Source organism: Mytilus trossulus, chromosome 2 (assembly GCF_036588685.1).
Source record: "Mytilus trossulus isolate FHL-02 chromosome 2, PNRI_Mtr1.1.1.hap1, whole genome shotgun sequence".
Lineage (NCBI taxonomy): Eukaryota > Metazoa > Mollusca > Bivalvia > Mytilida > Mytilidae > Mytilus > Mytilus trossulus.
The window spans coordinates 26,175,703-26,319,881 of record NC_086374.1 but is presented as its reverse complement, the minus strand read 5'-3'; the positions used below and the strand labels follow the sequence as shown (position 1 = coordinate 26,319,881).

General features: G+C 31.9%; 6 protein-coding genes across 6 annotated transcripts; 2 read left to right on the top strand and 4 right to left on the bottom strand.

Moving 5' to 3' along the window:
* Positions 1–11,700: 11,700 nt before the first annotated feature.
* Positions 11,701–19,536, bottom strand: LOC134706856 (uncharacterized). Its single transcript, XM_063566171.1, has 3 exons — positions 18,477–19,536; positions 13,126–13,220; positions 11,701–12,125 (listed from the first exon to the last, which is right to left on the bottom strand). Exons 1-3 carry the CDS (start codon positions 18,924–18,926, stop codon positions 11,909–11,911), a joined length of 762 nt encoding a protein of 253 aa, XP_063422241.1. The 5' UTR covers positions 18,927–19,536; the 3' UTR covers positions 11,701–11,908.
* A 2,773-nt stretch (positions 19,537–22,309) lies between these two features.
* Positions 22,310–25,182, top strand: LOC134705001 (uncharacterized). Its single transcript, XM_063563775.1, has 2 exons — positions 22,310–23,230; positions 24,997–25,182. Exon 1 carries the CDS (start codon positions 22,608–22,610, stop codon positions 23,217–23,219), a length of 612 nt encoding a protein of 203 aa, XP_063419845.1. The 5' UTR covers positions 22,310–22,607; the 3' UTR covers positions 23,220–23,230; positions 24,997–25,182.
* A 2,742-nt stretch (positions 25,183–27,924) lies between these two features.
* On the top strand, positions 27,925–38,740 carry LOC134706854 (WW domain binding protein VOPP1-like). Its single transcript, XM_063566170.1, has 6 exons — positions 27,925–28,103; positions 29,954–29,985; positions 30,694–30,798; positions 32,186–32,411; positions 32,782–32,863; positions 35,260–38,740. The coding sequence occupies exons 1-6, from the start codon at positions 28,041–28,043 to the stop codon at positions 35,460–35,462; spliced, it is 711 nt and encodes a 236-aa protein (XP_063422240.1). The 5' UTR covers positions 27,925–28,040; the 3' UTR covers positions 35,463–38,740.
* Positions 38,741–45,103: 6,363 nt separating this feature from the next.
* LOC134706853 (uncharacterized) lies at positions 45,104–48,794 on the bottom strand. The gene is made up of 2 exons (XM_063566169.1): positions 48,703–48,794; positions 45,104–47,039 (listed from the first exon to the last, which is right to left on the bottom strand). Exons 1-2 carry the CDS (start codon positions 48,761–48,763, stop codon positions 45,124–45,126), a joined length of 1,977 nt encoding a protein of 658 aa, XP_063422239.1. The 5' UTR covers positions 48,764–48,794; the 3' UTR covers positions 45,104–45,123.
* A 33,423-nt stretch (positions 48,795–82,217) lies between these two features.
* Positions 82,218–93,416, bottom strand: LOC134706852 (large ribosomal subunit protein eL27-like). The gene is made up of 5 exons (XM_063566168.1): positions 93,236–93,416; positions 92,323–92,405; positions 89,926–90,095; positions 82,988–83,098; positions 82,218–82,293 (listed from the first exon to the last, which is right to left on the bottom strand). Exons 1-5 carry the CDS (start codon positions 93,381–93,383, stop codon positions 82,245–82,247), a joined length of 561 nt encoding a protein of 186 aa, XP_063422238.1. The 5' UTR covers positions 93,384–93,416; the 3' UTR covers positions 82,218–82,244.
* Positions 93,417–105,929: 12,513 nt separating this feature from the next.
* Positions 105,930–140,358, bottom strand: LOC134706851 (ceramide synthase 6-like). Its single transcript, XM_063566167.1, has 10 exons — positions 140,143–140,358; positions 133,671–133,797; positions 123,860–123,966; positions 123,198–123,255; positions 122,556–122,606; positions 121,132–121,224; positions 120,257–120,385; positions 117,950–118,056; positions 117,140–117,299; positions 105,930–106,257 (listed from the first exon to the last, which is right to left on the bottom strand). The coding sequence occupies exons 1-10, from the start codon at positions 140,304–140,306 to the stop codon at positions 106,045–106,047; spliced, it is 1,209 nt and encodes a 402-aa protein (XP_063422237.1). The 5' UTR covers positions 140,307–140,358; the 3' UTR covers positions 105,930–106,044.
* Positions 140,359–144,179: the final 3,821 nt, after the last annotated feature.

Here is a 144,179-nt window from a genome sequence, read left to right as displayed (position 1 = left end):
AACAACATCATAGCTTGTTGCGTTAGCTTTCTTGTATTGTCAGCGTCTGCATTTAACATAAATTTTTGAAATCTCCTTCTGATAAACTTGCAAATATCTTTTTGTCTTCTACAGCGATTCCTCTGTGGTTGTTAAATGTCGTCATGACGTCATAAGTCTAAAGTTAGCAATATTTTAAAATTGACCACCAATACAGTATACATTTAGATAGAACAATAGAGTCAATATACGTAAAAAAAGAAACAAGGATTCAGATACGTCAAATAACCTCTGAAATACTTAATCGTCATTTCCTTAGCTGTATTTGGCAAAACTTTTAGGAATTTTCGTCCTCATTGCTCTTCAACTTCGTACTTTATGGCCTTTTTAACTTTTTTTAATTCGAGCGCGTCAGCTTATATTCAAATTTAGTCCTGGTATCTATGATGAGTTCATATCAAATGAAAACAGTTGAATGCAACACCATATTAAATATATATTCTTATTCTTATTATTTCCATATGCACATATTTGATTTTTAATACGTAGAGGTGATTTCGGGTGAAAACGCAGCCATTGTAGTCAAAGAGTCCACATGAACCTTTAAAACATTTAGAGTAAATTAAGTCACCAACATCATTTATAGATAAAATGAGATCATCTTAAACAATAGTTGTGAAATATGATTATGAAAGTATGAAGTCCTTTTGTTAAAGTTCCACTGATATGATTCACTGAGTTAAAAATAGTATTTTGTGAAGCTTTTTCACAATTTGATTGAGCTCGTCGGCAAATTTCTTATTTATCAATTTGACTCACCTCGATTGAACTTTATTTTTAAGTTTGCAACGTTTATTACAACTGTGAATTGTTTTATAACCGAAACATATAAAATCTTGCAGATCCAATTGTGGGAAACATCCTATTTAAACCACAAATGCACTTATGCAATGAATTATTTAAAAAATAAATACAACATTAGTTACCATATTTTGATTCTATATTTACCTGTCTTTGATTTACTTCCTTTGTCCTTATCTAGGCCAATAGTTTGTTGATAACTTTTATACAATCCATTGTTTTCAGAAAATGTATACGTGGGTGTGTTAAAATAAAATTTACAAAAATGTTTGTAATCTTTTCCAATATTTAAACTAGAATATAATTCATGTTTTGCTATCAACATGATCGAGGTGTCTATCTATTGTTTAAAGTTTTGAAGACAACAAACAAAAAGGATTTTTTTTAAACCCTCATTGAAAAGCATAACTCCTTTCGCTCAATTGAGTTATTTCTAGAACTTGTATTGTTTTATATTTTGTACTTTTTAAAATAGGTTATTTTATTATTTATCTGTTTTAGTTTTGAAAAAGATTTGCAGAACGCGAACATTTGGTAAAATCGTCATTAAAGAGCAATAAAAGATAATGTTTTTATGCTTTATATTTTCTATCTAACTAGTATAGTTTTCATGATGATTGTCAAAATCGAAGTACAAAGTCATTATAAGGCATAAATTACAAAAAAAACAGAATCGACGGACCATATTAGTAATGTGGACTTATTGGTAGTTCTCGATTTTCTTATCAATTCTGCTTTAAATGTTTCTCTCTTTTCACTGCAGTTTTCACGATAAAATATAAAAGTACTGTTTCTACACCACTAGTGCTAATAGAAAAGATTGTTGGTGTGGGTTTTTTTCTGTATATTTCCTCATTATGAAATGTAAACAGGTTATTTTTATCTATAAATTAAAAAATAAAAACATTTAAATATTTTTCATATAACACGTAGTTTATTTAGAATTACCACCATTCTATATGTTCCACTTTTTTAGATATAATTTGGGCGTGCCTCGGTACTTATTCGTACACAAAAATACTGCAAATGCGTTGCTCTGCTGTTGTCATTTTTTTGTATTCTAATCTTTCATTTTTGCTAATTTACTTCATATGTCTATATGCCAATATGTTTGCTTTATAGTGATAGGTAATCATTATAACTCAATGTTGACTAATGTACCTCTATTTTTATTATGTCTGTTCAATACGTCTATGTCAATTTACTGGAATTGTATACGACTATCATACAAGTGAGAGGTTAGACCCTTATAAAGCTAGGTTTATTGCACCATTTTCTACATACGGAAATGGTAATACCAAGTTACGAATATGACAGTTGTTTTCCCTTCATTTGGAGTGTTTGGGTTTTTCATTTGCTATTTAAGACTTTTATTTAAGATTAGTCTTGCTCACTGCATTATGATATCAAGGTTACGCGATATGTTGGCGCGTTGTGAAAAATTCCTGTTTTGTGGAAACAAAATACAAAGCCTGAAGTATTAAATCTGTTGCACTCAAATCTTCCTTACTTATTATGAAAATTTCCCCTGGTAGAATTACCTCACAATGAATTGAATTCAATAGTTCATGCTTTACATCAAACTGCAATCACAGAACTATCTATAAAACCGAAATTGAAATAAAACCATGAATTATATTGCAGACACATTCACAGCTTGATATATGTGCTGGTATAAGGTTGCATCTACACTACAATATTTACGCATCAATGTAAATATAACGGAATTTGATGAGACTGTCATCAAAGTGAGAGGGTTAGCGCTATAAAACCAGGCTTTTTCCTGTTGTGTCGTCGAAAATGAAAGATGTTCGTTGTCATTCTGTGGTTTATATATGTGACGTATATCATTTTCTAACGTCACCCACGCGAAGTAATGAATGTGTTTGTAGATAGATGTTTTTGTGTTCTGTTCAATTGTTCCAATTAAAATTGTTATAAGATGATGATTGCTGTACCCATATTTTGACTATTTTATTTATTATGTCTATTTGGTTCAAGCATCATTGTAAATATAACGGAATGATATGAGACTGTCAACAAAGTGAGAGGTAAAGCGCTATGAAACCAGGTTTAATTCACCATTTTCTACATTTCAAAATGCCTGTACCAAGTCAGGATTGTGACAGTTCTTGTCCATTCGTTTTTTTTATGCGTTTTGCTATTTGATTTTGCCATGTGATTATGGACTTTCCGATAAAATTTTCCTCGAAGTTCAGTATTTTTGTGATTTTACTTTCTACCTCCACCTTCAATGTAAATATTTGAATTATTGGTATGTACTTAAATGAGACATCTAAATGTATTCGATTATGAAGTTATATTGCAATGTAACATCTAAATGGGGATCAGCGTTTATTTTACATAAATCTTCCTTAAATAAAATTTTGTTTTAAACATTCCTAGATTTGATGTTGTTACTACCCATCAAATATTTTATCTATTTCAACTTCCTCTATAATTATGATTCATCAGGCAAAAACTTAGTCTGTTTACTACATTTTACCCAAGAAAGGAAACAGTTATAATACTATATGTTTATGTAGGCTTAGTGTTGGGCTCAGCTTATTCGGTAGGGCTCTGTGAACGGTACACACATGATTTATAACAAAGAACTAGTATTATACATTTTCAGTTTATAATTTTTTTAATTATACGGAAACTACTGTTTCAACTAATACGGAAACTAATTTTTCAACTATTTCAGTCGAAGTTGGCCTTGAATGAATTTGTCTATTTTTAATGTCCTTTTTGGGTTATAGCTTTTCAACGTTTTCGGTTCTTAAACATCCATGCCTTTCAAATAATCGGGTTTTGTGCGTTCCTGGTGAAGGTAAATCCAAATAGCAATTCGGAAGCATGAAATTTATAACGTGTTGTGTTCATTATTTTAGTTAGAATCCGTCGGTGTAGTCCTGTGTAAAATCTTTTCTGATATGTTAAACTATGAAGTTTTGAAGAATGGCATGTTCTCTTAAAAATATTGACAAAATCTTCATTTTATTCCATTTGGATGAATATTACGGCTGTCACATTTACAAATAGAATGCAGTGAAAAACAGCAATTTTATATATATAAAAATATATCTTTTTAACAACATACATTAGAACAAATCTGACGTAGGCATGGACCAGTAGGTCTACTTCTATCTAAACTGGTTTTTTTTCCAGAAACCGAATTGCCCATTTATTGCACATAAAATGCATCATACTGTAACAGCTTTAAGAAGAAGTATTTACCTTCATAACAATTCTAAAGATCTAGCTAAATCTTAGATCAAAATCTCTGCAATTTTGAAACAAAATTTTTACCTTTGATTTTCTACCCTTACAATACAATTATTCTTGCTAAATTAAAAGATCGACTTCGAATTCTAATTTAACATAGCTTTTTCTATAAAAATGGGAATCATAGATCAAATAATAGAAACAACTAGAGGCTCTAAAGAGCCTGTGTCGCTCACCTTGGTATATGTGAATTAAACAAAGGAAGCAGACAGTTCATGACAAAATTGTGTTTAGGTGATAGTGATGTGTTTGTACATCTTACTTTACTGAACATTCTTGCTGCTTACAATTATCTCTATCTATAATGAACTTGTCCGTGTAGTTTCAGTGGGAAATGTTAGTAAAAATTTACAAATTTTATGAAAATTGTTAAAAATTGATTATAAAGGACAATAACTTCTTAGGGTTTTTTGGTTATTTTGTCTTAAATTGCTGTTCATTATTGCTGTTTACAGTTTATCTCTATCTATAATAATATTCAAGATAATAACCCAAAACAGCAAAATATCCTTAAAATTACCAATTTAGGGGCAGCAACCTAACAATGAGTTGTCCGATTCATCTAAACATTTCAGGGCAGATAGATCTTGACTAGATAAACAAATTAACCCCATGTCAGATTTGCTCTAAATGCTTTGGTTTTTGAGTTATAAGCCAAAAAATGCATTTACCCCTATGTTCTATTTTTAGCCGTAGCAGCCATCTTGGTTGGTTTGCCCGGTCACAAAACACAATTTTAAACTAAATAGCCTAATAATGATTCTGGCTATATTTGGTAAAATTTGGCCCAGTAGTTTCAGAGGAGAAGATTTTTGTAAAAGTTCACTAAGATTTACGAAAAATGATTAAAAATTGACTATAAAGGGCAATAACTCCTAAAGGGGTCAACTGACCATTTTGGTCCTGTTGACTTATTTGTAAATCTTACTTTGCTGAACATTTTTGCTGTTTACAGTTTTTCTCTATCCATAATAATATTCAAGATAATATCCAAAAACAGCAAAATTTCCTTAAAATTACCAATTCAGGGGCAGCAACCCAACAACGGGTTGTCCGATCCATCTAAAAGTTTCAGGGCAGATAGATCTTGACCTTGTAAACAATTTTACCCCCATGACAGATTTGCTCTAAATGCTTTGATTTTACAGTTATAAGCCAAAAACTGCATTTTACCCCTATGTTTTATTTTTAGCCATAGCGGCCATCTTGGTTAGTTGGCCGGGTAAAAAAACACAAATTTTAAACTAGATACATCAATGATGATTGTGGCAAAGTTTGGTTTAATTTGGCCCGGTAGTTTCAGAGGAGAAGATTTTTTTAAAAGATAATGGAGATTTACGAAGAATGGTTAAAAATTTACTATAAAGGGCAATAACTCCTAAAGGGGTCAACTGACTATTTTGGTCCTGTTGACTTATTTGTAAATCTTACTTTGCTGAACATTATTGCTGTTTACAGTTTATCTCCATCTATAATAATATTCAAGATAATGACCAAAAACAGTAAAATTTCCTTAAAATTACCAATTTAGGGGCAGCAACCCAACAATGGGTTGTCTGATTCATCTGAAAATTTCAGGGCAGATAGATCTTGACCTGATAAACAATTTTACCGTGTCAGATTTGCTCTAAATGCTTTGGTTTTTGAGTTAAAAAAAAAACTGCATTTCACCCCTATGTTCTATGTTTAGCCATGGCGGCCATCTTGGTTGGTAGGCCGGGTAAAAAAAAACACAAATTTTAAACAAGATACATCAATGATGATTGTGGCCAAGTTTGGCTTAATTTGGCCCAGTAGTTTAAGAGAAGGAGATTTTTGTAAAAGTTAACAACGACGGACGACAGACGGACGACGACGGACGACGGACGCCAAGTGATGGGAAAAGCTCACTTGGCCTTTTGAGCCAGATGAGCTAAAAATGTGGGTTATAATTAGTCTAATAAATTGTATGAATTACCACACTGATTCTATCAGAAAATACATAGAAGATTTTTTTTAAAAGCTCGACTTTTTAATTGACAGTATATTTTATGAGTGTGGATGATTAATATTTCAACAGACAGTCGGTATTCCAATTGGAACTACTGGCCGATTTCTTTTTCTGTTCTAATGCAGGACCTTATAAAAGACAAAAAGAAAAAGCACCTTGCGAAATTCTTTAATTTTTAACTTTGCCGATATCCTATCTCTGAATAACCCATATTATATCCAGTACTTGCATCACATATATCCCAGTGAACAAGAAATCAAGAATATAATTAAACCAGAAGGACATCTTCGCTAGCCAAGGGTTACGATCCACTCCCGCTCTCTTGTGAAGAGAGTGGATCGTAACCCTTGGCTAGCGAAGATGCCACAAGGACTGCTCATTACCTTTACATTTTGCACAATATTGACATATATAGACGACTACAGACTAAAATCTATGACAAGCGGGATGATTTTAACTAACAAATTATCGATATCCCATTTCTCAACAGTTACATAATCTCTGTCCCGTCGTATGGTATTAATGTACTAGTATCTCAAATGGTACGTTTTGCTCCTACAATTTCACACTATACGGAATTCATATACAGGAGTCTACTCTTTAAGCAGAAACTGCTCATACAGAGTTATGTGAAGAAAAACTAAAATGAACTATATGATATGTCTGTGTCTGTATCTAACTAACTAATGATCGACATTTTTCAGTGTACTGTCCTAAATAAAGGCAACAGTAGTATACCGCTGTTTAAAACTCATAAATCTATGGACAAAAAACTAAATCGGGGTAACAAACTAAAACTGAGGAAAACCCATTAAATGAAAAAGGAGAACAACGACACAACACTAAAATGTAACACACTCAGAAACGGACCAAGCATAGACAAAATCCTACGAGAATAACAAATATAACATCAAAACCAAATACATGAATTTGGGATCGACAAGTACCGTGAAAAAATTAATTACAGTTATTCGTTGTGGTTAACATGTCGAAGTGTTATATTACATTATTTATTTATGTATTTCTCCGTCCTGAGTGGTCTTTAATTTATTTGTACTGTATTCCCGTCATGTAAATCTGTAATTTTATCTAACATCCTCTTAAAGCGCAAAGTTAGGCTTGCCACAAAACCAGGTTCAACCAACTATTTTCCTTAAGAATTTCCTGTACCAAGTCAGGTTTATTGTAGTTGTTATCTTATAGATTGTTTCTATGTATGTTGCATTGTCGATTTATTTTGTTCCACTTCAGTGGTGTTTCTGTATTTTTGTTGTTCTCTTCTTATAGCTGATGTGTTTTTCCCCGGATTTGTTTTTTCTCAATCGATTAATGATGTTTGAACACCGGTATATTACTGTTGCATTTCAATAGTAAACACATCTTAGATATCTATGAACAATTCAAATGTATATCAATGTAATCATCAACACCAATGATAGAAGTGTTGCTCGCATAAAAAAATATTGAAATGTATTACAAGATATGAGCTACAACTCATACATGAAACTTTTTATGGAGACAATTGAATGAGCATACAAAAGAGAAATGCATGGGAGACAATTTAGAATAAGTTTTAACAACCTTGGCATATAAAATTTGTAATTGTTTTTAAGAATAGTTACCGTATTAGTATGTTATAGTTGCAATTATATGTACTTTCCTATTAACAATGAATGTGTCCATAGTACACGGATGTCCCACTCGCAAAAGCATTTCGGTGGTCCGTGAAATTGGGGGTCAAAACTTTAATTTGGCATTAATATCAAAAGATCTTATCCCTGGAAACATGTGTAATAAGTTTCAAGTTGATTGTACGTTAACTTCATCAAAAACTACCTTGACCAACAACGTTTACCTGAATTTTGCACTATCATATGTTCAGTGGACCGTGCAATTTGGGTCAAACCTTTAATTTGGTATTAGAATTAGAAAGATCATATCATGGGATCATGTGTGCTAAGTTTCAAGTTGATTGGTCTTAAAATTCATCACAACCTTGACCAAAAACTCTAGTATTGAGCAGGACAAACGGACGAACGGACACGCAGACCAGAAAACATAACTCTTCTATCGTTGGTGGGACATAAATAGTAGGTTTGGCATAAAATCTAGATTGTTGCTTAATATTAACTTAATATAATATGTCTACAGCATTTGTTTAGTAGATCCTTATAATTAATAACCCAATACCCCATGTGGTTCATTTGCATTTTCAAAATTTATATGTTATACTCACTCAATTTAAAGAATGTATTGACAACCCCAAACTTGTACAAACCCTGTTTCCTCATCACAAAATAAAATCATTACTTCCTGTTTTACATTTTTCATTGTCAACAAATTGATTAGCAAAACACCTAGATAAAAACAGTCAGCAATAAAAATACGGCAGTGTTTATTTGGTACTTGAATTCTGTCGTGTTTATGATTTTAAGTATTATTTACAGCTTTTACATTAATGCTAGCAAGACAAATCTTTGTTTGGCTTGCGTGCTTTGCTTGTATCAATGTTTGCTCAAGCATGGAAATTAAGATAGGCGGGGCTTCAGCTTGTATACATCATATATAAATTTTATTGGACGTTATAGTTGAGATTAGGACACTAAATTTTAAAACATCACAGGATGACAAATATAAAGCGCAATTTTAGAAATGGAAGCCAAAAAAATGCATTTTCATTATTCAACTTAAAAGACTGTCGACACGTCAAGTACTTTTAGTAAAACAAAATAGCTATTTGAACACACCTACTCATTACTACTTATATGATTTATTACATAGGTATTTCATTTGACCCATATATTTCATCTTTTAGTACTGTGATTTTTTATGTTATAAAGTAAACCTGAAGCTTTGTTTTATAAAAATGATAGAATCTGAATAGAATATAATAGGTCAAATGAAATACCTATGTAATGAATCACAAAATCAGAGTAGGTGTGTTCGAATAGCTATTTTCGACAGTCTTTCAAGTTGAATGATGAAAATGCATATCTTCGAGAGACAAAATTACAATTTTTTGGCTTCCATTTCTACAATTGCGCTTTATATTTGTCATCCTGTGATGTTTTAAAATGTAGTGTCCTTAACCTCAAACATAACGCCCAATAAAATTTAAATATGATGTATACAAGCTGAAACACCGCCTATCTTAATTGCCATGCTTGAGCAAACGTTGATACAAGCAAAGCAAGCAAGCCAAACAAAGATTTGTCTTGCTAGCATTTATGTAAAAGCTGTAAAGACATATATCATGTTAATGACGAATTATAATACTATATCAGTAGCTATCATAGTCACACATTAAACGAAAACATTTACGCGACTTTCAGTAAAAGTTTTGTATGATTCTATAATATTGATTCCAGAGGTAAAATGTTATTTTCGCATAAAATATTGATACAAAACATTATAAATTGTATGCGTCCGGAGAGCTTTTCTGTATAACCTTCATCTGGAACGCTCAAAGCTGAATATTTGAAAGCCATTCATGTATAAGAACCGAAACAGTTGAAATGCAACATAAATGAAACATGTGCCATCCGTGAGAGCATTAAATTAATGTATAGAAGAAAAGCAAACGAAAGGTTGGATTGGACTGGTAATTTTATGTATAAAGTATATAAAAGGTAGTTGTGTGAGTTCAGGGTTTCTTTTCGAAAACTTTGTGTTGTTAAGCGTTAAAATTATAAAAAAAAATCAAGCGTCACTAATGGGGGGTTATTTTAGACGAAACATGCGTCTGGTGTACAGAATTTCAATCCTGGTATTTATGATGTGCCAACGTGCTCACATTTTCAGTCTGAAACGCATCGCCCTTCCCCGCTATAATGAGTATCTAGTTAGACAAAACGGACGTATGGCGTACAAAATTTCAATCAGGGTATTGATGATGAGTTTTCCTAAGATGTGTACATTTTTAGTCGGAGACCCTTCCACCATGCATGATCCTTCATACAAAATGTACTGGGTGTCAACGCTTTTGCAACTTAATATTTACAAGATAGCTTTCAATTCTAAAATACATTCTGCTTCCACTGGATATTGAATATAAAAAAATGATGACTGTTGTACCCCTATCTTAGGCATGTTTACCTATAATGTCTGTTGGTTTGTTCACATGTATTTGTCAATATAATGGATTTATATGCGACTGTCATACAAGTGAGAAGATTAGATAGCTATAAAACGTGTTTTTTTTTAATTTACCATTATATATACATTAGAAATAGCCTGTACCAATTCAGCAATATGAAAGTTGTTGTCCGTTCGTTTGATTTGTTTGAGCTTTTGATTTTGCCGTTTACTTAAAAGGACTTTCCGTTGAGAATTTTCCTCGAAGTTCGGTATTTTTGTTGTGTTACTTTTTACATAAGAAAAAACGAGAAGATAGTACAATGCTTGATTGATTGATAAGTACATGCTTTACGTTATATAACAATTGGTCAATTATTCCATTTACTCGTAAGTAACGTATGTAGAAGTAAATAAGAATCAGTTATAGGTAAAGTCGGTGTTTAAATTACGTCCTTCAATATAACAACCCTGCTAGTGACTTAAAAGTATTGTTCTGGTGATTTATGATGCGTTAAGCTTTTTTCAATGATTAGTGTTGCTTTTTACTGGTTCCTTAACAAGACTGGACTTAGAGATTGTCATTTTATACAGAATGTCATCGTTATATACAGCAAAGGGATCTATTTACAAGCCCGACTGCCCCATTTTATGTTTTATTTAATTGCTTCGGACACACCAAATTTATGTGATATTCTCATTTTATTTTATTTGCTTTCTCATCGATATTCTGTTGGATATTTGTTGTTGTTGCAGAATTTGATTTTGTTTATGTTCTCCAGACCGGTCAACATCCTGTATCTTTTATTTCGTGAAGTGATAAACTGTGTGGAAGTTTGCCTTGTACTCTATCATCATTTTCTATATTTAAAAATGCCTGTTCCAAGTCAGGAATATTACACTTGTTCATTCGTTTGATGTGTTTTATCATTTGATTTTGCCATTTGATAAGAAACTTTCCGTTTGAATTTTCATCGGAGTTTAGTATTTTTGCGAATTTTTTTTCACACTATGTATAATAACTCATATAACCACATGTCATACCATAAGTGACGTATGTTTTTGCAATACACTCTTCTTATTTGAAGCAAATTAATATTTAAGAATTGAATGCTTCTTTTTGTAAATTTATTGGGGTGTAAAAGCGTTGACCGAAGTACATTTTGTATGAAGCGCGGAAGCGCTTCATTCTAAAAATGTACGCAAGGTCAACGCTTTTACAACCCTATAAAGTTACAAAAAGAAGCATTCAATACTTATAATTACATTTTTTTAGCTATGATCATGAAAACACGATTTGTATCCAGTTTTATTTAATTCACCTGTGCACTTTATTGTGGGACCTCGTGTCATCATGCATGATAAATGTTATTGTCTCATGCAACTGTTTTACGGAACAACATGTGATGTGCTGTTAGCCAATCAGAATAACGTATTATAATGAAACATACATCTAATGTAATTATATGTTATTAATGTCCTAATGAGACAGAAAAAATATAGGAAAAAAAAGCATGAATACTTTTTTGATACGGATAACATTCATGAAAGATGCAAACTTCCATTATGGAATTGTCCTAAATTGATAAATACATTATATAAATGACTTTAAGGAACGTTGGTGAGTACCTTTCGTCTATACATTATATATACTTGATTCCGAACAAAGTATCATTTTGATTCCTTTAGATTACATCAATTAAAATTCCGTCCTGTTCACACTATGATCTGTTTATACTGACAAGATTTTCTAAATTCATCCCATGATATTTTGCCATCACCATCAAAATCTGTCTTTTTTATAATATCTTTCAATAAAAAATCGGTCCATCGAATCTTACTTCCGTCCAGTGTTTTTTCGAGCTCGTCCTTTGTTATGTATCCATCTTTATTGGCGTCAAACTTCCGGAAGGTTTCCAAAAGTTCTGCATCACTGAAAAGAGAAATGCAGATCTAAATAAGATAGAATTTTGGTCATGTTTAAACGAGACAGTCCAGATGTACAACAATCCAGAAACGACATATGGTTTTAAATAAAAGATAGTTTCTGTCAGTGTGTCATACATTATGCATGGACATTGTGTTGTATACATTTTATGTAACCATAGTTGATGTCAAAAGTGATGCAACTTAAAGCAAAAAATTTGATAAAAAAAAAAACTTTACCTTTTTATTCGTAAATAATAAGTAAACCATTTATATTTTGAAGATTTGCTTTTGTATTTTAGTGACTCATATCTATATGTGATATGTCCTACGAGTATATTATTTATAAAAATTCGTCAATGTCAAAATTATGAATGGTCAAGCAGTAACGTGCACGTTTAGATGCTAATAATTACATTAGATGTATGTTTCATTATGATACTTTATTCTGATTGGCTAACTGCACATCACATGTTATCCCTTAAGCAATTGCATTAGTCAGTAAAACTTTTCATTCATGATAACACGTGGTCCCACAATAAAGTGCACGGGTGAATTAAACAAAACAATTATAAAAATTGTGTTTTCATGATCATAGCTAACAAATGAAATTATACGTATTGAAGGCTTCTTTTTGTAACTTCATATGGTAGTAAAAGCGTTGACTGTGCGCACATTTTTAGAATGAAGCGCTTCCGCGATTCATATAAAATGTACTTCGGTCAACGCTTTTTCACCACAATGAAGTTACAAAAAGAAGAATTCAATTCTTAAAATAAAATTGAGATTGGAAATTGGGAATGTGTCAAAGAGACAACAACCCACCATAGAGTAAACAACAGCCGATGATCATCAATTGGGTCTTCAATGCAGCGAGAGAAACTCCCGCATTTGGAGAAGTCCTTCAGCTGGCCCCTAAACAAATATATATACTAGTTTAGTGATAATGGACGTCATACTAAACTTCGAAATTATACACAAGAAACTAAAATTAAAAGGATACTTGCCTTATTGTTCTTGGGTCTCTTTTGGTCATTTCAGACATAAATTCATGGATTGTTACTTTTCCGTCAAAATTTGTGTTTACATCAACAAATATTTCCTGAAATAATAAAAAAGAGAAAAAAAATATGAAAAATACAATTTAAGAGCTGATTTTCGTTATTGATCATTTCAATGCTGATAAACGAAAAAAGAGATGCGGAAGATACCAAAGAGACATCCAAACTCATAAATCGATGACAAACTGAGTGAGAACTCCATGGCGAATAATGAAAACACACCATGGAGAACCAAAGACTGACTTTCACTAACCACACCAATAGCCAGGGTCCAAACGGAGGATGATATGAAAACGACTCAAGAAATTTTAAAGAGAAAAGAATCCGTCGACGTATATTTGTTTCGCCTAACAGAGATTCCACAGTTGTTCTATATCAACCATCCGTGATATCGATGGTAATCATGGTTTCACAAACTTCACCAACTCTCAACAGAAAAACGACCGTTTTAAGTATGTGGTTTGGCTTTTCAATATCGCACACGGTCACAACCATTAGCCATTACAAGTATATTGGCGTTACGGTTCGACGTGAGTGTTATAATGAAAAAGACATTTATTTTTTTTATTATTTTTCTTTCTCGTTTACAAATGCAAATGCATAAACATTACTATGGCTTGCAGCCTGGAATCACGTTTATTTATTATTCCCTGATTTGCTTTATACACTACTGTAGCTGAGTTTACATAACGGAATGTTGTATATATATATAAACAGTCATACTTGTAATCAAATGAATAATTAGTGCCATTCGTGAGGTACATGTATCGTTTATTAATTGTTCAATCTTTAGAAACCCTGATTAAAATTCATACGATATGCCCAAGTGACACAAAGAAAATCAGAGTTGTCTTTCTTTTCATACAAATCGGGAATGTATTATTTTGATTGCGAGACTTAATTATCAATAGTATTATAAATTATTAATTTAATGCATATTGTACTAAATTGAATGACCATTCACATCGTGTATACCTATAACGGATATTCGGGAACCCGTGTGTAACTTCGATTTTAATTGCCACTGTGCGTTTCAGCAGGTAACAACAAATCATTTAGTAGTCGATCTATCTCCTCGTTGAGTCTAGTACAGATTTAGTGTCCACAAATAACAAGAATAACATGACAAAAACCTGATTAACTTTAAATTAATAGTATACACCCAGCAATATATATTCATTCTGCAAGATGTAAATGGATCCAAATTGATTTATTGTCAAATGGCAGCTTACAAAATAATTACGAAATCAATCAGAAAAGGCGGAAGATACCAATGCCAATGTGACATTCAGACATCATGGGCCTGTTTATCGAAGCTCTCTTAGGATTAGGACGTGTCCTAAGACCAACTTAGGACACATCTTAGTCCTAAATGGGTTTATCGAACATGTCGCAACTTAGGAAAATCCTATGAATTGTCCTAACTTTAGGATACCAATTTAGGTGTCTTAAGATGGTCTTAGGATGGTCTTAACTTTAGGATACATTAGAATTTCGTCTTTTGTTCATTTTCACGCGTATTATTTTTAAAGCAGTAGTAAACATAGTTGAATTTCTCCGTAATGATATGAATAATGCACGAGATTTGCATTTGCACTGTTGAAGAATAAAAATGTGACACTTCGAATTCAACTCACTCAAAAACATGTTATGAATTTTACGTATTATCTATCTTGTTTACAGTTAGTTTGTTATTCTTTTATTTTTGTGTCGTATTGTTTCATACAGTTTAAGGTAGATTGATGGTATACCGCCATCTTGGATTGTACAATCACAGTACAAAATCGGTCTAGTTATTTGCCTAAATCTGCAAATTAAGAAACATAATTGCAATTCAATAGCTAGACTGTTTTTTTCTATTTGAAGAAAACTTATTAATTAATAGTATTATTCAAAATATTTTAACAAATATCATTTTTTCTGGTTTTCAAATCATTTTTTTCAAATGAGCCATTTAAGGGGAGATAACTCTTTTAGTACAAAATTTATACTGGTCTAATAGGGAATTTTTTTATTTTCACTTGTAGCAAGAAAACAAGTTCGGTGACACCATGTTTTCTTTTTATTTTCTTAAAACATATTATGAAACCTTTCTTATAACAATTTATTTCTCAACGACTCATTGCTTGAAAAATAGCACGGTGACCCATACTTTTTATTATATTTTTGAAATAAAATTATTGATAAAATATGATATCATATTTTTTTATTTTTTTCATATTCGGTTTGTATTTTCTTTTGCGCTAATACTTAGGACATCAGTTAGGACGTCCTAGCTAAGATATTCCTAAGATAGCTTCGATGTGCATGCTGAGACGTGTCGTAAGTCGGTCCTAAGTTTATCCTAACTTCTGTCCTAAGAAATTCTTAGGACCGATCTTAGGACAGTTTCGATAAACAGGCCCCATATTACTAAATAAAATCCTGATCCCTACATCTATCAATGGCGTTTAATAAATGAACAATTACTTCATATCAAAATATGCATAAATTGAACAAAGTTCAGCAATATTAATAAAAAAAAAAGAAAAGAAAAATTAATAGAAACAATGAAAAATTATTGCTGTATTCATTCAATCAATATCCCTTTTTAACCTAATAACTGATCATAACTGTATTATAGTCGGGTAAATATTGATATTTAATGTATGAGTGTTATATCTACTGATACACTGTTACACTTAATAAATATATATTATATATACGCCTTTAAATTATACTTAAAATAAATTTTAAACTTAAGGTCTGTCATAAACAAGAAATAATTCAAGTACAAAATCAACACCGTTGTGTGTATGTCACATTTACGATTAAGTATCGTGCTAATCAGTTTGCTGACATTGCAAAAAGTAACACTGAAAATTATGACAGTACGGTGCGTTGCGACTTTTTTTTTCCTGTCGAACTTGGAAGGTCTGTGATTCGCACACGGGCACTACGGCTCCAATCAATAACAAAAAAAAACATTCCGCTTTGATATATGTAATATTTCTGAACGTACTGTTTACGGTTAACACAAAAAAATATGTGCTAAACTGTGTCTCAATTAAGGTGGCAAAAGGGTTAACGTAGGTGAACAAGTAGTTTTATATATAAGTATGTGCACAGATACTCAAAAACTGTTAAATAATGTTATTGAACTTTTTCAATAATCGGGCGACCACTAGAATGTTATGATTTAAAAGTCTTGTAAATATTCAATATAATAGATACTACGATAACATGAACTTAGAAACAAGATGAAAGGATAAAATCAATTAAATGACATATGTTAATGTGTCTTATCTCAAATTGATGTCGTGGGTCCTTTATTTACTGCCTGTCAAATATTTTTAACATTGATATGGTCATCCCTGGACTTCTATCACCAGGTAATAAAATTCGTGCAAAAAAGGGGACGTTGGTTTGGCTGTGATGGATGTATAAATTTTTGGATGCAACGTCCGTTCTGAAAGAGGAAGCACTATCTGCGCCTTATAAAACCCCTTGAGCAACTCTTTGTTGGGTCTGTAGGTACATCGTTGCAAGGCAAAATGTCTGCCGCTATCAAACATACATAAGTATGTACCCTCCTTGATTAATTGCAGTCAAGATGCACACCCTGATTAATTGCCGTCAAGATGCACATCCTTACTCCGCCCATGCAGTCGATCATGTTTGTCCTAATCCAACGTATTCTCATTTATTCTGTCGAGATGCACAATCTTCATATAAGCACGCTCGGTCTCCACTGCAGAACCTACGAAAAAGATTTGCTGTTGATTTGTTCTCGTCCCTAATATGCATAAAATATTTGTCACTGGACTGAACAGCCAATATTATGGTTCCGAATGTCTCTCCGTGCACTTTTTACAAAGCACAAAATTGTCTGTATGGACCAGGTACAGGGTTTAAGCATTTCCATCATATGAATATTAGTAAAACTAATGGAAAAACCTTAAGGTTTGGATAAATTTTATGTAACAAATAATAAAATAAAATAGATTGAATAATCCTTTTTTTTTGTTTTTTGTACTAAGTCAATAGCATGTTACTGTATATTTTACTATATGGAAGTATTCGGACCTTGGTGTAAATGTTGACACTTTTACACACTTGTGCGTTTAAAAACCATTTGCATTGATATTTCTTAAAACATGGCTTATGTATATATGTCAATAGCATTACGGTTTTGAATTGTATCCGCATAATGTTTTTGTTACTTGTTTCCTTTAACATTAATATAACAAATGTGTCTGAATAGAAAAATACCACCAACTGGCAAACAATGGCAAATTGTATTGAAATGTAGTTTCTTTATAAGCTTCGTAGGTAAATGGGTAATATTTTGAAGAGTAATTATAGAATTAAGCGAACAATAAGTTATAAATATATATTGGTCAAAAACATAGTCTTGCATTGAAGTTTAAACCCCGCATTCAATAAACGCATTTGTCGTTTTGAAAATAAAGAGAATTTAGTCTACAAAGGTGTCACAAACAGTTTAACCTATAATAAAACACATATCGATGTACCATCTCCAAAACAATATTAGATTGTATAACTTTTGAATACACCAAAACAACAAAATGCAATATCTCGACTCACGAAAATACAAAGTTAGATCTGTGTTGGTGTAAAGTCAAAGAAATAGCTATACCAAAACAAAATGAAAAGTAATGTCATAATTGTACTTTCAAAGCTCCAATTAGAAAATGCAGCACTACTGTATGATAGGTTCCACATTTGACTATGTGTTATTAAGGGAAATATGTATGGGTTCAACAGTGAAAAAAATATTGTCGATAGAGACAAAAGCGTTTAAATGAATATTTACAGGATATTGACGCGTTAAGTAATAAAGGACTGGTACAAAAGCATGTTGTATTCAAAGAAACAAGTATTCACAAAATAAATGTATTGGCGCTATTGTAACATATTAATATCGCAAGGGTAAACTTTCAATTTTCCGTTAAAGTCGAGATTTAAAATTATGAGATTTAGAAATACAACTTCAATCCCCTGCCTGTATCGTGAACCTTGTCATACAATTGATATTTTATCATTTCCATGGTGTGCCCAAATATTAGTCTCGTGCATGGAAGTAACATTGAGTCAATATAATACTTTCATGGTTTTGTTTTGATGATTGTAATCTTTGGAGAGTTTTTGGCATTAATGGCAGATACTTGTTAGAAAGCTAAAAAGATTGGTACATACTTACAGCAACAGTTGTTAGTAAAAAAAAGTAAAGATCGGTACAGACAAATGTACTTACAGCGACACTTGTGAGAAAAAAAATGTTGTTATATACTTACAGCGCAATGTCTGTCCGTTCCAGAATAACCTAACTTTCTCACAGCGGGAACAAACTTTTGAATAGTTAAATATCCAACCTTTTCTGTATCAGCAGCTTTGAAAAACTTAATAAGCAATTTTTTGTATTCATCAGACACATTTTTATAACTTTTCATTAACTGTTCTTCTACTTCTTTTGTAATGCCTTTAGGTTTTTCATCGGATTTTTTTTCCATATTTTTTGCAGGTTGTTTTTCTTCCATATTTTTGGCAGATTGTTTTTCCTCGATAGTCTTTTCTGAACCTTTTGTTTTTGTATCTGCCTTCGGAATGATCTCTTCTTCGAGTTTTATAACATCGCCTTTCGTGACCTGATCAGCCTTTTTCAGACCCTTCGGATTGTCTCCTACGTCTTTGGTCGTCATGATTCGACTTCCTCCAATAGATAACTGAAATGTAAATCTCTGCATTTTTGTCGGTCATTCGACTTTTATACCCGAGACATCAATCAATTTCCATAATAGCCAAACAAACAAAATTGAAGTTTTATTAGATTGTAAAATATCTCTGTTGTTATTTTACGACTTCTTCAAGTTCTCCCACGTATATTATAACTGTCCGGTCCACCCTAAGAATTTTCAATTTTTTTATTTCACAAATTAATCTCAAGTCTCATAAACCCTGAGTGATAATAATACTCCACTAATATAAACCAACATGTTTGAACGGACACATTTGGTATGATATTCATCCCTACACACAACGCCTGAGTGTCATAAGACTGTAAGCTTACACGTTTAACTCCATTGATAAAATATCCAGTTAGGAAAGAAGAATCAATATGATATTGTTTCCGTATTAAAATCCAAGATCAATTAATCAAAAGCAATTAAAAGGTAAGAAATTCCGACCAGGTATTTCTCAGGTACAAAGTATATGTTTACCTTACGTGCCTGCTTTTGAAATGTATTTAAATGATTGATTTTGGTTTGTCAAGGATATTACATATTTATTTAAAATAATTAATTTTTTAATAAAACATGCACTGTGGCATGACTGGTCCTCATTGACTTCATTACCATTAGTTTATTTGACCCTGAAATGACAAATGAAGGTGATAAAGTGGGGACACATTACGTTTTTAATTTCATCGAATTTGGACACATGAGTGGTTTTGATAAGTAAAATTTTATCAGATTATATATTAGGTAATACGTGTTATTTCTTTTCATAATTCCAAAGTTTTATTATGCAATTCTGTCAAAAATCTGTCACTGTTTTGACGACATATGAGTATTGACATCTATCCATGGTTAGGGAGAGTTGAGCGCTCCAAAACATGTTTAATCCCTGTACATGTTCTAAGTTAGAAGCATGTATAATTCAGTTGTTTTCGTTGTCTTTGATTGCTGTCTGTCTTTTTGTTTTTCTCTTTTCATGTTTTTAGCATAAAATAGGCCGTAAATTTTCTGTTCAGAATTGTTTCACATTTTGTCATGCCAGACTCATTGTTTTAACTTACTATATGGTATGGGGAAGCTATATAATAAGAAATTAAATCATAAAATTGAGAATACTAGCAAAGAAAGTCCCTGATTATAAAATTTAATATATGAGAAAATAGTTTTTATGATATGTTTCCAGAAATAAAAAAATATACTCGTTTTCTTGAAAAAAAATCTAAGAAATGAATTGCCTTTCTGTCTCAAGTTTGAATATCTAATTGAAGATCTACCATTGATTGTTACAATTGTTTTCTGATTTTCAGCAATCCGATATGATAGAAGATTTATGTAACATAAAAGAACATGGAGATCATTACCTTGATTTTGATTACGCATCTGTATTCACAAGAGCTAATGATATCAAACATAATTTCAAATTATATTTTTGTAAAAAGTAACAAAATGATGCGTAACTATAATCGTATGTACTTGCACCTGCATGTAAGATCTTTATCTTTTATCTTTATCTTTTCATGTGAGGATTGCAATTCTATAAAGGCAATTGAATAAAAGATTAACTTACTGATGATATAACGTGTTAATTAAAAACTCTATACATTTCAAATTAAATGCAATTTTACAGAAATAAATAGTCTAAGAATATATATTTCCCATCCAAAAATTACTTAGTGCAAAAAGGGTTCTTCCCATTTACTAATATGCCATATCAAACCAATACAATAACTATTCACGTTTAAATCAGTTCAAAATGAGACTGATCATACACACGCTATCGATGAAGACCGTATATTGACTTCCAGATATCTTTTGCATGTTTTATTTTGATTTTTTGGTTTGATATCGTTGACGTGTTAATAGATATGACACGGAAGATGTGGTATGAGTGCCAAATCAAACAACTCGATCTCCATCCAAGTCACAATTTGTAAAAGTAAACCATCATAGGTCAAATTACGGTCTTCAACATGGACCCTTGGCTCACACCAAACAACAAGCTATCAAGAGCCCCAAACCTGCCTAGAATAAAATCATTCAAACAGGAAAACCAACGGTCTAATCTACATAAAAGAAAACGCAAAGCACTAATGAACCACATCAACAAACAACAAACACTGAACATCAAGGACAGGTGGTGCATATAAATGCAGCGGGTTTCAATGTTTTAAAAGGTACCAACCTTCACCCTGAAACAATAGTGTAACATGATCACAACATAGAAAGACACACTATAAAAATATCAACAGAAATGGTTTAACATAACCAAAAGACATGTAACATAAGTGAACATACATGCACTGAACGAATGAATGTGGTCTATGATACAATGTGAGATACTAAACCGTCAGTATCAGAAAGACAACCATGAACTTGGACAACATACCGCTAAATACAATAATGTACACGTGTAAATGAAAATAGTTGTGTTGTAAGGTATACATTAATAAAATACGGAAATATTTTGTTGTTCATAGTTCTGAAGTGAATACGGAAATATTTTGGTGTTCATAGTTCTGAAGTGAATACGTATTGTCATACCAAAGACAAAGCTGGTATAATTCAAATAAAAGTCTTCAACAAAGTCATTCTGCACGTCTTTTTCAAATGCTTAAGATATCATAAATTAAGAAGCTCAAAAGGTGCAGGAGCGGATTCTGCAAAAGTGAAAATGGGGTTCCAACTCCCGGAACACCTGAAACTTTCACAACATTCGATAAAAATATATATAATATATACCCTTCTTCCACCCACTCCCATCCCACCAATATGCGGCGTTATAAATTGATGTATTAAAGTGGGCATGTCTGAAAAAGTTGCATAGATTTAATGACAAGGAAATTGGGTATTCACGGTAAAAGTACATCATCGTCACCAGACACCGATTTAAATCTCCATATGTTTGGTATAAACGACTTTAACGAGCCATGACGAATTGTTTCATCTTTTAATTCTTTATAATTGACGACTTGAGAAGAAGAAAGAACTGTTCTTTTTTAAACAAAAAACTTTTGATATACCTTTATTATGTTAAAGCTATTTCTAATATCGTTTGAAAAACTTTAAAACCAAATAGATTCTCAAGTTTTTGTGATTATTGAAGATATAATTGACCGTTTACCATACGATAGGTGATTGCACTGGCCTTGGCATCATAGACGATTTCAACACCTAGCATTTAATCACCATCAATTTATATATACACAATTTATACAAAAAAATAGACTCCACCTTAAATTATTGTAAATTACATGACAGATGCTTTCTCTTTTTTACCTCCAAAAATCATTGCTCAACCTTGGGATTGTTAGATACGATTGGTATTCAAATGTTTTCGTTTATTCTTATATATTGGAATGCTTACATTCACTTCATTTGAACTTTGGCGGATAGTGGTATCATTGAAAATCCTACCACATCTCCTTATTTTTGTTTTATATAAAATGGATTAATCAAGCTTGTATAAGTAACTTTTTAAGATACTTTGAATATGGAGTGTTATTCTTCATAATTTATAACAGTAATGTTATGCTGTTAACATTGCTGTATTGCGATTTAGCACCAGAATTTCAAGTTTATCGTTTAAACGTCGTGTTTAATTACGTGCACTTGGTACCGATAAAGCTATCGTTTATAATTGTACAACAATGCAATACTAGATAAGCTTTAAGATATAACTTTTTTTGCAAAATGAAGGTTCTTGTTGTCTTATTTGTTTACATTGTGTCATGTCATTGTAAACCATTCGTCAATGCTGACAAGAAATATCAAGTTGGAAAAGGAGAGGAAAGTGTTTCACGATTTAAGTCTTTACTAAAATTAGATACACTGCTTGGTGTGAAAGAGACAAGAACTGGAAAGAGAAAAGTGTCTTTCAACAGAGAATACAAACAGGATGCCGAAATAATGGACTCAAATGGCAAAAATCTAAATGTACCAAAATATAACGACACTTTGCAGTATAAACAATCAAATGGTTTTGTTGGAAAAGACAAGCCTGGAATTAAACAGATTCGTGTGATTGGTGTTAATAATACTTTAACAGACAAAGACAAAGATGTGACCAATTCTAAACTGGACAAGATATTGAACATGATGTCAGATAACTGGGATGTTGTGTCCTGGGAGAGGTCCATGCTGACAGAGATTGCACAGACAATGTCGTACCTGTTTAATGAGCTCAGAGGACAGGAAAAACGAATCAAACGGCTCAATAGAAACGTCAAAAATAGTTTGAAATTTTTATTAGATGGAAAGGATATCGGTCAAATTCTGAAAAAAAGAAAAATAGATATGAACTAACTGATCTAAAGGTAAGTTGTCTTATAAAGCATGACTATCGTAAGTACTTACTACATCCTTTGATACACAAACAATAAACTTGTGGTAAGATTGTTATATTGGTGTTAATTGTTTTAAAAATGTCTGTAACTGGAGTCATCCCTCAACATGAAATCCTATCCTAGTATTTGTATTGAAAGTTTTAGCAAACATATATGATAATTATATCCCTAGTGTAAATGGTTTTGTTTGTGAATGAACATATACAAATTACATACCAATGTTGAGGTATATAAAAGACAGAGGTGGATTTAAGGGTTATATATGATGAATGCATAGAACAAGCATCAGTTTAAACGTTGGCTAACGATGCCCGCTTCAAAGTCCTGGATTAGCACATGAAACACGCATTCAAATCATATCAGCAAGTGGAATATTTTCCGAGTTCTGTCAGATTCCACGTTATAGATAAAAAGTGTAAATCGTTAAAAAAAAATATGAGCCATTTATCAGTCAACAACACCATTACCTGCTTTGATTTTTTAAGAACAACACTCATTCCAGTTCAAGGACTATAAATCACTTTTAGATTTAAAGCAAAATGAACAATTTAAAACTGTTTTCATTCCAAAATCTGAGGATGAAATTGACATTAAAGATTAAGCAAACAGAAAATTTATAGTAGCTGTGGCTGTCATTGATCCGAACGCGGATTATTTGTCATTAAAGTCATCCTGAAAGACACATATTTCAGTTGTCGATAGTACATGTAGTGATGTACAGATAAAAAGGCGCTCATTTTCTAAAAGACCCTTAATTTATTTGCGAACTGGAGTCTGAAATTTTTTCAAATTTTCACGTTTGAAGCACAAAGTAGCTTAGTACCAGCTTTTTCCACCCAATATCCTACAGGATAAGCCTTTAGCAACAATTGACAGTATTGGGCAATGACAAACACTTGAAATGTATACTGTCAACAAGTTAAGATTATGATGAACTAAAGTTGTATTGTCAAAAATATATTATCTGTCATCTTATAACTGTCATTTTTTTAATGAATATTTCAATATCAACATATAAAAAAGAAGATGTGGTATTATTGCCAATGAGACAACTATCCACAAAAGACCAAAATGACACAAACATTAACAACTATAGGTAACCGTACGGCCTTCAACAATGAGCAAAGCCCATACCGCATAGTTAGCTATAAAAGGCCCCGATAAGACAGTGTAAAACAATATTCAAACGAGAAAACTAACGGCCTTATTTATGTAACAAAATTAACGAAAAACAAATATATAACACATAAACAAACGACAACCACTGAATTATAGGCTCATGCCTTGGGACAGGCACATAAATACATAAATAATGTGGCAGGGTTAAACATTTAGCGGGATCCCAACCCTATCCCTAACCTGGGACAGTGGTATAACAGTACAACATAAGAACGAACTATAAAAATCAGTTGAAAAAGGCTTACTCATCAGATAGACAAAAAATACAAGTGGACGTGGCCGGGTACTTATACATCCCGACACAAAAAGACACAATGAACAGACCTGAGAGTACTCGCAGTTATCTGACAGCTAGTTCAATGCCACTTACAACTATGTCTGCTGTTTAAAAAAAGGTGCAACCGAACACCGTGCGTAGCATCCGTAAGGTGTATTCCAAATGCAGTTCTTGTTGGAATAATGGTGATTAGTTTCTTCTGTGAGTGTCACATTTTCAGCTGTGACACTAATGCATCCCTTTCTTTCCTTTTAACCTATATTTTTATATTTTTTTTCAGGTAATCATGATGCTAAAAACAAAGACTCAGTATGAAATGACAGTTGTTGTGACACTTGGCAAAGGAACAATGATGTATCAACAATATTATCTAAAACTTTGTCATATTTTGTACATAATTATGTAAATATGTTAAAGTAAATTCCGCGTTTAGAAAATTCATTTATCTAAACTGCAGCTTTGTGTATTTTTAGTCTTTTTACGATTTTAATCTGACATCTAGATATCGTTTTGCTTTTAATATATGTCGTATGTGATGTCTAACTGGCGTATAAATCTACATCTTCGTTTATTCTTAACAAACAAAAAAAGCAATCTCGACAGATTTGCAGATTTGAATGAAATAATTATGAATGCCAGTAGACTAGCCAGTGTGGGGATCAACGAGTTACTTGGGCAGTCATAATTAGATCTTATTCAGTTTCTTTTTTTTTGGAGGGTTCGTGTTGCTCAGTCTTCCTGAGACTATAATGAACACTGATTTCGTCTGATTTTTATCATTGTACCATGTAATTTTCCAGTTTAAAATATATACGTCAATTTTAAAGTTTTCTTGGATGTTTTTTCCTTTACCATTTTGCGAGTGGGTAATATAATATATATAAAAGCTAATTTTACCGTCATTTTTTAAAGTGTGGCCTGTACCGAGCACATATACGAACCAGTGGTAGTCCTCCGCCATATCGTAATGTTAAGTTATTTTTTGGGACAAATACATGAATAGGCCCCGAGTATATTTGCTGAGGGGTGATTTGGAGAGTTTGGTGTTGATTATAGACCTTCAAGAGTTTCTGTTCAATTAACTCATACCTTTTAGGCTCCGGAAGATGTACCGCATGAACTTATTATCATAAAGATATATCTGTCAGCTTTTTGTGGTGTTGATCTCTCAATGCCTTAAGGTTATTGATGCGCTTTTGGACTTAGGGGTTTTGTTGCCCAAGTGACGTCATGATACCCAACTTCATCTTTTATTCAGAAAACAGTCCACACAGAAAAGACTACCTGGGTCAAAGGACAGTATTTATACTTCTCAACAAATTTTGAGATATAAAAATAATATAGAGGAAATAAAGATATGACTGACTCCTAACCAAACCGTGTTCATTCTTTCTAACCTGATACTAAAAAAACAGCGTGAATTAATTGTTCATTCAATATTAAAAAAAAGCACTGACAATCCATATTGTAATTATATTCCAGTTCAACTGTGTATGATAAAATCTTATCTGTATTGACGAAATTTAATCTGTTCAAGTCAATACAATTAGTTCATTCCAATTCATGTCTTGTCTTGAAAACTATCGACACTAATTACTCTACATTGAATTATGATTTAAAAATGAACGCCAATGTTGCAAAAATAAACGATCTTCATCAGACACCTCAATTTTTTTTTTACGTTGAGCATTTAATGCAAGGTTTAAGTTGTAATTTGTATATTGAAATAATACTTTTAAGGTACACGAATAAATAAAACAATCAAACGTTGTGTACTAAGGGGGATAACTCTATCTTAAAAAAATGCAAATTGCGAACATTATTTTAAAACAACTGAACCAACATGGTCAAAAGTTGGTGATAACTTTAATAGATGAACCAATTATCTACCTTTATCAAATATCAGAAAGTCAGCTTTAAAATTTTTAAGTATCTGATAAACTATGTAACAAATGGAACAAGAGACAAGCAATTGTCATTAAATTCTAACGATTCAGAAACAGAAGACACTGGTAAATAACAGCTTTACACTAGATATTCAGTGACTTTTATTTCAGAATGATTATAAGATAGAAAGTTAACATAGAACGGGAATTTAAAATACGTCAATAGGCCTTTCGTGTTGTATCTTTTGGATGAGCAACATAATAACTAAGATTATCCCATATTGATAGAATTTTAGTAGCGTTTTCTATGACTTGGATTTTGAATGACCGGTGAAATAGGTCCGAATGGGTTTTTTCATGTTTTTTTTTAAAAACTTTTTGACATTTACTTGATATTGTTTCAAAAAAAACTATAGGAACTAGCCTCAAAGTGGAAATTGAGAAATATGATCAACATAACAATATGATAAGAAGAACTAAAGTAAATGTCCCTTATAAGATATTACAGTATCTGAATATCATGTACATAATTAAACTCATCATAGAATACCAGGACTAAATTTTGTATATAGGCCAGACGCGCTTTCGTCTACAAAAGACTCATCAGTGACGTTCGAATCCAAAAAAGTTTAAAAGGCCAAATAAAGTGCGATGAATGTTGAAGAGCATTGAGGACCAAAATTCCAAAAAGCTTTACCAAATACAGCTGAGGTAATCTAAGCCTGAGTATTTCAAAAATTAAAAAAAATATTTGTAAACAGTTAATTTATAAATAAATGTATAACCATGTCAATGATAAATAAATTGCAGTTTCACTGTTTACGTGAGTGTCCGAATGGTCATTACAGTTCGTATCTGCAGTTTTCAATTTTGTAAATCATATTTGTTCATTATGATCAAGATTATAGAGACGATCATTCTTACTATTTTATAGCCGATCCATCCCAGCATGTCCATATATGTTACTATTCTTATTCAGTTTTTGCACTATTTTTTCATTTTTTTTTAATTATTATTATTTTTTAAATCTGCGCATTTAATTTGCCTATTCTCTGTTTTGCCACGGTTAACCCCTTAATTTTTTTTGTTTTTTTTGTTTTACAAAACAGGAAGTTTTTTCTCAGTTTTTTACCCCTCTCCCCCCTTTTTTTTTAAAAGAAAAAATCCTCAAGAAAAAGAAGGTCCAAGAATCGAGTGTTCTTTGATAGCCTTAACTGTAAATTAAAGGTGGAAATTAGTTACATAATCCCATGCCGTCACAGCGATTAGTGTTTACAAATATAAGCCCTTGGGGCAAAAAATAACAAAGGGAAATAATTTAATTAGAAAATTAGACTAGACCGGAAGTGGAAAATCCATTTTGTTTGTGTTATTGAATAACATTTTGGTCTTACTTTAGAAGGTTTAACATGTTCAAACGATAAACAAAAGAAACAACATGTTTCCTTTAAGGGACTCAATTATATCTGTTGTGATTTTCATAACAAATAATGTTGTTCAGGTAAATATAATAAACAAAAGTGCAATGAAAAGGTATCTGTGCCTGTGTGTCGTGACTGTCAAACTGTTTATTTACAAATTACAGAATAATATTTTTTAGGACTGCTCATTCAAATGTGACATGTATATAGTGGTCACAAGAAACGATTTTGGCTATTAAATAACACATCGAAAAATGATAATAAAATTCCCCTATTTAATATTTGCTGCACAGAAAGACAGTACTAGTAGTACAGCAGTCCAAATACTACAGCTGACATTAGTCCAATGCACCTTATCCCTAAAAGGAAATCAGGCCTGACCCAAGAATCTGTCTCACTTGAACTTGAATGTCATACGACAATCACTTTTCCATTGTCAAAATTGTACAGGAACTTTTGTTGTCCAGTAATGGTCAACAAATAGCGATGAGGTGTATTTTAAAATAATAGACCACTTTCGAGTTCATCCGTCACCGGCAAAAACTCGTCAATTATGCACGCCTTTATGACGTAATTTACCAGATAGAGGGGGTCGCCTGTATCCCTGAACTATTTACGTTCATCAAGCGTCTTAGTGATCGTCTTTGTGCAGGATAAACTAGAAATAATGGTTGCTCTGTAGGTACTTACTGACAATTCCCTAATGACAGCAGTGTTGATTGTCAATTTTGAGAATTCAATTTGCCGAATAATTCGTACAATATAGAATTATAGTTTTCCAACCACTCGCTCAACATTGGGAGGAAGTGACGACGCCCCTAAACGCACAAATGACGGTGATAAAGGCGTGTATAATTGACGAGTTTTTTCCGGTGACGGATGAACTCGAAAGTGGTCTATTATGACGTCTTGCAAAGCTATTATGTTTATATGTCCCTGCCATAACAAATGAGGGCATTAAGTTTTACCCTTGTCTAAGTATGTGCATACTTTCCAAAGTGGGCTTCCGTTTTCAACTTTAGTTTATCTTAACTGAATGTAAAGAAACTTATACCCAATGCTTATTACCACAAAATACAGATTAAGTTTGAATTTTAGTGGTGTGACTATAACTGTTCAAATGTCATGCCCTTTACAAATGGAAAAATTGTTTTCTTTCTCTAACTTAAGTTTGCCTCAACAAATGTTATGAAACTTATATACAAAATGGTTTGCAGTTAGTGCTCCGTCCGTCTTTCCATCCGTCAGGCCTGAAGTTTGGCCATTCAGTTTTTCACACTTTTTTCTGTCATCATGTTTATGCTTGAAGATATTGATTTGATATTTGGTGTATTGAAAAAACATTTTATCATGACAAGTTACAGATCAATTGGAAATATGCTTTCCAACTGACAGTGAACTGATAATTTTTTGTAGAGTTATGATCCTTTGATTTAAAAAATTCACTAAGAAAATCAGTTTTCCACATTTTATGCCCTACACAATGTACATGTACCTTCAATTCTAAAGGGGCATTATGTTCTCTGGTCTGTGGATCCGTATTTTGAGCGCTCTTGTAATAAATTTTCCCCAGATTTTAATGAAACTTATTTCATAGATTTTTATCAGCAATGTCTCAGACAAGTTTAAAAATCAGTGCTGATCAATTATATTTGAAAGAGTTATGCCCATTAGAAATATAGATTATATATGAATTGGCATTGTAAGCACTCTCACATGTACATTTTTTTTGTTTTGTTTAATATATATTGACTTAAGACAGATAAAATATGTGCAACCAAGTGGGAAATGTAAATGAACTCTGTTGTTTAATTTTTACATTGTGACTTGGAAGAAAGGTTGCCTCATTGGAACTTATTCCACATCTACTTATCTAAAATACTCTAGAATATCGCCTTTTCAGCTATATCTTGCATTGTATATATTATAGGTTGTTGCAGAAACTTGTTCCAATGGGATAATGTAAGTACATGTATAATATATATAACTTTACAGTAGCACATTTCATACTTCTGTTAGCATAATTTTGAATTTAATGTATGCACCTTTGATATTGTTACAACTCATATTTGACCTTTAGCTACATGTACAAAGAATCTAAATGTAAGCAACAATATAAAAAATCGCTTTCTAATAATCTGTAGTCAAGTGAAGAAATTTTATGTTGTCAAACATTGTCTTAAGTTTGAGCAATGTACATAATTTATGGTGCCATATAATATTTTTTATAATTGGACATATATGACTTTTTTATAATACATGCAGTGGCGGATCCAGGAATCAGTTCCTGGGGTTGGCCCTCCCCCCTTTTTTCTGGATGATCAATGCATTTGAATGGGGACATATAGTTGGAATTCCCCCTTTGTCCTGGGTTGGAAACCCCCTTTTTCAAATGACTGGATCTGCCACTGCCATGTCAAACAAACATACATGTTTACTTCAAATACATATACTATTAATGCTTTAACAACAAATTTGATTTTTTTTTCTGCTTAACATAAATGGCAGGATTTTACCATCATTGTGTTATATTATATGAGTTTGTCTTGGAGATGATTTGCTCATATCATGTAATAAATATGAATATGAATTGGATAAGTATTATATTAGGAGAAGTTGAGTAACCAACATTTAAAATACATGAAAAATCGTGAAGTTTTTTATTTTCAGATGTAACAGTCCTTACACCTGTTGTCATGGTAATTGCTGTCACGACAACGATGATGATTATATCTATGGTTATAGAATGTCCTTTTGGAATCTTTGGTATTTCTGGTAAGTTTGACTAAAGTAGAATTTCTTCAGATTAAACTTAAGAGTAACACTAAAGTCTTAACTAAAGGATAACAGGATACATATTCTAAACTAAAAGATAACAGTGTACACAGTCCTAATTAGAGGATAACAGTGTAAACAGTCCTAATTAAAGGATAACAGGGTACATATCCTATGCTAGATACATGTAGGTAGAGGTAGAGTCTTTATTTAAGGATTACAAGGCACAATGTCTTAATGTAGGGTTAACAGGGTACACAGTCTTAACCCTTTCCACCATGGATTTTTTTTTGCATACTTGATTGGCATAGGACTTTTTCAATAAAAAAAAATTATAAGGTTTAAAGTATAAAGGCATTGCGAAAAACAAATATTTCGTCAATGAAATTTCAGTCAGATATTCTCATGAATATCCTTTTAATATTGGATACAAAATTATTAAGTCTGATACAGATTTTTCGAAGGTAAGATGTTTCAATTTAGGCACTACACATGCCTCAAAAGGCGTCATTATGGAGGTAAGGGTTAACTTAAGGATATCAGGGTACACTGTTTTAACGTAAGGACTCATAGGTAAATATTCTAAACTAATTTAACTAATGGATTAAATAATGTAAAGTTTCACTCTTTAACTTAAAGATTACAAGATACAAAATACAATTTGTTATTTCTATGTGAAGAAATCAAAATTTATATAATATTACAGACATGAGAAAAAAGAGTCTAAATGACACAATTCTACTTCTTACTGCCATGATTATTAGAGTATTAAAATTTTCAACTTTGTACTTTGAATCAATAAAACAAAGGAGTACATGTAAAGAAAAGTCAATTTTGTCTCTAGAAATAAAAAAATGTATGTATGCTCTAACATCAAAGATTCTTAGAAGTTGATATAATCACTGATTAATAATCAGCAGATGTTTAGATACATGTGATATATACATACTTTGTTAATCAAACCTTCCAATAACTGTTGCAAATAATATCAAATGATGACAAAATATATTTGCTGAGTAGCAGTATTTAGCTATTACATCATAAATTAATATATAGTAATTATTTCAAGTTTGAGTCATTTTCAGTGGAAAAATATATCGATCATCAATTTCTATAGATTTTTGGGGTGATTAAAAAGTATGTGGGAAGTTACTTCTTTAGACTATTGAAATTGATCACAATTATAATTATTGTATGTTTGAACTTTTTAATGGTCTTCAACATATTGGTACAAAAATGTGCTTCTCTTGCAGCAGATTTACTTCAGTATCTGTCAATATTGACAGAATAGAAACTCTTTATTTATTTGCAATACTGATTATTTATAGTTCTAATACAAGTAATTCATATTCTTAAAGTGAATTATAAAACAACATGTATTCTGCAGGTTTATAATTCTGTTTGTTTTGATGTCATGTTTCGGAGGTTGTGGATATTACAAACAGCGCCAGAGGATAATTCGTAGGAGGACTGGTTCCCCAGCACGTAGTAACAGAAGATCCAGAACAATCATACTCACTAACACAGGGGAGACAAACCCTACATCTTATGCATATTCAGGACCTGGTGCTGAGCCTTATAGCAATGTTTACCAACCACCTCCTTATTCTGAGGTACTTTTAGCTAATGTCCATAGACTAGCTGATTCTGAGTCTAAAGCGTATTCTAAAGTCACATGCAGCCCAAAAAAATGTATCTCATTCAATTAATTAAACTTTGTTGTTTATCATTTTCAGTCAAATAACCATTCCAGAATGTTCTTAGATTCTTAAACAGGGAACAAAACAAATATGAAGTGCTTTGTATATTTTTTCAATATCAATATTGGCCAATCACCTACAAAATGTAACTGAACAACATAATTGTATATTTTAGTATCAGTTTAATTTTTGTTTGTTTGCTTGGAATAATATTGTTATATATCGACATACTTTTGATGATCACTTTTAGATCTAATTAAGTTATGCTTAATTTTTATTAAAGGTAATGTTGCACCCAGGACTTTATCCAACCAACAAAGAAAATCTTCCTCCTTATCCTGGAGATTCCAGTCAGAATAGAACAGGTTAGTTTTACTGATACCAGTATAAAAAAAATACAGACATAACAAGATCCCAGTATAACAAGATACAGACAAAACAAGATACCAGTATAAAAAAATACAGACATAACAAGATACAAGTATATCAAGATACCAGTATAACAAGATACAAGCATAACAAGAAACTAGTATAACAGGATACAAGCATAACAAGATAAATGTACAAGCAAAACAAGGTACAAGTATATCAAGTTACCTGTATAACAAGATAAAAGCATAACAAAATACAAGCATAACGAAATACAAGTATAACAAGATATCAGTATAAAAGATACAAGTATAACAAGATACAAGTATAACAAGATACAAATATATCAAGATACAAGCATAACAATATACATATATATAACAAGATACAGACATAACAAGATACAAGCTTATCAAGATACAAGCATAACAAGATACGTATATAACAAGATACAAGATACAAGCAAAATAAGATACAATAAAATTGAGAAAGGAAATGGGGAATATATATTAAAGCGACAACCACCCCACCATAGAGCAAACAACAGCCGAAGGCAACCAATGGGTCTTCAATGTAGCGAGAATTCCCACACCCTTAGGTGTCCTTCAACTGGCCCCTAAAATATGCATAATAGTACAGTGATAATGGACATCATACTAAACTCCAAATTATACACAAGAAACTAAAATTTAAAATCATACAAGACTAACAAAGGCCAGAGGCTCCTGACTTGGGACAGGCGCAAAATTGCGGCGGGGTTAAACATGTTTTTGAGATCTCAACCCTACCCTATACCTCTAGCCAATGTAGATAAGTAAAAGAATAACAATACGCACATTAAAGAGAAGTCCGAGTCCGATGTCAAAAGATGTAACAAAAGAAAATAAATAAAATGACAATAATACATAAATAACAACAGACTACTAGCAGTTAACTGACATGCCAGCTCCAAACCTCAATTAAACTGATTGAAAGATTATATTATACAAGTATATCATGATACCTGTATAACAAGATACATGTATAACAAGATACAAGCATAACAAAATACAAGCAATCATACAGACATAACAAGATACTAGTATAACAAGATACAGACATAACAAGATACTAGTATAACAAGATACAGACATAACAAGATACAGACATAACAAGATACATGTATAACAAGATACAAGCATAATAAAATACAAGCAATCATACAGACATAACAAGATACAGACATAACAAGATACAAGCATAATAAAATACAAGCAATCATACAGACATAACAAGATACAGACATAACAAGATACAGACATAACAAGATACAGACATAACAAGATACAGACATAACAAGATACAGACATAACAAGATACTAGTATAACAAGATACAAGCATAATAAAATACAAGCAATCATACAGACATAACAAGATACTAGTATTACAAGATACAAGCAAAACAAGATACAGACATAACAAGATACTAGCATAACAAGATACAGACATAACAAGATACAGACATAACAAGATACATGTATAACAAGATATCAGTAAAACAAGATACCAGTATAACAAGATACATATATAACAAGAAACAAGTATAACATGATACAAGTACAACCAGATACATATATATAACAAGATGCATATATAACAAGATACAAGTATAACAAGATACAAGTATAACAAGATACAAGTATAACAAGATACAAGCATAATCAGATACAAGTATAACATGATACAAGCATAACAAGATACATATATAACAAGAAACAAGTATAACAAGATGCATATATAACAAGAAACAAGTATAACAAGATGCATATATAACGAGATACAAGTATAACAAGATACAAGCATAACAAGATTCAAGCATAACAAGATACAAGCATAACAAGATACATGCATAACAAGATACAGACATAACAAGATACAAGCATAACAAGATACAAGCATAACAAGATACAAGCATAACAAGATACAAGCATAACAAGATACATGCATAACAAGATACGTATATAACAAGATACTAGTATAAAAATGCCTCATAAGTTATAACTGGTAAACTTATATAGATTATTACTGAAAGACTAATACAAAATCTAAATGAACATAAATATTAAAATGGATTATGTGTTTGCCAGGTTAACAATTCAGACTATTTCAAAAGCTGATTGTTTCTAAGTCTTCTTAAAGGAAATGATAATTTCTAATTTAGAAGTGGCATGACCTACATTAAATGCAGTAAAAAGAAAAAAATAGATTTTTTACCATCATGGACATATATATCATGGACATACATATGTGTTTAAATTGTGTATAAATCAACAATATTTTTAATATGTCTGCAAAAGCTAATTATATATTAAAGCAAAACAAACCAATTAAGCTTGTTATTATATATTGTAGCTACAGATACAGTGCCTATAAATACAGATACAGTCCCAATTCAGCCGCCACCATACACTGAGATAGCCAATCAAAATACAGATCTGAATCAACCAACCTATCAGAACACTACACCTCAAGCAGCTCATCAAAATTCTGCACCTTTACAGCAACAGACAACCAATCAGCAAGCACCTCAGGAGTCCAATCAGAATGTAGCTTAATGAACTCAGAGAACAGTATTGTGCTTTATACAGTAATGTAATGAGATACACTGGTCTCACTTGTCTCTTTTTTGTAAAGAAATCCACTTTATTCATTTTCAGTTGTTTCATTCAAATATTTTTTCCCAATTTTTTTGTTTTTTTATGATACAAACCTTAAGTGAATTATTATATATAATAAACTTTAGAGTCATACTTATGACATTAGGCGCCAGCTGATGCCTACATCTCTAGGCAGGATTGTCTTGCTGCACTGAAGACCAATTGGTGGCTTTGAGCTGTTCTCTGTTCATTGGTCCAATTTTTTTTTGAAACATTCTCAAATTTCTAATTGGAGAAATATAGACATTTCTATAGATAAAATTCCTCTTGTTTAAGGTCTATATAGATTTTAATTTGAAAAATTGAAACAACTAGTGAAATTATTTAAAGAAAAGAGTTAAATTTAAAAGAAAAAAGAAGAAAATTAATTAAACTTATTTGATTTATTATTGAAAGTGTTAGTTTATTTGATTTAAAACGGTAAATTAAATTGTTGATATTAAAGTTCTGTATTTATTTGCTATGTTGAATACTTGAATGGATCAACTATTTGTAATCTTAAATGATGTATTATCAGTAAGACAATCAGTTGCTGTTTATAGGTAAAAAAAAATATATATGATATTTGAAATTGCGAAAATTTTGTCTCACATGCACCAAAATACAGAAATGTAGTGATAACTTTTTGATGTGCTAGGAGGCAAGAAAACTGTAAATGTATATTTTTTAGCCCTTCTATAAATATGTTATATATTTTGTCATGAACGTGTGTAAAATGTTTTAGATAATCAAATTCTCAAGAAACAATAGTCTCCTTATTCTTTCTTTTTTTCAAAGCAGTGAAAATCAGGGTGTTCCCTCTTAAAAAAAAAGAAAGCCTTGAATATAGTAGCTTTCTCTTTGTATGGGAGTGCCCTTCAAATTCACCAAAATAAGGACAATATGGATTATGGAACCTTCATTTACTTGCTATGTTATCTATTATATAAGTAAACTTTTACCTATGAGTTTGGGAAATATTCTGCCCCATAAAAGCAGGACATAATTCTATACAAAAGTGAACAAAAAATGCATGAACATAAAAAAAAACCCACCCTTGCTATAGGTGAAAATGAATATTCAACCAGAGAAATCTTGTCCTCCAAAAATTAAATGGGTCTTTCCCATATATAAGAATAGTTAATGGGTCTGGAAGTGTTTTCTTTCAGTTGAAGTAATGTATAAGAATATAGATAATATATTGTACCTGAATAGTACAGGTGTATCAATGTGTATGTGAATCTATTTGATAATGTCTATGCATTTAAAACATACTTCGAAGGTTGTGAGATATTGTATGAATAACATCAATTCTTCTGTAAGATTTATTTTATTTTGAAGAAATATCCAAAATTGCCAAATGTTGAATTGGATCATATGTTTTAAACTTTTACACTGGTATAAACATTTGTGAAAATACTTTAAACTTGTCTTTAAAATATGTTTTCAGGATCAACTAGATTGCAATTTACTTACAGTTTGAATGCATTACAAACTTTGATATGGCTGTGACTTGTATTTAAAGAAAACTATTCTTTTGAAATTAATAGTTTACAATGTACTTCCTACACTGTTGTTATTGTATGATTAAAAAATGATAAGTTTGCTGTTATTTTCTAACCGTAAAATCTTACGTTTTTCATGACAATAAGGTTAAGAGTGTGTGAAACTGGTTTTATAGTATTCACAAAATAGATATGTTTAAGATAAACCAACAAAACCTTTTAATCAACATTAATAAATTGCATTTGTACTACAAATCATGTCTTTTCATTGGATGGTTGGAATAGCTTAAAACAAACAGTTTAACAAAAAATATTTAATCAAGAACATGAATCATTACTTTTACAATTGTTGTGTTCCAGTCAAATAATTTCAATTAAGAATTTGTTTTTTTGTTAGGAGAGGAATCCATGTACTATAATGAGTTGTTGGATTAAAGGTTGAAATCCAGTCTTTTTATGATGTATTAAATTTTATGTCTTTATGTTTTCGCTATGTTTGTTAATTTTTATTTCTTATATGCTAGTCTTTCTTTAAATGATGTTTTATCTTTTTAATCAATCAATGCATTTTGTGATTAACTTAAGTTGATAACTGAGTTTGATCAGATTTTTTACTAGACAATTTAATTTAAGAATTATAAAACAGGATTATGTGCATTTTCTTTATTTATGTTACAGCATTATTGTTAGATTTCATTTTTTGTATATGCATAATATCTTTTTATTAAAATGTATAACCAATTAATCAAACATTTGATGGAGTTTCCCATGATTATTCAAATTGAATTTAAATAATAATATCGGATGTATCTGCCTTTCAATTAATTTTCATAATAATTTATTCAAAGCTAGAGGAGTTTAAATGATATTTTCTGCTCTATTATTTGCAAAGTTTTTACACTCTTTAACCAAAGTTTACAGGAATGATTTAGGAAGGTATCTTTAAATGATTTAAGGAAGGTATATGTAAATGATGCTCCTTTTGGTCAGGTAGGATGTGAGACATTGCCGCCAGTTTGAGTGCCAGAGATCAAATTCAACATTTTTTTTTTCTGTGAAAAATTTCATTTCTTCTTTTCTCTGAAACTCAATAATCTTTTAAAATTAATTTAGGATTAATTCATCAGACCTTATTTTCCCTTTTGCATTGACGAGTTCATTTGCAAGATGAGCAATGTTGTCTCAAAGAGCCACCAGTAAAATGCTCTTTAATGCAGAGACATCTCCAAAGATTTATTGTGATATGTAAGACCTGGATAGGAATACAAAAGTTAGACAGTATTAGGACCTTTTGTAAATATAAAATTTAAGAAAAAAGCTAGGTTGGGATTATGCAATTTACAAATTATGTATAATAAAATTGGCAAACAGTTTACAGGTCCACAACAAACTTTAGGATCTTAAAAGCTTGCTAATATTAAAAGGGAGAAAATATATAGATACTTAAAAGTGTTATAAAGAAAAAGGATCATCAGAAATGATTTTTTTGTTGTATTTAATAATGTAATGTGATCTTTCTTGCCATTTATATCAACAACAAAATTCATGTTAATTGTGTTATTTGAATGTTTCTGTAGGAAAAATCATTTAACGGTGCTTTTTAGATATTTTAATTTCAGTTCTATACCTGCTTTTCACTCTACTCTACTTTTTTGAAAGATAGATATTAAGATTAAACATTAATGTTATTGTTTGCATGAAATTCTAATATTTTTGAGCCTTTAAGCTTTATCATTTTTAAATATTTTTATTAAAGGTTTATCATTGTTAATCATGTTCATTGGTTTTAAATTTATAATTTATTTACTGAACCAAAACAAAAAGGATTGTTATTAAGTGAAAAAGAATTTATTATTTTATATATATATTTGCCTTATGTTAATGTATACTGTTGTGAATGTACTCAAAGAATAAAGAATCATTGAGAAGTGTATGGTGTTTATTTTGTTCCTTTGACCACAAGGTAGGAAATGACATTCAAGTGGCTCTCACACTACTATGAAAGGTAAATTAGGTGTTAATGTCCGAGAAAGTTGCCCAGTGTATATTAGTGAAGTTACTTTTATCCAATTCATGGTTTCTTTTAATACATGACAGTGACTAATACTACAAGATGGGTTCATTATGGAAATTAGTATTTCCTTTGTAATTAATAGAACTGAGAAATTAACAATAAATGGACTTTTTATTGCTGTAAATCCATCACTTATCCTCCATCACATCTAATTCTGTCCAGACTCATTGATATTAGGTTACAAAAGAAAATCTTAGATTAATTTTCATTGTGATATTGCTGAAAAAGATGCTTTAGAGTCCCAAAATGCAATCAACCCCTTCCTGTTGAGTATGCTTTTATTATTTTCAATTTTGTTAAGTGCACATCAGGTTTAGAATATGATGTATGTTAGACAGGTATGGACTTTTTCTTATGAATTCAATTACTCTTTCAATTTTCTATTCATAAGCCTGAAACTTGTCTTGATATATATCAAACAATGTGCACCTTTTAGTTTCTGTCCGTTCATCCGCCCATTTGTCCGTAACAAACTGTGACTATATCTAGAGAACAGTTATACTTTTATAATTTATACTTGTCATGTATATTAACCAACACCAGAGGGTGTGACATAATGCATGCCCAAATTACACCAAACATCTTAAGGGTATCTAATTTATAAATGTGTCCACTGATCCTTCCTTCTTAGCATCAAAGCTGACATGGATGAAAATGTAAACAGGAGGGTACCTGATCATATGCTTTTGTCTATAAGCATGAACAAAGTTTTTTTCATTCAAACAAGCTGTTCTGAGTGTTAATATCTACCTATTGTCAATTTACGCACAAACTATTAGAAAACTCCTTGTAGGAGACGTGTCCTTAAAGGGGCACTAGCTGTCATGTTCACTGATTTGTATCAAGTTCTCACATTTGAATTATAACAATGTTAATCATTTGTCAACTATTGAAAGACTTAAATAAAATTAACAGGTCAGAAGCTCTATGATATGTAGCTTCGTTTCGTGTGTAGTTTAGTCGACATCATCATATCAACTATCGAGTTGACCCCAGAACACCTCCAATGACCATATAAAGCGATATAAACATCAATATAGATCTAAATAGATTTGGAAACTCGTGCAAATAGTTTTTTCGTGGTCTGTTTAATTTCATAGATCAAAAATATATGTTTATCATCGATTTCACTTGTATAAGAATTGGGGTTTTTTTTGTGGATCGAATCAGTCAATCAAATGATTTACCTTTGTTTCACTTTCAATGTTGACATTTTTATGCCCCACCTACGATAGTAGAGGGGCATTATGTTTTCTGGTCTGTGCGTCTGTTCGTTCGTCCGTCTGTTCCACGTCAGGTTAAAGTTTTTGGTCAAGGTAGTTTTTGATGAAGTTGAAGTCCAATCAACTTGAAACTTAGTATACATGTTGACTTTGATAAGATCATTCTAATTTAAATGCCAAATTAGAGAATTTATTCCAATTTCACGGTCCAGTAAACATAGAAAATGATAGTGCGAGTGGGGCATCCGTGTACTGTGGACACATTCTTGTTTTCCTTTAAATAACTTTACACGGACAATTTATGCGTTTCCATCTGTAACAAAGGAGTTAAATTTAAATTCACATGCATACGGATGCAATGGGGTCGAATTATTCACTTGCAAGTGACTAATTCATCATCAATGTTTCGTAGCTAATTTTGGCAAAATTTAAATCATACTTGCTGCTTAAAGCTAATAATCATTTCACTATTTCACTTTTATAAATGATTGAACAAAAAAAAAACCTTAGATTTTTATATATCTCGTAACTATGGCCTCATAAGAGACGATTTATACTAATTTCTTGTTATGTTTGCCTTATTGTTTTAAAACCTAATTAGCGAAACTGTAAGTGGCATCAATGATCAGCAAGACGAGATCTACAAATAAGTCAACATGACAGAAATGGTAGATTAACTCCTATCCGCTACATGACGATTTTTATTTTATAAAAAAAAGTCCGTTTTGGCTTATCATCTTGATAAGTATAATGGATAACGAGAAACTCTAAAAGTCATACAAGAGAGGGGTTTATGTAGCAATAAAGCAAGAATTGAGAAACCATTTTATACACAAGGAAATGTAAGTCAGGAATATCATGACACAGGGACTCGGTTAGCAGATTAACATTTTACTTGCCGAAAACAAAGAAATACTAGTAATGATAAAATTGAGAAAGGAAATGGTGAATGTGTCAAAGCGACAACAACCCGACCACAGAGCAGACAACAGCCGAAGGCCACCAATGGGTCTTCAATATAGCGAGAATCCCCGCACCCGTAGGTGTCCTTCAGCTGCCCCAAAAAATATGTATACTAGTACAGTGATAATGGACGTCATACTAAACTCCAAACTATACACAAGAAACTAAAATTAAAAATCACACAAGACTAACAAAGGCCAGAGGGTCCTGACTTGGATCAGACGCAAAATTGCGGCTGGGTTAAACATGTTTATGAGATCTCAACCCCCCCCCCCCTATACTTCTAGCCAATGTAGGAAAGTAATACGCACATTAAAATTCAGCTCAAGATAAGTCCGATGTCAAAAGATGTAACAAAAGAAAATAAATAAAATGACAATGATACATAAATAACAACAGACGTCACTACTAGCAGTTAACTAACATGCCAGCTCCAGACCTCAATTAAACTGATTGAAAGATTATAATAATAATAAATAATAATAATGAATAAGCTTTATTAAGAGTCGGCATGGTATATCAACATAGACATACATAAGCTCTAATGAGCTTTTAACCGACATATAACCGTCTTCATCATATGAATAATCCCTCCCGTTAGGGGTTAAGTATCATACTATCATAAAATATATGAGAAGAACATTACCCGTGTCATGTCAACAACTGTTTTTTTGTGTTTTTTTTTTTTTAAATAAATGTGTTGAGTTCCGATGCAAAGACCCTTTAAGTGAATCAATATTAAAGCCAACATATGCAATCTTCAATGACCTGACAACAGTATCGTAACTAAATCCCTTCCTTATAAGTCTGTTTAAAGGTTTTGCAAGCTTTTGAGGTGCATACTGACATTTTTGTGCTTTGTACAGAATATTACCCTAAAAAAATGGATGTGAAATACCTGAACGTATAAGATGTCTGCATGTTGAGTTATATTTACGAATTATTTCCTTATACCGATAATAAAATTTAGTAAATGTTTTGACCAGTTTGTGATATCGAAAACCCTGGTGTAATAATTGTCAGTAATACATAAATATCGAATGAATCGTACACGTTGAGATATATAAACACCATAAGATGGTGACAAGGGAACGTCACCATTTAAAAATGGATAATTAACTAACAATAGGAAATGAAAAATCATCTCTTTCATAATTATTTTTTGTATTAAGCTTCCCGTTAATGATATAGATATCAAGATCGAGGAAAGGGCAGTGGTCATTGTTAGTATTAGCTTTATTTAAAGTATGTTCAACAGGATAAATTTCTTTAGTAAACATACTGAAGTCGTCATTATTTAAAATATACTAAATTTTATTTAAAAATAGTTTACATTTTATGTATGCCTTTTTTATATACAATGTATATTATTTAAATAGTATAAAAACATGTACAGGAACAAATTTACTATCAAATTTTAGAAAGACACCTTACTATTACTAAACAAACAACCCAATAATTAACAAAAAAATAAAAAGTTGGCTAAATGAGAATACCTTATTTTAAAAAGATGGATAAATGAGAAGACACCAATATATCATCCAAATATCTAAAAGTATTGTTAAATTTTTGTATCAAATGTTATTTCGATGAGTCTTTGCTAATTTTAGTCATAAATTGTAACTCATAACAATACAAAAACAGGTCCGCAATAAGTGGTGCACAGTTAGTCCCCATTGGAATTCAAATAACTTGATGATATACGGAACCTCCAAAGCGAACAAAAATGTTAACAAGTGAAAATTCAAGCGCATATAGTATCAAAGCATGTCCAATTGGCATAGTTCTTTTGTTAATTGCTACTAAAAACCACCTAAAAGAGTATGAACATATATACTCGCATTCTGACTTTTGAAATGCCCAGTAAATTAGGGATGTGATTTTTTTCTTAATAAGAATATGAAGCAAAGTGGTATATAGGATAAAAAAAGTCAAAACTTTGAACAGATTCAAAATCACCAACATATGCATGCAATTTATCAAGTACTTCCAACGAGTTTTTGATACTCCAAAAGTAATTAATTCCAGTATTGTTAAAGGCCTTATTTGAACAATTTATTATCAGGTTTTTTATTGTACCAAGTGTATTAGTAAGTAAAACAGACAATTTATAGTAGTGAAACAATGGCTTGAAGATGAAATAAATCTACATTTGTAAGGATTTTTGTGTAGCTTCAGCAGCCAGTATATATTTGGGACTTGCATTGTATTTGGTTCTGCTTGTAAAGAAGTAGCTAAACGTTTGTGTTTGTTACAGATGTCGTTTTCTGAAAATGAAGTCAGTTGGAATGTTGGTGAATTCGTGATTTCATTCTTCAAGAACCTCTATATAAAATTTACGTCAAACAGTAATGATATTATTAGCAGCTTTATCAGCCGGGACAAAAACAAATTCCTTGGCTAGTTCTTTTAGTTTATGTTTGATACGCGAAAAAGGGTTTTATGGTTTTTGTTAAGAGTAAAATGTTCTGTAAAATGTAGTATTCGAATATCAACTATCTTAATTACTGAATTAAAAAAAGAGTCCAAAGATTTTTTATCAGCTTTTTCCCGTTTTGTTTTACCCATTTCAAACAGTAGGCACGGAGTGAGTCGTGGATGATATTACGACACTCATTCCAATTAATAATGATGCCGACAATAAAAATATTGATAATTTAATTCAAATACTAGTAGACATGAAATACGAACAAAAGATTTGAAAAACATAAGTTATCTGCTTACCGTGTCCCGATTAAGTGTATTTCACATTATGGAACTAAATTACTGATTTATGTTATTTATATACTTATTAACTATTGGTTATTCTATTTTCACGACATCATTCATATACTATACAATTTTCGCGATGTTGTCTCACAATGAGTTAAATCAGTGTTCAGTAGTTTCATGTTTATCAGCAATGCCAGTAGTTTTGTGTGTAAACCACAATCACTTTATACTCAAATTTTACTAGAATTTTATGCCCTCACCGTTGCTGAGGGGCATTAAGTATTACGCTTGTCTGTCTGTACGTACGTCCCAAAATCGGTTTCTGTTATCCACAACCAAATGTTTTATAACTTTAAGTTAATACTACAAACACAGATCAAGTTTGAATTTGGGTAGCGTCACTTTTACCATTATACAGGTATATGTCCTTTTTACAATTGGAAAAATTGCTGAATTTTTCGTTTCCATTCTTATTTAAGTTTGACTCAACCAAACTTATTCATAATGCTTATTACCACAAAACATAGACTAAGTATAAATTTGGGTAGCGTAATTTTACCATTCTTGAATTATGCCCCTTTACAAACTATAGATTTCCTCAAACAAATGTTATGAAACTTGTATGCAATGCTTGTTACCACAAAACACAGATCAATTTTGAATTTGGAAAGCGTCACTTATACGTCATTTATACTATTGATGGCCGTACATTGACCTATAATGGTTTACTTTTTTAAATTGATATTTGGATGGAGAGTTGTCTCATTGGCACTCACACCACACTTTCCTATATCTAACTATACCCCTTTACTAATGGAAAAATTGATAAAAAAATTCCGTTTCCTTTCTTTTAGTTTAGTTTGCCTTAAGTAAATGTTATGAAACTTATAAACAATGCTTATTAACACAAAACACAGATTAAGTTCAAATTTGGGAAGAGTCACTTTTACAAACGGGGGCATCATCCATTTCCCATGGACACATTCACCATTTTTTAATCTTATTCGGATAGAACCGTTACTATTTTTGTGAAATATACAGGGAAAACCGCAATATATGCATGATAAAATCTAAACAGAGAAATCACATTTTAACTCTGTACTTTATTTTCCACCAAAACTTCCAAAATTAGCATTAATTGCATTCGGGTCAAATGTACCAGAACTGCTGCTGCTGCTGCTGCTGCTGCTGCTGCTGCTGCTGCTGCTGCTGCTTGAAGAACCACCACTGCTTGACGAAGAACTACCGCTACCAAACCCAGAACCACTTCCAAATCCCCCAGAAGTTCCTCCACTGCCTGATCCACTACCAAAACCGGAACCACTTCCGAATCCTCCAGAAGACTCGCCACTGCCGGATTCACTCCCTGATCCACTACCAAAACCAGAACCACTTCCAAATCCTCCAGAAGATCCACCACTGCCAGATCCGCTGCTCTGTCCAAAACCACTTCCTCCAAAACCACCACTTCCAGATCCACTTTCTGATCCACTTCCAGACCCGCTGCTCTGTCCGAAACCACTCCCTCCAAATCCACCACTTCCAGATCCACTTCCAGATCCGCTGCTCTGACCAAACCCACTTCCTCCAAATCCACCACTTGCAGATCCACTTCCACTGCCAGATCCGCTGCTCTGTCCAAAACCACTTCCTCCAAATCCACCACTTGCAGATCCACTTCCTGACCCACTTCCAGATCCGCTGCTCTGGCCAAAACCACTGCCTCCAAAACCACCACTTGCAGATCCACTTCCACTTCCAGACCCGCTGCTTTGTCCAAAACCACTTCCTCCAAATCCACCACTTGCAGATCCACTTCCACTTCCAGATCCGCTGCTCTGTCCAAAACCACTTCCTCCAAATCCACCACTGGCAGATCCACTTCCTGACCCACTTCCAGATCCGCTGCTCTGGCCAAAACCACTGCCTCCAAATCCACCACTTGCAGATCCACTTCCTGACCCACTTCCAGATCCGCTGCTCTGGCCAAAACCACTGCCTCCAAAACCACCACTTGCAGATCCACTTCCACTTCCAGACCCGCTGCTTTGTCCAAAACCACTTCCTCCAAATCCACCACTTGCAGATCCACTTCCACTTTCAGATCCGCTGCTCTGTCCAAAACCACTTCCTCCAAATCCACCACTGGCAGATCCACTTCCTGACCCACTTCCAGATCCGCTGCTCTGGCCAAAACCACTGCCTCCAAATCCACCACTTGCAGATCCACTTCCTGACCCACTTCCAGATCCGCTGCTCTGGCCAAAACCACTGCCTCCAAAACCACCACTTGCAGATCCACTTCCACTTCCAGACCCGCTGCTTTGTCCAAAACCACTTCCTCCAAATCCACCATTTGCAGATCCACTTCCACTTTCAGATCCGCTGCTCTGTCCAAAACCACTTCCTCCAAATCCACCACTGGCAGATCCACTTCCTGACCCACTTCCAGATCCGCTGCTCTGGCCAAAACCACTGCCTCCAAATCCACCATTTGCAGATCCACTTCCAGATCCACTTCCAGAACCGCTGCTCTGTCCAAACCCACTTCCTCCAAATCCACCACTTCCAGATCCACTTCCAGACCCGCTGCTCTGTCCAAACCCACTTCCTCCAAATCCACCACTTGCAGAGCCACTTCCAGACCCGCTGCTCTGACCAAAACCACTTCCTCCAAATCCACCACTTGCCGATTCACTTCCACTTCCAGATCCGCTGCTCTGACCAAAACCACTTCCTCCGAATCCACTACTTGCAGATCCGCTACCAGATCCGCTGCTCTGACCAAAACCACTTCCTCCGAATCCACCACTTGCAGATCCACTTCCACTTCCAGATCCGCTGCTCTGTCCAAAACCACTTCCTCCGAATCCACCACTTGCAGATCCACTTCCACTTCCAGATCCGCTGCTCTGTCCGAACCCACTTCCTCCGAATCCTCCAGTAGACCCACCAGTTTTAGATCCACTTTCAGACCCGCCGCTCATTCCAAAGCCTAAGGCATTTGGATCAAACGTACCTAAAAAATAAAAAAGCTACTCTTTCTGAGAAAGATAGTATTAATAACTGAATTTCTATTATTGAAATACAAATGCGTATCCTCAACATCTACAAATAGCACACCCAATTAAAAACGACACAAAAAGAAAAGAATGCATTTACTGATTAAAATTGTATAAAATGACCATAACAAATTGTCATCTTTTTAAATGTTGTATGGAACTCTAGGGGTGAGGTATATAGCCACATCTTATTTTAAGAGTAAAAGGGGAGAGACAATTCTTAAATACTAGGATATGTTTGTGGTCTTTAAAACTGAAAACAATAAAAGGTTTTACAAATATTCTAAACCCAAGCATTTCCCTTTGAAACATGATAAAAAAAAAAAATCTTTTGCCATAAAGGAAACTCAGAATCAGATTCTATCAGTGTTACGGTATAGATAATTTTTGTATGACCTTTTATTTTATTTATCTGCTTTCATAAAGCGCTGAAAAATCATTATCATTGTTTTTTGACAATTCCTTATTTGAATTTACTTTTTTTGTTGTTGCTAGAATGCATTTTTTAAATTCGGCAATCACATTAGTAAAATGAAATGGTAAAAAGTTATTATATACAGTATTGTATATGCTCATTTTAAAACTAATTAATATCACCTGTCACTAATATGACCTATACTTTTTTGTTATCGTTATGTTAAAGCAAGAAGGAGGTTATATAACCTCATTGGTTGAAGCAAATACAGTGTCGGTCTGAATGAGCCTCGTCGCATAGACAACTAAGATTTTGATTCACAAATGTACCTTTCGTTCCTAGAATATGGGAACAATTGAACATTCACAATATATGTACGGACATCTCGTATTATATATAAGTGCATTTCAGTTACTATAGTCTGTGGTTTTTATATTAATCGGGAAACCTTGTCAAACAAATCGTGTATACAAATTATTAGAGCTTTTAGTATATCAAGATTATCCCCGAAATAAAGTAGCAGATGGTTAAAGATTAAAATATGCTTTCGTGTTTGTATATTGAAAAGACTGTAGAGATCTAGCCATAAAATGTGCATCTTTATCAAATTTAGTTTATACATGCAGGAGTTTGATGTGAAAGTATGGTACACTTTTAGGATGATGCAAGTGCCATGTGACACCCATCACAGTGTTGTTATCGTTTATAATAGACGAAACGCGCGTCTAGCGCAGAAATAAAATTTCTCAATCGCGGCATCTATGATGACTTTATTTTTGTTTGATAAAGGAAAGGAGTATCAGAATCCAAAATTTTCTTTTGACTAAAGAAATCAGATGGAAAGACAGACAATAGTCTACAAAACCCTGATAAGAAACAAAAGAACAATTAATGAATTTTATTTAACAAAAGCACTTATATGTATAACTTGGTACTTATGTCAACGGTTTTCTGTAAGACTAAGACACTAGAAAGGTCAAGATTGTTCAAGATATTTTTATCATTATTGTCCTCTAGTCATCTGACAGATAAAATTCATATCAGTTCAAAGAGTAATTGATTTGACTAAACTGAAGCGTCAGCAGGATTAGGTCTCCAAGTAAATAATAGAAATACTAGAACGTTCATCGCATATACTTTTAGTTTGTAAACGCTAGCAATTTAAATGATGTTCAAAGATTTGATATACAGTTTTAACAGCTTACCATCTGATTGTATCAGAACGGGAAGAAATAATCCAAGCAACAAGAATACAGTTCTGGCCATGGTGTCACGTAAAATGAGGGTTTAGTTTATGACTTATCTTAATGAAGGCTATTCTTCTGACCTTTTGATTATATTAGAATACGTGACAATGATGTATATAAACTCGTCATAGATACCAGGACTAAATTTAGTATATACGCCAGACGCGCGTTTCGTCTACAAAAGACTCATCAGTGACGCTCGAATCCAAAAAAAATAAAAATGCCAAATAAAGTACAAAGTTCAAGAGCATTGAGAACCAAAATTCCTAAAAGTTTTGCCAAATACAGCTAAGGTAATCTATGCCTGAGGTATACCTTTATTAGTCTTGGGGAGATTATATTTGATGGCCGATATGAACCAAACCCTTTCATTGGAATAAAGCATGCACATCGGTACTGGCATGCAAATACGAATGTTAACAACTATGTTATTAGAATTTGTTGTTACAAACTTTTAAAATTGATTTTAGATTAAGGAATACATCTCCCCTATGCAAAGGTCTTGATCATTACACGGCTTTGGCTATTCTATTTGTCCATGGAGGTTTAAACGCTGTATCTTGTGCAAAACAATGGCACCGTTAATTTGATTGTTTCTTTACCCTGCAGTTTTAGCTAAAATTCATTTTAAACTGGCTACAATTTCGCAGGAGTCGTAACAAAACTGTGAACGTAATACGGAATGAGAAGACAAAGTTCTATGACAAACTGATCGGAAAGCTTAGAACGACCATGTCTTCAACCAAAATTTGGTGGAATTTAGCCTACCGCATAACCAACCTAAAATCTCGAGACATGAATATCCCGCCTATCAATTTAAACAGCTCTATTATTGAGGACGACAAACAAAAGACCGAGGCATTTAATGACTATTTTGCGTCGCAGTCTAATATTGACGATAGCAACAAACTACTGCCTAGGGACGACACCCCTCCAGATAGACGATTAAGTAGTATCGTTTTCGAAACGTACGAAGTTAAAGACATTCTTCAAACTTTAAATGTCAACAAGGCTTCGGGGCCTGATGCTATAAGCGGTCGTATTCTCAAGCCGGTTGCCGATATTATAGCAAAACCACTACGCGCTATTTTCAACTTAAGTCTTAGAACGAAGTTGTTCCCGTCCGCATGGAAGCTAGCTAATGTAATTCCTTGTTTTAAGAATGACGATAAAAGCATACTTAGTAATTATCGACCAATATCTCTTCTATCGGTGATGAGTAAAGTTTTCGAGCGTTGTGTATATAAGCACGTATTTAACTTCATACGAGTTTTGATTTCCGAGCACCAGTCTGGTTTCATGCCTAACGATTCGACCAGAAATCAGCTTTTATACATTTGTAACGTTCTTAGCAAAGCCTTAGACGAAGGCAAAGATATCAGGTTCATATTTTTCGATATAAGTAAAGCCTTCGACCGTGTGTGGCATAAGGGATTGCTCTATAAGTTGCAAATGATGGGGATTGTTGGTGACCTTCTCCTGTGGCTTAAAGATTACTTGTCGAACAGAAAACAAAGGGTGGTCATAAACGGAGTAGAATCTTCCTGGGCTGATGTAAATGCTGGAGTACCCCAGGGTTCAATTCTCGGGCCCTTGCTGTTCCTTATTTATATTAATGACATTATTAACGAAGTAAGCTGTAGGATTAAACTATTTGCGGATGATACATGTATTTATGCTGTTGTAGATAATCCACTGGTTTCGTCGATTTCTTTAAACAACAACTTGTGTAAAATAAATAGCTGGGCGGATAAATGGTTAGTAAATTTTAACCCGTCTAAGACAGAATCCATCGTATTCTCACGCAAAAGCGAACCAGATTATCATCCCCCTTTGAATATGAATGGCGTCATTATAAAAAGAGTTCAAACTCATAAGCACTTGGGATTAACTTTCTCGAGTGATGGGACATGGAATCATCACATTGAAAACATTATTTCAAAGACGTTACCTCGACTAAACTTACTGCGTCGCCTAAAATTTAGGCTAGACAGAAGATCTCTTGAAAATATGTATTTTAGCTGTGTTCGCCCATTACTTGAATATGTTGATGTTGTCTGGGATAACTGTCCCGAATACTTAAAAGCAAAGCTTGAACATGTAAATTACGATGCTACACGCATCGTTATTGGTGCAACAAAACTCACCAGTCTACGTTTACTTTTGGCTGAATGCGGATGGGAGACTCTTCAACAGCGAAGAGATAAGCATAAACTTTTACTTTTTCATAATATGGTGAATGGAAAGACCCCGTGTTATTTAAATGATATCCTTCCCGATCAGTTTAGAAACATTCATCAGTATAGAACTCGTTCTGCAAATAATTTTCCATCAGTACCCTGTCGAACTACTTATCATATGAATAGTTTCCTTCCATCAACAGTTCGACTATGGAATAGCATCCCCCCAGATATAAAAAATGCTGGTTCTATCGCGCCACTTAAAGCATTTCTAAAGATAAATCATTCTATACCAAATTATTATTATGCAGGCAGTAGACTAGGCCAGATATATCATGCCCGAATCCGTACCGAGAGCAGTAGTCTTAGGGATCACTTGTATCAGAAAAATTTGGAATCAGATCCATTTTGTAAATGTAAACAGATAGAAACCTCAGAACACTTCCTTCTAAACTGTCCCAATTATCATCGAACTCGTGAAGCCCTTTTTGTAAACCTAGTTGGTACACTTAACATAGAAATGTTACTATATGGTAATCCGAACATTACCGATATAGACAATAAAAAGAACTTTCTTATTGTCCAAGACTATATATTGAAAACTAAGAGATTCACATAATTATTCTTGTTGGCCCAACAACATGTCACCCAATATTAAAAATACTATCTGCATTATATTTTAATTTCCATTACATTTGATTTCTTTTTCCATGATATTATATTATATAATTGTACATTTTCTGTCCATTGTAATTGATTTTGCCATTTAAAAGGAGAGGAATTTGTATAAGTGACTTGTCACTTGTTTTCCAATCCATTGTATTGTATTTATGTTCGCATTTATTTATCTGTTTCTGAATACAATATTGTTTACACTAAAATTCATTGAAATGGATAGAATTTTCATAACTTTTGCAGATTTTTGGGACAATATGTACGCTTATTGTATGCTGAATATTCCGACTACTATAAACGCCAACGAGACATTAATTCTATAACACGAAATAAATGTGAGAGATAAAACAAACAATCAATATCGATGTTGACTAGTAAGTATTATGAAAACTGGAAACGACATCTTACAATATTATATCTGCAAGTTCGTCATATTTGTAATGTATAACTTTATTGAAATTATTTCTTTATTCATGTTTGTAATGTATAAATTTGTTATAATGATTTTTTTATTCTTATTTGTTATGTATAAATTTATTAAATGATTTATTTATTTATATTTGTAATGTATAAATTTATGAAAATGATTTATTTATTCATATTTGTAATGTATACATTTTTTTATTTTTTTTTATTAAATATGTTGGAATTCACATCTCTCATAAGACCACTGTATCATCTGCAGATGTTCAGAGTTGAATAATATATCACAACAAAGTAAAGCCTTCGATTGTAAATTAATGTTTATTAAAAAAAATCTTTATAGGATAAACAGGATTGGAAAACTCTTTTTTATTTGTATGGTCATGTATATAATAGATATAATAGTTTTGATTTGGACATTGATCCAATTGTAATCTGATTCTTTCACATCTTAAGAATGTTTAGAAGAGATCATTGAAATTTGTCAACATATGTATGAGTAGGACATACGAAGTCAAATAATTTATCATAACACGCAAATCGAAGGTTTTTCAAATACAAAAGAACGATATTTTTTGTTTACTGAAATATAAATTATCGAATTGATCTGAATCATTCAGTCAACGTAAATATGAATTTTCACTTGAATGTTCCTAAATTGAACTTTTTTAAAAGAAACAAATGAAGGATTATGACATATGAAGGAAAGATCAATTTGGTGCTGGATATCTTGACTAGCAATCATTTGCATTGATCTAATGTTATGTTAGACGTCATGGGGTATGTGCCATACAACTATAAATAATAAGATAAAAGAAAGAATATATATGTCAATTTGGTCACATCTGCTAGTTATATATCAAACTCATCCCCGTCTCGTACATTGCGCTTTCTATAACTTTTTTTTCTGAAAACAGGTTATACAATTTTATTTGCGTTTATAATTTAATTATTTAAAAAAAAAGTAGCGTTTCATTAGTTAGATTTTAGTTAAAAGACTGAAAGATCAGTATGTATTTAGATAAATTCCAAGATATGCACGCAGAAATATCTAATTTGGATTTTTGTTTTAGGTGGACAAAATGCGTCTGTGTGCACTCTTAGTTATTCTCATCTTTGCTTCGGCTTCTGTAGAAGGTAAGTCTTAATATATTATAATTGATATATGCATATCTTAGGTCTAGATTATTTTCATTTAATGTATTTTCATTCAAAAGTGTAACATTTGATGCACTTAATTAAAACACAAATTATAAAAAATAATGAATAAAAAGGTAAATTGTTGAGTCGGCGATGACATTTTATATTTCCTGAGTCAAATGATGTCATTTTACATTTACCGATTCAAGCGATGACATTTTATACTTAATAATGTCCAAATATTAACGAAACTGTAACAGTTGTTTCTTTTTTTTCTTTTATCTAAATTCTTATATTTTGTTATAACCCTACAAGTAAACATGTTTAAACCCGCAGCATTCTGTATGTGCCTGTCATATCTGCTCTTTGGTAGTTTTTTTTACACAAATCAGGCCGTTGATGTTCTCGCTTTTACTTTTTTTGTCCATGTCGGGATCTTTTAAAACTTGCTATGCTGTATGAGTTTTCCTGATTGGTGAAAGCCGCACAGGTACCCACATTTGCTCAAATTTATGTTCATTTGTCGCTGGTGGATATGTTGTCCCTTGTTAATCATACCACTTCTATATTAATATTAAAATATGCAGTTTGGTTGTACTTTTCTATTTATTAACTTTCCTTTAAACGTCTAAGTAAAATCAGTTGTGAATAGAATAGGGGCGGTTCCTCCTTCAGTATAAATAATGGTTCGATCGTTAATAAAATTCTAATTTTGGTAAAATTTCATTTGTAAAATGTTAATGACAATGTTATAGTTATGCTATTGACTTAAATCGTAATCTTGGCGAATTATGGAATAGATTTGAATTCACTTTTAAAATGTTGTATCTTTTCTATCCTTAGTTCATATTTCACCTTAAATTTTTGAAGGCATTTTTGCAGATAGATAGTCAGCTTTATTTTGGATACTTCACGAATTTCGGATTTGGTCAAATGCATTTATACATATAAGCCGATACACATTCTGTCATGATAGATCGAAGGCATTACCCTCATTCGCAATGCTCTACAAATCTACGATTTGTCTTTTGTTTCTCTTTGTGAATAATGTATCGTTTAATGAATCTTTGTTATTTCTCTATGCTTATCGTTTTATTTAGGGAGTATTCCAGTTGTTGAAGGGTGTAACAACCGGTTACAGGGTAATCAGGTGGAAAGGAATGGCATTATAGAATCAGAGAAGGTTGTAGTCAGCTGTGATGAACAAGGTAAGACGGTACGCTTACAGGAAATTTCAAATTTGCTAAAGTAAAGCTAACATATATAAGTGCCAGTTGTTTGTGATAAGATTCACTTTACATATCATAACTCTAGAATATACAAACAGTATACAAAATTTCAATCCTGGTATCTATGATGAATTTATATACATATAAAAGAGGGACGAAAGATACCAAAGGGACAGTCAAACTAATAAATCTAAAACAAACTGACAACGCCATGGCTAAAAATGAAAAAGACAAACAGAAAAACAACAGCACACATGACACAACATAGAAAACTAAAGAATAAACAACACGAACCCCACCAAAAACTAGGGGTGATCTCAGGTGTTCCGGAAGGGTAAGCAGATCCTGCTCCACATGTGGCACCCGTCGTGTTGCTTATGTGATTACAAATCCGGTAAATAGTATAATTCGTTCGATCACATTTATGAAAGCGAAGGGGATTGTAGTTACGACGTAAATAACATATCCGATATCATTTGTGAAACGGTTATTCCATAACGGTCAACCAACTCGTTATGGCGTCCGTAAAATGAACGAAGGGATGATTTCAACTTCACCATTTGGAACTCTTGGTTTAATAGCTTCCTTGTGAGCAGCAACCCTCTATCAAAAAAATCTTGATAGGAAATGCAAGCACGGGAATATCGTATCAATTGGGAGATATATACCCCGTATGCAGGTGCTGCTGGAATGTATACATATAAGAACACGATATCCTGGGTATAAGTCAATGTCAAAGCAACCGAACATGAGTCCTCGCAAATAAAATAAACTTTAAAAACTTAAGCATAAAATGCCATACGTTTAACCAAGGATTTGTATAGTGACTATACAAATCCTTGGTTTAACATAATAAATATTTGAGGATTGACTTAGCCAAAAGTTTTCATTTTGACGTTAAACAGCAATTGTTTATAGATGAATTGTAAAAATCAGAAAGAGGATTTAAAATTTCTCAGTTTATAGCTATCTGCGTCAATGTTATTCGAATTAGTTGGTTTTGGTGCCTGATTGAAATGTTTGTTAGTACATTTACAATAGAATCCTTGAGTGTTAAGATAATACAACAAATATCACTTAATCATATGCGAATTGAATTCCCTATAGTTTTGAGCGATTCGCTAAAATATGTATGTATTATATATGACTCTCATTCTACACTATAAACAAAGAAAGAGGACAATTACCATTACAGTAAAAAAAACTAATGTTTTCCCCCATTTATTGATATTTTGTTGCAGAGAGTGTAGATTTTTTGGATGTTGGGATGGAAGAAGTCTTAAATATGGTAGGTTTACAAACAAGGAATGTTGTTTATCCGATGTTGTCGTTGTAAGCGACCGGATAATTTGAAAATTGAAAATCAAACTCATCGTGTGTATTAGGGATTTTTTGGTTTTTTTTTATCAATTCCAAATGTAAATATTAGAAGCTGACTTGACTTCCTGTTGCATTATTTTTCTTTCGTTATTGTCACCTACAGATAAAACTGAAAATTTATTATTGTTCTGCGTTGTGGTTTTTTTTAATCTGATAGTAGTGCACACGCTAAAATGTCTCCCCGTCTTAACTAACCATTGAATTTATGTTGATACTCCTGTATATAAATCTTTACTACAACTATCGCATAACCTTAACAAGATTCAAGGAAATAAAGTCAAGGTCAGATAAACCAAACTGGCCTGAAATACATGTACACCTTGCAATAATTTTATACACCAAATATACTTTAACTGTAGTTGACATTTTACACATAGTATCTACGGGAAATAAATTTAAACTGGAAAACTGTACCTTGCCAGACAGACCTGCACACCTTACAATCAGCAGGAAACTAGAAATTGACCAATGAACCGTGAAAATGAGGTCATTGTCAAATAATAATTTCCAGACAAACATATACACCTTACAATAATTCCATGCACCAAATATAGTTGACCTATTGCTTGGAGTACAAAATAAAAAAATAAAAAACTTAACATTGAGCAATGAACCGTAAAAATGAGGTCACGGTCAAATAAAACATGCCAGTTGGTCATGTACATTTCACAATCATTTCATACACCAAATATAAAAGACCTGTTGCATGCTTATAGTATCTGAGAAATTGACTTGTCTACGAAAACTTAACCTTGGTCACTAATCCATGAAATGAGGTCGAGGTCAAATGACACCTGCTAGTTGAACATGTACATTTTACAATCATTTCATAAACCAGTACTCCTATTGCTTATAGTATCTGATATATGGACTTTTTCACTAAAACTTAACCTTGGTCACTTGTCCATGAAGTGAGGTCGATTTCTAGTGAAAACTGTCTGATTGACATGAGGACCTTGCAAGGTATGCACATACGAAATATAGTTATTCTACTACTCATATAAAGAAATTCAGAAACTAAACGTTTAATCATGAACATGAAATCAAGGACAATCATATGACAGACAGAAACTTCGTAACATAAGGCATGTATATACAAAAAAGGAGGGATCCCGGTCTCCAACCTTCCTAAATTTTAAGGTTTTATGAAGTAGCCGGATCACTATTCCTGTGTCGAGCTTTCTGCGACAGAAGTCGTAGGCTTGACAACTAACTATAATAACAGAAAAAGAAAAATGAAAGAGCAAAAACTATCAGCAAGATAGGATTTTAAAAAAAGTCAACATTACCGTGTCGATTTACTCCGTATATGCGTTGCTGCCTTCGATCAAATTTTTATAACTTTTTCTTGTTTTTCGTTGTTTTTATTTTCTTGTAAATTATAATACAAAGTCTATTTTTCTATACATATATGATATATATAAAAATAACCAGCAAGTCAATATCCATATATTAACCAACAAAGTCCGAAATGTCATTATAATGTAATGAATGAGCAATTTTCCCTAATTAAAGATTTTTTATCCACTATTTTAAGTTATTGTCTCGCTTTCTTTTCGCAGAATGTCAGATAAATGGATTCCAATTCTACGGCGGCTGCAACGACGGCGTTTTTATTTTTTACAAAGCTTTATTATATCATAGATAAGCAGACCTGGAGGCGTTATTTCTCGAAAACAGAAACCTTATCATGACTACGACCTTTACGTCTGTCATATGTTCAATATCCTTGTCCTTTTATTCATGGTTCAGTGACTGTTCTTTAAACAAATACATTTTTGTTGAGTGAAATACTACTTGTAACTTGTTATGAGTAATAGGATGACTATATTTGGAATACGACTTCCCTGCAAAAGTTACATGTTTGTCAGGTAGAGTTCACCTGACCTTCACCTCATTAAATGGAGCAGTGATCAAGGTTAAAGTTGCGTGGTCAAGTACGTATTTCCAATACCATATTCATTTCATGTCAACTTTATTTGGTGTATGAAATGATTGTCAGCTGGCATTTCATCTGTCCTTGGACTCAGTTAATCACATTATGGTGCATTTGCAAATGTTATAGGTTTTTGTAGTTATGTAGATTTCTCAGATATTATAAGCTGTATCGAACGATTGTAAGCTGACCATGACTGTCTTTCAGGGTTTATATGACCTTGTCTTCATTGTTAGGGTTCAATAGTTAATGATAAGTTTGTTCATATAAAGTCTGTCTATCAGACACCATAAGCATTATGTTAAAGTCATAAGAAACGAGTGACCGGTGAAAAATAATGTTCTTCCAATTCTTAAACCAATGCATACAAACATCATAAACTTAGTCTTCTGTGCTCGAATTTATCATTTTTTTCGTGTAAATTTCGTATAATCGTCATTTTTTTTTTCAATCGGTCAGTGTTGTTGTGAAAATATGGCAGGTAATTAAAGTTCGTGTTTTGAGGCCGAAGTTTAACGATTGTCACCTGTTTGTCAACAATTGACGAAAAATAAACCAATAAGCATGGAATTTGAGCACGTGTTTAACATGTAAATTCAGATAATAGTTTATTTTAAGGACATCCATGCGTATTGTGGTCACCGGATTTTTACGAGATGGGTCACACTGAGGTCACCTTGCATACGGAAAATATATCGGGGGAATTGCTTGCTGAAAGGAAGCAATTCAAATAAAGTAAACTTCTTCTAAATATGAATAATTTAAAGAATTTTCTTCAGAACAAAGTATATGTACATAAGTTTTACAATGAAAACTATCCATTGAGTTATAAAAAACATATGCATTAATTTTTTTTTATTTGAGGTTTCTTATGACTTTAATTAACTGTATATGGTTTATTATAATCCTGGTACCTTTGATAACTAATTATGGAATGATTGTAAGGTTACCTTTACACCATGTAACTAATAATATCTTTCTGGCAGGGTGCATTTGACCTTGACGTTATTTTCTATGTTCGTTTGACAATGTTCAGATTTGTTGGTAAGATCCGTTTCTGATGACATCTCATGAGTTTTCATTTGAGAAAGGACCACTATACTTTGTGTATTGAATGATTGTATGGTGTGAATGTTTGTCGGACACGGTTCATTTGCCCGTGACTTCATGTTCATGGAACATTGATAATGTTCAATTATGTGACACTTATAGTTAAACCTTCATATTACATAACTTCAACACGAATTAAATGATAAGTGAAATATGCGAGACATTTCAGCGTGTGCACCCTTGATGATTTTATTAGATTTCAAACTCAAATAATTAGATACATACACAATATATAAAACAGCACACACATTCAGGAAATCAAGATCTACACGAATGCCATTTTACAATGTTTGTATATTCTTTTCTTTGTGGATATTATCTCGCAAAATAATTTACATAAAAACTGTACACAGTAAAAATCATCAGCAATGCATGATCTACTATAAAATTAAATAAAAGCTCATTATTGTCTTGAAACTACTTACAATGTTTTAAACTTTTTCTAAATAGATCTGGATCAAACTAAACTGACCATAAGCATCTACCTTAATGCTGCTTATTTTACCAGCTCTAGGGAGCCCCCACGTAATTTGCATCATCATGCCATGAATTCTATGAACAATCAAATTTTTTTAGTCGAAATTCACTCATATACCCATTTACAAGCAGAGAATATCATCTTTAGAAGTAAGGGAGTAAACGTGATTCAGTCAGCAAAATCAAGTTGAGCTTTGGAATAAAACAGAATTAGCAAATTTTTCTTTTTTTTTGCTGGTGTATTATGATATCTTTTGTATTGAATAATGAATGCAAAATCTAAATTGATTGGCAGGTCATAAATCAATATAAAAGTTTACCATATGATTTAAATCTTTGGAATTTAAGAAGAGATCGATTTTAATTTGTAAATATCTTTGTAGACACAGACAACTTAGTATTGATAGATACTGGAATGGAGGAAGAATAATAAAGATACGCTGCAATTTATTTATGAAAATAAACTAAAAAAAATGATGCACATACATGTAAAATACAAATTATAAGTTTCTGTAAATATGAACAAAGAGGTGTTGGATATATAGCATTAAGACAGCACACCTTAAACAAAACTAGATGAACCTGTTTTAAATCAGATACCACAAAAAAAGTTATGAATATGTTTACAAATAGATATATCAAAACAATGAATTTTAGTTAACAATATTTAGAATAAATTCATGAATAATTTGTTATTTGAATGAACGTGAAAATTCAAACAGGTTGAATATTATATAAGACCGTTACATTCACTTCCTTCTATTCTATCTTTAAAATTAGTTTAAATATAATAAATAATAGGGAGTCTGTTTTACACACAAATTTATTATCTAGTACTACAAGTGTGGACACAGATGAGTGTGGATAGTATGTATGTTTTTTCTATATGGTGTTATTAACTATGTTGCACGATGACAACCAATCTGAGCATTATGAGTGTTATTTATTAATTTTTTTATGCCCCCACCTACAATAGTAGATGGCCATTATGTTTTCTGGTCTGTGGGTCCGTTCGTTCGTTTGTCCCGCTTTAGGTTCAAGTTTTTGGTCAAGGTAGTTTTTGATGAAGCTGAAGTCCAATCAACTCGAAACTTAGTACACATGTTCATTATGATATGATCTTTCTAATTTTAAAGCCAAATTAGACTTTTGACCCCAATTTCACGGTACATTGTGACATAGAAAATGAAAGTGGGAGTTTCAGGTTAAAGTTTTTGGTCAAAGTAGTTTTTGATGAAGCTGAAGTCCAATCAACTTGAAACTTAGTACACTTGTTGCATATGATATGATCTTTCTAATTTCAAAACTCATAACTGTTCCAAAAGTAATCTGATAGAATTTCAAGCATTTTAAGCCAATATTATCAACATCTACTAATGAGTCTTAATATGTCTACATATCTAAAAAGTCATAGTATTCAAAAGGTAATGCAAAATTATTCCTTTTCATTTTTTTGTGTTATATGGATACACATTTGAGTGATACATGTACCAATACAATATTTGTTGTGGTATGAAAGTGCAGTAATTAGCATTTACTGTAACTATGTTAATTCACACAAATTGAAAAATAAACAAATGAATGGACCAGATGCTCCGCAGAGCCCAGCTTTATACGACTGCAGAGGTCGAAGACTGAACAGTTGGGGCTAGTATTGACACAACATTCAAGCTGGAAACAGCTCTGAGTTTGGATTGTAATTAAATAGATGACACAGCTTAGGTTTCTGACACAGAATGAATGTGGTCTAATGAACTTAAAATATTTGTTTTGCTTTTGGGTTAGGAGCAATTCACTATGCTGTTGAATATTAATCCTTTCAAACAAAAATATCTGAAGAAATTTTCTTTTAAATTTCTGAAATGAAAACATTTAGAGGAGACAAACTTCAGTTAAGAGATCAGAAACTAAAAAAATGTATAATTTTTCCATTTGTAAAAGGGCATACCCTAGAAAGTGCTTGCAATCACTGAATGGTTATTAATGACTGCTTTAATTTATCAGTTGGTAATAAAGTGAATATTGCATTGTATATTGTATAATTGATTTAAGTTGACTGAACAAAGAAAGATAACTCCAATTTTCAAAGAAGATTTCATAAAGCATTGGTATTAGGTAATTCAACAACCATTCTGGACAAACTCCAATTAAGGGTCTTGAATTTACAAAAATGTTTGTTTTTGGTCCGTAATTATTAGACTGTTTGTCCCATAACCCACACAATATATCCGAACCTTCTACTTATGGTATTAAACATTGTGGTACAATTTCAGAACAATTGAAATACTTATACACAACTTTTTAAACCAACACTAGATTAAGGCTTGTTTTGGGCACCTTTGTACCCCTTATTCCTAAACCTTAGGGACCATAACCCCCAAAATCAATACCAAGCTTCCTTTTGTGGTTATAAACGTTGTGTTATAATTTTGTTGATTTCTATTTACTTATAATAAAGTTATTATCCAGAAACCATCCATCTTTCGGACAGGATACCAATTTACGACCCCAAATTTTTTGTGGTTGTATAAAAATGTTGAACATGTGCAATGAAGTATAGTTTTAGAAATCGATTAGACTGGATAGGCCTTATAATTTTTTTCCCTCCTAATTGAAGGACCATTTACACTCAGGGCCGAGTCATCAGCAGGCAATACAGATGTATTAAAACAACCTAGCATCATATTGCTAGTAGTGGGAGTAGCATTGTCCGGTAAATTTGTTCCCACTTTTTTTTTATAAAATGTATGGTTCAAATCAAAATAGAATGATTTTATCTCCTGAATACTTACATTGTACATAGAGATGATACTACTTTGACAAATCCTTGTCCATTAGAGTTGTCTGTCAAATCTTAATTTCACAAAGAATGAATTGCATAACAATGAACTGAGCTCAAAGCAAAGTACTTTAATAATACACTTAGACAAAGAGCTAAATCCAGTGATATACTTTGTACTACATGTCCTTCATGACCATCCATCCACCCAAACCATATCTCAATAACATTCCATACTACACGATTGGATTCAGAAGTCCTGAAAAAGACATGACTTTTTTTTATCGTAACTATTTTTAAGTATATATGCACTGAGTGAGGTTAAAACTTTACTGTGGTATAATCATTCAGTATCCAGCAACTATCAATTTGCTTCATGCACATATTGATATAGGTTGATTGCTCCACTGTTGGAAATTAGAACACACCTCCACCTAATTTTAGTCAACTGACGAAGAAAAATTCAAAACTATATAAAATGTTATCTAAGACTTGTCAGTGTCTATTTCCTTTGCCACTGAATAAGATTCCATATTTACAACCAATGAAAATCAAATATCCCCCTTTAATATAGACTTAGCATTGAAATCGTTTTCTAAAATGGTAGTTATGTGGAACCTAGAACTAAAAAAATTGAAACAATATATCTTAAATATTTCAAATGCATGTACATTTAATAATTCTCCAAAATTCACTTTATTTTTCCTTTTTTGGTTTTCTGTTGGAGACTGTATATTGACCTCTATGTAGCCTTTTCAACTTATAAAAGGGGGGATACATTTGGGATTTCCATAGAATTAAACTTTTCTGAAAGAATTGAAACCATTTATTTTCAATAAACAATAAATATTGAAGTCTATAACAGGCATCTGGGAACAGGCTCAACATTATTTCTAAACATGTACAAAAATGTATTAATATATACCAAAATGTGGACAAACCTACATTAAATATTCTACTTCAACGACTTTAATTAGTGGAGTAGATCAAATTAAAAAGTCACAATGGTTAAAAACTCCAATGGCAGTCTTTCCTGCTAAAATCTGGATGTGTAGAATGTGATATACCATTTTTGGGTCTGTATACTGTCCTTTAAATTAAAGTCATTTTGACACGGCAAAATATGAAAAAAAATGTTAACTATGGTCTGGAAAGCACACAGTTTGTGATATTTTAAGGTATATTTACTAAGAAAACCTGCAAATCTCAGTGGCAGATCCAGAACTTTTCAAAAAGGTGTGGGGGCTCTTAATGGACCAGAGGGTTGCCCACTCCCATCAAGCTTCAATGATTTTTACATATATGTCATCAGCTAAATTTCCCCCACCCCCTTGGTCTGTCTATGCATCTGTTTATCGTTCTGCGAAATAGTACTAATACTGTTTTTTCCCCTCCCTTACTTGGTCCTAGACAGTTGCTTACCTTTGTAAACATTTTATAATTATAGTCAGGTATATATTGATTGAGAGTAACTTATATAGTAGTTAATGGGACTCTATTTCACACATTTCTGTGAAATATAATACGGCAAATATATACCCGTACATACTATCCGCATAACACAGAAATCTGATAGATTTTCACTCCTCTGGGAAAAATCAACCTGTGAAATGAAATACCATGCCTGGAAAAAAATTACCGGGACAAATTATCCTCAGGATAAAATATCACAGAGGAAGAAATAAACCGTTACATTACATGAGAAGCCGGTTTGGTTACAAATAATTATGTCACGTGAAGGCGCACTGACGTCACCATTTGCATTAATTTTGCAATACACTACAGTTCACTCATACAGAACCCATTATCATGCAAACATGCAGCGTGAATGTGATTGGTTATCAAGTAATACAGAATTTATCCACGTACAGTTAATATAGAAGAAATTAGTTCATCAAATGTGAGTTCGTGATCTTGTGGTTAAGACCGATGGCTACAGTGCTGAAAGTCCTGAGTTAGATTCTCACTTGGGGTGCTAAAAATATCAGTACATCAGAAGGGTAATTTTCACCCTCTCACACACATCTTTGTTAATGTTCCGGGATTGTTGAAAACTTGCATATTCATCAATATTTGATTTTGTGGTTTTAACAATCCAGACAGACAAATAGCAATAAGGTGTTTAGGAAAACATGACCTAAAACCTCCTTCATATATATATGACAAAAATACATGGGAACTCATATTGAATGGTCAAATGTGTTCAATATGAAAATTGAAATTAAGATGGTAAAATCAAATATTAGCCTTTACTGTAAATGGACTTATTTAAAAGTATGACTTTTCAGCAAATTTAAAGGGAAATGACACGGAAGGGGCCAAATAGTGTTCAAGGGGAGAAAATGCTGTTTAAATTAGTATGCAGGTTTTAAATATAGAGGGAAGTTGAGTCATCTTTTTGGGTGAAGTTAAATACTGACTAGTGTGTGGGTCTCATTGGGTCTAAGCGTGACCAATATTGACAATTTTTCGTAAGCGTGAAACGTAAAAGTCAAATTATTGTGTCATGAAAACGGGAAATGAGGTCCGTCGTGAAAACGGGAAATGGGGTTCTGCAGGACCCCGGAAATGACAAAAAAATGAAAATTGCTCATGTACATAGTGTAAGCGGGATATGGGAATCTGACAAAACCCCCCAATGAGAACCCTTATGTAGATTTACCTTCTAATTCTATATAAAAAAACACAACTAAGAACTACGTTTAACTCACTTTGACTACTGATATGCAAACCTAGAAATATATCATAAAATAGTGATTGAAAGATTCATAACACTTTGAAAGGATAATTCAGACACGTGTTACGCGGGGAGCATGTTTTAAATTTGTTTACAAATAATTATGTCACGTGATCGCGCACTGACCTCAAGTTGCATCGCCCTTACAATTCACTAATACATGACCATTTTCATGCAAACATGCAACGTGAATGTGATTGGTTTTAAATTTGTTTACAAATAATTATGTCACGTGATCGCGCACTGACCTCAAGTTGCATCGCCCTTACAATTCACTAATACATGACCATTTTCATGCAAACATGCAACGTGCATGTGATTGGTTATCATATAATACAGAAATAATGCATGCACAGTTTAAGAAGAAATTAGTTCAATAAATTGATGCAATTTTCACTTTTGACACGAATAGGTCGGGTTGACATTACTGTCATCGGAGATAGTATTGAGATAAATGGGATAAAAGATCATAAAACGGACCGTCAAAAAGGTCTAGAGAAGCACATCAGTAGAACCTTAACATTAATAAGTAATACTTACCAAAATTTCTCTAATTAAAGAACTATTTAACTGAAATTTCACAAAGATAACGGTAAACATTTTGTTGATGGTGACTGCTATTATCGATCCGTTGAATTCAGGGTCAACGGAATTTTTTGCGTTGCGTTTAAATCATTGAGGCCATCTATTTTTATTGCGGGTTCCACACATTTAAATCGGAATTAAAGAAAAAATGGAATGTTGTTAGCAGAATCATAACAGAAATGATGAACATTGCAACATTTTCAGCAAAATATAAATAGGATGGAGGATCTGTGTATTCACATTATTTGTAAAACTCTCCTTATTCATGTGAAGCGTGTGCTTTACATCGAGGCTTGCTATGCTTATCATTGACGCCACAGTACTTCAACCAATCAGACAATGTTTATTTTAGGCATTTGACTTTTTTTAACTCAGATTTTGGAATATTTTAATCGAAATTATAGAAAAATGGAATGTTGTTAGTACATAAAAAATAGAAAATGATGAATACTTTTAACTAAAGATAATTTGGATGGGGGTTCTGTGTATTAACATTATTTGCACAACTCTCCTTACTGATGCCATATTTTGGAATTTCCGTGACCTAAATGGTTCGCGAAAATTAATATTTTTATATATAGTATAGTAATAAATACAGACAAAAACACACGTAACTTTTACTGTTATCCCTTTCGATCCTCTATGCCCAATGAACGTACTAGACAGTGCAATACACTAGTCTATTAGTATGCTAACGTCTGTCTTAATTGTGGTAATGACTTAAAAAAAGAAACTGCTAGAAGTAAACATGTAGAACCTTCTTTTTTTTGTTTCTTCTTCAGCCATCAATCGATTAAAAAACACGTCAGTACTTTGATTAGTGATCATTTCGATACATAGTTGTACATACTCACAAAATTTTCGTACAATGCCATTTCCATCAAATCAAGATCAAATGACAAACACGAACAGTTCTACTCTTTTCCATGACAATCATGACTGTTGACCAACCATGAAACAAGAGTGCAGACGCTGAAATGTATCGCCTTCTTTACTAATCATTGATATTATGTTGATAGTCATAAATTTAATGTCACATAAACTTTACATTAATCAAGAAAACTAAACATTGACCAATGAACCATGAAACATAGGTCAAGGTCAGATGAGCCATGCCAGGCAAGCATGTACAGCTAACAATCCTCCCATACAACAAATACAGTTGATCTATTGCTTATAGTTTAAGAAAAACAGAACAAAACACAAAACCTTAACACTGAACAATGAACCATGAAAATGAGGTTAAGGTATAAAAAAAAACCTGCGCGACTGATATATAGATTATAAAATATTTCCATACACCAAATATAGTTGACCTATTGCATGCAGTATTAGAAACAATAGCAAAACTCAAAAACTTATCTTTGACCACTGAACCATGCAAATGAGGTCAAGGTCAGATGAAACCTGCCAGCTAGACATGCACACCTTACAATCATTTCATACACCAATTATAGTAGACCTATTGCATACAATATCAGAAAAACAGACCAAAACAATAAAGCTTTACTATAACCACTGAACCATGAAAATGAGTTAAAGGTCAGATGACACCTGCCAGTTGGACATGTACACCTTACAGTGCTTCTTTACACCGAATATACTAGACCTATTGCTTATAGTATCTGAGATATTGACTTGACCACCAAAAACTTAATCTTGTCCACTGATCCATGAAATGAGATCGAGGTCAAGTTAAAACTGTCTGACGGGGATGAGGACCTTGCAAGGTACACACATACCAAATATAGTTATCCTAGTACTTATAATAAGAGAGAATTTAACATTACAAAACATCTTAACTTTTTTTCAAGTAGTCACTGAACCATGAAAATGAGGTCATGGACATTGGACATGCAACTGATGGAAACTTCGTAACATGAGGTTTCCATATACAAAGTATGAATCATCCAGGTCTTCCACCTTCTAAAATATAAAGCTTTTAAGAAGTGAGCTAACACCGCCGCCGGATCACTATCCCTATGTCGAGCTTTCTGCAACAAAAGTTGCAGGCTCGACAAAAAAATCATATCTAATACACTTCATTTCAGGTTTGATCATGATTGATTTTATTGTTGAAAGTCTTTTGAGAAAGGTTTTACAACATTTATTACATAAAATTAATCTTGAAAAAGAGGTCAATGTCAAGAATAGATAAACCCTTTAAGGTAGAAATGTACACCTTAAAATCGCCTCATACATAAAATGGAGTTGATCTATTGTATGCAGTATCTGAGAAAAACTCAATGTTGACCAATAAACCCCGAAAACGAGTTCAGATGATACCAACTAATTATATAAACAGACATGTTCACCATGCAATTATTCCACAAACAAAATATAGTCCACTTATAGCTTTAAGTATCCGAGAATCTGACAAAGTACAAAAAATGATCATAGATCAATGAACCATTAAAATAAAGTAATGGCAATACGTAACCTGTCATTTGAACACGAAAACCTAACAATTATCCATAAACCAAGTGTGTTTAGTATCAGTCTATGGAAGGTGCGATACGATAAAAACTTTTCTTATATCAATGAGCGATATTGTCTTATATCAACGAGTTGCATTGTGGGAAATCTCAGACGAATGTTTACATTTTTATGAAGGAACGAAGATTTCTCGGTATGAAGTAATGATTCTTTTCTTAAACCAGGCTGACATTTAACAAGACATACGTCTGCTGTATAATTTCCATGAATTATTTTAAGTTATACCAAGCAAGATGTATTTAAACGAGAAAATTGAATTATTGAATAAATGAGACATAAATGCACGATTTATCATTTGTAGATGTACAAATTTAATTAATGTCATGTAGCAAATTATGTGGAATGCAATCGAGATGAATTAGATTGTTGGATAAGCCAAAATCGCCTATAAGTCAAAGATACTGCTATATTTTAAAATATCAATGCGATGTTTGTCTTATATCATAGCGATATTTTTTTAATATCAAAAATTTATGAATGCGATACTTTTCTAATATAACTGCTATAGTTTTCTAATATAGAATCAATACGATGATACGTCACAATGCATGTCAAAAGAACCGCAAACATGATTCACAAACTTATTTCATGACCGGCTTAATGTTTGAGGATCAATATCACTAAAATTTCGTTTCTGTAACAAAATTAAGGCTTACACGATCTTATTATTTTTAAAATGTTGCTTGACCCTATTGATATTTGAAAGTGTTAACAACCTGTTCAGTCTATTGTTTTGCAATCACATGCTTTAACCGACAAATTCTATTTGAAGTGATGATGCAAGGGCGGAATTTGAATGCGGTTGTAAATAGTCTACCGACCTATTCGATTCTAATAAAGGTCCAGTGGCGGATCCGGAGGGGGGCGGGGGGTTGAAACCCTTTTTTTTGGCCGATCAATGCATTTGAATGGGGATATATGGTTGAGCCCCCTTTATCCTGGGTTTGAAACCCACCTTTTAGAAACGGCTGAATCCGCCCTTGAGGTCACACTCCTATAGCCTATCCACATGGGTAATATCGAAATAAAAAAAAATCATTACTTAAAAGAAAAAAAACATTCATTCAAACAATCCAATTCAATACAGCAATGCATATTCAAATGGTAAAATAAATATTCCAAACAAATTAAAATGTACAAATGCTGTTGTCCCGATCTTTGAAGAAACCAACTGAGTAGCCTCAGACTATAAATTGAACAACTTCAGATCGAACGAAAATCAAAAATCTTGTGAAACAGAAACTGTATTTATTATCAACATGGACGCTTATTTACAAATTTAGCTATATATTTTGGACCTTGGATTAAAGCTCTCCCTCTTTTAAACAAGCTTTGGATTTCAAATATTTTGGCAACGAGCATCACTTCAAAGACACTGTATTGTCGAAATGCGTATCTAGTGCATGAAAATTGGGACCGTTAATGTTATTACTTCCACTGGGTCGATGTCTCTGCTGGTGGACTGTTAGTTCCCGGGGGTATCACCAGCATAGTAGCCAGTTCCTTGGTACTGGTACTGGCATGTAAATACGGATTTTTTGTGTTATTTAAATTTTCTGTAGCAAATTTTTAGAAATTATTATAAATTATGGAATGTATCTCCCTCATGCAAAGCTCTGATTCCTTTCACGGATTTGGCTATACTTTTTGAACCTTTTGAATTATAGCTCTTCATCTTTTATATAAGCTTTGGGTTTCAAATCTTTTGGCTACGAGCATCGCTAAAGAGACGTGTATTGTCGAAATGCGCATCTGGTGCAGGAAAATTGGTACCGTTAATGTTTGGCACTGGCTACGGTTACATTTTTACATCGCGACAACAGCGAGGACATTCCGATGGATATACACACACCGGAAGTAACAGTCGAGCAGACCGCTTGAAAGGTAAGTAGTCGTATTTACTTGTTTATATAAATAAAATTTGATAAACAAGGTAGTGCACCGAATGTCGGATACTATCTAGTTTTGAAATACACAATTATCCTTGCTGGAAAGCGTGCAGTTAATGCTAACACTTCGACACAGTTATCCGTCGAAAAGTTGGAACTATGTCGGAGTGTTTGCAATAACTGCACGCTTTCTAGCAAAAACAATTGTGTATTTTAAAACTACATACTATCCGACATTCGGTGTGCCAACTTATTAATCAAAATTGAATTGATATAAACAAGAAAATGCAACTACTAACCTTTCAAGCGGCGAGTTCGACTGTAACTTCCGGTGTGTGTATATCCATCACGTGATGTTGATTGTACCCCTTGAAGTTAGTTTCATTTTTATCAATAAAGAAAGTCTTACATGCATGCATCGCGAGCATATCAGATATATTATTTCGGTGCGTTCATTATAAAATTGCTAAAAATTAATGTTATATAGTATGTGAACAATAATTTGATACTTAGCTATTTGATTACGATATTGTTTATTTAACCACATCGGTACTGGCAATTTTACATTTTGAAAATGGATGATTGAACCTGGTTTTATAGCGCTTAACCTCTCACGTGTATGACAGTCTCATCAAATTCTGTCATATTCACAACGTTGCGTAAATAAAACAGACATAATTGGTAAAATTGTAAAAATATTGGTACAACAGTCAAATATTGATACTAATAAGTGCTAATATTGATATAACAAAAACACCGCTATGATATTTTAAAAGTATCGCATTGATATTTTAAAAGTGTCGCATTGCTTATTTATGTATATAAGAAAAACACAGCACTTCAAATTTTACACGGACAAAAACGTTGGCGTTTAGCTAACTTCTGAATGTATATTTAGACTCAATTGTTGTTTATATTTGAACAATAAGTTTAAAAGTTAGTATTTACTTTATTTTTCGTTGCCAAAAACAACATTTTCCGCATGAAATGTCTGCATGTTTACAATTGATATTAGACAATATCGCTCATTGATATAAGAAAAGTTTTTATCGATACGCTTCTTCCATAGACTGAGTATATGATAAACAGACTAGATCTTGTAACATCAACCTTGAACACGGATCTATTAAATTATATAGATGTATGGTGAACCCCGTTGATGTATTTATAGGTAGACTTGGTCAAATATAATTATTCCATTAAACTTTATAAATAAGAAGTTCCAATGACAAAACAACTCTAGCTTTTAAGTGGCCACTTGATTATGATATATAGTGCACACTCTAAATGTCGCACTTGTTTTACTAACATCATTGATATCATTATGACAGTCATAAAGAAAGATTTACTACAAGTATCAAATAAACCTGACATGTTCAGTGATCCATGAAAATGAGGTCAAGATCAGATAAACCAAGTAATTTATGTTAACCTCACAATCGTTCCATACATCTAATTTAGTAGACCTATTGTTTATAGTAAACAAGAAACAAACCAAACCATTAAAATTAGGTCAAGGTAATTTGAAATCCTCCTGATTGACATGCTTTACAAATAGGTGAACTCATTGATTTAAGGTACTACGACAGACATAACCAGGAAACATAAACATAAACCATTGTACAATGAACAGAATGTGTAGGTAAAATGATACCATTTTCGAGAAATGAATCAAAACTCTCGACCATGAAATGAGCTTGAGGTCAAGTAAATCCTGTCCGACACCCACAGACCGAATATATCCACCATATTTCTTAAAACCTGCGAGATACTCACGTGTCAAATAAAACCTTAACTTTTTTTTCTATCAAGCAGTGGTTAATCTATGAATCAGGTGAAGAATAACAATTATGACAGACAGAAATTTAGTAGCATAAGGTATATTTCTGAATACAAGGTAAAAAACAACATCAATATTCGATTCTCTGAGATATAAAGCTTTATACAAAGTTTACACCAGTATTGCGGTGGACTATACTCCCGGTCTCGTATCATCCACTTTCGACACAGGCAGGTCAAAAATGAGGTCAAGGACAATGGATATAGGACAGAAACTTTGCAACAAATGGAATCTAATAACAAGGTATTACGCATCCAGGTCTACAGTCTGAAATGAAACTTTATACAACTATGTGGCTCACCTGCATCTTCCAGTTCTTATTTAAAAAGAGTACACACGCTGAATAATATATGGAAAACAACTTTTTTCTTTACTAACCATTGATATCATGTTCATGTTTTAAATATAGAGCTTTACTTACAACTATTACATCAATTTAACATGATCCAGGAAAATGAAATCAAGGTAAGATAAACCCAAACTGGAAAAACACGCACACCTTACAATCATTCCATGCACCAAATATGCTTTAAATATAGTGGCACATCGTAGAAACTAAACCAGGAAAACTTTACATTGATCAATGAAAATGAGGCAACGGTCTGATAACGCATACAGAAGTACATGTACAACTTACAATCATTAAACGTTTAAAATATAGTTGAACTTTTGCATATGGTATAGAAGAAACAAACTAAACCAGATGATAATATAATTGCCAGACAGATATGTACACCTAAAAATCATTCGATACACAAAACATAGTAGTAGTTGATCCAACTTAGTATTAGAAAAACTGACCAAAAAACATAAGTTTAATATTGAGCAATTAACCATGTCCAAGCCAAGGTCTTCTACCTTCTGAAATATTTAAAACCATTAAGGGGTAAGCTAACGTCACCACCTGCTTACTAATCATATGTCTATGTTTCTGTGACAACGGTTGCAGGCTCGACAACAAACCATCCAAAAGTTTTCAATATAATATGCAAAATAAATACTCCGATGACCAAGTAGTTTAAGAGGAGACTTTTGTCAAAGTAAAACAGATGGAAGACAACAAGTGATGAGAAGTGTATGTCATTGTCAAATATTCATCCTTATAGCTCACATTCTGCAACTAATTGATGTTGCAGGCAAGAATAAAAAACCTTTATAATGCCAATTTCATCTCTAAATAGCATTCTGTACTTGATGAGCAGGGTCTGCTTCAGCTTCCAGAGGAGTTTTTGATGAGGGTTCATGTTGTAATAAAATGTTTTGGATAGGTAGTTAAACAAAGGTAGGTCCAAAAAAATTCGAGGGTGCTTCATAAACCGTCATCTACATTTCAAGGAATTTTACAATTTTGTATTTACAATGATAAAATGATGACGGAGTGCACATACCGTCTGTTCATTTATAAGGGAATACATTTTTGGTCGTAGCTGCCTAGACTCCAACTGTCATGCAGTAACAGTTGGGCAACAATACCATTGGAAGGGTAAACAATAATGCATCAGAATTATAATGCTTCGTTAGCTCAATTTTCATCATAATTTCCTGGGAAAATACCTTAAGTCCTCAAATCAATTACATGAATTTCAAAGAATTTGCAAATTGTTATAAATAACAGCACATACAATCTACTCAAAGACCTATGCATTCTAGTGACTTATTCGAAGGCATATACTTAATAGTGGTTTCTTCAAAGGCCTATGCGTTACAGCGATTTCCTTAAAGGCCTGTGCATTTAAGTGGCTTCCTTAAAGGCCTATGTATTAGATTGATTTCCTTAAAGGCCTATGCATTAAAGAGACTTCCTTAAAGGCATATAATAGTGACTTCCTTAAAGGCCTATGCTGTATAGTGACTTTCTTGAAGGCCTATGCTTTAAAGTGACTTATTAAAAGGCCTATATATTAGTGACTTCCTAAAAGGCCTATGCATTTGAGTGCCTTCCTTAAAGGTATATGCATTAAGAGTCTCCCTTAAAAGCATATGCTTTATGTAACTTCCGTAAAGGCCTACGCTTTATATTGACCTCCTTGATGGCCTATGCACTATAGTGACTTCTTTAAAGGCATGTCCATTATAGTGACTTGCATAAAGACCTAAGCTTTATAGTGACTTCCTTCAAGGCCTTTTGCAGTATAGTGACTTCCATAAAGATCTATGCTATATAGTGACTTCCTCAAAGGCCTATGCATTCTAGCGACTTCCTCAAAGGCCTATGCATTCTAGCGACTTCCTCAAAGGCCTATTCTAAATAGTAGTTTCTTAAAAGGCCTATGCATTACAGCGTATTCCCTAAAGGCCTATGCATTTAAGTAACTTCCTTAAAGGCCCGTACTTTATAGTGACTTCCATGAATGCCTTAGTATTAAAGTGACTGCCTGGAAGGTCTATGCATTTAAGTGACTTCCTTAAAGGCATGTGCATAAAAGAGGGACGAATGATACCAAAGGGACAGTCAAACTCATGAATCTAAAACAAACTGACAACGCCATGGCTAAAACTGAAAAAAGACAAACAGAAAAACTATAGTACACATGACACAACATCGAAAACTAAAGAATAAACAACACGAATCCAACCAAAAACTAGGGGTGATCTCAGGTGATCCGGAAGGGTAAGCAGATCCTGCTCCACATGTGGCACCCGTCGTGTTGCTTATGTGATTACAAATCCGGTAAATAGTCTAATTCGGTAGGTCAGATTCATGAAAGGGAAGGGTATTGTTGTTACGACGGTCAACCAATTCGTGATGGCGTACGTAAAATTTACGAAGGGATTAATAGTGACTTCCTTAAAGACCTATACATAGTGAATTCCTAAAAGGCCTATGCATTAGTGAATTCCTAAAAGACCTATGCATTATAGGGACTTCCTCACAGACCTATTCATTATAGTGGACTTCCTTAAAGGTCTTTGTATTAGTGACTCCCAATGTCTATGCATTATAGTGACTTTCTTAAAGACCTATGTATTTAGAGTGTCTTTCTTCAAGGCCTATGCATAAGGGTGAATTCTTCAAGCCATATGCACTAAATAGACTTCATTAAAGGCCTATGCATTTAGTGACTTCCTTATAGGCCTATGCTTTATAGCGACTTCCTCAAAGGCTTTTGCTTTATAGTGGACTTCCTTAAATGCCTTTGCATTAGTGACCTCTCAATGTCTATGCATTATAGTGACTTCCTTAAAGGCCTATGCATTAAGAATGTCTTCCTTCAAGGCCTATGCATTAGTGAAACTTCCTTGAAGGCAAAGCATCAAAAAGACTTCCTTGAAGGCATATGCTTTATAGTGACTTCCTTAAAGGCCTATGATTTATATTGACTTCCTTGAAGGTCTATACATTATAGTGACTTTCTTAAAGGCCTATACTTCATAGTGACTGTCTGGAAGGCCTATGCATTTAAGTGACTTCCTGAAAGGCCTGTGCATAATAGTGACTTCCGCAAAGGCTTTGCATTAGTAACCTCTCGAGGTATATGCAGTATATTGACTTCATTAAAGGCCTATACATTAAGAGTATATTCCTTCAAGGCATATGCATTAGTGTAACTTCCTGAAAGGCCTGTGCATAATAGTGACTTCCGCAAAGGCTTTGCATTAGTAACCTCTCGAGGTATATGCAGTATATTGACTTCATTAAAGGCCTATACATTAAGAGTGTATTCCTTCAAGGCATATGCATTAGTGTAACTTCCTTAAAGGCCTATGCATTAAAAAGACGTGTTTCAAGGCATATGCTTTATAGTGACTTCATTAAAGGCCTATGCATTATAGTGACTTCATTCAAGGCCTATGCATTAGTGACTCTCAAGGTCTATGCATTATAGTGACTTCCTTAAAGGCCTATGCATTAAGAGTGTCTTCCTTCAAGGCCTATGTATTAGTGAAACTTCCTTAAAGGCAAAGCATAAAAAATACTTCCTTGAAGGCATGTGCTTTATAGTGACTTCCTTAAAGGCCTATGATTTATATTGACTTCCTTGAAGGTCTATATATTATAGTGACTTTCTTAAAGGCCTATACTTCATAGTGACTGTCTGGAAGGCCTATGCATTTAAGTGACTTCCTGAATGCCTGTGCATAATAGTGAATTCCTTTAAGGCCTATGCATTATAGTGGACTTCCGCAAAGGCTTTGCATTAGTAACCTCTCGAGGTATATGCAGTATATTGACTTCATTAAAGGCCTATACATTAAGAGTGTATTCCTTCAAGGCATATGCATAAGTGTAACTTCCTTAAAGGCCTATGCATTAGTGACTTTCTTGAAGGCATATGCATTAAAAAGACGTGTTTCAAGGCATATGCTTAAAGCGACTTCATTAAAGGCCTATGAATTATAGTGACTTCATTAAAGGCCTATGAATTATAGTGACTTCATTCAAGGCCTATGTATAAGTGACTCTCAAGGTCTATGCATTATAGTGACTTCCTTAAAGGCCTATGCATTAAGAGTGTCTTCCTTCAAGGCCTATGCATTAGTGAAACTTCCTTAAAGGCAAAGCATAATAGCGACTTCCGTTATGGCCTATGAATTAAAGTGGACTTTCGCAAAGGCTTTGCATTAATAACCTCCCGAGGTCTATGCAGTTTATATACTTCCTTAAAGGTGTATGCATTAGTGACTTTCTTGAAGGCATATGCTTTATAGTGACTTCATTAAAGGCCTATGCATTATATATTGGACTTCCTTAAAGGCCTATGCATTAGTGACCGCACTATGTCTATGCATTATAGTGACTTCCTTAAAGGCCTATGCATATAAAGTGACTTCCTTGAAGGTCTATGCATTATAGTGACTTCCTTAAAGGCCTATGCATATACATGACTTCTTAGAAGGCCTATGCATTAGTAACTTTCTTGAAGGCATTTGTATAAGAGACTTCCTGGAAGGTCTATACATTATAGTGACTTCCTTAAAGGCCTATGCATGAGGGAATTCCTAAAAGGCCTTTGCATTAAAGACTTCCTTGAAGTCCTATGCATTATAGTGACTTCCTTTAAGGCTTGTTTTCTATCAACTTCCTTGAAGGTTTGTTTTCTATCGACTTCCTTGAAGGCCTCTGCATTTTAGCGACTGTTTTCAGAGTATATTCATTTTGATTTCCATAAAAAGCTATCCATTATAGTGACTTCCTTGAAGACATGCTTTATAGCGACTTTTTTGAAGGCCTATGCATTATAGTGACTTCCGTAAAGCCTATATGCATTATAGACTTCCTTGAAGGCATATGCTTTATAGTGACTTCCATAAAGACCTATGTTTTAATTTGACTTCCTTAAAGGCCTATCAATTGTAGTGACTTTCTTCAAGGCCTATGCTTTATAGTGATTTTCTTGAAACCTTTGCTTTATAGTGACTTCATTAAAGGCCTCTGCATTGATTTTAATTTGATTTTAAACATATTTTATTCATTAAGATATGAAAAGGATTGAGCAACAGGCACAGCCTATAAAAGCTCTCTCCATAATACATGTACAAGGTATGATTCAATTTATACAACAACTGTATTTAAAATAATGCAATTTAGTGGAACATGCATGCTACTTGTGAGCACACACGAGCAAAATATGTTAACAGTGTTACTTAATAAATGCAAAGTATAAATAAATATATAGGCAATTAATCATCAGTTATTTAAATTACCTTGAAACATGCAAATATCATTTATAAGTCATTAGAAATATATATATGGCTTGAAGGAGACACTAAGCTTGCTTAGTGGAATAAATGAATTAACGTTGGAGTGTAGAAAAAAAATAAAAAAATAAAAAATAAAACTAGATGAAACAAAAATTAAGTAAGTTTCAAACAAAACGTTGAGTGTCACTGATATATTTCTGAACAGATTTAAAAATAGCAATATTCATATCATATGATAATAATCTGTTTCCAAAAAGTAGTAATTCAATATTTATGTCAACATTATCAACAATGGAGTAAATGGAATCAAGAAGGATCTGTCTTACATCATTATACTTAGGGCAAATAAAAAAGAAATGTTTGTTATCCTCAACAGGATGGTTACAGTTTGTGCAAAAAGTGTTCTCAGATAAGAACTGATTAAATAAATGAGATTTAAGGTTGCTAGCATTATTTCTGAGTTGACAATGACTTATATTAAGTTTCCTTATCCCATAGTTGAAAGGTTTAAATATATCACCAGTCCTATAAAACTTATCCAGTCCACTTCTAAATATACCCAAACTTGGTGACTTTTGTAAGCTCAAAGGAAGACTATTCCAAAGTCTTATAGTGGAAGGAATGAAACTATTAAAATAAGAGCTAGTTCTAGCAAGAGGCGGGTGAAAAGTGTTATTTTCATTCCTCAAAGTATAAGGGGTTTGTCTGGGAAGATATGGCTGGATTAACTCATATAAGTATGCAGGTGTCATCCCATTTAATATTTTATAGAATAGTATAAGCTTATGTTTGTTACGTCTATTCTCCAGAGTTTCTAAACCTAATTCAATATAAAGTTTCTGTCTGGAGGAATTACGTCGTAATCCTGTAATAATTCTAGCAGCTTCTATCTGAATATTTTCAAGGAGCTCAGTCTCATGCTGGGAACAATTGCCCCAAATAACATCACCATATTCTAATATAGGTCTAATAAAAGCATAATAAATACGGATAAGTGAACTCCTATCTAATAAGTGCTTAACTTGGCGAAGCACAGAAAGACGAGAGCATGCTTTTTTATAAATAATATCAATATGTGTATGCCATGAAGCTGATGACTGAAATGTTATCCCAAGATGACAGTGAATATTTATTTTCTCAACCTCTTCACCATTTATCCCAAAAAATACAGGTGGATGCTCCCTTTCCCTTCTAGTAAATACAATATTTTTAGTTTTCTTAGAGTTAAATTGAACAGCCCATGATTTTGCCCAATTTGAGATAACATCTAAGTCATTAGTTAAAGAAGCGGCTGCTACATCATGATCATCATCTACTATGACAAATAAAGAGGTGTCATCTGCAAAAAGTCTAATATCATTAGCAATGTCATTAACTATATCATTTATATAAACAAGAAACAGAAAGGGTCCCAAAACTGATCCCTGGGGGACACCTGCATGTACACTTCTTAGAGTTGACGAAAAGCCTTCTGAAACTACCTTTTGTTGACGATCCGAAAGATAACTTTCTATCCACGATAAGAGCTGGTCATTTAAGCCAGATTGTTTCAGTTTAAATAAAAGTCCTTTATGCCAAACTTTATCGAAAGCTCTAGATACATCACAAAATACAAACCTAACATCCCTACCACTATCCATATTACTAATAATTTTATGATATATTTCGATTAACTGATTAACAGTAGAATCACCTGGTTGGAATCCAGATTGAAACTTTGACAAAAGATTATTACTCCTCATATAATTATACAAATGTTTAAATAAAACTTTTTCCATAATCTTACAAACAATACTAGTAACAGATATTGGACGATAGTTTAGAGCTGAATGTGGACTACCTTTTCCTTTAAAGATAGGATTAACATGTGCAATTTTCCATAACAGTGGAACCTGTTTAACTGATAGAGACATATTAAATAACTTAGTCAATGGTTTAGAAATAAAGCTAGCAACCTCTTTTAAAATTCTAGGACTGATACCATCAGGTCCAGCTGGTTTATTAACATTCAAAATTTTTAACTGGTCTAAAATTTCTTTCTCAGTGATGACAAATTTGTTTAAACGACATGGAGGAGGCTCATTATTATCAGGAATTTCTGGTTCTATATCAATATTAGCTATATCAGCAAAATGATTGTTCAGGATCTCTGACTTGTCCAATGGATGAATAAAAATTTGGCCATCATTTTCCAAAAAAGGGGGGGAATCTCTATTTTTAGTAAAATTTGATATAGACTTGGCAATGCGCCACCATTTACCAGGAGGAATATTTTTGTCAATAAGTTGTGATGTCAGCTTGCACTTATAATCATCTTTTGCCTTTCTAACTAAACTGATAATTTCATTACGAATTTCTCTAAATTTTTTCCAGTGATCTGGGTTATTTGAAGTTTTCGCTTTGTGGTGAATTCTATTACGATGTCTTATCTTGTTTCTTATCAAGTTGTTCATAAATGGTTTATCATTTGGTCTAACTGTAATAGTTTTAGTAGGTATATATCTATTGACAGTACTTTCGAATGTTTTGACAAAGTTCGTATAAACATCATTTATATTATTTGAATTAAAAACATCATCCCAGTCAGTATCATTCAACTGATTTTTAAGACCTTCATAATCTGCCAGCTTAAAGTCTCGAATTTGTCTTTTAAACGAATGTTGTTTAAAAGTTTTAAATGAAATTTCGACTGAAACAGGAGAATGAGAACTGCATATAGGTGTAAGTACTGTTACTGATTTAATTAAGTTTTTGCGATTAGTCACACATAAATCAATACAAGTTCCAGTTTGGGTTGTAAAGTTGGTAGACTCCCAAACAACATTTTCCAAGTTTAACCGGTTAAGTAACTTTTTAAAAGAGTTACTTGAGTTTGACATCATATCACAATTGAAATCACCACAAAGGAAAATTGGCAAATTACAATCAAGTGCTTTATCAACAGACTCACTAAATAAGTCCCATATATTAGAACTTGAGTTTGGGGGACGGTATAAAACACCAACTAAAAAATTTTCATTACTACAATTCCTCACTTCCACCCAAAGTAATTCAAGATTGCTTACAGATATGTCATTCCGTATAATAAAATGTAAGCTATTTTTTATATAAATGGTCACACCTCCACCATGTCTATTTCTATCTAACCTAATAGGTTTATGAAACCCATTTAATTTAATTTGGTCATCAGTAATTGACTTGTCGAGATGAGATTCTGATATACAAATAATGTCATACTTATGTAGTTCATTGTTAATGAGATCTAACTTAGGAAGTAAACTACACACATTATTGTGTACTATTTTCAAATTTTTTTTGTTACTCTGATCTGGACCTGGATTTTGCTCAATTCCAGCAACCAGTAATAAAAACTGTATTATACTACTGAGGATAAAAGCATTTTTTATGATTATAGGGAGGATTATGTTACGAATAATAATATAGTTTACAAATTTACAGATTAATGTTAAAAACATTGATCAGTCAAAACTATCAAAACTTAAAATGAATATATAGTGAAACATAAGCACATGATGTACACTTTGGACAGATCTTTGAAACCGAAAGCTGACATATACATTGATTAACAGGACACTCTGCATTAGTGACCTCTTAAGGGCTATGCATTATATTGACTTCCGTAAAGGCCTATACTTTATAGTAACTTCCTTAAAGACCTTTGTTTTATATTGACTTCCTTAAAGGCCTATCAATAGCAGTGACTTTCTTCAAGGCCTATGCTTTATAGTGACCTTCTTGAAACCTTTGCTTTATAGTGACTTCATTAAAGGCCTTTGCATTAGTGACCTCTTAAGGGCTATGCATTATATTGACTTCCTTAAAGGCCTATACTTTATAGTGACTGCCTGGAAGGTCTATGCATTTCAGTGACTTCCTTAAAGGCCTATGCATTAGTAAATTCTTAAAAGGCCTATGCATTATAGTGACTTCCTCAAATGCCTATGCATTAAAGTGGACTTTCTTAAAGGCCTTTGCATTAGTGACCTCTCAATGCCTATGCAGTAAGAGTGACTTCCTTCAAGGCCCATGCATGAAAAAAACTTCCTTAAAGGCCTATCCATTATAGTGACTTCCTTGAAGGCCTATGCATTAAAGTGACTTCCTATAAGGCCTATACATTATATTGACTTCCTATAAGGCCTATGCATTATAGTGACTTCCTTTAAGGCCTATGCATTAGAGTGACTTCCTTAAAGGCCTATGCATCAAGCAACACTATTCAAAAAGCAGGTGCATAAACCTCTTTCAATTAAGGCCAAAAAAAAAATGTCTGTTTCCTGCTGCCAACTCAAATAAATCCGGGTTGGTAGGTAGGATTCTTTTTAAATTTTTTTTTTTTTAATTTTGCACTCCCTGACAGATTTGCAGTCGGGTTTAAATGTCATGTTTGGTTAGGGTCTTGTACCCCAAAATGATTTAATCTCTTTAAAGAAGCTTTAATTGAATAATCCTTGCAGTGCTGACATTTTTTAATCCTTAGTTGTATCACATTTGTGATGGGAGCAGCCATTTCGATTGTTCGGGCATAGTAAGATACGGATCTGGGTCGGACAGGAAACGATTTTTTTTCCAGAATTGAAAAAAAAGATCTAGGGTCGGGGTCGGTAGGGAAACAGGAAACAGACATATTTTTTTATTTGGCCTAATTATATAAGTCATGGTATTTAGGAATTATCAATAGGACAGAAATGAAAATCAGGAATAGCCAAACTGATATTTTATGGATTTTTTTTCATACTTCAGTATGACATATCAATTTAAACTTTGTGTCAAAATTTCGAGGAAAACCGATTGTTTCTGCACATGTATCCTAGCAAAGAAAACAAAATTCATTGAATTATATCCAATATGAACCAACATCATACAAAACATGGTCTTCTCATATACATGTAAGTTGTAACACTTTTTGCAATGAAATATTCTCACACAAAAATGTTTTTTTTTAAATTTATTTGTTAACTTAGAATCGTAACTTCTGGAAGAACCATCTGTTTTTTCCTGTCTTGTATCTGAAAATATATAAAACAAAAAATAATTAAAATGTTTGCTTTCAAATTTTTTTTTTAGAATGATCAAAACAAATCATGTTCATTTTAACTTTATTTTGCATGGTATGTTGTTTCTATCAAAAGCCTTTACAAGCATGCTTTTTAAATTGCCAACTCGTTTTCTGTGTTTTTACTTTTATAAACATCGATGACAATGGCATGCATTGTTTGTTTAAGACAGCTGAGCCATATTATATGGAACAAAGAAATGACAAAATCAGGGTACTCAACATTTGTAAGGATGATGAAGCTTTTTTTTAAATCCATATCTAAGCCTGACAAGAAAGTTTTTATTTCAAACCGACTCACGTTACTTTCTCCAATAAAAATATGAACCAATAAATTTTAAAAAACCTGGCCTAAGACTCAAAATATCAAAACTGTAATGACCAAATCAAATTATTTTTTCCTCCTTTAGAATTGTTTGGGTCAATGCTTTGAAACTGAAGTCCTCTCAAGCAGATGAAATGCATCAACTTCAAACATTTTTTCAGGAAATAAATATGTAAAATTGAAAATTGCTTTTTTTCAGGCTAAAAATAATAATCCACATCTGCTTTTCTTCAAATATATGTTTCAAGGTATAGTGATTTAAAAACCCACTCTATATTACTGTGTAATGTTTACTGAAAAGACACATAACTCAAAAACTTACTTTTCTTCAAATTTAGCTTTAGCATCTTTTCTTGCTTTCCTTTTCAGAGCTGGGTCTCTGAAAGCATCTTTGTTTACTGTAGCTTTGTCTAAGTTAACATCAACAGAGTATCTGAAACAAACCAAAAATATATATCAAATCTGTAGCCTTGTTTAAGACTCTTAAGTTAACATCAACAGAGTATCTGAAATGAACCACAAAACATATATTAAAACATATATTAAATCTGTAGTCTTTCAATTCCTTTTTTATAGAGGGAATTTTTGTTGTGAGTTTTAATACTGATAAATTAAACAACTGCTGACTTACACTCTAATCAATATCATTCCAGATTAAAATTTTTCCTTGTTTCAAACATAAATTGTAGTGTAAGCATTAAATAAATGAAATTAATGTCCTACTGAGCAACATTTGAATTTATAGGAAAACAATACATATATGTACTATACTATCTTTATATTCAGACCACTCAGACACAGCCTCGTATATTTTCCATCAACCAATTAAGTCAGAAAATATGTTAACAAAGTCATCATTGTGTTTTTGTTTTTAGCAGGTGAAAAATAAATGTTGGCAAATAACTTGAAAATTTGAAATTGTACATTAGCAATATGTTTCAATTTCCAAAATCTAAATACATGGTTAGATTCTGAGGGAATATCAAATGACAATACACCCCAAAATCAATCCCAACTTTACTTTGTTGTATGAAAACTTGTGGTCCAATTTCACAGAAACTCTGATAGTAATTGTTGCGAAACCAAATGACTTCAGACAACAACAAAGTTATAACGTTACGCTGTCGCAATTTTTTTTATCAGTGGTATAAAGCAGATGACTCAGACACAGCCTCGAATTTTATCCATCAAGGGAACATGTCAGATAATCGATATGTGGGTCATCACTGAGATCTTTTTTATTTAGATGAACAGGAAGTGTTTTTTGTTGTTTTTTTTTTTTTTTATCAAATTCAATGATTGAAATTTGGATCAATCAAAATAAAAAATACTTTCTATATTTAGTTATGCGCTTTTTTGTAAATTGCACTGCGGATGAAACATTTGTAGGATTTTCATGGTTCAAACCTAAAACGTTTTTCTTTCTGAAAGCAAGTAAAGAAAATGTACAATGTACATACTACACTATCGTTATATTCAGACCACTCAGACACAGCCTCGTATATTTTCCATCAACCAATTAAGTCAGAAAATATGTTAACAAAGTCATCATAGTGTTATTGTCTTTTTTAGAGGGGGGATGGGGGGATAGGTTGTCAAAGAACTTAAAAATTTGAAATTTGACATTAACCCATCATGTTCCAATTTCCTTAATCTTAAATGCATGGTTATTAGATCCTAACAGCATATCAAAGGACGTTAACACGAAATATCAATCAAAACTCCAACCTTTCTTTTGTGGTACAATTTCATCAGTCTGCAACATTACTTTAGCCGCTAATGCCCTAGACTTTTGAAATGTATTCCAAAAACTTTGTTTAGCCTCATAATTAAAATGTTGAAATATTGGTCTTCAGACTAGTAGTTGGACAAGATTTGGGTGCAGACTGTTTCCTAGAGATTTATTCACTTTTACCAAAGCCATTGTCTGGAAACCAAATTAAAGGTTTTCAGATGATGAAAACTTCATACTATTACATGGCAGCAAAAAAATAGTATACATATAAAAACAGATAACTCAGACACAGCCTCGAATTTTATCCATCAAGCGAACAAATCAGATAATCGATATGTGGGTCATCACTGAGATCTGTTTTATTTTTAGTTAGTTTTGTATAAAAATTCTGTTTATAATTTTTTGTTTGTACTGCTAAAAGAATCAAAGGAATTATTCATTTTAATCTATGAAACCTAGTTATTTTTATATGTACAAGTATATTTGTAGAGAAAAGTGACAATGAATGCAATCATTTAATTTTGTCATCTGCAGACCTTTCAAAAATAGATTTTAATAGATTTTGCAGTATTTCTTTACAACTGCAAATGCAAGCTTAAGGTGAATCTTTACTCTAGGGATACATGTATCATCAATTTCAAACATTTATTTAGAAAAAGTAAGCAGATCCTGTATAAAAGCACGTGGAAAAGATACACCTAAATTAAAAGATGTAGATGATCTACTTGAATACACAGCTAAACTATTGCAACATATGCAAATCTATATGACCACTTCATGCCAGATCAGAATCAAATAAATTTACAAAATACTTGACCAACATGACCCAAACTCCAACAAGAAATTTATTAGTAGCTGTCTTATGATTACTATAATAGTTCATTAATTTTCAGCAAGAATATGTGTGACTGTTGTGTAGTTTTTTTTTTATAAAAGTGTAACGAAGAATATTTGTTACATGTGAACGAATGAACAGAAGAACAGAGTGATAGCAATAAAGGCCCAAATTTATATGTGGGGGTAAAATATAATATTTATCATATATGACTTTTGATATTTTTTGCTTTCACTTTAATTCATTACTGTCCCTATTCATTAATATTTGTTTATAGGTTATGTGACCAACGACAAAAACCTTACGGATTCTACACAGATAACTCAGACACAGCCTCAAATTTTATCCATCAAGTGAGCAAATCAGATAATCGATATGTGGGTCATCACTGAGATCTGTTTTTATCTTATATACAGATTTTTTATAAGTTCTTAGTTTTTCACTTATCTGCTAACTCTTGCCCATCATTATGAAAGCAGAATAAAGAAAATTTAAAACCGACTGAATTGCAAGCCTTGGATTCCAAATATATCAAACTAAAATTGATTGCAAGTATAATGAATTGCTCATGACTTATGGTCATACTATTTTATTGAGGACCAGAAACATACATGTTGATCAAGAACAGGATTATTCTTATTTTATCAACAGAACAAGAGCTAGTTGAATTTGATAATATTTTCCTACAATGATGTCAGTCATTTTTTTGCCCATTTACAAAAATGTCATAGATGCCAACCCCTTTTGACACCATCAGTAACAAACTATCAAATTTCCCGTATTTTTGAAAAGTTTTCAGTAATCATTCATAAACTTGCATTTACCAATAAAAATTACTGACGAGCGGTTGCAAAATGATGTGCCCTAGAATTTGTCGTTCAACATGTTGTCTGGAGCAAGGGTCCGGAAACGGTCATATTTGCCAGTCATGTCCTAAACTGAAACTATAATGTCCTTAACTTTTAATTGGGATTTAGGTCAAATTTTATTTTTCAACATTAATAATTTCGGTCATTTCGTTGAGATTGACTTTCAAAATCGCCATTTTGAACATATTTTTGTTTTGTTATCGACTTCCTGTAATTAAACTGCCACTCCAATAAAGTGTTATAATCCTGAGGGCCCTCCTAATAACTATATTAATGCCTCGGGGAGCTATTGGCTAATGATTGCTAATCTCTTTATCTGTGTTTTTAATTCACACCTGGCAATTAATCACAAGCTCCAAACTATTATTATAAAGAAATAAAAATTTCATACGAACTGGCTTCATTATTTAATTACTCAACAGGTCAGACAATTGTCAATTATGATTTAAAATCAAATTAAAACTTGTTTAATTTTGTAGAATTTTTTTTTTTTTTTTACTTCTGACACACGTGCTTTGTTTACTATGTAATATGCATGCTTGAAATTCTCTTCCACAGATTTAGACAATTAATCGTAAATTTAAAATAATTTCATCCTAAATAAAGCTGATGCAACTATTTTAATTAATATTCTTACACTATGTATGAAAGGTAAAATATTAAAAAGCCGATGATTTCCTGTGATTTGGATAAACAAAACTAATCCCGGAAATGAGTCCGGAATTGTTCGTTTTAGTATTGTCGCAGTATATCCGGTTTGAATTTTGACTTTAGAATCGAAAGAAACGTAAGCGATAACTGAGAATATTATCGTTTTGAGTCATTAAAATCATTTTATTTTTAAACTGTTGCCTTCCCTTAATTGCCCTTGATCGATTTTTGGAAAATGGTAGGACAAACCATGAAGTAAATGCGATGCAACAGTGAAACAAGTTTGTTGATGCTACGAACATGACGATCCAGTATGAGCATACTAATAATGAGTCTCATGCAGTAATGTGATTTTGGCAATCATCTTTTGAAAAGGGGCATCAACTTTTAAGTTGTTTGAAAATGACCGAAATTAGGTGAAAAAATTTCCGGATCCTTGGTCTGGAGTATGTATTCCATTCATTAATTGTTCAGATGTTCTCGACTCATACATTTTCGTTTTATCAAGGAGAAGTAGAGAAAGGGTGAAAGCTACTTCATAAAATGCAAGTTGCCTTTTCGGAAGTCAGTTAGTTCCCAACAATAGGTTGATAACTGCCGAGAAATAGAAAGTATTACATTGTTGTTTCCTAAGTTTCGATCCAGGACGGAAAAGTAATGATAAAATCTGCGTTTAACAAAATTGAAGGGCGATGATTGGGAATCCGTAACTATTCGACTTTGATCATAATAGCGTAGTTTTTATCCCAAAATCGGAAAAACTACGGAGAAATCGTAATGGTTGGCATCTATGAAATGTATGGTGCAAACTTAATCAACAAACTATAAACGTATCAAGTTTTCTAGATGCATACACATTCTGTCAGGATGACTTTGTTAACACAAATATGAATGTGTACCATAAATAAGTCTAGAATGAACCTATATCTGACAATTCTTTCCAATAAAATACTGTCATAAACAGTCAGATAACCTCACTGAAATATACAGAAATCATATAACAACTCACAACACATCAAGATTTGTGTTGGATGCAAGGCTTCCAAAACGGTCATATATTCCAGTCATTTGTATAATGTCCGTTAAAAGTCCGGCTGGGCAAAGCATGAAACGGTCATATACTTTTTAGTTTTCAAGACTTTTTCAGTCATTTTAACCCTTTCCTCCATTGAATTTTTTTTTTTGCATACTTGATTCGCATAGGATTTTTTTGATAAAATGCTGAACTTATGCTTTGAAGTATTAAGCCATTGTGAAAAACAACTATTTCATCAAATAAATTTAAGTCAGATATTACTATGATATTCCTTTTCATATTGGATACAAACTTTATTAAGTCAACTGCAGACACTTTGTAGTCAAAGTGTTTCAACTGAGGTACTACACAGGCGTCAAAAGGCGTCATTATGGAGTAAGGGGGGTGGTGTCAAAAGGCGTCATTATGGAGGAAAGGGTTAATATAATTCAAGATCTTTTTGACCCAAACTTTTGCTTTAATAGCCCCACATTTCCAGTCATAAAAGTGACATGATGATTAATTACTATCAACCCCTACTTCAATACTTTCTAATTTTAATCAAGGCTAATTAGTTGTTGGACAGCTGAAAACTACCTGTTCTGGTGACAGGTAAACTATAATTTTCAGTACCGGACATCGTATTTAAATTAATCGGTCTATTTACAATTATTTTCGTACATGTCAGCAGTTTGTATCTACAATGTAATTGATTTAGTCCAAAAGATTAAGTTATAATAAATACATTTATAAACTTTAATGAAACATTTAAAAAGGTTTTAAATGAAAAATCTTCAGAACTACGTTGCATGAACAAGTGCACATGTGCGCACGAGCACAGGTGGGAAATTTAGGGAAATTTAATTATGCATCCTACATTTCAAAACAAATTAATTAATTAAGCGACATTCAAAAGGAAGATTTTTCAAACTGACAAGGGGAAACGTAAATATAAAATATCCTTGGAAAAATATCTCAAATGGTTGATTGTAAAGTCGATCCTAATGTACATGTAATGCATGGTAAAACATGTGAACAACTTGCAGCGACAGACCTAAATGAAAAATGTATTTTTGTAACCGGATCTTCAAAGTTAAAGTTAAACTGGAATCCGCTTGTATTCGCTTCACTCAAACAACCGGTATGACCCGATTTTTAGGGCAAAATTTTGCCCTGGAGATTTCAACGAGATTGGGCGATACTTTGTTACATAGCAATGTACAATATCAGAAGACGTAAACAAACTGAACATTAATTAATGCGTAAAAAATACATCCTTATTCTTAATTCAAATAATCTATTGCATTACATAAAGAAAAAATATCGAAAAGGGTATAAATTTGATATGAAAATAAAATCCCGCTAAACTGCATGAATGATTTTCGCAAATCAACGTGACGTCATACAAAATGGAAACTTTTGAACTGAATGCTGTGGTTTCGGCAATACATTTTAACCCGTGAAAAAAGGTTCCATCGAATGTTTGGAAGGAAAAAATATTATTCCTTCTCATTTGCGATAACATTTCTTGGATTGTAGCATTAAATAAAACTTCATCTGTACAATATGAAATGATGTGTAATACACATAATTTGATTGGTCGACTAATCAGATTCTACAATAGATCGGCTCTCTATGAACAAAGTGTAGTAGTCAGCCGAGAACCAGCTTAAGTTAAAGTAAGATTTTTTACTTGCTCATGAACAAACAGAACAGCACAAAAATCAACTGGAATAATTAAAGGAGAGGAAAGCAGCTGAGGAAAATAAAACTAAACATTGGTCACATATTTGAGTGGTTATCAAAGAATGTCATTTTTGCAGGACCAGTAAATTTTGAGCCGGACCAGTAGTTTTTCAGTCCACTGGTCCGACTGGCCAGTACACTAAAAAGCTTAAATTCGACCCCTGTATCGTTTTTTTTTAATCTAGACTAATGTCAATCATTGGGATGGCCATCTGAATACCATAATTGCCTTTTGTGACGTAGTCTAAGATATTAAAATCGGGATCATAAATAAAATGTCCGGCTGGCTCAAAATTTTTAGGAAGCCTTGATTGGATGAGTTATAATGTTAATCAGAAGAAAAAACTCACAATAATGCCAAATAATTGCATCATTAAAATTAACCATATTCTTTGATCCAGTTTTATACCTTGTTGGCATCAGATGGTTGAAATTGTATATCTTGAGGAAACTCTTAAGTTTAGATCTGTCCTTTTGTTTCTTTTTTCCCATACTTTTTGTGATCTTTCTGGGGTATCTGTCGATTCCAGCAACAAGTGCATGGCCATAGGGTTTTTCTGTTGTACCTTCATCATAATTCTGAAATATAGATAACATTCACTTTCATATTATTTTTCTTATTCATTCAAGTTTTAAATTAATAAAATTTATTACATTGGTTTCAATGAATTACATTGATTTCCCAGTTAGATAAAAACCGATAATTTCACATGTGAAATAAACGTGGTTATTTCACTCTCTGACGTCAAACAACAATAGGTGTTGTCAAGACATCAATAACGTCGAAACAAAACATGCGTAGGAAAAACATATAGTTCCTTACATTTTCTACATTAATTTTATAAAAAAAAAGCAATTTGACAATGTAATAAAAGTATAACTAATCGCCGTATTTGAATATCAAAAATAAGACAACGTGTGACCGAACGACGCTTTGGATTAAACTCATTTAATCCATGCGTCGTTGGGTCATGCGTTGTCTTATTTTGTGATATTCATAACTTTGACAAGCATGACAAGCATGACAACGGTCTGCACAAATTTTCATTTTAATGTATCATGAAGAGCCAGTCAAAATCTGGAGTCAAGTGAAATTATATACATGCAAGTGCTAGCCATTTTTGCCAATATAATTATGAAAGAGATATAATAAATATTGTATTTTTCACCATTAAGCTGCTCATTCACATGAGGAATGTTCATCTTTATAGATTTGGTGAAAAAATATTAATGTTGCTGTCCATTCAAAATGTCAAGGCATATGAACCAGGACATAAAGCGGGAGCAGCAAAAATAAATAATCATTATTTGATCCATTCTGATTTAACTACATATCCTGTCAAAAAATGAAAGTTTTTAACGACCTTGAATGGCCAGTGATATTGTTTGCTTTTTTCAAATCTACCTCTACCCTTTTTTATTGGGAAAATATGCGTCATTTTTATCAAATTGGGAAATTTAAAATAAACCATGAATTTCATTTTGTCAAACCCTGCTTTAAAATTAGATCCCATTTTGTCAGTGATGATACATAAAAAGACCCTAAAATGTGCACATATAGTCATTTTAGGCAAGAAAATGTTAAATGAGTGTTTTTATGTATTTATTCATGCACAATTACTACTGAATCTGCACTGTTTGGGATAAAAGTTGTCTTTTTGGGAATAATTTTAAGCCATTTTTTTTTCAAATTGGGATTCTTCTCCAGGGGAAAAAGCCTTTATTCTCCACTAATTTAAGGCAAACAATATCACTGATGGCTATACAGCTCGGTCGGTTCACATATCCTGTGTTCAAGCTTTGCTTATAATGTACTAAGATCTTACAACACTCCATCATCAGCCAATGAAATTTCAGCCTTCAAATTTTCAAAGGTGTGTATTAATCAGACAAAAACATCTGATCCTAAAGAAAGGCATTATGCCATAAGAAACAAAAAATAGAATACATTGTTTTTAAGTCCTTTAAAGTATGTATTTATGTCAAAATGTATACATGTATGTTCTTTGATTTTATATCAGTTGTTAATATAAACAATTATAAATCATCATTTGTTTACTCTTACTTCAAAGATACAAAGAAGCAAGACACACTGGGGTTCTCCCGCTACCTCTACCAATAATTAATTACTGGCCACCACAATAGATAAGGTCATGCAAAATGGTTTGTTTGTTTACCCTAACCTTGCAGGATTTGTGTATAACCTCCAGATCAATTCTTTTTTCTTTTGCGGGGGGGATTGCAAATGAAATGTAAAGTGTTGCTTTGGTTTCTATTGACAATTTCAATGATGCTATTTGAAATTGTCTGATAATCTAGATCTATATAAAGTTTTTCAAAGTTGCCATATTAATTATTATTGTTCCCTTTGTTTAAAGAAGATAATACTACTAGTAGACAGTAAAAGTAAAACAAAAATGTATTGCAGGTTAACACATTCTCTGTAGAGCAAAACTGAGTTATTTACCTCAGATATTTAGAACTCAGTGTTTAAGTTTTAAGTCAATTTTCCAGATGATTGTTATCAAAAATAACACTTCCTTTTGTCAAATATCTGGTTATTAAACCTTTAATTATACATTGTATTTTTCACCTTCAGGCTGAGCATTCACTTAATTAGTAATGTTCAACTCAAATTAGGTGTAAAATCTATTAATGTTGCTGTCCATTCAAAATGTCAAAGGTTATTAACTAGGACATAAAGCGGTAACAGCAGAGGTATAGTCATACAATGTATGCATATATATTTTTACATGTATGTGTTTCGGCTGTGGAAAAAACCAAATGTCTTATCAAATAAACTAACCTTTACTATGACCGCTTTACGACCTGCAAATCGGCCATTCAGCACAAGAACTACCTTGCCTGTTTTCATAAATTTGCCCATGGCTGAAAGTGTAAAAAATAAACTTTAAAGTAGAACAATACATGTATGTCAACAATTGTTTATTATAAAACATCACATCTACAAACATTTATAGGTTTATCTCTGTAATTAACTGTTACGACGTTGGAGGAAGGCATCACAGAACCAAAATACGATAGCATTTCATGATGTCATCAATTATTTGGATTTGTTTATAAATCGTGAGACCAGTTTGACATGCAATTTTCAAACAAGACCTTTCCAGTGTAAAGTTTTGTAGAACTTGACAAAGCCGGACCACTTTGGGAAAATCAACATTTGGTTCAATGAATGCAAATTATCTTCCTTGCATGCCCCACTGTCTGGCAGATAGAAATTAATCATCTCAAGATTTGTATGTCATGAAAATTTGTAGCTAAGGCATAAATTATTGAAGTGAACACATCAGTTGTCCGACTTTCGGAAGGGGGACGATCATTGTATTTGAATGGGAATGGGGGGTTGTAATTAGTAAACATACATCTTGTTCTTTGGACTGCCAAGAGATTCTGTTATTGTAAACAAACACACCAGCGAGTCAGTTATAAAGTATTTTATTAAACTTGTGTTTTTATGGTATCAGTAGTATTTCTACCAAGGCCTAAAACGTAAGATAGAAAAGAGCAGCGAAAATTGCTCTATGACTATGATTAAAAGTGAATTAAGCGGACGTCTTCTATTGTGTAAAGAAGAAATAATTTGTCTAAAGTTAAGCTAAGATATATAAAATCTTATATTTATCGTAAGAAGGACAAATATTTATTTCAAAATGAATGATGATGTCAGATTGTGTATTCATAGTCACGACACTTGCCTTTGGGTAATGGCCGAAAAAGAAAAGAACGTTCAAATCTCGTCCTCGACGAGGTTAAATATAAATTCTGGGTTGTAGTAGGTGACAACGTAGATGTTCCGTAATAAGCAGACGAATTCAAAAATTTTAAAGATTTCAGTACTTTCATGCTCTCATATGCAAATCAGCAGTTTCATTTCTGTTGAACAAATCAGTGGTGAATGCAAAAGGGGGGTCGGGGTTGGAACCCCCTTTATTTGGACGATCATTGTATTTGAATGGGGAACCCCCTTTTTGTCCAGTGTTGGAAACCACCACCCCCTTTTAAAATGGCTGGATCCGCCCCTGCAGATTACACGTGTTTATTCTGAACAGCTTATTGTAATAATTGTATATTTACAGGTCAAGAATCGCGGACATTGAGCAATTAAAAAAAAAAACGTTGAGGTAGTCAAATAAAGTTTTAGCGTTTCACTTTTAAGAACGAGTTTTTAAATTAATTTTTTTTTTCATGATATCAAATTATCAAATAGGAAACATTTTCATATCACAAAAGGATGACTGTTTAACAGGTCCAAACCATAACTGGATAAAACAAACAGAATTTATTAAGGCACTTCAAGCTGGGAACGGGTAATTTATATCTAGTCCGCAATATTCAAGCTTCCTTGCGCACAACATCTAAAACTTTAGTACTCAATGGTATTAGTTGACACTACCGTCTATGTATAGTCCTGAATAGATATCTGTGAGACTGTGACTGTATTACTCGGGGGGTGGGGGGGCACTTCCAGGCTATATGGGCGTATGACATAAGAATAATTGAGAAAATGACAGAATAGATCAGAATATGTATTGTATCAAATTCCTCCTGTTGATCCCTTTATTAGATGGGAACTCTGTTCCTTGGTATAGAAACAGCCATCATCATTATAAGCACATTATGATTTTCTGTATGATATTATCATCAATACACTTCTACCAATTATATGTAGTAGTTGGTAGAGATACTATTTTCACACGGAACCGCACTACCTCTGTCAAGACCGAATTTATTATACAAAATATGTTTGGATATCTCTATTGCAATTCCTTATTCTAAACATATGTTGAACATGATCAATATAAACTTTCAACGTTGATATATTCCTCATACATTTTGTAATCATTTCCTTGACAAACGGGTGCTGATAACAAGGTAACTATTAAGGTTCACCAATACACTTCAACACAAATGGCTGTGTTCACACCATGAAATTTTCTTCTGAATGCAGACAAAACTGTGTAATTTTTATAGTTTTAAATCCTGACTACCGCTAGATATATACAAGTTGTATTCATTTTGAGTTCTAAAAAGAATAAAACAACTTTTGTGGATTTTGCTAAACATTTTCTTTCCTAACCACAGGTGGTGTAAAAATAAACAGTAATCTGAAATCTTTGAGATGGTCTCCCTAAGAAAATGATTGTATTGCATCATGTTATGGACAATAGAGGGAGAATAGAAATCTTCTCATTCAAATATTATAAATGAGTGGACTGTATAAATGAAAATTCAGGTGTTTCTTTATTTCACCATCTTCTGTGGCAAGGAAAGAAATGTTCATCAAAATCCATATAAAGTGTTTTAACATATTAGAACATAGATTGGATTTAACATTTATTTATCTAAGTGCTACCATGCTTTAAAACTTTTAAAATTACACTGTTTTGTCTATACTAAGAGAAAATGTCCTTGTGTAAACAGCCATTTTTGTTAAAGTGTATGTGTGTTTAATCCTATTCATGTTCTTAAGGCATCAACAAGGGACTTCCCTTGTTTCTGTTTCTGTTTCTGTAGCATATGTTTCTTTCCGTGGTTAAGTAGCTAGCCCAGCTCACAATCCCCTTACTAGGAGGGCCAGGGATTTATTCATCAAGGGTTCCTTCCTTTAGATGAGTCGCAAGCCAAAGCTTATGACTCCAATCGTGTGATTGGTTTTGTATCGAGATTTCCTTCTCTTAGATGAACTGCATTAACAGAGCTATGATCTTCACCTGACCAACTATTCACCCATAGCTGGGGCAAGGTTGATGAGTGCTAGGGCATATCCACACGCCGATTGGCCTAAACACTGCATCTCTTGGGCCCTTGCTGCTCCGAGATCCTGTACAATTTTGCCTAGGATGATAGACCCTAGTTACCGTGTGCTGTCGCGAGGAGGAATTGTAGAAGTCTTGAATAATGCAGAGGCTATGTACTGGCAAAAAGACTTACTCACTCGGCTTTCTCTTCACCAGCAAAAGCAGACTAGCCAGCGGTTATAGGGAACCTATGGTTCTTACCACACTAGACGCATGCAAAATCACGTGGACAAACCACCAACACACTGTATAGATGAACCTTCAATCAGAGGAGCATATCTTCGAGTAGTAGTTGTAGATTGCCGTCTGTAATAACAATTTTTCAAAAGTTATCAACGGTACCAGGATTACGATTTAATACGCCAGAGGATCGTTTCGTCTACATAAGACACATCAGTGACGCTCAGATCCAAATGGTTGTAAAGCCAAACAAGTACAAAGTTGAAGTGCTTAGAGGACCTAAAATTTCAAAAAAGTTGTGCCAAATACGGCTAAGGTAATCTATTCCTGGGATAAGAAATCCTCAGTTTTTCGAAAAATTCAGAGTATGGTTACAGGAAATTTATAAAAATGACCATATAATTGATATTCATGTCAATATTTTAAATGTTATTTGCTCAAATCAGACTGTTATTTTTTTGACAGTGGCTATCTGACCGGCACCGGCTAAATAGCAAATTTGCTATTTGACCGGCACCGGCAAAATAGCAAATTTGCTATTTGACCGGCACTGTATAAAACTGTTCATTGATGATTAGCTAAGAATAAAAAAGCTTAATGATAATTTAAAAGCATGTTATCACAATATCAAGCATTAAAAATACAGTACAATAACAAAAAAAAAATTGAAGATGTTCATAAATAATAATCTATAACTTTATGATAATAATTAAAAGCATGAAAACACATTTATATATACATTACTAAATATATTTTTTCTAAAATATTTATGAAAAATCTGTGCTACATCACTACTTCACATTCCCAGATTTTGTTGAACACTAAATATAATTGCCTTAAATTCTTTGCGAACAGAACTAGACCTCAAGACAAGTGGTATATTTCAAAAGAGGACTGTCAGTTAAGCATTTTCGATTGATTCACCTGGTAAAATATATCAAAAGTTGGTGACTCCATGTGCTTGGGCATATACCCTGAAACAGTTTTCACTCAGGTCTGAAGTGAAACTGGAGCAGAAAGAAAGTGGTGATAGAGAAATTATATCAGTGACAGCTACAACAAGCCATGGCCAAGTGAGGGTCAATTCAAAAAAAAAAGTTGCTCTTGTATGTTTCATCAAAGTGTGTTTCTCCCGTGTAGGCATATACTTAAACTAAGAGAAGTTAATCACGAAAATTTGTTTGTTGTTGAAGCAATGTCAGATAGTTGGATGATTAACACAGTCAGGACATCACATAGATTATTCGCAAGAAGAAGAATGAGATACCGCTCAAAAAGAAGAACACCTATTGGATTTTAGTTGTTGTGGATCGCGTGTTTCTCATACATTTATTACTTCTACCAAATATGAAGAAACGTGGAAGGCCAGAAGGTTTGACCCAAACTGTCATCGAAAAGCGGCAATTGTGTTCCATTTCATAAGAAAAGTTCCACAGAACTCAAGGAACCAGTTGAAGCAAGAACCTGAACTTTTAACTGCCTCTTGTTTGGACTCAATTGTAAACATTGATTTAATCAAAAAGTATTGTCAAATAGATGCATGGGAAGCTATTAAGAGCGTTTATAAAGAGAAGAAAAAGAACCATATCTACATATGCAACATATATGCCCACATGATGCAGATTCAAAGGAAGCCAGTGTAATGTGTAGTTCCTGTTTGAAGTGGCAACATTTATCTAGTGCTAGATTAAAACAACTTCTTAAGGCAAATAATTGGTTTTGTAACAATTGCAAATGTTAAAACATGGGTCCTTTTGAAATTCGAAGCAAACAACCTAAAGCATTGTCTTTTTTAAGATGCACGTAGTTTTACATAACCATGATACCACTATTTTTATAGCATGGCAGAAAATTTAAACCATAGATTTTACACAGATTTGTACATCAACTTTTTTATAAATATTTTAGAAAAAAATATATACCAGTATTTAGTAATGTATATACAAATGTGTTTTCATGCTTTGAATTAATACTATAAATTATTTATTTATGAACATCTTCAATTTTTGTTTTTATTGTACTGTATTTTTAATGCTTGATTTTGTGATTTTAAATTATTATCAAGCTTTTATATTCTCTACTAATCACATCAATGAACAGTTTTATTCAGTGCCGGCTAAATAGCAAATTTGCTATTTAGCCGGTGCCGGTCAAATAGCCACTGCCTATTTTTTTGTTTGAAGTGTTTACAAACCAGTATTGCAGGATCTCAATATTGACGACTTCATGTCTAATCCTTCTGACTGCACCTGTGCTAATCACTCATTCATATATAATCTACCTGATCTCATTTTAACTGGTGACCTAAACCTTGTCTAAAACACTTCTCTGCGAAATGTGTTATCCAAAGGCCCGAAATATCATGAACCTAAATCCATCAATTCCAATACGATTGGTTTCAGCCGAGGATCGTGCAAGACAACGTGTTAAAAGTAAAATAATAAAATTACCGACACTACAAGAAAAGTTCAAAATGGAAAAGTTCCATCGAAAAATCAAAAGCAAACACAGCAAACGAATTGAAAACCACTGTTGTATTTCCTACTTGACACTAGCATGTAACGGTTTATGTAGAAATTGTGGATTTAACCTAGTTTTATAGATAGCGAAGCTTCTCATTTGTATGACAGTTGCATAGAACTCCATTACATTGACCAAAATGTGTGAGCAAAACAAACAGACATAATCAGTAACCAGATGCTTCACAGGGCACAGAGGTTTAACCCTGAACAGTTTGGGCAAGTATGGACACACCATTCAAGCTTGATACAGCTCTGAATTTCGATTGTGATAAAATTGTGATAAAATAGTTGACACAGGATAGGTGCCATAAATAGTTGGCAGGTCTGCTACTGTCTTTTTATACTAGTAATACTTATATAAATTTTACTACACGAATGTACAAAGATGACTTACAAAAGGAGTTGGTCATTTGTCATAGCTGGGGAATTCGAGCCCTAGGACTTGTTTAATTCTTTCTGATTATTTGGTCAATCAAGATATGATGACTGTATAATCCGGTCTGGATTTTTTTAGATGACTGATTTCGTGGGGACTTAAATTTTCAAATTATTTTGTAATGCCTACAGATGTGGAGTACATCTTTAATGCATTTTTGTAAAATCTTCATAACTGGAGTACATTTTAAGTGCATTTTTGTAAAATGATGACTTGCATTTCAAATGTGTTTTTTGTTTCTGTTGACAGGTTTTTTACTGATATTAAAGGAAACGGATGGGGCATTATTATTTTACCTGCAATTCTGATCTGGACTCTAACAATATTTGGTATTGATGTCAGATCAATGACAGCATTTACATTTATTGCCTCTTCCTAAGTTTCTATTATTTACAGCATTTGACATATTTCATAGACACTAGACTATATTCTTACCCCTTGGGGTCTTTGAGTTTGTGCCACTTTGAGTTGCGGTCACATTCCATAAACCCCACTTCTTTTTTTATGACTTTAAAAAAAGAAATCAGTTAAAATGATGTGCACAGTTTATTTACTATTCTTTTTGCATAATGAAGCATTTACAAACAAAGTAAAAATGCAAAAATCACAAATATGAACTACACTTTATTTGAATAAAAGGTATGTACATAAAAAAAAATAGCACTTAACACAAACTAATATGACATAATGATGATGTGCTAACAATAATTGATAATGTTAAATTTAAATCATCTTTCTAAAAAAAGAATAATTTATCTCAAACTTCAAGCATGCTTTAAGTATCCTCTCATTCAAGCTCTTACCAATGCATTGAACATGTTTAATTAAAAAGAGCTTTCATGATGAGAGTTCAAGAGATATGCTTTAAGCTTAAATTCCAGAAGAAAAAAAAATCTGGTTAAAATCATGAACTTCATAAATTAACCTGTATATTATACCAATTATAAATTAAATAGCAGCCACTTTAAATCTTTTAAATAATCATTAAATATGTTCTTGATAAAATAGTGATTTCAAAAGAATGATTTTAAAACTTAGTTAACTAGGGTTTATATTCAATTTACTATTTTAAGTCTTTGAACAATTATTTACATCTTATTTATTCTGATTGGTGTTTCATATAAATTTTGAATATCTAAAGTGTACTTCATCTTTCGTTGGAATATCATTAATAATATCAAATTCATTAATTTATTATTTCATATTCCTATTATTTATACACTTTAACTGTGAATTTAAGTTTGTGATATTATTATTTTACCAATAATTTCTAAGTTTTGTTCTGATTATATTTTAGAAATTTATTGACCCTGGTTACAAAAATCTACGCTATTTATAATTTAGAATATTTTAAAACCAAAATCTGAACACATAATGCAGTAATATATATAAATAATGCTAGTCTTGTCCATAAAATTGAAGATAAATATACATGTAAAGGAAAATATTCGTATTTAGAAATATTTCTAGATCTGAGTCATTTGTAAATTAAATGACTTTTTCCACACACTGTCTCTTTAAAGAAAAATAAATGTATTTTCTATTCATGAAAACAATACTATCACAAAAGAAAAGACACATAAAAAAATAACCCAAAGAATTCTTAACTTAACTTTTTGTTTCCAACTGTTAGACATGACAAAGTCCACATACAAAATACAACAAAGATATGTTGATACATGAAATAAACAATTTGATATATAGCAAAATATATATATCCTCTTAACTGCAAAACAGATATGACGTCTGAAAAAAGAGGTTGAATTATTTTAGCAACATAACACTTTTATCATTTCTTTTGACACCACAAAAACTTTTAAAACAAAGTTCATATAAAGACGATCTCCTTGTAAGTAAATGTATTTGGTAATTCATGTATTTCTTCCTTCTATATTAATATGGTTAATATAATGTTTTGGGTTTAATGAACAGATAGACATACAGGAGGTTTAGAATTATTTTCCCAGAAAAAGATGAATATGTCATTAATATTGTGCAATTGCATAAAGGCTTTAATAAAAAAAATATGGGTTCAAATAACTTCACTATGTCGTTTTCAATGATATAATAGACTTTTTTTTTAAAACACATTGTCTAAATTAAAGAAGACAAAAAGCATTGCCTTAAACAGTTAATGTAACAAGAAATTTCAGACTAGAAATGATTGCACATTGATAACGGTTTCTAAGCTATAACACTACTACTTTAATAAATTTGAACAAAATATCCGACCAATTTGCATTGTTTACATTGCACGAGATTAGGGACCTACTATATATTATACTATGTTGTTGAATAATTATTTTACAAAAGAAAAAATATCCACTGCTGTAGAAAAGACTGACAAATTTCTACTGTATTTTCACTGATAAAGAGCATACTTATATTAATCCTGCTTTGAAAACCTGTCAAAAAATGAACAATCTGCTTTATTTCCCTGTGTTAATATAACTGTCAACAGAGAGATATGTCTTGCCTGTTCTGCAGCAATATCATTTCATTTACAGTATAACCAAGGATTTCATTTATGATTTACTTCTTTTTAATTTGTTTTTGTTCTGAAATTACATCAGATATTTGTCACTTAATGTAAAGCAAACAACAATCAATCAATCTATTCAAATAAAATATCAAAATCCATTTATTTTAAAAGGAAAACCATTTAAACAATGTAAAAAGTCACCGGCACTTCATTATGGGACTGCCTTTCATGTTATTGTTAAAAGTTCACATTTCTTTTAGATACTGGTTTAGGGGTGTAATCCTGGCTGTACTGCATGCAAACATCTGCAGATGTTAATGCCTCTCTTTACCTCATGGCATTTTATTTTGAAATTAACTTTATAAAGATAGTTGACAGAGGTGGATTTAGAGTTTTTTAGGGGCATGGCCCCCCTTTTGTGGGAAAAATTTGATTGTTTATATTGGGAATCACTGAAGCATGAAGTAGGTGTTGTTAAGTGTGCATAAAAGTAACACCAATGTATACATAATGGTCATTTCCCTTAAAGAAAATATCCAATTTTAAGGTCCAAAACAGGAGAATTACATAGATGCACATATTTAATAATACAGCAAATTTCAACCTTCATCTATATGTGATGTACCATATATATTTATATCAACTTAAATATTTAAACCCTGAATTGAAAAATAGTTTATACATAAAAAATGCAAATGCAGATGAGCAAATATAAATGTTCTTGCTACAACATTATTACACAATGTACTGTGAAATAAGCAAAAAAACATGTATTCAGATGACAGGGTCAATATATATATATGACCAGCATACTGAAACTTTATGAACTCTGAACCAGAACACAAATCATCATTAGAATCCACTCAATTCTACATATCATGTAGATGTTGAACTGGATCCATGTCCGACTGTCAATTCTGGAAACAGAATAAAGTAATGTGGGAATGTGACATCAATTACAAATCACACTTAGAGATATTTACAACAGGTGGGTTAACTTAATGACAATCTGTTTTGAAAAAAAGCTTGTAGTGTAAAACAAATGGCAATGAATGGAACAAATTGCAGAAAAATAAGTGAACTGAGCATTTAAACTTCTGAATATAGTGTCAACAAGCAGATAAATAACAACAATTAGTACAACAAGTTTTAAAATGTCCTACAATTATGTTACAAACTAAGAACACAACAATAACAATTAAATAGTAAAACAACACACCTGTGTAGGATAATACTGTACAAAAGTAAGTCTGCCAGGTAGCAGGCATCTCAAAGTTGTTATAATATCATAAAAGGCATTCCTTACAGATCACAAGATCACTCAATGACCAGCATTGTCATAAAAACATGATGACACCACTTTAATAAACTTTGTGTTTTGTAACTTTTCTACTCAAGACAACTTTAGATTTTGCCTATGTATTGGACTTATCAGATATACATATAATGCATTTATCATAGATTTTTTTGGTATACAAGTGATATTGCAATTTGATTCAAGCTGCATCCGATATAATAAATGCATTACTCATGCAATATTTACATTAAAATACCACTTTGTTTGGTCATCTCATACAGGCTATTTCATAGCCCAAATAACTTAAGGTAAAAGTGTTACACTATTTGTCACTTTTTCTCAATATTTCTAAATAACTTATCTGGTTTTATGCCAGCAGAATGTAACAAGTGGTGACACTACTACCATAACAATTCTACACAAATTTAGGCTAATATCCATTTTCCCACCAGAATAATTTAATCTTACTTTAATTTTTTTTTTACCATACTTCAATTTACTTATAACAAAACCACCTGCCAAACCACATATATTATATCATACTACAGGAGCCTACATTTTCACAGTCAGTGATCAACTAAATTCACATAAATCACAAAAATGCATCCTAGAGAGGGACGACCCACTATCAAAGAGTTATCATTTTGGATCTTTGAGATATAGGCCTCACACTAACAATTCAAACATGTCCCAAATGTTACAGATCTATGTTATACTACAGAAAACATTGATATACCATACTGGGTTTTTTTCTTATGTCAACTAAGTGTGACAAGCAGGCCATATTGAAACTTTCCTAAACTATGTTGTTGTATCTTAGTAATTATTTATCAATTTGTTTCTGAAGGACCAAATTTATTTTAAAACTAAATTGTTTGTATCCTCCTCCTTCTCCGCCTATACTACTTATACCATTAAATAAGTATCTCTGCTCAGATTATCAACCCAAAAACTCTTCTCTGACTACAATTGGCCATTCCATATGATTTAAGTAGTCACATGAGGGTATGTATTGTTCATATCTTATAAGTGGTCATACAAGTCTACATGTTGTCTTAACAGGCAAAGCAATAAAAATGTTATAAAAGTTGGTTTCAGATAGAAGAGTTATTTTGTTTTTCAAATATTACAATAGGGTTTGTCTTATCCTGAACACTGGTAGATTTAAATACAGTTTAACAAATTCCATAATATATGAAATTTCTTATTCTTTTGTGCATATCACATATAATGCAAAATATTTTTAGTTTTCCTTTTGATATTTTATCCCCATTTCATTAAAACAGATTTCTTTCAAAAATTTATTAATATTCACAGATATTACAGTGAAAGTCAACAAAGTTAAAAAAAAAATCAATTTACTAAAAAAAAAACGACAATAAAACGGCAAATTGTTTAGACATTTATAAATAAACAAAAACTTTTCCTAACAAGTTAAGGAAAATCTTTTTAGCCATTTTTTTTCATTGTGTCTTTTTTAGGTCTTTTTCACATGAAAAATGCTGTGTTACATGTACCTTAATTAACTGCTTTACTGTTAACCATAGTCATATCTGTAACAAGTATAAACCAAATATCAGTTATGTGTTAACAGTACCTATAACCTTGGAAATACTAAAATGGTAACATATAAATAATGGCAAGTCATGAAATCATAGCACATATGATGCATAAGTGTTAAAACAATAGTTATTAGGAATGATTATCAAAATAAAAAAGATGAAAACAATAATGAAATATTAAGTTAAATAAATGCACATATAGCTATACAATATTAATTTCAATGAAAAATGAATGTATTTTTAAACAAGTTCTATGATGAAAGGATTTCTTTTTTTAAGAATTTAGTTGTATGTATGCTAAATCATGACCACACATCAGTTTCTTGTCAAGGTTGTAAAATTCAAAAAAATATTCTTATGTTCTACAGGACCTTTAAAAGATTTTAATTTGCTTTATGATGTTAAGACCTTTAATTGTAGTAAGCTTACTCCAAGCAGCAAAGAACATTTGATGAAGATTAGGTGAAAGAACAGACCATATTAATGATGCCCCCAGTCTTATAAATGCCCAGTCTTATAATGCTGGTACTATTTTCCTGCAGCAGTAAGGTTGTAAGTTGTTTGAAATAGTAACAGTGCCATCTTGTTCATAAAATTTTAATATTTGATTTGATTTTTCATGTTTTAACACCACTTTTAATCACTACTTTTCGGCTATTTTGTGGTGGCCATTTTTGATTCGTGGAGTAGCCAGAGAAAACCACTGACCTTGGATAGGAAAAAATTTAGCGAATCCCAAATTTTTCACTAAAACATTTGTGATTCTACAGTCAAAACTAATGTTTGCAGAGATGACAACTTAACATGAGGTAGTACTGTGTTTTCAGGATTAATTGTTCTTAAAGGCTGCAACAATGGCAATAAATCATGTTCATGCTTACAAGTATTCAAAGAAAAAGTTAAAGAAAAAAATGATAAATATTTTATCAAAAATGTATAAAATCTAAATTGAAATAAGAGGTTCACATGAGCCTGTATTGCCGTCCTTGCCTAAAGCTATCAAATCAAAATGAATTATTGTTCAAGATCTCCTAGATTCCTAAAATTTTCAAATCTATTCCACCTTGTTGTTTCAGACTTAACACAGTGTAAAAAGGAAATATGTGTGCCCAAAGCAGCAAAGCATTAATCCTATTAGCAAGCAATCTTGAATTTTGGTACATGCTGTTCTAATTAAAACCTTTTTAAAGAGAACAATTTGCCTGCAGTTTCACAGAATAAACTGAATAATTATCCATTTGAACAAATGTTATCACAGGAAGCCATGGTTCATCACCTGATGTGAACTAAATGATCAATTTCTATTATAGATCTACCTTCAATATGCCAGCAAAGTTTAATTTGAATTTTCGTAACCAAATTTTAAAATGTGATCTCAATTGGAACATATGATGATAAAGGGATATGTGAAAAAAGTTATAATGAGTCAACCAAAGAAAAATACCCACAATCAAACAAAAATCAACATCAGGATATTAGGTGCCATGACCACAAATGACATCCAATGCACATGCATGAAATTGAGGATATTCTGTGGATGGTCTAAAAAGCATCATTCCTTTCCTGTTTGAAAATATATAGCTTAGTAGGAATGGAATTCTGAATATAACAAACCAAAATCAAACTTTGCTTCTAGTGTTCATTTTTACATTTATTTGCCAAATGGTAAGTGATTTTAAAACAAACTTATGGAGTTTTCTACCTATAAATGTTTCAAATGACACAGATATTTCAGAGGAAAAATTATAAATATTAACACTTGAATGGTCATAAATTAAAGCTCATGCTGTTTCTTTAAACAATGGGGACTATAATAGACTTATGTGACAGTGTTTCACTTAATCTATCATACAATTTGGGATTCTTTTTTTGTTTTTAGGATTCAATATAGCCTAAAAAAACAATTAAGTAAAGCAGTAATGCTGATTTCATGAAAGTAAATAAGCATTAAGGCAAAATAAAACAGGTATACATCATGATAAAAAATTATTTCTTCACAATCTTAAAATAATAAAAAACAATGTTTCTTAAATTAAATGACATTAGTGCTGTTTCAAATGACTAATCTGAAGATATTTACAATGTGCCAATCTCATAATCATTATATACAAATTTGTCATTGGATTTATCTCCAGCTGGAATTATATAAACCTGACATTCAGACTCATATATGATGTCATCAAGTCATTGACAAGGTTTTTCACAACCTTTATTGAGGCACTGAGTATCACTTATCAGTATGATTACAGGCTGATGATTGGTCGGTGGGTAAACAGTCATCAACTGATGCCTTTGAAGTTGTATTTCTGGACAAAAGTTTGGAAGGTTTTTGTCCATCATAATGATTGGCTATATGATTAGAGGAAGCTGTGTTATTACTGTCAACTTCTGCTTCTTCACTAACTTCTTCTTCTGTAGAGCTCCGTATATCTGTGATTTCCTGAAAACAAAAATAATACACAGAATTTAAAAGAAGAAATATCGGCTAAAATCTACAAGTGACTGTTCTAAAATTTACCATACAAACCAGTGTAAATGCATAGAGAAAAGCATCCAATGTCAGTTTCTGGAGGCACTGAAGAAGTCTAGGCTACTAATGATGGAATGAATCAAACATGCATTTGTTGTTTAGGAGCAGAAACATTAAGAAAGTCAGGATAGGAACACTATTCATGAAGGGTCTGTCTAAAACCCATAGTTCCATAAAAAAATCAGTTATTTTGAGTGAAATTGATTTTAAGCCATAATTAAATCCTAGCTATACACACACAAAAAAATGAGACAATGATTTCCTATGTTTTATTGTTGGAAGGAATTCATGCAATTACTAACTAAATCAAAACTAACCTAAACTATCACTAAAATTATCTATGTTATTTTTTAAAATCAGAGAAGACAAATACTGTGTCTAGACCTGCATAACTGCATACAATTAATTGTCAGAGGCAACATGTATACTAATGCATAAGTGATCATTCCTATTTACTGAAGGCAAGAAACATTTGGCGAAAACTTGGAATGAGTGTTATAAAATATTGAACTATCAGTAAATAGGAATTGGTTGAACAAAAAAATCTATATTTGAATTCTGTATAACATATGACTCAACAAAATCAAGCTCAGGACTATATATAAAATCATTCATTTGCAAAGAAGCCAAGAAAACTTTGATGCCAGTTTTCTATACAAGATCAGTTGAAATGATGGAACCACAGACTGAGTGGAACAGTTTCTATACCTGCTTCTGTGATTGGCAATTGAGTTGAAATGCCAAAACTGGCTTCATATTAATTTTGGTCAAATGTTTCATAATATCGAAACGATATAATATATTTACAACTACATACACTAATAAAACAAAAGTCTTGTTTAAGGCTTTTGGTCTTGGCATGCCTAAAGATTTACACTTCTTGCATGAAGAACATATATCTTTTTTATATACCACTAGGTCAGTACCTCTACCAGCCCAGTAGTCAACACTTCGGTATCAATAATGTGGTCATTTCTACAAATTTCCTGTTTACAAAAGTTTGAATTTTTTGAAAAAACTAAGGATTTTCTTATCCCAGGAATAGATTACCTTAGCCGTATTTGGCACATCTTTTTGAAATTTTGGGTCCTCTATGCACTTCAACTTTGTACTAGTTTGGCTTTACAAACATTTTGATCTGAGCGTCACTGATGTGTCTTATGTAGACGAAATGCGCGTCTGGCGTACTAAATTATAATCCTGGTACCTTTGATAACTATTAGGACTATCATCCATTTACATCAAAAAAAATCTGACATTTTGACTGTGAAAGGTTTAGATCCTATAAATGGATTATTAAGCTTATTTTTTACACTGAAACAAATTGTAACAAGTGGTGACACTACTACTATTACAATTCAACTTTAATTTGGATTATCTCCAAATACCAACTAATGTGTTTATCTATATGAACAACACTATTTATGTCAAAACCTATTTGGTATAAGCACGCATTGACAATATTTGTGACCAAAAGAGTGTCAAAATATGCAAATTTTTATTTCATTTGTAAGAAAATTAAATGAATACTAATTTTCCCCCTAAATATTTCCATCAACATTCATTATATTTTATTTTCCACATACTTATAAATGCTCCTAATGCAAAAAAAAATCTACACATTTTGTGCACGTCAAACTAATTATTTGTAAATATGGAGCCTTAACTCCTTTGAAAGTTCAAGTTTCTCGATATAAAGTTAAAAAAAATCAGTTGAACAAAGCTCATGTGTTAGATTTGTTAATATTCATTACACTATAACAGACAAAACACCAGCACAATATCCTGAAGAATGGATTATTCACTCACCTTGCATTATTAAATAAAAATGATACAATGCAACAAGACAATAGGTGTTACATATACAGTTGTAGACAACAATCATCTTGTCTTGATTCTGCTTATGTCTATCAATCAATGTTTTTAAGATAAGCATAAGGAAAAAAAATGGGTTTGAATTGTATTGTAGGCACAACTCCACTGAAATTTTGCTGTTTAAATATTCAGTCTACCTATTATACTTTTTTTAGATACTGTATTGGATAAAAAGACTATAACTGGTAATTTGCATATATAAATGTATATCAGAAATTTATGGACTACTGTTCAATCAGAGATAAATAGGGAATCAAAAGACCATCCAAACATTCTTCCATGACAAATATAGTTCATATTGGCTTTCATGCCAAAATGAAAATCTTAAAATTGACAATAACTAAAAGCTAGAAATATGCTAAATAAAATATCTGCAGTAACAAAAAAAACTCTCAAGACAACTTTTGTAAATACAGATTCATCCACGGCTTAAAATATATATCTCATTTAGCAGCATAAATGTCCAATTCTATTAGCATCCATAGTAAACATGGTAAGGTCAACCATCAAAAATCTGAGATATCTACTGGTAGGTTTAACTGATATAGAACAATACAAATATGAAACATTTGTCAAATACTATATTATCTTAAATACAATTTGTACATTCAAACTGAGCCACTAATAGTAGAGAAGGAAGAAAAGAAAGGGATCATTTATATACATTTGTACTGTAAATCAATATGACTTTTCAAATAAAGTTTGACACCTCATAAAAATGCAAGATTTTGCATATTCATAGAAATTGGTTTTGCCAATAGTCAGAGAAGAATGACCTTTTATTGGTTTATGCATCATGCTCATTGACGACAAAGGTGGCCAGTGAAATTTGGTGAAATTGGACTTCATTTAATGTATTTTGCATTAGGCACAGATCTAATGAACTAGAAATGTTGAGTAATTACCTTTTGTGTTTAGTGGCAAAGGTCAACACTAATATTATCAACTTAAAATTCATTTAACAAAAGAATGGCATTGACTAGAGGTCCATATCTAAGTAACTGCTTTCATAGAGATAGAATAGACCTAGATTGATCTAATGACTACCAGCCTTTTAAGACTTGCTGGGGTTCGTACAAGTCCCCCCCTCCTAAATATTTTTTTTAAAAATTAGGCAAGCAGATATTAGAGTATCTCCTACTAGAACAGGAATAATCTGTTGTCAGTTGCTCCATATTTAGTTCATAATTAAAAAAAAAAAAAGCAAATAAAGAAATTATTGTTTGGGGAATAAGAAGTTGTTAAAGATGGCTCCATTTCTTTCTGAACCACAGTTATCCATTATTTTTGATTTATACATTTCCAGACACAATATACTAGTGATTAATAATTATTCAAGAAGAAGAGTTAAATTAAAATGGATCATGACTGTTCCTTCTTCACATATTCATATATATATGTATATATTATTAGTATTCAATGCCATGGAAAATACAAACTACCTCAGTAAGGTATTTTGTATCAAGACTATCGATATCTCTTACATTAATATACTGTGGATTCATTATCATTTGTGGGATACCATTTTTGGTAAAGGTGAACTAAAAAATCAACCAATGTTTGAAAAAAGTATTTAAGGCTTGTATGCAGACTTTGGCAAAACCATGAAACCAAAATCCACAAACATGCCATTTTTACTCAATCCATAAATCTGGTACCCATGAAAATAATTGAATCCATAGTAACTGTCAAAGTCACAATCATGTAAAACATATCTTTATCCATCTCTTTTCATAAATATATTGCCATAAAGTAATACATGTATAGATGAATTTAGGTTTACTATTCAATGGCCAATATTACTTGCATATCGGAACCAAAACATATTTGATTTAATATGAATATGAAACCTGCTTTGCTGTGCAGACCAGTCTTTGTTCTTACTCATGAATGCCATGTTGTTTGCGGAAAAGCACCAAATACCAATAAAGTATTAGAATTTACTTGCAGAATATTTCATGACACCAAGAAACATGAGAGAAATAATTGTTTTGGTATTCTGTATTATTAGTTTATATTTAAGCAGTCTGAAGTGTAAAAAATGTGATTTGGTTAAAAAATGTAACAAATTTCTAGAATAAGTCAATGAGTAACTTAAACATGCCATATGATTTCAATGTATGAATGATCCCTTAAATATCTTCTCACCCATAATTTAAAAACTTTTTACTAAATCATCTAAATTTTAAATTATAAAAAGACTTATACAATATTAAAACTATTGTAAATATGTAAAAAGACTTGATTAATATAACACTGCAATCCATTATTACATAGAATTTTTAGTGCTCAGTTTAAATGTGGGTGAGTGAGATAGGTAGGTATATTACTCTCTATCTCACCTGATTGTCCTGCAAATAAAAATAACAATCAATTATAAACTGATCAAAACAAACATTAGTAGTACGGCAACAACAGATTTAATTCTAACACACACTTTTACACTGATATACACAGTTGTTATATTAACTGAGTGATCATGTCATATGTTTCAACAAATGATTGTACATTAACATTCTCAAATGCTGACAAGAAGGGCACATGGTAAATATTTCATTGATTTCAATATAAAAAGATTTTTAATAGTAGCTTGGGTGTCTTCCTCCATCTTGGATTTTGAAATACCAGATAAAAATCAGTGTAGATCTTTAATGAATGTGCAAATTTAAGGCGAAGAAGGTGATTTAATTGTTAGACATTTCAAGTTAATAAAATGACATGTTTTATGATATTCACAAATATATGATTAATTTTTTTTCAACTTTGCCTTATAAGGGGAGACAACTCAAATGAAAAGGGAGATAATTCAAATAAGTTAAAAAAAAAATTACAATAGAATGTGTTAGGAAATTACTTATTTTATTATGTTCCATGATAGTGAGTCCAGTGACTCAATTTTTTTCTTATTTAAAAAAAAAGCATGATATAAACTAAGTTTTGACAAATTATTAAAAAATTCTTTGGATTTTAATTAAGACCCCCTAACTACTTTAAAATACATCAAGGGGAGTTTATCAAACCAATCTCAAAATGTTTTTATATGAATTAATTACAAGGTTTGACCCAAGGTTGATTGACATCACCAAACCGTCAATTCTTACTGTGACCTAACAACATAAGCATTGTGACACAGAAAATTTACAGGACAGCACAAAAATTTGAAAAAATATCTATAGTATTAGCTTCCAATGAAAAGGAAGATATATTTCAAGGAGGACATGCATTGTATTGTTTATAAGGCTTCATAATACTATAAGCAGAATTGGTGAAGTCTAAATTTTGGTATAGAAACCTAAAAATTTGTTCAGATTAAAAATCAAAATATTAAGTGCACAACTTCAAATAGATAAGGAGATCTGGACAATTTTCCACTATGTCCAGTAGAAGATTGAATTTGCAATAACGTTTAATTCTAGCCGTTAAATAGTTTTGGCAATTCAAACTGATATAAGTACCCGGTATAGAAGAAATGGCAAAGGCTGTATTTTTTATAGGGGATTAGAAACCACAAGATTACTTAAAAATAAACTAAGATAGCTGGTGTACACTTTCATGTCCTGGAGTTTTGGATGAGTTCTGTCCAGGCATTTTCATTGATCTGTGAATTAACATAGTGTAACTCAGACACCAAAGTAACAAGAAGAAAGAAAACATTGCTATGCATCACTACAGAATGGCTGTCACGCAAAACAAAAGTTTAACAGACAAAATCAGTTCTCAAATTTTCAGTGACCTACAATTATATAACTTTGTGGTACAATGTATCTTAGGAAATATAAGAACCATTACCAAAAGTATATCATTTTCTTGGCTTTTACAAGTTTCAGTAAACCACAAATTTAAAATGCAACAATCTACAAATTTTTCTAATGGCTAATATGCAGACTTTGTAAAAACCATGAAATCAAATCTCCAAGAAAGTACAATTTTTCCTCAATCCATGTAATATAAAGAATCCAGTCTCTAAAATAAGGTCACTTTGAGTTTGTTTTTTGTTTCAGTAACCTTGGTCAAGTCTATAATGACTGATCTTAGATTTCAGATATCAAGTAAATGATATCACAATTTGGTATTAGGGTGGATCTTTGGGAGCAGAATCATTTTCCTACAGCAGTTTATAGACCTTTTGCAATTAAGATTATTACTGATATGTGTATGAAATTGCTGCTCTGTCACATTTAAGTTACAATATCTTTCATTTCATGCTTTTGATAAAGACATTAAAGGTGCTTTTCACAGAAACAAATAGTTATATATATATATACAGATTTCATTGTATCACTGCATTGGCACATACATTGCACACAGTAAAATGATGTTTGGCAATATATAAATCAACATGCTAGAAAAGTGTTGCGTTTAAGTCCCATTTGAGAATAAACTGTTGAAACAGAGATATGTCTTGCCTTTCTGTAACTTGTATAATATAATGGAATTGTTGAAGTTAAAATGGCAATACTTGAGTAATATGCAAAACATTCAAGGTTAATGCACTATGACTGAAGGTGTTAATGTCGTAATAGGACATTTCATTTTATCATTTTTTTGTCATAGGTATTGAGGATCGATTAAACCAATTACTGAAGGTAAAGAGTGATCATACAGCAATTTTAAACAATTATTGACAAAAGTTGGTGATTAACTAAATGGTTTATGGCACATGCTTGAATTGTTAAAAGTGTTGTATGACAGTGGAAGTAGTAATGTAATCAGCAAGTCTGCAATCTTTGATCATGTTGAAATATTGGAACTCAGGATAAACAAATTGGCATACTGTTCTGGTTGAACGGTGAAGTAACCACTCTTCTACTTACATAGAATGAACTGTTATTCCTACTCACTTCCTTTTAGAAATAATATCAAAATTTATAACAGCTGATTTCACTCAGGAGAAATTTAAAACATTAAATGGTTTCACTTAGCAGCTTAGTTGAACAAGATACTGTAGATGAATTTGTGTAACCTGAGGCTTAGGTTACCATGTAAATATTTGTTTCTTTGAATTTTCTAACACGGTTGGAAGTAATTTCGAGTTACTTCCCCTTTTTTAATCTTCTATTATTGTAAATTTTAAACCTAATCATTTTTAATGAAACACTTTCTATGAAAGAGTTTTAGGTATTTCCCTGAACACTGTATTTCTTGATGTTCTTATGCTATTTCCTTCATAAAAGTGAAAGATTAAGCAGTCAACAGTCAATTAATTAAAAGTGAAATATGTCAGCAACTTTAATTTTTTAAATACTGTGAAAGTACTTTTATTCATGGGGTACCAATTTTCGTGGTTTTCGTGGATGACTCTATCCACGAATTTAAGTGTCCAACGAAATAAAACAACCATTGTCCAAACCAAGTCAAGAAAGACCCCCATATAGGTTTGACCATGGAAGTAATATTACTTCGGCCATGGAAGTAATATTACTTCCATGGTTTGACTCAAAGGTTTGACTACTGATACGATATAAAGAATAACGCCAAATCGGATAATACTTTACCGGTAATAGCAGTCACAGAACTACACCTGCATGCAAGATTATACTCATTTAATCTTTAATAACCTAACCTGTACAACTTGATCTTTTAATTTTCATAAAAAATAATTTTGATGATGAAAGTCAGATTTCCGGTATTGATATGCTAGTATGATAAAGTGTTCATTTTATATCCTCATAGTTTTCGTACACGTGGGAAATAATAATTTCATGCTGGGCTTGATTAGGATAAAAATCATTTGACAATTTAAGATACGTTTATAGCATTTGTTTATGTTGCTGTTTTCTTTAGGTGACATGTTTATGGCCAAATTAACACCTTGCATGGTCTCTAATCTGTTGATCACTTTATCTTGGGTTAATTAGTGTTGTCACTAGGATTTACACGGTTCAATGTTTACTTTGCAATTTCCTTCAATCCAGACTATTCGTGTCTAAAGGATTTAATTTTTTTTAATTTTTTTTTTTAAGAAAACTAATATCCACGAATTTAAAAACCCACGAACATGTAAATGTTGCTCAAACCACGAAAATTGATACCCACAAATTAAAGTACTTTCACAGTAGTGTGTTATATCCTCAGGAGGTTTCAGTCATCTCGACAGAGGCAATCTGAAGAAATATAAAGGAAATTATTCCCCCTTTGCTATTTTAGTTAGCAATAATGTTTGTGTAACTCTAAAACTGTAACTCAAGTTACACTGTAAGCTGTACAGGCGCAAGGCCATAACCCAGAAATTGAAATTGTTATCCTGTCTCCTCTGCAAGATCAAAAGATAGCTTTAAAAGATTAGTGAACAAAGTTTGGGTTATTTGGGAAGTTGATGAAGGATTGATGTTTAATGTTTAGCTGCAAATAAAATACATATTCAGGAGAATATTTATATGCAACATAGTATTCACCTTGTTTTGTACAAGACCCAACCCTCTATGTAGGATTTTAAAGTATGGACAAGGAAACAATCTACAAAAAAGCATGGTAACCCACACAAACACTTTATTCTTACTCCACCAGTCAGTCTTTGCTCATATTCCTTAATGTGGCATGCTTAGCACGGAAATAGCAAATACCTATTTTAAGTCTTAAAATTTACCTGGCCCCATATTTAAACACATGACCATTATTTACAGAATTAGCGTAAGTAAACAATATTATAAAGCAAAAAATTACATTTGTAAACTGAGAATATCTAATTACCTCCCTTCTTTCATAAAATGAACTAGCTTCTATGAAAATTTGGAATCAGTGTATGATAAGCCAAAGGGATCTCCATAAAGATGGAAGAACTCCCACAAGGAAAAACCCTGCATGTCATGATCAAAAGTTTTTTTTTCCTACATTTAATTGTAAAGAATAGTAAATAGACCTATATATATCATTAATTGTCTTTTTCAACAATTTCAATGTCAAGTCTGCATTGCCCATCTTAGTCAAGGATAACATCAATTCAGCTGTCCTGTTAACCTAGTCAAATTTTTTCCAGTCGAAAGATTTCCACTGTCGTTTCTTGCTATTTTGGTAATTTTGTTACAAACCAGGATCAGTGATTTGCATCAACAAAAAAGAAGTTTGTTCTTTTTTTTGTAAAACAAGGAATAAAAACTTGTGAAAGGCAAAGCTTACAACTTCATGGTTTCAATAACTTAAAATTGCAAATTTCCCAGACATAGCGTATCTTACAATTTTGAACGTAATCTGGATGTATTCATTTGATTGTAAACAATAAATTTTCTTCAAATTATTTAGTTGCAGTTCATATTCAAGTATTACTTTAAAACTATTAAAACAAATCATTATGATCGATAATTGTTGTTTTTTGGTATGAATTATTTTCTGTTTTATGATCATGTTGCAACAATGAGAAATATATAGTTCACAAAAAAAAGACTCCTATATTTGGTCTAAACTCCAGCTGGAAATGATTAAATATTCAATTGTGACTATAGCTAGAAGACTCTGTCACAGGTCTCAGGTGCTTACATTAAAATTGCAAGCAGTTTATAAATCCTTGTCCCATTCAAATTTCAAATGTTGCATTACCTTGAACTTAACACAGTTCGATTTAAAATCAATTCAACCCAAATTAAATATCAAATATTTTTATATAAATAGGAAACATGGCCATGGGACACAGATACATATAATGTTATAAAGCGACATAACTCAAGTTTAGTGAAAGAAATGCAACCAAAATTGGAACCTGATCTGAGTTTTGTGGTAATTGGCATTTTGTAGAAGTTTCATAACATATGGTTGAGGAAAAAAAAATGGAGCAAATTTTCCTATTGTAAAGTGGAATAACTCTAAAACAGAAAAAATAATGTGACCAAAATTCAATCTTCATCTGCGAGTTGTTGTAATAAGCATTGTGTGTAAGATTCATAACATTTGGTTGAGGCATACTAAGTAATGGAATGGGGAAAAAAATCATTCATTTTTCAATTTGAAAAAGGCCTTTCTCTATAGCTAAAACTAATGCCACCCTAATTCATCCTTGTTCTGTGTTTTGTGGTAATAAGCTTTGTGTGTATGTTTCATAACATTTGGTTGAGGTACACTTAAGTGAAAGAATGGAAAACTATTTGGGCACGTTTTATAGTATTTATTAGCATTCCTTAAATCCTAGCACAATATGGATCAACAAAAATAGGTGTTTACCTAAAAAAAAAATCAGTTGTCAATAAACAACAAAAGGACAAAGGAAATCAATTTGGGAAAATTGTAATTTATTCTTTGAAAAACAATGTTTTAATCACAACTTTACTCTTTCTCCTAATTAAAAAAATTTAAATGAGACCTCTAGTTTAGCTATAAACAATGAGCAAAAGGCAAAAAAAATATTGAAAAAGGTTACAGCAATCTCGACATATGATCAAAATAGAGGTGCTGATGGAAAGATTGACAGACAGACAGAGTCATTGGTATAGGGCACTGTTGACTAATGGCAGGCCCTAGACACTGACAAGATTCATTCTAAATATAAAGGGAATGTGTCCCTGCTTACATATAATGAAATAAAGGGACATAACTCAAGAACCTTAACAGTGACGCTACCCAAGTTGGTACCTAATCTGAGTTTTGTGATAATAAGCAGTGTGTATCATTTTATAACATTTGGTAGAGGCAAACTGACGCTAGAGAACGGAAATGAAAAATCCAGCAATTTTTTCATTTGTATTAAAAGAGCACAACTTTAGAATGGTAAAAGTGATGCAACTTATTTCAAACTTGATCTGTATTTTGTTGAAATAAGCATTGTGTTTAAGTTTCATAAAATTTAGTTAAGGCAAACTTAAGTTAGAGAACGGAGACCAATTTTAAGATGTACAGTGGGACAAGGGTAAAACTAAATGCCCCCTCCACTATGGTGCGGGCGTAAAAAGTGCAACCAAAAAAAGCTTAAGGAAAAATTATTATTATTTACCTCGTGACTTTTAAATATCGCTCTGTATGCTACAATAACTATCAGCTTGAACCAGTATACATGCAGTATAAGTAGAACCAGCAACATTGCATTAAAAACATATAATGACGGATAAATTCCAACAATCTCCTTGCACTCAAACCAAGATGTCTTTAATACCCTGTAAAGAAAGATCAATAATAATAGTCTTTAACAGCATATAAAAATGGTTAACTCAAAATAAGCAATTCAACACTGTAATAAGATTATTGAATAATGTTTTTATTGGTATAAATATTGATTTTGTTATCAGTAAATTAAAAGCAAACTAAATATTACTTCTATGTTATATACATATACACATTCATGGATCTTTATCTGTCAATACCTGTATCTTGGCATTTCACAAGGTCATGTTTTTCTCTGACTGTTTATGACCTTTTACACTAAATCCATTGGATGTTGGATGTGTACTGATTGATTATTTAGTCAAAGATGCATGATTTTTTATTAGTTGTTAGTGGATTTGAACTAGCTGTCAGATAACTGCGAGTACCTGCTGTGAGTAATTTATGAATCATATAGTTTAGCCATTTTAAACACCAGAACAGTTAAAATATAACATAATGATATTAACACATATATTAGAACTAAATGGATGATTTTGAAAACTTTTCATTTTCCATGCAGATGATGGTGGCAATCTCAACTAAATGTAAAAGATCGAAAAGCAGACTGAAAGACAAAGAGATCACAATAAGGCACCCAAAGACTTGTCAATTTGGGACGCTAAAAGGAAATTCCAGATAATTCCTTAAGGGTTTAACTTACTTGAAAGGGTATATAACTAATCTTGTGACAAACCAAACTATACCCATGATGGCAAAACCAGCATCACATAATTTCTGGAATCCAGCATACTTTGCACACTTTGCAATCTGAAAATATATAAGTTAAACTTTATTCTCATTGGGGCTTGTATAACCATGGTAAATGTTTCTTAGTAATTAGGAATTCAAAACATATGGATTGATATTTCAGAAAATATTGCACACATTTAAAAATGCAAAAGCTGTACACTGGATTAACAAACATTGAAATTTCAGGCTGATCTAAAAAAAAATCAATTTTCTCAATAATGCTTGCTGTTTTATACAAACAAACACAAAGCAAGTATCTGTGAGAGCCTCTTAACAGATAAACTATGCCCTGCAGTACAGATACTAACACCTCACAAGTTTATACACCTTATCTATCTTTTATATAGATGTGACAAACTCCAGGCTTATCTGTGTAAAACACATTTTTTTCAAATAAAAGAATATAATAAAGTTATGCACAATCACTTTATGTAGGAAAGATTTTATAAGAAAGTTTTATAGAGTAAGGTATTTGTTTAAGGGCATACGATACAGTTACAGGGAAGGTAATGACGTTGCTAACGTAAAATGTTATTTTCGCGACGTCAAACTGTGACATATCGGGAAAAGATGCATTTTTCGACTGATTTTTATCATTCAAACTGATTTAATTTGAAAACGAGTTCATGGACCCCTATTTTTCAAAACGGCATTTGTTTTCATTTTACAGGGAGATTATGTGACCAAAATTTTATAAAACTGTAAATCAGACCTGCCAACTATCCCGATTTTAGCGGTATCATCCCGATTTTTACCCCTCAACCCGAATCCCGATATCGGGATCGTAAAATTACTCAAAATCCTGATTTTCAACAAATATACCCGAAAAAATTATTGTTTACCGATTTTGAAGTTTTTCTGTAAATTTTGATAAATTTTAAAAATCAATCATTTTACCTGGGGACATATTATGACAAGTTAATGACCCTACGCTAATCAACAGTCACAACAGGTGTCATAATTAGTAGTTGTATGTAATCAGATTACCTAATGGGTCGTAACAGTCCTCAAAATTAATTTGTATATAGCACAGCCTTTCAGCACAATTTGCAACATTTGCCATAGTTCCACAGCAAAATCATAAGTAATTGAAAGATAAGAATTGTAATGAACTCTCAAGTAAACATCGTTTAACTTGAAATCTGTTTTATTTTTTGAAACCAGACCATTCACCAGACATCGTGTGTCTGTTGATTTAAAATCGACGCCATTTTGTATACACTTCTACTGTGTTACTGTATAAGCCTCCGCCGGTAAGAACACCTCTGAATACAAAGAAAGATAACTCAAATTTTATCCATTTTCTCAATTTTTATAAGACCAGTAAGCCTGACTAAATCAAAATCTGTCTTCATCCTTCTTAATTTAGGTCATGTGGTTTTAGGTGTTTTGAGATAAGGTTCATAGATAAGAAGGTCTTTGGAGTGGGAAAAAAGGGATCTCTACTCTGAATCCTTTATTTTAAATGCCATTTTCTCAGTTATTTTGTCAATTTTATAATTTAACAGTACAAGAATCATGCAAATTAAAGAAATCAAGGCCTACCAGCTCATCATAAGTATACCAAAAGAAAAAAGAAGAGAACTTAGAGTAAAAAACAATGCTCACATAAAAGTCGCTAAAATTGTAACCCTTTAAATTCTTGTCGCGCGCTAAATCCCCCATGGAGATTTTCAAAAGTTGGCAGGTCTGGTAAATAGAGGATTTTTTTTAATTGTGATAAACATGCAGTAAAAAAATTACGTTTTTTCCTCAATTCATGAACATTTGATAAATATGAGTTATTTCTGAATAAAAAATGCATATTTTTTAATGATATTAATAAAATACAGAAATTACCGATATTTAACAAAAAACAATTTGTTTTTATCTTTTATAACAAAAAAGTTATGTCTTTCTTTCGAAAAGAAATTACGGCCACAAATCTGAATTTCGAGCAAATATACAAAATTTCGACCTCATTTTACTCAAAAAGTAGCACATGAAGGTATATTTTTTATTACATATTTGATTTAATCCGGTAAAAAATAGCCTATATGCAAATTTTCATGAACTTGTAAATACAGGATCAAAACTGTATCGTATGCCCTTAAGAAGTGTTATGCAATAGATGATGAATATAATGTTGAAAATTTCAATAGACACAAAATGTGTCTTTCTTTGAATAAGCATCACGCATTATACTTTATATCCAAACTAGAACTAAAAGTAAACTTACCTCTAACCAAAAGTCTACTGCATCATGTATCACTAAAACTAAAGTTCCAACTCGTGTAAAATTTAAACTCCATGAAAAAGTCAGTAAAAATATGGTAGCTAGATGGTGAAAAAACATTTCCCAAAAATCCTGTAATCACAAATAATAACCAATATACATGTGATATCTATTCAAATTACATGTCGTTTTCAAATAATGAATGACTCTGTGAAATCAAATGCATTTGCAAGCAATTTAAAAGGCTTTAAGAGATAACAAATCTTTTGCAAATTTACAATGCAGTGTGTTTTTTTCTTTAGAAGATATGTATTTATACCAATTAAAAAGCAAAATAAGGTGTGGGATTTGCATTAATGAGTTCAGAATTCTAAAACTCAATCAATCAAATATATATCAAGATAAAAAGAGATTCAAATCCTATTCTTAATCCTTCCCATTCTAGACATGATGTGAATGTACTCCTCATATATCAATACAAAAACAGCTAAGGCCATTGTGTACATTTATGCCTATCAATGTAAGGTGAAAAAAATCCTTGTTATTTATCACTTTAATGGATTGATTGATTGCTTGCTGGTTTTTAATGTCATTTTCAGCACTATTGACTATATAGTGGCGATCAGTTTTTATTTGTGGAGGAAGCCAGATTGACTTGAGAAAACCAGCAATCTTCAGCAGTACAACTGGCGAACTTGGTCAATTAAAATTTGAACAACATGTTTCGTGTATGGACATAGGTTATCTGCTCTTTAGTCAGGTTGTTGTCTCTTTGACATATTTCCATTCTTGATTTTAACACTATGATGTTTTAAGTTACTGATAAAAATATTAAAGACTGCTGTATTTATGTTTGATAAATACAATAGAATACTTACTTTTCTCTTTACATCAAAAAACTGTGAAAACAGTAATGACCAGTAAAAGGACATCTCTATTTGATAATACCAATATATTCCAGAGGACAGATACTGAAATCATAAATACACTTGATATTAACAACAATACTACAGAGTTGGAAAGCTTTCTGTCAAATCTTCCAAGAAGAGTTCTTTTTTTACAAGGAATCATTGTGTTGAACTAGTAATAAGAATGCCTCTGATGATGTGCTTAACATGCACCTGCTCATAGTTTAGAGTATCAGAAAACAGGATGTAGGTTTCTAAATGTCATATCAGAAATTTATGCAAACTCAATGTATGTTATCTTAATACATATAAATCAGTCAACTAAGTTTAATGAATACTGCTCAAAACACTTTTAGTCTAGTCAAACTAAAGTTTAACCTCTCAAACTAAGGTTTAACCTCAAACTAATTGCAACAGAAAATGTTTTAGTTCTAATCTATAGCATTAAGTCCCAAATATACACAGAAAAAAAGTCCCATAAAATTTAACTTGAGGAAAACTCAAAATCAGCATTTTCAATTTCCTATGAACACTAACATTGGAAAGGGAAGATAACTCTGCACTTTGTCAGGTTTTGGTTGATTTTCTTAAAATTCATGTAAAGCATGATACTTTGATGGGGTTATAAGTTTGTATTTTACTAAATTATATCATCTTTTGCTCATGAAATGTACAAAACAGAAGTGTTACTAGTATATTTAAAAAAAAAAGTATTTTTCATTCAAGAAATTGCAAATTTGTGGCTTTGTGACTATTTTGAAAAAATAATGTGAAAATTTGGTATTGTTTATATCTGTAAATCATATTTTGTCATCATCTATCTTGTTGAAAGTAACTTTAAACCACAAAAAGAACAATATATGCTAAATTGATTTTATTTAATTTTAGATTCTTTACTTTGACATGTTGTAAAATTTAATAAAAGGTCAACTAATGAATTAAGAAATTTAGGTTGTAGTTTGATACAAGATATGAAAACACCTTAAGAGTTGTTTTTTATACTCTACAGATAACTAAGATATCCAGAATCAATATATTCTGCTGAACAGAAGCAATAAAGTTATAATTTTTTATTGATATTTCTGCCCTTTTTTGCAAAGTTATCTCCCATTTCAATGCAAATCTGCATTGTAATTTTAAAATCACTATTTTTTAGTCTTCCTTAAGTTATATTTTGTGGGACTTTTTTCTGTGTATATTTGAGTTATAATGCTAAAGATTTAAACTTAAAAATCTTCAGTTGCAATTACTGTAAGGTTATTTAGGGTCAAATTTATGTTAGATTGACTGGACTATTTGAAGAGATATTGTCTGAAAACTGGAAAATCACCCCTGTTTTATGTATAAAATCCCACAACTCAATAAGCTACAGCAGGGGTCATAACAATACTTACATGATAAGGATAACCTTTCCAGCAATAAGTAGAATCTGCAAACCATTCTTTCTGGAAAATATAAATAATTTTGGACATGAGTATCCTCATTTATACGACAAATCTTATTAACAGTTGCTTGATATGGGCCTTTGATAGAATCTAAATAATGTTCTCATCAACACACTTATATTGAGGTGCTCAGAAAATACAGGTGGAGAATAGCTTTAAATATATGCATAATCAGCTGGACAGTGCCAAGATTCTACGCACCTATTGCCTTGAAACTTTTTGAAACATAGAAACTTTATATTACTTTAAAGGCCTCACATGAGGCATCATTTACAACAAATCGAAACGAGGTTAAGCATATGTCCATGTACAGAATTATTCAGGAAGGTGAATATCATTTAAATATTGACATTATAATTGTCTTTGAAATATATATGGCATTTATTCTCTTAATACATGTTCATATCTCTGCAACACTTTTGACAATACAATCAGAAAATCATAAATTAGAAACATTTCAGTTTATTTTACATGTATGATCAATTTAAGTAATAAGATTTTTTTTGTGAAAAAGCCTCATGCTATTCATTTTTCATTGGTTGTTTTATAAATCAGTTGTTTTAAATATCTAAATGATTATGTCATACTTACATCCCATAAAACCCATAAACCATACATAAAGATACTAAAATAGAAGGTAAACCTCCATCTGCAAGAGAAATTTATGAAAATATTAATATAAACTGATTCATGATTGCTGTCTCCTTTACTAGTTAGTCATTCATTTTTTAAAGCATAGATTCTGTTGGCTTATTTCATCTGTAACTGTTCAAGATTTTTTTAAGGTTTTGTCACATTGACGCCTTTGTTAGCTAATTTTAAAGAATGATTTTTGCTCATGTTGAAAGCTATACAGCAAGTTCTCAAAATTTCTTTAAAGCATGCTTGTTATTAGGATCTATAAGGCTATGAATCTGAAGGTCGAGGTGATAATTTGTTGGTCCTGTATCTGCAGAAACTGTGTGATCTCTTATTTCGTTACATGTTGTATACAAAAGATTAGGCAACATAAATATTGGCTTGTTGTCTCAGAGAAGAATATTTTTTAAAAGTACTCATTTAGACTCCAGGTTTCCCAATCTCACTTTATACCAGTACTGTGAATAAAATAGGCAGTGCTCTATTAAAACTGTATTCTAATTTAACGTCTATCTACAAGATGCATCTGAATCCCCGACTAGAAGAGATAACTTGTAGATTCACAACCAGTTATTTGAAATGCAAGCATGTTTTTAAAATATATCAAAACTTACGCTGCCTCTGTGAAGCGACACATCATACTGGGACGGTCTTGATTTCTTCGAACACGAAACCATCTTTCTATCTGTCTTACAGACAAATCTGTTTGTTTAGATAATTGCTGAAAAAAATAAACAATAAAATATAATAACTCTTAAACTACAAATGTATACAAAAAAAGTTCACACACTAAAATGTCTTTAGACTTGCCAGTGATACAGGACTAACAGGAGATATCAGACTGATATGTACATCCTGAAATAATTTTATACATGTGAAGCCTGACAACCTTTTTGGATAGGGGACAAGATGGTTACCCTTGGCTATTGAAGATTGTCTGACTATGACTTTGAGATGGAGATCAGCAATGAAGAGATCTCTTTGTTGTCAAGTGTGGTAAAGCATTGTATTTTGTATCATGAAATAATGTCACTTGAACTCACTTTTCTTCCAATTACATAACATATAGACCTAAAAAATATGAGAATTGGTAAAAAAACAGAGAAGTTGAACAAATTATACACTGGATCTGTAACTCATCATTGTAAAATCACATACTAGAAATCAGCTCAATATGTTAAAGCTTAGAAAAAAGGTCAGTATAACTGTTTGTTGTGGAATGGCAGAATGACAGAGAAGGGTAATACTATTGAACAGATATATCATGTTAAGAATGGGTATTTGCGAAAAATACCAGTCGAGAGAATGTTAAATTTCACGAGCCACAAGGCGAGGGAAATTCATTCTCAAGACTGGTATTTTTTGCAAATACCCCTAAAGAACATGATATATATCTGTTTAATTACACCAAATGTTAAGTTACTAAAACGCATTGATGATCGTGACGTTACAAGCTTCCAGTCAGATAGAGTATTTTTTGGCAAATACCACGGTATAAGGGTAAAAAAGGCATATCCTTTTAAAAAATACCCCGGCGGTGTAAAAAATGAACGATATTCATTTGATAATAGTAAATTGGTGAAAAATACACTAGCTTTCAACCAATCAAAACCCCGGATTCTTACATAAGGTGTAAATAAGTCTACAGTATAATGTCCAACATAAGACGGCATTGACATAAAAATAAAAGTTTAGAATCAACATGTATACTGAGATGTGCATGTTTTAGGGTAATATTAAAATAACCTAAGGAAGCAGATTATTTATAGATTTTCTTCCGGTTAAATAAAGAAGGAGATTAAGTTTGATCATAAGATACTCCATAGATATAGACCTTTTATAAAGTAAAACAAGAAGCCTTAGATTATAAATGTAAAACTGAACATAAAGATTTATTTACATGTAGCTTGAATACATTTTTTTATATTCTTAAAATTGAAAGCATTGAATTCATGTGGGAATTATGTTTGTTATTAAAAATTGACTGCAAATTTTAACCATCTCCTTTGTGACAATAAAATAATAATAGAAAGATATTCAAATATCAAAATTATGCAAAACTTTGTTCATTGACTTCAGCATTTCATTTCTGTCTATCTAAAAAATCACAGTAATAACATTTTAACAAACAAGTAATTCTTAGCCTGTCATTAAACATTAATAGTGCTCAATAATGAAGACAGCTGGCTAGCGAGAGACAAAAATGTAATTGAATTTCTGACAAAATAGTTCTAGCTAACTACATATTATTGTTCATAAAAGCAAACTATTTCCGCAAGAGACTACTTAATTTGTGTGGATACTTCTCACACAACAATTATATATTTTTATTCAGAAGCACTATATTCAACGAAAGCCTTATTAGGAGTGATTTGCATGTTGAACTCTCATGCATGTATCCAATTAATAAATTTCTACCAATTATAAAGAGCTCTGCCTTTATGAAGAATAGCACTTAAAAAGATTCATAATTGTATGTGTTGGAAATACATCAACACACAACTGTCAATACAGGTACAAAGCAGTAATACAGAGAGATACATTTTCAATATAACTGGTCAGCATGGTTTTTCATCTCCTTAATCTCAATATTCATGATATTATATATATAACCAGATGCTCCGCAGGGCGCAGCTTTATACGACCGCAGAGGTTGAACCCTGAACGGTTGGGGCAAGTATGGACACAACATTCAAGCTGGATTCAGCTCTAAATTTGGATTGTGATTAAATAGTTGACACAGCATAGGTTTCTGACACAGAATTAATGTGTTCTAATGAACTTAAATTTTTTGTTTTCTCTTAGAGCAATTCACTATGCTGTTGAATATTAATCCTCTCAAAAAAATGTTTGAAGAAATTTTCTTTTTATTTATGAAATTTCAAATGAGAAAAATTGAACCCAATTTTTTTAATCACATCTCCCTTTCCCTTATTCCAAAACTAATCTCAATTAAAATTTCTAATGGAGTTTGCAACAATAACTACTCATTTAAATACATCATAATATATTAAGATGTAAAAAAAACTGCTTGTTATCACTGAATGGTAAAGATTATTTTAATTTATCAGTTGGTAGTAAAAAGTGAATATACATTGTATATTGTATATAACAAAGATTTAAGTTGATTCTGGACAAAGAAAGATAACTCCAATTAAAAAATATTCTTGCTATTGCACAATATTGTGAAATTAGATATTTCTTGTTGATTCTGGACAAAGAAAGATAACTCCAATTAAAAAAAATTCTTGCTATTGCACAATATTGTGAAATTAGATATTTCTTGCTTACTATTCTGGACAAAGAAAGATAACTGTAATTAAAAAAAAATTTGCTATTTCACAATATTGTGCAATTAGATATTTCTTGCCATTGCGCAATACTGTGCAATTGAAAAGACTTGCTATTGCACAATACTTAATATAATAATTTTAGATCCTGATTTGGACCAACTTGAAAACTTGGCCCATAATCAAAAATCTAAGAACATGTTTGGATTCAGCATATCAAAGAACCCCAAGATTTCAATTTTTGTTAAAATCAAACTAAGTTTAATTTTGGACCCTTTGGACTTTAATGTAGACCAATTTGAAAACAGGACAAAAAATGAAGAATCTACATACACAGTTAGATTTGGCATATCAAAGAACCCCATATATTCAATTTTTGATGAAATCAAACAAAGTTTAATTTTGGACCCCGATTTGGACCAACTTGAAAACGGGGCCAATAATCAAGAATCTAAGTACATTTTTAGATTCAGCATATCAAAGAACCCAACCGATTCATTTTTTGTCAAAATCAAACTAAGTTAAATTTTGGACCCTTTGGACCTAAATGTAAACCAATTTGAAAACGGGACCAAAAGTTAAGAATTTACATACACAGTTAGATTCAGCATATCAAAGAACCCCAATTATTCAATTTTGATAAAATCAAACAAAGTTTAATTTTGGACCCTTTGGGCCCCTTATTTCTAAACTGTTGGGACCAAATCTCCCAAAATCAATACCAACCTTCCTTTTATGGTCATAAACCTTGTGTTTAAATTTCATAGATTTCTATTTACTTATACTAACGTTATGGTGCAAAAACCAAGATAAATGCTTATTTGGGCCCATTTTTGGCCCCTAATTCCTAAACTGTTGAAACCAAAACTCCCAAAATCAATCCCAACCTTTCTTTTGTGGTCATAAACCTTGTGTCAAAATTTCATAGATTTCTATTAGCTTAAACTAAAGTTATAGTGCGAAAACAAAGAAAATGCTTATTTGGGCCCTTTTTGGCCCCCAATTCCTTAAATGTTGGGACCAAAACTCCCAAAATCAATACCAACCTTCCTTTTGTGGTCATAAACCTTGTGTTAAAATTTCATAGATTTCTATTCACTTTTACTAAAGTTAGAGTGCGAAAACTAAAAGTATTCGGACGACGACGACGACGACGCCAGTATGATAGCAATATACGACGAAAAATTTTTCAAATTTTGCGGTCGTATAATTAGGACATCTCTGCTATGAACCAAGAAATTGGCCAGATGAGATTTAAATAATACTTCAAAGTGATAATCTGCCCTAGTTATCCTATTTATTTATGACAATTAAATAAACAAGACCAAATTTGTCTCCTTAGTTAAGCTTGGTATTTAACCTTGAACTTGGTCAGGAATAACCTTTTGGAACAAAAACATTCAGCACTTTTCCTGGATTAATATCATTGACTTTATTTATTGTAAACATTTAGAGTTTTTAAGCTCATTAGTAAACCAAGATTAGATATAATGTTTAAAACACCTTATGTATACAGTTCATGACTTTTAATATGTTTTAGTTGTTGTCTCATAAATTTACAAATTCACATGATCTCCTAATTTCTATATTGCTAGCACTTTGACAAATTTGCCTTAATGTGTTATCTTAAATGGTTACCTTAAAAGAAGACAAGGCCTCTAAATAATTTTAAGGACAGTCTGGTCTACTGGTCTCGATTGAGGGACTTAACAAAAAAGAGATGTGAAAAAACTTTGTTTTTGGAAAGAAAATTCAGATAAAAATTTGAAGAAAAGTTTTTTAAGCTTCCTTTCTCAACTTTGTCAAACATACCCTATTACAGATACACGTACTATAAAACTACTTCAATTTCCATTGTTGAAACTGTTTGGATGGGGAAAAAGCTTGAGGAATATAAATATTTGTTTTCAATCAGATAAGATAAAATTGACACATGTACAAGAGAGTTTAATAATACACATCTTGTTGTGTGTACCAGCCTTTATATTTGGAAACAAATGAACTGGATAATGTCACAAATGAGAAAGGACCTAGTTATATATAACTAACTGTATTTTATCCCTCGACCCCTTATCACATGTGTAGATATGGAATTCTTGACCTCTTTACCTATATATAAAACTGATGTTATCTGAGTATCAATTTATATTCATGAATTTCACACAAATTTTTACATATGGTGACAGTTAACCCATAGTTAAATCCAATATAAAATAAATGTTGATTTGAAGGCACCACACAAGCACTTGCTTTAGAAGTAACTTTATTTTACAAATGTTTTCTCAGGTTTCACAAACAGAAAGATACTATTTGGCTTTAAAGTTTGATGCAAGAATTGAGAGACTTGACTACAAAATGTTTATCCAAAATAAATTCAAGCATAATAATATTGAACATTTTTTATTACTTTTTAAATTAAAATACAACTTTGAATAATAAAGAGCTAAAAATCCCTTCCATTGTAACTATTCCGGATATCTGAGACAGGAAGGTGTCTGTTCTCCATTAAAAATTCTAAAATATAGGATGTTAATACTATTTTATACTTTAAATTAAGAATTAAAATGAGCAAGTCAAAGTAATGGCCTTATTCAACCCTATATCCTATTCTAAACAAACTTTCTAATGATTTATCTGCCTTTATCATATTTATTGTCATCAAATCACAAATTCCAAAAATAACTTTTTATGTATCAACATTGATCTATTTGAATTGATCTTCTTTTGAACAACAGAGTCAAATGTGCATCTAACATTGTCTAAAGGATGGGATCTATATTCAATATTTATGTATTTCAGGATAATGGAATTATTCTAATATAAATTTCAAGTCATAATCCCAATAACAGTCCCAATATACTAAAAATTCTAGTGAAAGAAGATGTAGGGCATTTGTTGATGAGACAGCAACCAATCATCACAAATTTGAAAAAAAACATACACATTTCGAAGTCAAGAGTTTTGTCCAAATATATAAGGGGCTGAAGGATAAAAGATGGACTGTACAATTTCATTTTAATATTATACAAATAAAACAATGCCCAATATCATTTTTATCAGATCTTGGTAGAAGAGAGTAATAACTGCAATTTCAACATATATATATAGAATAATAGGTAGTTGAGTTTTTGATACTGACTATATCATGTTGAATATCTAGACAAGCCCGTTAGGGCGAGTTAAGATATTCCCCATGACATAGTCAGTATCAAAAACGAAACTACCTATTATTTTGTTTATTGGTAATTATGACGTCACGCAATGTATGACATCACGCAATGTATTGCCTAATATTGTCAGTGATACAGCCAGTGCGTTGATACTCGAAAATATTAGGCAGTAAGATCAAAGGGAAAATATACGAATTACCGATAAATATGTTTAAGTGGGTTTCATTATTTTAAATCAAATGTTTTTTTACAGAAATTGTATGAAGATTTTGGACTCTTTGATTCTTAAACTTGAAGTATGAACCTTAATCTTCTTTTGTTGTAGTATTACATTGTATTACTGCTACTGTAAAGTCTTTTCAGAAAAACTACATTTATGTACCTTATATAAAACTTTAATCAAGGTCAATATTTTAATTATCATTTGTATACAGTATCTTTCAGAAATAATAATGAAGTCATGCACTATCCATATTTCTAGAACAGTTGTTAAGTAAGAAGATGAAGTAAACAGATCAATAAGTTTATTTTCTATAATGAAAACCATTCCAACATGAAGTCATGCAGGATTCCCATTTTCAAAATTATTGTCAAGATACTTAATGCCTTCCTTCTGTGTACATGCATGCAGTAAACCAATCAATACCATATTCAAGGGGGAACTTTTTCTATAATTAAACTAATCAATTAAAAGACAATTTTCCACGTTTGATACACATATACATGTCCAATAACTGTAGCCTGTAGACTGTTAAACAAAATGTACGATTTTCATAAATACAACCAGAAATATTACAGCTAGGACTTTAACTAGTCAATGTGAGCCTGCATAAATTGTTAAAACTCTAATGTTAAAACTGTACATTCACAACAGTAATTTTTACACAAAAAACATTCAGATTCTAATCAACATATTGATTGATTATCTAGATCTAGTATCATGGGTCTTTGATCCATTTAAAAGTTCTAGAATATAAAGATCTCTACAGCATTGGCTTCCGGGTTTAAAATATTCATGTAGAGAGGTGCTTTACTTCCGGTGGCAATATATTACATGCATATTAAGAATGAAGATGTTTACAATGAAATATAAGCATGATGAAATAAATGGGAAATGTGTCCATGGGACACAGATGATGCCCCTGCCTGCATATAATGTTATAAAGGGACATAACTCAAGATCTGTAAAAGTGACACTTTCCAAATTTGTACTTGATCTGAGTTTTGTTACAATAAGCATTATGATGTGTAGGCTTCATAAAAATTAGTTGAGGCAAATTTAATTAGAGGATGGAAACTGAAAATTGCTGTTTTTTTCCATTTGAAGAAAGGAATACATTTCAACTTGAAAACAGTTTAAGTGACGACACCTAAATCCAAAATTGATCTGTTTTTTTGTGTAGGTTTCATAACATTTGGTTGAGACAAACTAAAGTGAGAGAACAGAAAGAAAAATTCAGCAATATTTCCAATTGGAGAGGGACATAACTAACTCTAGAACAGTAAAAGTGACTCCACCAAAATTTCAAACTGGGTCTGTGTTTTAAGGCAGTGGTTTTAAGGTAACAAGCAAATAGTGTATAAGTTTCATAACATTTGGTTTTAAGGCAAACTAAATTTAGAGAATGGAAACAGAAAATTAACCAATTTCCATTTGTAAAGGGGCATAAATCTAAAACGGTAAAAGTGACACCACCAAAATTGATCTGTATTTTAGCATTGTGTCTAAGTTTTATATTATTTGTTTGAGGCAATATAAAGTTAAACCTGAAACCAATTATGGGACGTATGGATGTACAGACAGACGAGGGTAAAACAAAAATGTGATTTTTTCATGTCAGACCAATAACCTTAAGTTCTCCTCTTAAATTTGATGTGTTTCCCTTAGTTTTAGTTTGAAACCAGGATTTGTCTTTTTCTCAATTGATTTATGAATTTCGAGGTATACTACTGTTGCCTTTATTCTTCAGCGCTCAAACTAATAAAACCTCATAATCATTCTGTAACTTCATATATTTAGACTATAAACCTAAGATAACAGAAGATATCAATATTTCTCCAACAATTTGAAAGACTCAGTTGTAATCAATAGTCCCCTTCAGTTGGTTAGGGACTACTAACATTATTGGTTGGATAAACGCTTTGTAAAATCTAATTCTAAGTCGACTATAAAAAAAGATGTGGTATGATTCCCAATGAGACAAACATCCACAAGAGACCAAAATGACATGAGCAAAGTCTTCCTTCATCAAAAGTAATCATTTATATAATACATGTAATTATATAATTACTGCAAATTAAGTGTCATCAAAATTTAAATGTGCAATTATAAAATTTCAATTGCAAGTGTGAATTAAATACTTGAACAGTTACAAACTTTATTTGAAGATTTTTTACAATTATCTCTATTAAGAAAACTAAATATGATAGCCTAGAATAAAAGTACAAATGAATTTTGTATAGAAAACTTCAAATTCACAAGATTTATTAGATTGCTCTGATGTCTCAAAGCCTGTTTAAGGACCTTTTGGCCCATATCAGGCAGTGAAATGTGTCACAAGTCTCAGTTTTCAAGAACACACGCAACAATTTCTAAAATCGATTTAAGTAGAAAGGTCTGTGTGGTATTTAATCTTGTTGTGATTTGTAAAAAGTATTGTTCAGACGTTAGCCACTAACGACTATATAGGAAATAAGTGCAAAATAACAAATTACACTGTATCACAAAATATCACAGGAGATATGAATTTGGATTAACACTCACTGTTATGAAAGCTTTATAAGGGGTTGAAGATATCATTTTTTTTTTACCTAAATCCAATTATAAATCACATCAAGAATTTTCAGCAATTTAAGAATATTTTCCCCTTCAGACTAGCTATCTGTCACATGGTCTTACACAAGCAACAATTAACTACTCAATATTTTCAGTACTACTGTTTTTTTAAACAGTTTTTTACTTATAACACCCAATCAGCCTCGATAATTGACTAGGCATTTGAAACAGGGTCATACATTGCAGTAAATCTAGTTCTTCTACAACTGTAATGTGACATTCTTATGCATATGATACCTTGACATACAATTAAACCTATCTAAACTAATGTAGGAGATATGTACCTACATGTACAAAGAATAACAGATTTGATATATTTAACTTCCTTTACGACTAACAAGATCCATAAGATAATGTTAAATCCTATGCAAACTAATCTAATATTGGACACTGGCTATCTTATTTAAACTTGACCAGTCACACCTTAAGTTATCAGGTCAAAATATCTGTGTAGAAAAACAGGAAATGATATGGTTTATTTATGAAATTGTTGTTATTTCATATAATAATATGATTTCTTAACATACATCTATGAGTCACTTTATGAAGTTGTTTGTCCAATATGAAGTAGTTTGTCAGGTCAAGCACCCCCAACTACAAGTCATATATGTGTTGTTTCAGTAAAAATACTTAACATTTCGAATTGAAATACAAAAAGTTAAAAAACTTTAAAAAATCAAATGAAATATTGGTTCAACAGAGAGAAAGAGAAATAAAGGTCAACAATCCATTATCAATGAATGAATTTCTCACATGAATAAAGTTAAGGTTTTTGGAGTATAATATATTATATTGTGTATAAATTCCATCTAGAATCATTTAAAAAACTTGAGTTATGTCATGCATCTTGTCTAGATGGATATACAGTGACACACAGACAAACAAGGATATATCTTTGTTATTGATAAAACTTCTGGTCATTTAATTATGACAATGTAAAATCCAGTCTTTTGAAAATCAATCAGGATAAACGTTACATGTATTAAAATGGTCCAAAATCAGCCTTATAAATAATTGGGTTATGGGCAATTCTAACTGCTTTAAATCTACTAAAGTTCAATTGTTTTCTATTGAAACCTTTATGTGTTGTACCTGTTTCACATATATATGCCCTTTAATCTTAACTTACCAGTAATGCATCCTCTTTAGGAAATTTACGTATTTTATAACTTTCCTCACATAAGTTATTTTTTGGTGCTTTTTTGGGAACTCTGTCTCTAATACAAAAATATTCTCCTATCTTTGTAAACAAAAATCTGAAAATAAAAGAAAATGAAACTGTAGTTAAAAAAAATCTAAATTCTCAATAGTCACATCTAAAAATAAATCTATAAAAGATTTATGATAAATATCAATGAGGTGTATAAAATGTATTCTTGATCTAACAGTGACATTCTATTATATAATTTCAAAATTTTATAATTGTACATAACTTATATGCATTTTGTCAATCTCCTTTAGGTGGAAATAAATTATGAAGATGGACTCAAATATACATCCAATATAGTCGAAGGAGGCATACAATGCAAGACCATTTGTAGGATAGAGCTATACAAGATAGATGTAGTCTGTAGACCTCACACTTATACAGTGTATAATTAGAATAGAGGTAAAAATACATAAAAATAGAATAAAGTAACCTACTTTAATATATAGGGAGGTTGTAACTCTATTGAAGATGCACATTTGAACAAAGTGACAATTCTTTTTATCTTTTTAAATTTTAATATATGTGACATACATGTACGTACACAGTGGTTTATTTATTAAATAAATACTTATGATGATGATGACAGGGTCTTAAAACAGTTCAAAGGCTTTGACTATAAAATCAACATGACACTAAATTTTCCAATATATTAATTTGAGCACAGATACTAGTATATATAAATCTTTGATTTGAGCCATGACTTTAATGTTTGTTGACTGACAGAAAACAATTTATACGCACTAACTTTATAGTATACCGGCATTCTTCAAAAGTTTGGTTGAAATTGGTTCTGAGGTTTAGAGGAGAAGATCTTTGAAAAGTTCAGATGACAGATGACAAGTAAAAGCAATTATGAGCACATTTTTGTTTTATTTTTACAAATTTAGAGCGACAAAATTAATCAGAAAATATTTTGTCATACGAAAAAATCTTTGAGAATGTTGCAAAATAGATGAGCACTGGTATAATAACTGCCAATTGCTCACAAGGATAACCCTATTGGCAATGTAAGCAGATCAAATAAACTACATTTGAACTATATGTTTAACAGAATACGTTGTGACTTATCAAAATAAATACATCTCGATTAACAAAAAAGCGGCTTTTACTCCTTTGTTACTACAATAGAACATTCATACACTGTCATTTGATAATACAAAACTGCAAGTCACTAAAAATAAGTACATCATTCTTATACATTTATCCTTCAATTCCTTGCCAAAACATTTGTCTAGTTAAATATCCAGACAACCACCTCAATGTTCACACACTAAAACTTTATAAGGATTAAGTTTATAAGTTTAAAAATATTTAAACAAGAGATGTTTTCTTTCAACAATAGAAAATAAGACCATAATAAATTAAAATCCTGGTGGTAAAACACTTGATGCGGTTCTAAGAATGCTAATTCAAATTATATCTATTTATTCTGATAAAATTAAATAACCGTACAATAGTTTCATTTACACCACATATACATTGTTTGAACACACTACAAAATAAAGTAAGAATTAAAACAAAATTGAGACTAAAAACACCTAATATGTTGCACTTTGCAAATACAGCTGTTTGACAAACCACACCTCTTTTGGTGAGATATATAGTATTCATGGATATTTTGTTTTTTTTACCTTCTGGTTCCCTGATATGATCTCTATGTTTCATCTCTTAGCGATACAACTTGGGAATTTTACCAGTACAAATAAACAATCATATATATATTCTTTCTGTTATTGGGTATATACATGTTTTGTACATACGAATGGACATATATATTTCATTAATTGTAATACCAAGATTTTTGTCACTGATGTACAAAAGGTTTTAAAAATTTTAGGTTAACTAGTTACCAATCTGACAGGCCATTTCAAAGCTTTGATCTACCAATAGATGTTACTATTTAAAAATCATTTAAATGACAAACTGCTGTATTTCAAATTTGACACTCATTACTATTTGGACAAATAATACTTATATTTACATAAGGGAATGAAATTGAAATTCTGGGAAGAGGATAACAAGAATATCACGTTCAAGGTTACTGTAAATTCAGAAATCATTACGAGGTTTTTATTATTACAAAAAAAGGAACTAAGTTGGAAACGCAATAATTTAAACTTGCATTTTCTCAAAATCGTAAAAATTAAAATCGCAATAATAAATGCATGCAATAATTTCTGAATTTACAGTATACAATAATTCATATTTATATGCATCATTAAAGAGGAAATATGGTATGATTGCCAATGAGACATTTATACACCTAAAGTTCAAATGAAATGGATATGAGCAACCATACAGCCTTCAACAAAGAGCAAAACTCATACCGTATAGTCAGCTATAAAATGCCCCAGAATGCAAAATATGAAACAATTCAATTGTGAAAACTAAGGCCAGTAAGGGCCTAATTATAAAAAAAAACAATTTATGAAAAACTAATATTACAGATCTAGACACCAACCAAATTGACAACCACAGGCTCCTGACTTGGGTCAGACACATATTAAAAGAATGTGACGGGTTAACTTAATAGATATAAGAAGAGGTGGTTAATTTGAGTGCCAATGAGACAACTCACCATCCAATTCACAATTTGTATACACATATGAAAGGGTATCAAATGGAAAGCATATGCATTTCCCTATTTTGCAGAATATTTTCATTTACAATAGTCTAGATTCTTTAAACAATAGTGCACACGCTGAAATGTCTCACCTTCTTTATTAACCCTTGATTTTAATAAAGTTAGTCCTAAATACAATGTATAAAGCTTTACTAAAACTATCACATAAACTTAACTTAAAATGATCCATAAAATGAGGTCAAGGTTATATAAAACAGACAAGAAATATATGTACACCTTACAATCATTCAATTCACTAAATATAGTTGACCTTTAGCTTATAGTTTCTAAAAAAACAGTCCAAAACACAAAAACTTAAAACTGATCAGGAACTGTGAAAATGAGGTCATGGTAAAAAAAAAAACTGTGAGACTGACATGTACATCATAAAATATTGTCATACACCAAATATAGTTTACATATAATTATTGCATATATATACAGTATTAGAAAAAAAGACCAAAAATCAACTTTGACAAATGAACTATGAAATTGAAAATGAGGTCAAGGTCAGATGACACCTGCCAGTTGGACATGTACACCTTACAATCCTTCAATACACCAAATATACTAGCCCTATTGCTCATAGTATCTGAGATAGGGTCTTGACCACCAAAACCTTGCTTACTGATCCATGAAATGAGGTTGAGTTCAAGTGAAAACTGTCTGATGGACATGAGGATCTGGCAAGATACACACATACCAAATATACTTATCCTATATTAACTTATGATAAGAGAGAATTTAACATAACATAAAATCTTAACATTTTTTTCAAGTAGTCATATGATCACTGAACCATGAAAATGAAGTCAAGAACACTGGACATGTGACTGACGGAAACTACTTAACATGAGGCATCTACAAATATATAAAAGTATGAAGCAACCAGGTCTTCCACCTTCTAAAATAATAAGCTTTTAAGAAGTTAGCCAATTTCCCACCATAGTCAGATCACCATCCCTATGTCGAGCTTTCTGCAACAAATATACTAGCCCTATTGCTCATAGTATCTGAGATAGGGTCTTGACCACCAAAACCTTGCTTACTGATCCATGAAATGAGGTTGAGTTCAAGTGAAAACTGTCTGATGGACATGAGGATCTGGCAAGATACACACATACCAAATATACTTATCCTATATTAACTTATGATAAGAGAGAATTTAACATAACATAAAATCTTAACATTTTTTTCAAGTAGTCATATGATCACTGAACCATGAAAATGAAGTCAAGAACACTGGACATGTGACTGACGGAAACTACTTAACATGAGGCATCTACAAATATATAAAAGTATGAAGCAACCAGGTCTTCCACCTTCTAAAATAATAAGCTTTTAAGAAGTTAGCCAATTTCCCACCATAGTCAGATCACCATCCCTATGTCGAGCTTTCTGCAACAAAAGTTGCAGGCTCGGCAAAAATTTAGGTAACAGACCTACATGTAGCTAGGACGAACAGAATTCAGGTGAATGAGTAATCTGGGTCTGTTGGCCCACTTTTAGTCCTATTCACGTTAAAACCCTACACATTTGCTGCTGAATCGCATTTTAAGTCTGTTTGCATTTATTTTATTGCTTTTGAGCGGAATAATTATTTAATTGTTTTGAAGTAAGTGTATGGCTATGAATTTTTTTTATTGTTTCATAAAAAAGTAACATCATAAAAACATAACTTAACATAAAAAAACAAAATTTACAAGATGATCTGGGACCTGCCTCCAGTGCAGTATTTTTCTATCTGCTTTGAAGACCCATTGGTGGCTTTCAGTGTTTTCTGCTCTTTAATCAGGTTGTTGTTGTTGTCTCTTTGGCATACATGTATTACCCCATTTCCATTCTCAATTTTATTATTATTTGATATATATATTGTACCAATGATATTGAAGTCAATGTTTATTCATCTTAGACTTGAAGAAGAAAAGCTGAATGTACTAAATCTTCATTGAATTTACTCATACCAAGCTAACTACATGCAATATATATATAAAAATCTGACAGCTACAAAACAACAATCTTTATTTTCAAACAAAGAATAATAATACCAAATTTGGCTTTGTAAATTACCAATTAAAAACAGTAATCATACATTACCAAATTTGATAAATATTCATCTAGCATGTTTATAAATCACGAAAATGAATACTCAGCATATATTTCATTTAAAAATTGACAATTTGCCATTTATGAAAATTAAAATATTTTTTAAAATATATATATGTAATACTCAGAAATGTGTCCGATTCCCCCAAACATGTCTAGTTGAAAACTGCGCCAAAGCGTGTCATTTGTATAAACGCCCAAACGCGTCTATTTCTCAACTAACACCCAAACGTGTCCAATCCCCAAAACATGTCCATATCAAGCGTTATTTGGTTATTGTAATTTCATTAACGTATACTAATTTTACCATTTCATTAAAAATATACATAAGCACGTTAGTACTTTTTCAAAACAGAAGAATTAAACTGGGTTAAAGTGGGGGCGTCATTTCGGCTATTTCGTTTGTAAATTGTAATAATAAAAAGAATCTATAAAACTTATGCATGATATATTTGGCACTGGGCGTTATGTTTCTTATTGTGTGTCTTTAGTGATGGTGGAAACCTAAAATTTATTAAAAACCCGGATAACAAGTTTATAATTTGATGGGCTTTTGAAATACACACAAACTATTGACAAAAGTGAAAAAAATACTGTTAAAAGCCTGCCATGCAATATTCAGATAAATATAAAAGGCATCATCGGAGTTTATAAGTACAAAAAAAGTACAAAAAACACTAAGTTAACGATTAATTCAACTCCAGAACTATGTGTATGTTCTCTCTAAACGAATATGAAATACTTGCAACTGGACAATAACCAACTGCAGTCAAAGATACTTTATAATAACTGATTAATTTTGCAATTATTATAATCATTAAAAACCTACATCGAACTTCCTTAATCTGATAAATGACAACTTCATCACGTGTGTCTCCCATCATAGAATTGCCGTAAACGTTATCAGCGACATACATGTAAAAGCGCTAAAGTGTAACGATTTTGCGTTAAATATTGGACACGTTTTGGCGAATAACAATTATCGGACACGTTTGGGGGTTATGAAATCCGACACGTTTGGGAAATATTGTACATTTCGGACACGTTTAGGGAGAAAAGACACGTTTGGAATCGGACACGTTTGGGGGAAGGACACGTTTGGGAGTGTTACATATATACAAATTGTATTGAAATAATAATAATATGTAAACGATAACAGGGAGTAAACATATGGAGTTCAAACCTATAGGGTGCAAACATACCCAATACCAATCCAGTGGAAGACCAATGAGAAAATCGCTCCATTCCACAATAACAAAAACAAGGGTAAATCAGTTGTTTCCAGAAGTATGAGAATGTGAAAAATACCTGCACCCTATGGATTAATTGTTAAAACCTTAATCCAAAACATTTGCATGCTATGTTTCAGATCCCAATATATACAACAAATGTACATGTATGTCTATTTTTTTTATAGGTGTATTTGTTCTTTTCTTGTTAATATATATTTTTCTTTTCTGATACAAACATGTATGTATGAGTCTTTTTAGTTGGTATTTTCTCCTTTAAACCGTTTTCAAAAATCCCATTAATGTGGAATTTTATACAAAGCCTTGTATTTATTACTCAAAACTGAAAAAAGTATGTATGAATGATAATTTCAATCAACAAAAGATGCAGACATTGGACTTGCGCTGTGCAACCGAAGATCACGCCACTTACCGTTCGAGTATTTTTCGTATTAAGAACACAAAAATTGCTAGATATAGAACTATGCTTAAATCTTTCACTTGTGGTTGATATTTATCACTCTCTTCACTTTTTAAATCGTCCCACGTTACTCCTTCTGGGAGCCAAAACCATTCACTCCAAAAAGTAGATGCCATTTTGTACAATGACTAAATCAGTAATTGTGGGAGCGGTGACGGAAACTAACTCAAACTCGGAATCTGTTACGGTCAGTGACCGACAGTTCGGTCGTATCAAGGATTTGTAAACAAACCCTTGGTCTTAGTGTGACAAGTGAAGCTGTTCATTACTTTTTAAATGCAATCAGTAAAAGAATAGTTTAAACAATATTTAGTCAGATAAATGATCACAAGACGATATCATAATGATACAACTCAAGGACGTAAACTAACATATCTATATACGTCCTTGTACTACTGAAATAAATATTAAGTTTTAGATTATATATATATATATAAACTACCCCTTTGTAACGGGATCACTTGCAGGCAGGGTACCTACAAATGCTTCAAAGAGCATATACAGTGAATAATGTACAATGAAATAAAAAAAAAAACATATAGGACAATATCGGCAAAGCCGGTATGACCGTAACAAACTGAGTCAGAAACAAGAGAAACTTTCTTTTACGTTGAAATCTGTCTCCTTTTACCGTGACAAGTAATACACTTATTTAACAATACATTATGTAAAAACTGGCATGCTCTGTAATAGATATATAAATACAAGAAAGGTGGAAAAGACATTACTGAGAGAAGAAAAAATAAATAAAAATAAACAAGAATCTTTATAAATTATATACTGGCAGTGTTGAATGGTGAAGCAATACCATCAAGGACTCATCAAGGGACACCAGGGGCTAAACACATACTGTTGATAATATATTTCTGCACCTAACTAACCCGGCAAATGAATATATTTATCTCAGCTGAGAGTACCGTTGATTCAAACTAAAGGCTCTAAAGAGCCTGTGTCGCTCACCTTGGTCTATATGTGCATATTAAACCTGAGACTACTAATGTTATAGTAGTCTCAGATTAAACCAAGGACATAGATGGTTTAATGAAAAATTGTGTTTTGGTGATGGTGATGTGTTTGTAGATATTACTTTACTGAACATTCTTGCTGCTTAAAATTATATCTATCTATAATGAACTTGGCCAAGTAGTAACAGTCGAAATATTTTGTAAAAAGGAGTAGGTTCAGTAAGTCCCTTTTTGTCACCAAAACATAGCAGTTTTACAAAATTGTAACAATATAACCTTTTAGCTATTTACTGGAAAGTACCAAGGACATAGATGGTTTAATGAAAAATTGTGTTTTGGTGATGGTGATGTGTTTGTAGATATTACTTTACTGAACATTCTTGCTGCTTAAAATTATATCTATCTATAATGAACTTGGCCAAGTAGTAACAGTCGAAATATTTTGTAAAAAGGAGTAGGTTCAGTAAGTCCCTTTTTGTCACCAAAACATAGCAGTTTTACAAAATTGTAACAATATAACCTTTTAGCTATTTACTGGAAAGTACCAAGGACATAGATGGTTTAATGAAAAATTGTGTTTTGGTGATGGTGATGTGTTTGTAGATATTACTTTACTGAACATTCTTGCTGCTTAAAATTATATCTATCTATAATGAACTTGGCCAAGTAGTAACAGTCGAAATATTTTGTAAAAAGGAGTAGGTTCAGTAAGTCCCTTTTTGTCACCAAAACATAGCAGTTTTACAAAATTGTAACAATATAACCTTTTAGCTATTTACTGGAAAGTAGAATGCTTCTGCTACACAAATACGGGCTGTTTTTGACAATACAATACACATATATCGGATACTAGCATCATTAAGTCATGCATGCTAAATAACTGAAATCTTCACAATTTTAGCATTTTAGTTAAATTTTAGACGGTTTCCCTCTAAAATGAAAGTGGCCGCATTCGTGTTCATTCATAATATTGAAATGTAAGTTGTATTTGGTGATAATACATAATATACATATAAAGGTTGAGGATGAACACAGATGTGGACACTTTCATTTTTGACAAAAACCATCCGCTGAAAAGTGATGTGTTTTTTTTTTTACATATTTGATAGATTTTTCATATTTTTAAAAACTTGAATCGGAGCGTTTTTAATTACTTAATCAGCTCAAATTTTCACAAAAACCAATTGAATCAATTTAAAAGACAATTAAGTGTTTAAAAAGTGTCCAAAATCTTTCGTTAGATTAACCTGAAATGAGGCCAAAATCGGCCCTTACCGGACCTACTCAGTCCTTTACACAATTTATAAAAAATGTTAAAAATTAACTATAAAGAGCAATAACTCCTTACGGGGTCAATTGACCATTTTGGTCATGTTGAATTATTTTTAGGTCTCACTTTACTGTACATTATTTCTGTTTACAGTTTATCTATATCTATAATAATATTCAAGATAATAACCAATAGCTGCAAAATTTTCTCAAATTACCAATTCAGGGACAGCACCTAACAACGGGTTGCCTGAATGGTCTTAGAACTTCAGGGCAGATAGATCTTGACCTATGCTAGAGATGGATCAGATGTGGAAACTTAAAAATTCCAAAGATCTTTTAGAGTACATACAATCAAGGAATTGTATATTTAAAATTTAAATATACAATTCCTTGATACAATCTAACTCTCTTTCATCTTTTAAAAGTATTAACACATTTGACTTTTCTACTCTTTACACACGTATTCCACATTCCAACCTAAAAGACAAATTGAAAGAGTTGGTATTACTTTGCTTCATAAAAAAGAATGACCAACGTAGATACAAGTATCTTGTCTTAGGGAGGGATAAATCCTACTTTGTAAAGAATCACTCTGATTCAAACAAAAAATTCTCTGAAACTGATATTATCAAGATGCTTGATTTCTTGATTGACAACATATTTGTTACGTTCGGATGACGTTTTTTTTTCAACAAACTATCGGCATTCCAATGGGAACAAACTGTGTACCTCTATTTGCCGACTTATTATGAGGCTGACTTCATGCAGGATCTTCTTAGGAAAAAAGATAAGAAGTTAGCAATATCCTTTAACTTTGATGACTATGTGGAACGCATCTATCCCATCGAACTAGAGATAAAGGATACTACAGATACAGTTAAGTCGGCTTCATATCTTGACTTGCATCTAGAAATTGACAATGAGGGTCGGTTGAAAATAAAACTTTACGACAAAAGAGATGATTTCAGTTTTCCAGTTGTGAACTTTCCATTTCTAAATAGCAACATTTCAGCAGCACCTGCATACGGAGTATATATCTCCCAATTGATACGATATTCCCGTGCTTGCATTTCCTATCATGATTTTTTTATAGAGGGTTGCTGCTCACAAGGAAGCTATTAAACCAAGAGTTCCAAATGGTGAAGTTGAAATCATCCCTTCGTAAATTTTACGGACACCATCACGAGTTGGTTGACCGTTATGGAATAACCGTTTCACAAATGATATCGGATATGTTCCTTACGTCGTAGCTACAATCCCCTTCCCTTTCATGAATGTGACCCACCGAATATACTATTTACCGGATTTGTAACCACATAAGCAACACGACGGGTGCCACATGTGGAGCAGGATCTGCTTACCCTTCCGGAGCACCTGAGAACACCCCTAGTTTTTGGTGGGGTTCGTGTGGTTTATTTTTTAGTTTTCTATGTTGTGTCATGTGTACCGTATTGTTTTTTGTTTGTCTTTTTCATGTTTTGCCATGGCGTTGTCAGTTTAATTGTTTTAGATTTATGAGTTTGACTGTCCCATTGGTATCTTTCGTCCCTCTTTTACACTATAAATCGTGATTGTAGGAAAAACATCAATAAGCTGTTGCATCTGAATCACAACGAAGGACCAATTTGTTTAAATGCCAGAAAAGGCCATAAAAGATGTGTTTGTAACACAAGGTGTTCTTTGGTTAACTGATGTAAGATGTTCTCCAGTTAAAACACATATCATCTTATCTTATAGACGATAAAACCTTGA

Excerpts from the sequence above, each read along its gene's own strand:
- LOC134706854 (XM_063566170.1), top strand. The coding sequence starts at position 28,041 with ATGTTTCCTTTAAGGGACTCAATTATATCTGTTGTGATTTTCATAACA. Across the intron at positions 28,104-29,953 it reads TAACAAATAATGTTGTTCAG|GTTGTTGCAGAAACTTGTTC; the intron begins GTAAATATAATA and ends TATATATTATAG. Across the intron at positions 30,799-32,185 it reads TGGAATCTTTGGTATTTCTG|GTTTATAATTCTGTTTGTTT; the intron begins GTAAGTTTGACT and ends TGTATTCTGCAG.
- LOC134706852 (XM_063566168.1), bottom strand. The coding sequence starts at position 93,383 with ATGAAAGTACTGAAATCTTTAAAATTTTTGAATTCGTCTGCTTATTAC. Across the intron at positions 92,406-93,235 it reads TTTTCGGCCATTACCCAAAG|CCATGGGCAAATTTATGAAA; the intron begins GCAAGTGTCGTG and ends TTACACTTTCAG. Across the intron at positions 82,294-82,987 it reads AAAGCTAAATTTGAAGAAAA|ATACAAGACAGGAAAAAACA; the intron begins GTAAGTTTTTGA and ends ATATATTTTCAG.
- LOC134706853 (XM_063566169.1), bottom strand. The coding sequence starts at position 48,763 with ATGGCCAGAACTGTATTCTTGTTGCTTGGATTATTTCTTCCCGTTCTG. Across the intron at positions 47,040-48,702 it reads CGTTCTGATACAATCAGATG|GTACGTTTGATCCAAATGCC; the intron begins GTAAGCTGTTAA and ends TTTATTTTTTAG.
- LOC134705001 (XM_063563775.1), top strand. The coding sequence starts at position 22,608 with ATGAAGGTTCTTGTTGTCTTATTTGTTTACATTGTGTCATGTCATTGT.
- LOC134706851 (XM_063566167.1), bottom strand. The coding sequence starts at position 140,306 with ATGGCATCTACTTTTTGGAGTGAATGGTTTTGGCTCCCAGAAGGAGTA. Across the intron at positions 123,967-133,670 it reads CTAAAGAGGATGCATTACTG|CAATTATCTAAACAAACAGA; the intron begins GTAAGTTAAGAT and ends TATTTTTTTCAG. Across the intron at positions 123,256-123,859 it reads TGTCGCTTCACAGAGGCAGC|ATGGAGGTTTACCTTCTATT; the intron begins GTAAGTTTTGAT and ends TTTCTCTTGCAG.
- LOC134706856 (XM_063566171.1), bottom strand. The coding sequence starts at position 18,926 with ATGCAGAGATTTACATTTCAGTTATCTATTGGAGGAAGTCGAATCATG. Across the intron at positions 13,221-18,476 it reads GAACGGACAGACATTGCGCT|GAAATATTTGTTGATGTAAA; the intron begins GTAAGTATATAA and ends TTATTATTTCAG. Across the intron at positions 12,126-13,125 it reads AGAGACCCAAGAACAATAAG|TGATGCAGAACTTTTGGAAA; the intron begins GCAAGTATCCTT and ends TTCTCTTTTCAG.